Source organism: Schistocerca americana, chromosome 3, assembly GCF_021461395.2.
Source record: "Schistocerca americana isolate TAMUIC-IGC-003095 chromosome 3, iqSchAmer2.1, whole genome shotgun sequence".
Classification (NCBI taxonomy): domain Eukaryota; kingdom Metazoa; phylum Arthropoda; class Insecta; order Orthoptera; family Acrididae; genus Schistocerca; species Schistocerca americana.
This window is the reverse complement of record NC_060121.1, coordinates 624,749,793-624,893,971: the sequence shown is the minus strand read 5'-3', so window position 1 is coordinate 624,893,971 and position 144,179 is coordinate 624,749,793.

The window sequence follows — 144,179 nt, the reverse complement described above, 5'->3', positions numbered from 1 at the left end:
AAGAGCTGACAGCGGCTCGCCTCGCCAGTATTGTTGTGCCCGCGTGTGCGGCACGCTTGATCTCACTCGCCCTTGTGACGGCGTTTCCAGAACGTCCGTTTCACTGAATTCTTTCGGAAAATCTCACTCCCGAGTAATCTCAAGGAGTCCCTTAATACTATCACAGTGGATAACTCAACACTGTCCATCATCACACGCATGTACTAGCCTGAAACTTAAAACAGCGCCTAAGTACATCGGCAGTGACTAATAAAACACACATTCATTAAATCTTACAGCAAGTTACAAAATCATATTTACATTCCTTAATCTACTGTGACTCAGCTGAAAACTTAAACTAGCAGCTTGGTTTTTTCAGTTGATTAGATCATGATTAAATTGATTAAAATTAAATTGATTAATCAAAATTAATTACTTATTAATTACAACTTCTTTAATGACCTTGGTCAGTCAAAAGCATGGCAATCTAGCAAATCGTTAAATCTTACACTCTATTTTACATACTGTATAAATTACCCATTGTGTGGTATTAATCGATCCTAGGTCGGTACAATTTCAAGTCTACTAGCTTGGATACTCTAAGCAATAAGCATTTGTGTGAGGTATACCAATGACTTTATATGGTCCATTATAAACAAACTTAAATTTAGAGATTTCATGGTCTAACTCGCTCGATTTCTCATGAGCTTTTACAAGTACTAAGTCTCCGACTGCAAACTTAGCAAAACGCGCTTTAGCGTCATGACGTCGTATGCGAGCATCGGCTTTTAGCTTCATTACTTCTCGCAAACGATCCTTTTTCACACCAATACTAATGTCAATCCGTGGAGGGAATTTGATTATCTCTTCCACTAAACTTTTACTTCTGTCATCCAACAGGATTTCCTCTGGAGAAAATCCCGTAGATTCATGTCTCAAGGTGTTCATAATTCTCTCAAATACTGCTACATATTTGCCCCATGCCCTATGGTTGTGATTGCAATAGGTACGGCACAGTCGGCCTAGCTCGCGCATATACCTCTCAGCGGGATTCCCAGCCGGACAATAAGCTGAAATATGGCTCACCTCGACCCCATTACTTTCCATGCCTTCATTTCACAACTTAAAAGTAAATTGTGCCCCATTGTCTGATAGAATCGCCTTGGGCTTACCAATATGAACAAAATATTCGTTCACAAGCTTGCTATAGACCGCTTTGGCTGTAGCTTTCCTAATCGGGTATAGTTTGATGAACTTGGAGAAAGCTTCTAGCACTACTAAAATGTAGGCAAAGTTTCCTGATGACTTGGGCAAAGGTCCGTACAAGTCCACGCACAGTAACTCAAAGGTGTCGTTAGGCCTTATACTTTACATAGGACCACGACTCGTACAGTTGGTAACCTTCACCTTCTGACATAAATCGCAAGTTTTCACTCTGTCAGTAACTCGTTTAACATGTTGTTAAAATGCACTACTTCACTCAGCTTTTCCGTACATTTCTTTGGTCCACAGTGACCATACGCCAAATGGTAGTAGTCTTATATTTCCGTGACGTATTTGGTGGGCCAGCATACCCGCCAAATATTATTATCTTCACCCCTACGTATGTACAAGATATGATCGTATATCTTGTAATACTTCCTTAATTTCTCTCCTTCTGGACTCTTTTCATCATATCGGGTTTTCACCATATTTAAACAACCATCCTCGTTCTGATGACGACGTAGATTCTTACAGATGTTCATTATCAATTTACGTCCCTCAACTTCTTTAAAATAGTACAATTTGACCACTCCATCTGCCTCACCTTTCAACTGACCATGATTAGACTCGGGCAACCGCGACAGCGCATCCGCTACGCAATTGTCGGTCCCTTTTACGTAACAGATGTCATAGTTAAATTGCTGTAAATACAACGACCACCTAGTCAGTGTTTCGTGAAGTAGTTTACAATCCTTCAGGTAAGTGAGCGCCTTATGGTCCGTATGAACAATCACCTTACGGTCCCATAGGTAACCCTTGAAGTTCTTGATCCCCACACGAAAGCGAGACACTCTTTCTCATAAATCGTGTAGTTTCGCTCACTTTTTGATAATGTTCGACTCGCGAACGCTATCGTCCGGTGTTCCTTATTCTCTCCTTTACCAACTTCTTGGAACAGTTCTACCCCCACCCCGTAATTCGACGAATCCGTTCCCAGATGGAAGGGTAGCGATAAATCAGGATGAAATAGTATGTTAGATCTTAACAACTCGTCTTTTAATCTCTCGAAAGTGGTCTGACACCCGTCAGTCCACACAAACGGAACATTTTTGCGTAAGAGGTTATTCAAATTTTCGTCATTACACACCTGTCCTTTTACAAATTTACGGTAAAATCCTGTGAGCCCTAGAAAACTTTTTAACTGTTTCCTAGACTTGGGTGGAGGACAATTCCTTATTGCCTCTAGCGTCTCTGGGTCTTTCGTAATACCAGCAGTGGTAATTGCATGCCCTAAAAATTTCAGTTCCTGCTTCACAAATTCGCATTTCTTTAGCTTTAGAGTCATTCCGCCACGGCGCAATGCTCTAAAAACTTCATCTAACAGGTCACAATGGTCATGCCAAGTGGCGTTGGCCAACAATAGGTCGTCAACATATACAGTTAATCTTGAACTCAAAGCCGGTCCTAGCACTTTATCTAGGGCCCTGATGAATACGGACACAGATATATTAAGTCCAAACGGAAGTACTCTATACTGATAACACCCGCTCGCAAACAAGAAGGCGGTGTATGGCCTAGATTCTTCTTCGAGTTCTATTTGCCAGTAACTAGCCGTCAGATCGAGGCTAGTCATGAACTTAACGTCATGAAAACGTTGCAAAATCTCCTCCATACTCTCTGGTCTGTCTGTTTCGCGTTGAACGACCCTATTCAACGTGCGTGCGACAATCACAATACGCACACTACCATCCCGTTTTGCTACAATGACCAAACCGTTATTGTATGGACTCGTACTTCTTTGAATCACTCCCCATTCGATCATCTTATCTATCTCCCGTTGCACTGCTTCCTTTTTGGACGGCGGTATAGCATACGGTCTCACGAAGAATGGTTCGTGCGGAATTACATGCAACTTGCATTTATATCCTTCCACAAGTCCCGGTTTGTCTGAAAACACACTCTTATTCCTCATTATTACTTCATACAGGCCTCGTCTTTGTTCGTGTGTTACGTTTGACAGACCGTCTACAATACTTTCCAATTCACTTTCTACACTATTGTCAATGCCGAGATTCCTCACATTACAGTAGTTCAAATTCATACCTACGTCATTAACATTCGGCCAGTTAACAATGTGTATAGGCTGGTATTGCCTATGCACACCGTCTCCTGCCTCGTCAAAACTAACTACTATTGTTTTATCTTGGGACGTACATGTCAAAGTTTTGCTTTCGCAATTAATCACTGCACGGTACTTTAATAGCCAATCTAACCCGATAATTACTTCCGTAGTTAAGTCTGGCACGACGACAAACTCTTGTTCAAATCGTGCCCCACATATCTCGAAGTTGACAAAAATCTGTTTTGTGACCGGTTTACTGGCCTTCCCAGTAGCACCGATAATTTTCACTCCTGTTACTGGCATAACTACTATGCCGGGTCTGTCTTTCAGTAACTCAAATATTTTCCCAGATACAGCACTCAATTCTGCACCGGTGTCAATCAACACGTTTAATTGTAGGTCGTGCATATTAACAGACACTACTATCTGTCTACACCTGTCCTCGACTGTTTCATTATTTTCCCACAGTAAATCCTCGTCTATATCCAGGTCATTCCAGAAAAAACCATCCGGCTTTGATCCTAAATTCGGCTTGTCTGGCGACTTTTTCAACCTCTGTTCACATACAGTTTTAATTTCAACACGTCTGTACTGAGGCTTAGTCTGTAGCTTCGCCTCCAATACCGAAACCTTTTCCTGTAACTCGTCAACTAGTGAGTGTTGCATTGCTTTCAATTCACCAATTGTCATCTTCGTTGATTCCTCTTTAGTCAGATTGATCTCATCTGCCAATCTACCTGGAGAAATGTGCCCAGTAGTATCTGCAATTACTTCCTCTAGATCTGCGCAACACACACTGTTATCGTCTGACCGTATAATGTCAGCTCTAACCTAATACACGCCGTAATATATGTGCTTTTCTACCAATCGTGTCCGGCTATCACTAAAATTTTCGTAATCTTTCTCCTTAATACTCTCGCAATGTTTAAACTGGAGGTTTGCGTCGGATGGGTCGGCTACTTCTACCACTACGACTTTCGGTAAGGTCTGCCGGTTAGGGCCAGAACTTTCCGTTACTACTTCAACATCCAACTCTTGTGGGACGAGACACGACGAATCTTGCTCGTGCTCCCCATTAACATCAACTATTTCTGGTAAAGTCTGCCGGTTAGGGCCAGAACTTTCTATCATTTCACAAACACTATCTTCCTGCGGGACGAGACGCTGAAAATCCTGCACGTGCTCCCCATAAACACTTCTCCCATACAGGCCCCTATAATCTCTTAGTTCGTCGTATAAGCGACCGAACTGCCTTAACCAGACCTCATCCCTCTCTGCATCACCTCGCTCGATGGCGGACGTTTTATCCGACATCTGATCTTCTCTCAACACTTGCGAATCATTCTTAAACTCAATCTCCAGTTCCGCTGTGGGTATTACAGCTGCCACTTTATAATCGATTTCTGGAACACTTCTTAAATTGTTCTCACTGACAGTGAATGTATTTTCTACTGCCGTGTCTACAGCTGATCTACTACTTGTGGGCGCACTCCTTTCTCTTAACACTGGCACACTCTCCCACCGTTGATTATTCCATACGGAATTTTCATAACGACGACACCTGAGTTTTCTCCTGTTATTGGGCCGCCAAAATTTCTCCACGCCCGGTCGGCCTCTCACCGGCGCGGCTAATGGTTTCCCTGTCTCGTCCCAGCAGATACGCTCTCCGGATGCTGCTGAGGCGGCTGATCACACCCTCTAGCGTTATTACTATTCTGTGAAGCCCGTATCACGTTAGTATGATACTGGTTTCTGTCATTCCTGTTATTATTTGCATTGTACCGATTGTTATTACGGTCCGAACCATTATTGTTATTGCTGCCATGGTTGCGGTATGCATTATTCCCATGGTTATTGTTGTTGTGGTTGCTGTGGTACCCGTTGTTGTTACCACGGCCTCTACCACTGTCGCGATTATTGCGCCAATTGTCCTCGTCCTCCACTCTTTCCAGGAAATCATTTATTGTCCTGTAATTGCTTCCTACGTAGCGTTTTGTATCATCTGGAAGCTTTTTGTAGAGTTCCCAGACTATTTCGGATTCCGTGCGGCGATCACGCAAGTATTCCAACTTGTGGATCCAGCCCTCACAAAACTCCTTCATCGAACCGCGCGAATTCGCATCGAAAGGCCTCGATACGACAAATTCGTGCCAGACACTTTGCTGTTTTTGCTCTGACCAGTATTCAGCCAGAAACAAATTTCTAAATTCGTCAAAAGTCAGGTTCGTAATGTTGAGGTTTAAGCCCCAACGCTTGGCATCACCAGCCAACACATCAATAATCGCATTAATTTTTCTCTCATCAGTCCATGATCTGGGTAAAACTCTTTCACAATTCTTAATGAAATCCGTCGCGTGTATACCGCCTTTTTTCAAGGGGTCGAACCGCTCCTCTTTCGTCAACAATTCCGAACTATGTGCATAGATTGGCACATAGCTCCGTTTTTCGTCAAGTTTCTTTTCTAATTCCGACACTCTCGTGATTACTTGGCAAGTGGTTGTCGCAAGCGTTTCCACTTCCCTCTTTCTCTCTTCGCAGGTATTAGAGTGCTTCGTCACTTTGGTATCTACTTCGGATACTAAAGCCTTTAAAGTTTCCACCTTCTTTTGATCCTCTTTTTTCACTAATTGAATTTGTTCCGTCACCTTATTCTCGATGATCGGAGCAACTGATTCTCCTACACTTTTCTCGATTCTGCTAATTTCGGAATTAAAACGAGTATTTATGCTCGCAATTTCCGCCTGAACGCCTATCATTTCCTGTTTAAGATTACCGATTTCGGTATTAATTACAACAATATCTTCTTTGATTTTATCAACTTTTGTGTTAACAACTCCAACATTGTTGATAACAACGTTAATAGCTTTGTTCTGATTGTCTAGCATCCGTTCAAATTTTTCAGACTGAGCTTCTTGCTTGGCAGCCCGAGCTTCTTGCTTGGCAGCCTGAGCTTCTTGTTTGGCAGCCTGAGCTTCTTGCTTGGCAGCCTGATCTTCTTGCTTGGCCGATTGACTCTTGATTTCGTTAATCAAAACATTCAATAAATCAGTTAAATTCCCGGAATGCACGCCAAGACCGTAGGATCCTACGCAGTGCCGTAGGGGACCGCACCGCCACCTCCCACCAAATTGGGGACACTGTTGCTCCTGGAGTATCGGCGAGGACCATTCGCAACCGTCTCCATGAAGCTGGGCTACGGTCCCGCACACCGTTAGGCCGTCTTCCGCTCACGCCCCAACGTCGTGCAGCCCGCCTCCAGTGGTGTCGCGACAGGCGTGAATGGAGGGACGAATGGAGAATTGTCGTCTTCAGCGATGAGAGTCGCTTCTGCCTTGGTGCCAATGATGGTCGTATGCGTGTTTGGCGCCGTGCAGATGAGCGCCACAATCAGGACTGCATACGACCGAGGCACACAGGGCCAACACCCGGCATCATGGTGTGGGGAGCGATCTCCTACACTGGCCGTACACCTCTGGTGATCGTCGAGGGGACACTGAATAGTGCACGGTACATCCAAACCGTCATCGAACCCATCGTTCTACCATTCCTAGACCGGCAAGGGAACTTGCTGTTCCAACAGGACAATGCACGTCCGCATGTATCCCGTGCCGCCCAACGTGCTCTAGAGGGTGTAAGTCAACTACCCTGGCCAGCAAGATCTCCGGATCTGTCCCCCATAGAGCATGTTTGGGACTGGATGAAGCATCGTCTCACGCGGTCTGCACGTCCAGCACGAACGCTGGTCCAACTGAGGCGCCAGGTGGAAATGGCATGGCAAGCCGTTCCACAGGACTACATCCAGCATCTCTACGATCGTCTCCATGGGAGAATAGCAGCCTGCATTGCTGCGAAAGGTGGATATACACTGTACTAGTGCCGACATTGTGCATGCTCTGTTGCCTGTGTCTATGTGCCTGTGGTTCTGTCAGTGTGATCATGTGATGTATCTGACCCCAGGAATGTGTCAATAAAGTTTCCCCTTCCTGGGACAATGAATTCACGGTGTTCTTATTTCAATTTCCAGGAGTGTATATACAAATACTAAAACAATTACAATATGTAAAGACACATAAATGTTATATCTTCAGGTAACAAAACAAGGAAAAAAAATAATAGTACAATAGATGGAAATAGGAGGATATGCATTTCCGGCGTTACAAACTGTTTTAAATAGTTGACTATCGTATAAATCCATATGGAAAAAACAGTCATATTTCCTGGTAATTTAAATTTTCTAATAGATTATTAGAAACGTATTTTAATAAAGGTTGTTTGAAGTATAAGTGCAGATATTGTGATCATTGGTACCTTATTGTGTACCCAATTCAGTGTGTTAGTTGTTTTTTCTCTGCGTCTAATAGTATTATTGCAAACACGTTACATAATTTAGTACCTGATGTTTTCTGCACATTTATAACTGCACCACTAAGCGGACTACGCCTGTCAGTATAGACAGTATAGACCTTTTGAGTCCACAGGTCCCCACTTGAGCACATGGACGGATGCCCAGGCAAAAATAAGCATAATAGCTTGCTCTTGCCTTGCACAGTTGGAAGTACCAACGAACCTAAAAACTTACCAGTCCCAATAGCTGCAGTTATTAATCTGCAGCCGCGAGGGATTAGCCGAGCGGTCTAAGGCGCTGCAGTCATGGACTGTACGGCTGGTCCCGGTGGAGGTTCGAGTCCTCCCTCGGGCATGGGTGTGTGTGTGTGTTTGTCCTTAGGATAATTTAGGTTAAGTAGTGTGTAAGCCTAGGGACTGATGACCTTAGCAGTTAAGTCCCATAAGATTTCACACACATTTGAACATTAATCTGCAAATGAAGTAAGCGCTGATGTAATGTTGTTCAGTACACCGTTCTCAGTCACTAATGGAATTATCTCTAAATGCACGTAATACCCTGTATATCCACTTCAGTAATTTTAACTAGAAGTCACCTCTCAGTCATATTGTCACGTTTTAGCCACAATAACGGCCAAATACGACAGTAGGGCTGTCAACGAAATACAACTCTTTGCACTCAAAGCACATTTATTACGGACACTGGCGTATAGAACAGAACTGATTCCCAGGTTGAGACTGTCGCTGTTTATACAAACTCCTGCTTATACATACATGGAATATTCTGCAACATGCAAACGTTGCAGACATAAGAAATATCGAGAACCTCCCAGACATGGTAAAGCTAAATGCAAAATTCAATAAAATTCTGGACATGTGACTGCATTGTCAATGAGTGAAATTCTCCGATGTTTCGGCCACTGTTACAAATGGCCCTCCTCTGGGATTTTAGATAACTCCGGAATGAGAACAGTTTTGTTCCTTATATTCTGACGGAAGAAGCTGATCCATATTCTGATAGGGTATTGAGGATGAGGAGGAGAGGTGTTAGACGTCCTTTATTGGTGTTTGAGTTGTCCCTTTTCATTGGTGGAAATAGAAGTAAAGCAAACACAAATAAAGGACGTCTAACACCTTTCCTCCTCACCCTAAACACCCTATCAGATTACGATAACATCCTCTTCCTCCAGTATACAGGAATCAAAACTTCTCATTCAGCAGTTAGCAAAATCACCCATAGGAAGGCTAACCATTTGCAACAGTGGCTGTAACGTCGGAGTATTTCAATTTCACACGTTGGCAATGCATTCACATAACAAGAAGATTTTTATTGACTGTGACAAAGCCCGTGGAAGCCTACACTTATATAAATGACAGATTAGAACTGGCGGACAGCAGCACGAGTGCCAGTGACTCCAAGCATTACTTCAAACAGCGACCACCAGAGCTCGCGGAATTATTGTGTCCTAGTGCCTTCCTTTAGAAGGAAACAAGAAAATTTAAGTTTTAAAATCTACCAAAAGACAGGCGAATCGGACCCATGGACACACAGTGGTAGGAAGAAAGGAAGATCTGTCTTTAAGGCTTCATCGACGATGACGTCATTGGAGCACAAAAGTAAATTGCGGAGGAACAGCGACGGAACCATCCTGACATTCGCCCTGTACGATTTAGGGCAATCACAGAAACACAAATCTCGTTGATAGAAGGGGATTTGACCTGCTGTTCTCCCGAATGGGAGTTTCGTCTTGTACCACTGAACTATCTAAATCTACATCTATACGCTTAATCTGCAATTCAGAATTAAGTGCCTAGCAGAGGTTCATCGAACGACGTTCAAGCTATTTTTCCAACCTTCCACTCTCTACCACCGCACGGAAAAAGAAAACACTTAAATCTTCCCGTGAGAGCTCTCATTTCTCTTATTTTATTACGATGATCATTTCTGACTATATAAGTAGGCGCCAACAAAATATTTTCATACTCTGAGAGGAAAGCTAGTGATTGAAATTTCATGGGAAGACCCTGCCGCAATGGATAACACCTTGGTTGTAATGATTGCCGCCCCAATTCGGGTATCACATGCGTGACACTCTTCCCCGTATTTCGAAACTATACAAAACGAGCAGCGCTTCTTTATCCTCTTTCGACGTCCTCCGTCAATTCTAATTGATACGAATCCCACACCCCATAGCAATACTGCAGAAGAGGACGGATGAAAATAGTGTAATCAGCCTTTTTAGTAGACTTCTTACATTTTCCAAGTGTTCTCCCAGTAAATCTCATTCTTTGGTTTGCCTGCCACACAATATTATTCGTTCGTTGCAATTCAAATTATTCGCAATTGTAGTCCCTAAGTATTTAGTTGAACTGACAGCTTTTAGATTTGTGTGATTTATTGTGTAACCGAAAGTTAGCAGATTCGTTTTATTATTCATGTGGATGACTTCACGCTTTTCATAATTTAGAGTCAACTGCCACTTTTCACACCATACAGTTATCTTATTTAAATAATTTTGAAATTGATTCTGATCATCGGATGACTTTACGAGATGACAGATGACAGCATAATCTGTAAACCGTCTAATATGGTTGCTCAGATTGTCTCACAAATCGTTTCTGGAGATCAGGAACAGCAGAGGGCCTATAAAACTTCCTTGGGGACGCCAGAAATTACTTACGTTTTTCTCGAAAAGTTTCCGTCAATTACTACGAACTGTGAAAGGCCACAACACTGTAAGGTGGAATAAAATGTTTGAAATACTGAGATGAATAGGGACAGACTACAGAGACTTGTTTGTGTATGTTTCTAAGAGACGGAGCGAGACAGAGAGAGAGAGGGTGAGAGAGAGAGAGTGAGAGAGAGAGACAGAGAGTGAGAGAAGTGGGCGGGGGGAGGGGGCTACAATAGTTTGCGTTAAGAGGCACATAGAACTTATGGGTGGAGTAGTTGAGAAGAGGAACAATCTGTACGTCCATAGTCGACGCATCAGGCCTACTCCTATAGCGTAACGAGCAGCACGTTGGCCTGCGAAGCAGAGTTGAGCCAAATCCGCATCGAATGCGGACGACGTATTAACAACGAAAGGTCTTGTGCACTGGCCACACTCGTTTAGACTAATGCTGGATTTGCTCAGAACTCTGACTCAGAAAATACAGCTCATAAAATTCGATGGCTCTCACAACAAAAGTTTCCGCGATTCACAGACAGATGGCAGACATAACTTCCCTCCAAATAGCTTAACTCAGAGGTCGCCAAAATATCACCAGCGGGACGCATCCGGTCCGTGAAGAGATTTAATCCGGATCGCGCTCAAGAGAAACTTTTTTCACGTAGCGCGTGATTCTTCCCGCTCGTTTATCCCTAAGACAAGACGTTGGGACGTTGCCTTCATATTTTCGTAAACAACCGTGAAGACCCCAGGAGCGCTCTGCCTCTGCTGATTCTGAGTTCCTGGTTGATTGAAGTTTTGTTATTTCAGGTTTTGTTTATTTTTTGCGAACGGGTGTGCGATGTCTGTTGAAACTAAAACTGGAAAAGTGAATAGTGAGTGACGTGTCTTCAGTGGAACGAGGCCGTGAAATATTTCATTATACAGAAAGGCGACTCACCATTGTGTGTTATCTATAACCAACTATTGCTGTGAAACTGACCTAAAACGTCAATTTTCGATTTAATTTTTATTTATAAGTGTAACTTATTGAGAAAAAGTTCTCAAAATTTCAATGATGAAATCGCATCCGATGTGCCTACAAAGTAATTAAATGTATGACGCGAGCTTGTCGCCGCGGCCACTATTTGTAGCTACACTTCAGTACTAGCTTGGTGAACAACGATTCCACGGATAACAAACTGTATCCTACTACTAAGTAGTCTTCATTCTAGCCAAAAGTTTCGTTTGCGAGCTATCCTCGCCAGTTCGTTAATAAGCGTTGGTGTGATAGAGAATCAAATAGTTTTTTGATGTGAAAAACATCCGGTTTCCGTTGTCTACAGCTTCCTGAACGTCATGTGAGGAAAAGTGGGAATAGGATTTCCCATGGTCAATGTCTACTGAATCTGTGCTGCATGACATTGAGGAGGTGATTCTATTCGAGACAGTTCATTACGTGTGAGCTCGTAATGTAAGAGTCAAGCAGATGTCAATGATATGGGACGTTAATTTTGTAGATCACATCTGTTATTCTTGCATGCTTCTGCCATCAAATACAGTTATTGTTCATTAGAATTTACTGAACGCTAATTCTGATGATACATGTGTATCCTGATACATAATTAAACACAACGCATCTGGCAACTGACACTCATATTAATTTATTAATGTTAATTACAATCACGTTAAATTAACTAGAAATATGACCTTCGTTATACGTTCAAATACCCGTCAAATATGCATACGAAGCACTTGAGGTATAATAGGGAAAAACAGTTCCCATTTTTCTTGTTGAAACCTTGGCAATAAGGAACTGAAAGTCATTCCTTGTGTCACTCTGATTTCCCTGTTCTTACTACTAGTGGAACACACCTACATACACACACTCATACACAGAATGTATGAGTTGTGCATGACGCATTTATTTTCTTCGCTAAACCTTCATTAAAGTAGTTAATTTTTCCGCCGTCTAAATACAGTATATTTGAAACTGTGACATGTAATTTATGACTTGCCATACAATCCATGTACGTGGTTTACAAGAAAAATTCTCGCCCTGCCAGTGAAAGACAAAGACTTTTCGACGGAAAAGTAAGTCATTTATCGACATAGTGTTATTTGCAAAACGTTTCTTAAGTTAGGAAAGTCCATTTACCATGAAAAATCTACAAAAACAGTCATCGAACACAATCACAAAGCCTTCATCCTGCTCAAAGCGATTTCGACGGAGAAGTTTTTGGTGGCCTCTTCAAAGACGTGATTTTAGTATGTGACCAAAATTTCCAATTATTAGCCAGAGTTATCCTTCGGAGAAACTATTCTTACTACTATGAGTCAATCAAACGGTCTGCCAACGTCTTCCATTTCCTTGTGCTTTTCTTAGTCCAAATAGTCACGTCTTTTCAGCTATTCTTGTTTCCACACATTCGTCTCATTGTTATTAACATCCTTTCGTAGTGTTACTTTTTAAATACCTTCAATCTTTTCCATTTGTGGCTCATTCCAACAATGGTACGCTCCGAAGTTAAAGATCCTGATGTTTCTATTTTGAATAGATGCCAGATTTTTAATGTATAGACTTTTTATGCTGTAAAAAACTACATATCATAGTTGCCATTCTGATTTTTACTTTTTCCTGCGATGCAGAGTATGTTCACCTCCTCTAAAGCATCGCTGTTCTGGTATCGTGACGTAAGGAAGGCCTGTGAAAGGTACCATAACATTAATTTTTGGCTACTGTGAGCCAGGCTGTGTTGTTACTAGGTGGAAGCAAAACAATGTGTCTTTTTTTTGTGCATTTGGTCACGAAATGGTCCAAGGTTCCAGCCGTGATTTGGCACAAATTTTTAACGTACCACATACAATGAGATTTGGCACGTATTACACCGAGCGAGGTGGTGCAGTGGTTAACACACTGGACTCGCATTCGGGAGGACGACGGTTCAAGCCCGCGTCCGGCCATCCTGATTCAGGTTTTCCGTGATTTCCCTAAATCGTTCCAGGCAAATGCCGGGATGGTTCCTTTGAAAGGGCACGCCCGACTTCCTTCCCCGTCCTTCCATAATCCGATGAGACCGATGACCTCGCTTTCTGGTCTCCTCCCCCAAACAACCCCAAAAACCCACGTATTACATGCCGTGTACAGAAAGATAGACCTGTATCTTCCACGAAAAGATATATAGTATAACGTTCTTTGTTGATGCCACACGGCACTGCCTGACAAAGCTGTACATGATTTCAGCATTTGAGCGCAGTCCGTCACGTTGATCGGCATAAGTCGTGTTTTCCATACCAGTACTCAAATTTAAAAAGAAGCAGGAAATGGTAAATTTATGTGATTGTATGTTTAGCTTACAACAGAACTAAATCATGTAACGTGCAGTGTTTTGCAGTAAATAAATGGCGTCCAATGTCATCACCAGCAGTCGTTTTAATTTCTAAAAGAAATGCACACAGAATATACATAAAAAGAAGTAATAATAATAATAAACTAAAAAATATAGACTACTATTTGGCCATATGGCACACAGATCCGGAATCCAGAAGGCACACACTACTGGTTTATTACTCTATGAGGGACGGCGACCTCACACTTTTTGTGATTTATAAATCTGGACTACACTACTGTACAACACTGTAAGACATAGCACTACACTACTGTGCTTAATAGCAGAACGAACATGGGTTTACCATTTGTCTGGATGATTTGTTCCCACCTTTCAAACAACTTCTGGGAATTCAGCCAGGTAACACTTCCAGCGACCGCCGATATTTCGGCGGGAGAACACCCCGCCATTTTCAAGGCAAATTGCAACGGACAGGCGGCGTACATGCAAATTTAAAACCTCGGTTCTCGGACTGAAGCAGCAAAGATAATACACACACTGAACACTAGTGCCACCAAAGATGACCAAAGTCAGAGCTATCGATAGTAAGACTATGAATTCGCAGGTGAAGTAGTATTGACTCTGTCCCTCTGTTTTTTGACAAGGGAGAGAGCCGGATTCCAAACAGAGTTTAATCAGAAACCTCCATCCCTGTTAACGAGGTTGCTCGCTAATTTAATCTCAACTGCCTCCCTAATAACACTGTCCCAATAGCTGTCCCAATATCTCGGTGTTATTATATAACATGGGGTGATCAGTATCCAAGCAATGTTCGGCAATAGCAGATCTACACTCCTGGAAATTGAAATAAGAACACCGTGAATTCATTGTCCCAGGAAGGGGAAACTTTATTGACACATTCCTGGGGTCAGATACATCACATGATCACACTGACAGAACCACAGGCACATAGACACAGGCAACAGAGCATGCACAATGTCGGCACTAGTACAGTGTATATCCACCTTTCGCAGCAATGCAGGCTGCTATTCTCCCATGGAGACGATCGTAGAGATGCTGGATGTAGTCCTGTGGAACGGCTTGCCATGCCATTTCCACCTGCCGCCTCAGTTGGACCAGCGTTCGTGCTGGACGTGCAGACCGCGTGAGACGACGCTTCATCCAGTCCCAAACATGCTCAATGGGGGACAGATCCGGAGATCTTGCTGGCCAGGGTAGTTGACTTACACCTTCTAGAGCACGTTGGGTGGCACGGGATACATGCGGACGTGCATTGTCCTGTTGGAACAGCAAGTTCCCTTGCCGGTCTAGGAATGGTAGAACGATGGGTTCGATGACGGTTTGGATGTACTGTGCACTATTCAGTGTCCCCTCGACGATCACCAGTGGTGTACGGCCAGTGTAGGAGATCGCTCCCCACACCATGATGCCGGGTGTTGGCCCTGTGTGCCTCGGTCGTATGCAGTCCTGATTGTGGCGCTCACCTGCACGGCGCCAAACACGCATACGACCATCATTGGCACCAAGGCAGAAGCGACTCTCATCGCTGAAGACGACACGTCTCCATTCGTCCCTCCATTCACGCCTGTCGCGACACCACTGGAGGCGGGCTGTACGATGTTGGGGCGTGAGCGGAAGACGGCTTAACGGTGTGCGGGACCGTAGCCCAGCTTCATGGAGACGCTTGCGAATGGTCCTCGCCGATACCCCAGGAGCAACAGTGTCCATAATTTGCTGGGAAGTGGCGGTGCGGTCCCCTACGGCACTGCGTAGGATCCTACGGTCTTGGCGTGCATCCGTGCGTCGCTGCGGTCCGGTCCCAGGTCGACGGGCACGTGCACCTTCCGCCGACCACTGGCGACAACATCGATGTACTGTGGAGACCTCACGCCCCACGTGTTGAGCAATTCGGCGGTACGTCCACCCGGCCTCCCACATGCCCACTATACGCCCTCGCTCAAAGTCCGTCAACTGCACATACGGTTCACGTCCACGCTGTCGCGGCATGCTACCAGTGTTAAAGACTGCGATGGAGCTCCGTATGCCACGGCAAATTGGCTGACACTGACGGCGGCGGTGCACAAATGCTGCGCAGCTAGCGCCATTCGACGGCCAACACCGCGGTTCCTGGTGTGTCCGCTGTGCCGTGCGTGTGATCATTGCTTGTACAGCCCTCTCGCAGTGTCAGGAGCAAGTATGGTGGGTCTGACACACCGGTGTCAATGTGTTCTTTTTTCCACTTCCAGGAGTGTACTTGGCTGCTGTAATCGTGTGTGTCGTTTATGTTCGGTACATCGGTCCTCCACGGTCCTGATAGTTTGACCAATATATGCCACGCCGCAGCTACAAGGAATACGATATACACCCGCCTTACGCAGTCCAAGATCATCCTTAACGGAATTCAAAAGTGCTCTAATTTTAGATGGAGGTCGGAAAACACATTCGGTAAAATACGACCGATCTTGTTGGACGTGTTTCCTACGTAAGGCAAAAAGGCAGTAGACTTAGGTGTTGACTCAGAATTATCATCAATCACCCGATGTACAGTTGGTTGATAGCACAACGCATGTTCAATCTGTCTATCACTATAACCATTTTTACGAAATGTAACTACAAGGTGGGACAGCTCAGCTGGCAAAGTCTCAGCGTCAGAAACGACATGTACCCTGTGAACCAAGGTACGAAGTACCCCTTCGCGCTGAGCCGGATGGTGACAACTATTAGCCTGTAAGTACAAGTCGGTGTGAGTACGTTTCCTGTAGACTCCATGTCCCAATGATCCATCATCCTTCCTCCTAACAAACACGTCAAGAAAGGGAAGGCAACCATCCTCTTCCACCTCCATCGTAAAACGAATGTTCAGGTGGATCGAGTTCAGATGTTCTAGAAAGACATTCAAGTTCTCCCTACCATGAGGCCAAACAACGAAGGTATCGTCAACGAATCTAAAGAAACAAGCGGGTTTCAAAGGCGCCGACTCCAATGCACGCTCCTCGAAGTCTTCCATAAACAAATTTGCGATCACATGAGACAACGGACTACCCATCGCAACTCCATTTGTCTGCTCGTAATACTGGTCATTAAATAAAAAGTGGATGTCAAAACATGCCGAAAGAGATTAGTTAATTCAGCACCAAACCTGGCCTCAAGTAACCGCAACGAATCGGACAGAGGAACACGAGTGAAGAGAGAGACCATATCGAAACTCACTAAAATATCAGAGTCATTCAACCGCAGTCCCCCAAACGACGTAAAAAATCAGCTGAGTTCCTGATGTGATGTTCCCACTGACCTACTTGTGGACTCAACAGAGAAGCAAGATGCTTGGCTACACGATATGTCTGAGCACCGATGTAACTATACACCGTAACTATACCTGCGGTTGTGTTTTGTCGCCTGAAGCAGTTGCTCGCTGTCGGTCGCTTCTATCGCTTACGTAGGACGCGGCCTATGAGAGCTTTGCAGATAACGTGAGAATATTTAAACAATTCCGTTTTATTCCGAGGAATACCTCCACTGCGACACTTGAACATATGCTCTATAAATATCATGGCACACTTGTGAAACCTCACTGTGACATTTCACACGCTTTTGTGGGAAATAGATCCCGAAATCGATATCAGCTGCAATATCTGCTTTTACACACCAAAAGATGTTATTTGGAAATTGAAATAAATATCTCTCTAGCTCTAAAAATGGAATCACCACTTTTCAAGTTTTAGCTGCTTGTTTGGAGGCACAGCCAGAGAGAGAAAAATGGATGAGTCTTGCAGCTGCTGTGGTGTTTATTACTTTTTTGAAACGAGGAGTGGGCTTTTTGCTGGAGTCAGGGATGTTATTTTCTTCACTTCTCGAAGCATGCACTGGTGACTAAGCACAGACAGGGAAATTAGAACAATTACACAAACATTGGGCATGGGTATGTTTGTTCGTCCTTAGGATAATTTAGGTTAAGTAGTGTGTAAGCTTAGGGACTGATGACCTTAGCAGTTAAGTCCCATAATATTTCACACACATTTGAACATTTGAATTATACAAACAGAATTCGAAGCACTGTCCTGCGGACGAGAAAATGGTTGAAATTTTCGGTAAATTTTCAGTGTCCTACAGCTGCTGGTCTGGCTCTAAAGCCACAATGGCGGATGAGGGACACCATCCCACCAGTCCGAACCAGAGGAGAATGGTCTGCTCGAACCTGTCTCTGAAAACTAACAAAGAAGGCATCACATCACTCTCAGATGTCACAAAACTTTACCTAGTTACCTTGCCCCTGTCTTGTTTGAACCAGTCTGTAGAGGCTCCTATGACCCTACAAAAGCTCTCTTGTGACTCTCTGATGTCATGGAACTTCTTGTGAATGGAGCTTTCTGATTGGTTCTTGCTGAATTTACCCACCAAACTGCTGCTGCTGCTGGTGTGGGAGCACTGTCCGCCATTTTCTGCAGGCAGACAAATTACGATATTTTTCACCAGCAAAATCTATTTTGTACAAATCGAAAAAAATACAGCACTCATATTGCACTGACAGCTAAACCTTGCAAAAGTGGTTTACAGAACATGAAATACGCAAACTATAGCCAAAGACACTTTCTCAATTACCCTGTTCCACTACTGCTGAGGAAAGCTTGAATTCTTCAGTGTGAAATCGATCTCCAACTGGGCTATATCATCACAAACCATATAGATGTAGTAAACACAATTCGTATCCTGCACCATACAAAATCATCACTTCTGCATCCTGAATAAAGCTATCGACCTCCAGACACTCATACATACACCACAAAGGCAGACAGATCCAAAAGAACACAAGCGCATGCTTCATATATAGTCCTCACAGCACAAGATATTTCCAGCGATGCGGATGGTCACCCACCGTGGTCAACGGTCATGAGTCAACTGCCTCCCATGCACGCTGCCCTGACAGATGATCAGAGCACGCTTTTGTACAAATGCTGGGCTGCTTCGCCTTCGCACAAGGGCATTACTGTTTCCGGCCCCAACCTGCTTGCTTGCTGCTGTGCTTTCTACACCTATCTCTAGACTCTCGGATTACAAGAACATATGTATTTTCAAATGGTTTGCCAGAATATCATACTATTTAAGCGATAGTTCTCGATATAAAGCACATAGCAGTATGCTACCGATCACTTGCAAAGTATAATTCCGGAGATAAAGAGTGGAAATTACATTTCTAGAAACCCAAATCTTTAGCAAGGTGCAGCGAGGTGGACATGCTGCAAACCACTGAGTAACTAGAAACTGCGAATATCTTTATGAGAAAACTCGAAAATAGAGGAAACTGGTAGTTCCACTCGCATTTTTTTTAACGAATACCGATGTCAATGATATGACAGATTCCGAATCATCATTGTACTTTACAAAGACTACTATGGTGTTTCTCATGTCTAGAGAACTAGAAACGTCTCTTACACCTGTCTTTCACTGTCTGGATCTACGTAACACGCACACAATCGATGTTCTCTCAACCGAATAAAGACGGGAAGTACGTAGACGCAATCAACCGGGCAATACACATGGGAGGGAATAGTTGTCCAGCGCATACACACATCGCATATTGAACGTTCTCAAATTTCCACAGGGAACACACATGGTCACAAAGGGTGCCCAACAATTACTGAGCATTAGGTCACTATTCAGCCGCCTAGAGGGTGACATGTTTAGGTCAGCTGCATTCCTTTATTCCACCCCGTCTAGTTTGGATGGCTCACGCTATAAGCCGGAAACGTCAATCGCCCCGGCCACAGGCTACAGCCACCACACGTTCTCCCGCAACGCAGGGCGAATCGTCCTAGAAAACCAGCCACATATATTTTATAAGTGTACTTACAATTAGCTATTACGATTACTATCTCAATCTGATGACATTCGACAATGAGCGATGTACTGGAAAACCCCCTCGTGACGACTATGGGTCTGGAAATATGAAAAATCTGTACCATTCTAATGACTGGACATAATTTTCTCCATAGAAAAACCTTTCACACCCTTATGGATATCACAGTTTTCCACGTCAAATCCATACTTCCTTACGACAGGGCAAAGCCATTTTCTTTGCACATGTCGGAACACTGGCCACAGTACACGTACTTGAAAAGCCCACTGATCACAGCGATTGCATCATACATCCACTACTGAGTATAATACTTCGCCAACAACTGAATGCTGGTGACACCAAATAATACTGAGCGAAACTCCGCGATAATCGACATGCCTTGTTTGTTTTTCTTACGATTGGTACCACTGTGTCTGAGAAAGATGACCTAATCATCTTATAAGCGGTCAGTTATTAAAAAAGCACGATCGAAACGGTTATGTTACTGTCGCAAGTGGTCTTAGTTCTACCGGCGCACACAAGTATCACAAACGATATCAAAGTTAAAAACTATACAATCTTTGTAAATCGAGATATAGTATTGCTTCCGAATGAAGTGGTTTTCCACACAAGTACCGCGACATTGAACATAGACGGTGATTGCCGGAGTGTGCGTATTAACAGACTGAAAGTGTGGATGCGCATCACCAGCGGTGTAAGCTCGTAATAAGGTCACCGAATTTAGAAAGTGATTCGGCTAAGGAACTTGATATGAAGCCGATATTTGCAACCCCCTCATGCCACCGCTAAATATTTGCCGTATTTGCAATGCATTCTATCTCGATGCCATGTCACAGATTCTGCGATATATCCACTGGGTTATAGGCGAGGGAGGCTGATGATTGGTTGAGAATAATGACATAGAGTAGATGGCGTGCTGTGTGACGAATTACTAGATTGAGGTCGTAAGAAATGTACAAAATACACTGAATTTTCAGATCCAAAGTTTACGCTTTTCAGTAGAAATGCTGCCCGTAATTATCAATAATGTCTTCCCATTCAACCACATACCTGTGGTGGATCTTTTAATGATTACAGCCATTTGTGAATCATGTTCGTGCCACTGTCATATCTCGACGCGAGTCACCTTTTTCGAACCTAAATGCTATAATAAAACTCCGATGTGGTTTTAGACAGCCCCTATGCGTCTTGTAACTGTTCGTCCCAATTTAAGTTGGAACTGGGCAAAAGTTGGAAAGCGCTGTATCTACCACCTTCTGCAACCCGTGGAGAAACTGGTGAGCTGAGTCAACGCGACAGGACCGTGTTTTGACCACTCAGTGAAAATGAGAACTTGTTTTCGTAGCTCCGCCAACAGTGTATGGAGTGTAAGGCCAATGCCAAACGAAGCTTTCTCCTGGAACGCGAGGTAGTACAAAAGACATTACATACAGATACAGGAACTGGGAGAAGGACGAGTGATGAGTTTCCAAACTATATACAGATACTGCAGTCTGAACGAGATCTGCATTCCTATTAAAATGAGAATTTAAAAGAGTTTTGGACGACTTACTGTCAAATAAGTCAGAAGGGTTAAATAACATTCCTGCAGAATTTCTGAAAGCATTGCGGGAAGGAGCAACAGAACTACTATCCCCGTTGGTGTATAGAATGTATGAGTCTGCCGACATATCATAAGACTTTCGGAAAAACTTCATCACACAATTCCTAAGACTGCAAAAGCTGACAAGTGCGAGAATTACTGCACAGTCAGATTGATAGCTCAAGTATCCATGTGGCTGATAAGAATGATTTACAGAAGAATGGAAAGAAAATTGAGAGTGTGTTAGATGACGATTAGTTTCGCTTTAGGAATGGTTGATGCACCATAGAAGCAATTCTGACGTTGGGGTTGATAATGGAAGCAAGACTAAAGAAAAATCAAGACATGTTCATAGGGTTTGTCGACTTGGAAACGACGTTCGACAATCTAAAATGGTGGAAGATATTCGAAATTCTTAGAAAAATAGGGCAAGTTATAGGGAAAGACGGGTAATAGTATATACAAGAGGCAAGGGGGAACAATAAGAGTGGAAGACCAAGAACGGAGTGCTCGGATTAAAAAGGGTGTAAGCAGTGGTGTAGTCTTTCACCCCTGCTGTTCAATCTACACAACGAAGAAGCAATGACGGAAAAATGGAAGGTTCAAGAGTGGCATTATCACTAAAGTTGAAATGATAAGAAGTTAAGAAATTTTGCTATATAGGTAGCAAAATAACCCATGATGATTGAAGCAAGGAGGACGTCGAAAGCAGACTAGCACTGGCAAAATGGGCTTTCCTGGCCAAGAGAAGGCTATCGTCAAATATAGGCTGTAATTTGATCACGAAATTTCTGAGGGTGTATATTTGGGGGACAGCCTTAAGTGGTAGTGAAACACGGACTGTGGGAAAACTGCAATAAAAGAGAACCGAAGTATTTGACATGTAGTGCTACAGAAGAAAGTTGGAAATTTGGCGAACTGATAAGGAGGTTCTCTGCAGCATCGGCGAGGAAAGGAATATATAAATAACACTGACAAGAAAAAGGATAAGGTGGCAGGCAACCCGTTAAGGCATCACAGCTGCAGAGGTTAAAAACTGTAGATGAAGAACGGTTTCAATATATCCAGCAAATAATTTATGACGTAGGTTTCAAGTGCTACTCTGAGATGAAAACGGTTGGGATAGGAGAGTAATTCGTGGCAGAAAAAAATAACAAATTGACAGTAAAAGTATTGCAGTGTGCTGCAGCGGCGTCATGAGAAACAACAAGAAATAACAGTTGGATAGAGAGTGTGGTGGTAGGCCAGTGGTATTGGTTTTATTGTATGCCGTGTCTTGGGAGGTGGGGAGATCGACCAGCGCCGCTTGGAAAGGCGCCAGCGGGAGTCTGAAGGTGTCGGGTGGTGGGAAATGAGAGGCCGTCTGCTGCCTGCCGCTGCTCTCTCCCGGCCAGCCACGGCCACACTCTGCCGGACACGACCGGGCTTTCAGCGCCACCCCCGCTCCCTCCCACCCCCTGCCGAACCCTTTCCCCATGCCGCCACTGTGCAGCCGTGTCAGGTGCAAAGGCACACACTGACACTGCCGCCCACTGGCTACCGCCTCTGGCACCTGCAAGCCAACACCTTACTCTAAGTCATGTTGCAGAGCAGATCCGACTCCCGATGCTCTACATCCTACCTATGCTACAAAAGATACAAAGCAGTTTTTGATGGATAACTTTCGATAATCCACAACGGCTCTGAACAACCACTTCATATGTGGTATGGCCCTAAATTAGGAAGAGTCGTAAGTAAACATATGGTTAAATTAATCTTCGGGCCACCTTCAACGACCTGCTCTCTTGTCAGATCGGTGGAGGATAGAATACTGTGGCTATGCGACATAGTCTACATTGGTCATGCACAGGTAGATTTGCCAGGTGCCCAGCTTACGGTCACTTCCAGCAAAATGCACAGGTCTTAGGGGCATAAGCACAGATATTTCTATTGAGGACTGAGGAAGGTGTACCGAATGACATTACATCAGCATTTACTTCTGAGAGTCTAGTATTCTTTTGGAATATTTTATTTCTTAGATCGCAAGTCTTACTACATAGATCTACTTCCACTGACGATGTCAGGTAGTCATTGCATTTACTTAATTTTCAGACTAATGCGATTAATATGTTTTGACATGTGGGTGAGGTAGGTAAGAATAAGTGAGTGAGTGTGCCAACGTTTTTAGCCCTTTTAGCCATATTCGTCTTTTTAATATTTGCAAGGTCGCAGTTAACATCGCCGTTGAGCGCCCGTAGATCTCAACATGTCTAGGGTGGTTAGGACGCCCAAATACGCGTTGTACATGCAAGTCATTAATGTCTGTTTTTCGCTGAACAGCAGGTCAGGTATTGAAGTGTGGAAACATGGACCCAAAACAGATAGTCTATACTGACAGGTGTAGTCCACATCGTGGCGCAACTAAAACCATGCAGATAACATCACGTAATAAATTACGCAATCTGTTTGCGGTAAGATTGTAATACACCGAGATAAAAACAACACACCGATAAAGTCGGTACACATTAAGGTACAAATGACCACAATATCTGTGCTTCTATCTCTAACACAGTGTATATCATTCCTGCCTGTCCGAGTTTTGTTACGCTTTTTAGTGCTGAACTAGGGCCCGTTCCACTCTAATGATATAAGAGCGAGGACCAAATATTAATTAACTTTTAATACTTGGCATTCACAGTCGTAGAACTTTTTATAAGACATCATATTTATGCCAGTGACTATAACACTTCCTTTTTTTCACGATTGCAATTTCGGCCTTAGGCCATTATCAAGTGAAGATGTTATGGCTATAAGGCCACGTCAACATAAAATGATCTGACACATTTATATGTCGCTGTCATTACTATTAAATACATTGGTGACGCTGTTACATAGTGCGAGCACACATATCCATATGTCATACAACGACATAGTCTGTAGACACTCATGTTCGTTGGCCCATCGCTAGTCATATATGATACTAGTGATGCGCCAACGAACATGAGTGTCTACAGACTATGTGGTTGTATGACATATGGATATGTGTGCTCGCCCTATGTAACAGCGTCACCAACGTATTTAATAGTAATGACAAATACATATAAATGTATCAGCTCTTTTAAGGTTGACACGGCCTAATAGCCATAACATCTTCACTTGATAATGGCCTAAGGCCAAAATTGCAATCGTGAAATAAAGAAAGTGTTACAGTCACTGGCGTAAATATGATGTCTTTTATAAAGAACAAATAGAAGGAGGAAAGAGTACATTAAAGAAACATATATAAACACATGCCTATTACTGTAGCAGAAAACGTAAAGTTGGTTGACGATAATTTTTTCTGTAAGTGGAAAAATTTTACAAAATTCGTTGAAGACAGAGAGACGGCTCTAGCTTTAAAAGGCTTTTGGCTCATGAAAAGTGGATAGCTTATTTCAGATCACGTCGAAATAAAGAACTTTGTTATGCATTTTTTGAAATTGGCAGAATATTATTTTCCAATACCAGGCCATAACGCCAACATCGAGAGGACAGTCTCTTTCATAAATGCCCAACGGGAAAAGGAACGCAGTAAATTACAAACCGACGTAATCACAAAGGCGATGCTGTTGTGTAGTTTAAAAATATGCTGTCACAATTCCACGAAATGATTCCCAAGAAAAATAACGTTCTTGAAAAATGGGTTTAAATTAGGGAGATTAACAACTAACAACAGATCGTTAGTTCCTTATAAATGTAATCGAAATTACCACAGCTATCGAATACCTTTTCGTTTTCTGTTCCACAGCGATATTCATATTGATTAACGAAAAAATTTTAGTTTATGTTAGCACAGTATTATGTTAGGAAGAAGACTGATCACTCAGTTACAATTTCCAAATTATCAGGCTGTTTGCCGTTTTTTCTTGTTTAAGGAGTTTAAGGTTGATCTCACAAAAGCCGGACAGCAACTGAATATTATTAGACGATTGAAAACACCCAGCTGACTGTTATTATTTAAGATAGAGCTAGTCCGGATTTTAGGATAGAAGGTCAACCGAGTGCGGCTTTTACATTTTTGTACCTGGCATCCCTACGCACGGTACATGAAAGGCACTTGGACCATGAACGCTACATTCGGCTATCTCAGGCCTGTAAGTCATCCATAGCCGAGCCACGATATTCAATGGATTATTCTACTACTAGGCGATCCTTCTTGTATTTAATTAAGTATTATGGATTCTGTTGACATAAGTTAGGCACAAGACCTGATAAATCGTCTGAAAGGACACAGTTCTCCGTAATTGATGGAGAGTCATCGTGCAGAACTGAAGTAATATTTGACATTACAGAAGGAAGTATTACAGGTCCTCTGCAGTTCTTGATCTATATACACGATTTGGGAGACAATCTGAGCAGTTCACTTAGCTTGTTTGTGGATAATGCTGTTATTTATCGTCTTTTAAAGTCATCAGATGATCAAAACCAATTGCAGTGTAATTTAGACAGGATATCTTCAGTGCAAAAGGGCGATGTTGACTATAAATAACGAAAAGTGTGAATTCATCCACTTGAGTACTAAAAGGAATCCATCAAATTTCGGCTACATGACAAATCGCACAACACTGGAAACTGTGAATTTGACCGTATACTTAGGGATTAAAATTACGAATAACTTAACTTCAAGCGATGCCATAGATAATGTTGTGCGGAAAGCGAACAAGAGACTGTGATTTATTGGAAGAACAAGTCTACTAAAGAGACTGTATACACTTCGCTTCTTCGCCCTCTTCTGGAGTGTAGCTGAGCGGTGTGGGATCCGCTTCAAATAGGATTGATAAAGACACTGAAAGCGTTCGAAGAAGGGCAGTTCGTTTTACATTATCACGAAATAAGGGGGAGAGTGCCACAGATATGATACGCGCATTGGGTGGCAATCATTAAAGCAGTGGAGGTTTTCATTGCAGCAGGATCGTCTCACGAAATTTCAGTCACCAACTTTCTCTTCAGAATGCGAAAATATTTTGCTCGCGCGGTTCGATGTACCCACTGCTAGGCACTTAATTGTGAACTGCAGAGTAATCTTGTAGATGTAGATGTAAATGTAGAGGTAAAGGGCGTGGGGTCTGGAGATTTGTTTAAGATGTCCAGAAAAGCAAACTCTTATGTCCAACGATACGTCTACCCATATTTAATTTTGTTATTTGTTCTTTTACGCTTCCCACTCTCCACTCCTAGGATCGGAGTGGGCTATTTTAGACCCGGAATTAATTTTATTATTTTGACCAGGCGAGAGACGTCTAGCTCCATTAGGGACCTAGCCCAGGTAGGTTGACTTTCAACATTTATTTTGGTGTGGAAGAGCTCTCGTTAGTGCTGCACTCATCGCAGCGCTACGATAAACTACCTTCTCATATGGCGTCATTACTGAAACACGTGTTGCACAGTTATGTTTGGGTAACGTTTTAATGTGCTTCTACGTCAATTTACATCAGTTTTCCGGTCGTTTTAAGTACCCTTGGCTTCAGCATTTTTTTGCTGCATCACATTCAATGAATACTAGTGTTTCACAAGATTTAATTCATTGTATTACGAAAGTATTTTGGTTAACCTTTGGGTATGATTTTTCCAAACCAACAAAAAAGGGTAGCCCGGTCAGGCAACAATGGGGAAATGGGTTAAGGCAACACCTGATACCTCACATGCAGTTAAACGGTTATTAACAACGGACTTAAAACGTGCCTTCCGTTAATTATCTGCGTTCCCCATGTTACAAATGCCAGGAACATGGAACGAATCCACGAATCGATTACGTTGGTCAAAAGAAGCCCTCAAAAATTAAAGTAATTCTATTAGTGCGGCAAGCAGATCGTTCAGTATTCCATTTAGCACTCTACAAGAACTTAGAGAGAAAAATAATTCAACTAAATCTCATCTGGGATTTAACTCTACATTAAGTCAAGAACAAGTGGAAAGACTTATCAATAGAATATTTTATCAAACTACACTCCTGGAAATTGAAATAAGAACACCGTGAATTCATTGTCCCAGGAAGGGGAAACTTTATTGACACATTCCTGGGGTCAGATACATCACATGATCACACTGACAGAACCACAGGCACATAGACACAGGCAACAGAGCATGCACAATGTCGGCACTAGTACAGTGTATATCCACCTTTCGCAGCAATGCAGGCTGCTATTCTCCCATGGAGACGATCGTAGAGATGCTGGATGTAGTCCTGTGGAACGGCTTTCCATGCCATTTCCACCTGGCGCCTCAGTTGGACCAGCGTTCGTGCTGGACGTGCAGACCGCGTGAGACGACGCTTCATCCAGTCCCAAACATGCTCAATGGGGGACAGATCCGGAGATCTTGCTGGCCAGGGTAGTTGACTTACACCCTCTAGAGCACGTTGGGCGGCACGGGATACATGCGGACGTGCATTGTCCTGTTGGAACAGCAAGTTCCCTTGCCGGTCTAGGAATGGTAGACCGATGGGTTCGATGACGGTTTGGATGTACCGTGCACTATTCAGTGTCCCCTCGACGATCACCAGTGGTGTACGGCCAGTGTAGGAGATCGCTCCCCACACCATGATGCCGGGTGTTGGCCCTGTGTGCCTCGGTCGTATGCAGTCCTGATTGTGGCGCTCACCTGCACGGCGCCAAACACGCATACGACCATCATTGGCACCAAGGCAGAAGCGACTCTCATCGCTGAAGACGACACGTCTCCATTCGTCCCTCCATTCACGCCTGTCGCGGCACCACTGGAGGCGGGCTGCACGATGTTGGGGCGTGAGCGGAAGACGGCCTAACGGTGTGCGGGACCGTAGCCCAGCTTCATGGAGACGGTTGCGAATGGTCCTCGCCGATACCCCAGGAGCAACAGTGTCCCTAATTTGCTGGGAAGTGGCGGTGCGGTCCCCTACGGCACTGCGTAGGATCCTACGGTCTTGGCGTGTATCCGTGCGTCGCTGCGGTCCGGTCCCAGGTCGACGGGCACGTTCACCTTCCGCCGACCACTGGCGACAACATCGATGTACTGTGGAGACCTCACGCTCCACGTGTTGAGCAATTCGGCGGTACGTCCACCCAGCCTCCCGCATGCCCACCATACGCCCTCGCTCAAAGTCCGTCAACTGCAAATACGGTTCACGTCCACGCTGTCGCGGCATGCTACCAGTGTTAAAGACTGCGATGGAGCTCCGTATGCCACGGCAAACTGGCTGACACTGACGGCGGCGGTGCACAAATGCTGCGCAGCTAGCGCCATTCGACGGCCAACACCGCGGTTGCTGGTGTGTCCGCTGTACCGTGCGTGTGATCATTGCTTGTACAGCCCTCTCGCAGTGTCCGGAGCAAGTATGGTGGGTCTGACACACCGGTGTCAATGTGTTCTTTTTTCCATTTCCAGGAGTGTATGCCTGAGGTCTATCTGCACGGGAAGTACGAAGAACATCCTTGGAGTGGGACCAGAAAAAATTGCAAGAATGTTTCTCGAAATGAGCGTTTGGCGGGAAAGGACTGGTTTGATGGCTTTTTGAAACGAAATCCAATCATAAGCACTAGAAAACCGGATTCCAGAAGTGTTAACAGAATTACTGGATCCAATCGTGATGATGTGAAGACATATTTTGAAAACACGGAAAAAGTTTTTACTGCAAGCGATTACATGCCAAAACATATGCACAATAGAGATGAAATTTGTATCAGTAATTTAACAGGCCAACGTGATACAGCAGTGGAGCACTGAGTTTTTATGACATTAGGTTGCATGAAACTATTTTTTATTCAACGCATCAATTTCAATTTTCAGTCTTCGGAATCTGCCCAGAATTTCGAACATTCGTCATCTTGAGTGAATCCGGCTCGAGACGCTGGAACATGACCGAGATCGAGCAACGCGGCATCGGTAGCAACGGAGTTACTGAGTGTTGAAGACAAATGGAAGACACGAGCAGTTTGGTTCTGAAACAGGATCTTGAATAAGTAATGTGATCTCTTGAATGTTTTAAACTCCTTCTTCTTCCAACTTACAGCATAACTGGCTGGTAACATTTATTTTCAAAAGACGCCAATACAACACACACAACTGAGCAACGGTTTCAATATATAGGGTGAATCACCTAAAGCTTGCGCTTCAGATATTGTGGCAATGGAAAGTGCTATCGATGTGTGGTTTTCACAGAATGGATTGGTAGTCAGGTGTTCGTAATGCTAGTTAATCAACAGTTCGTAATAATACTTAGAAAGCGTATTTTTTGTGAAAACATACACTGTCTTAAATAGAACAATGCTTATTGGCATTTACAAATTAAAAGTAGGGACAATTAGAATGTCAGTGATGTTTGTTGCAGGTTGTTGTGCGAGTCGTTTAATAGACATCGTATTTCGAAAAGTTCCCACACCGAAACTTGTTTGTGCCATTCAATCTGCATAGTTGCTGGGTATGACGTTCTTACGTTTACTTATAGTGAGCGTGTGTGTTCCGGCAAGATATCCCAATAGACGATGGGAGTTACTAATGAAGCAAAAGTAGACATGCTCGAAGTGCATGGAGAATGTAGGAAGAATATGCAGTTCGCTCTTGTACGGTATATGCGGCAGGTTATTCCGATGGACGTCAACCATATCGGCAATTATTTATCAGCCTCTTAAACCAGTTATGTGGAAGTGGTAGCGTAACACCCGGACATCGTAACAGAAGGAACCAAGTGACGACAGAAGAGGGAGGAATAATGTTCTTGCTGCTATTGCAGTTGAACCGTAAGTTAGCTCCCGGATAATCCTACGAGGAAGTGGCATGGGTCAAGCAAGTGTCCCACACATTCTCCATAGACAGGTTCCATCCCTATCACATCTCTCTCAATCAAGAGCTGCATGGAAACGATTATGAGAATCGTGTTGAATTGTATACATGGGCATTAGGACAGGATGCTCCATATGTATCATGTATCTCGTTTAATGATGAAGCCACACTTACCAATCTCGGCCAGGTAAGCCGCCGAAACATGCACTGTTGGTTTGTTGACGATCCACTTTGGCTTTGTAAGGGGGAGCGTCAGCCTCCATGGAGTGTAAACATGTGGTGTGGTATAGTGAACAATTTTCTCATGGACGCAACATTCAACGCGTACAAGTATCGTAGCCTCCAAACAGACCATTTTATTGGGTGGTAGAAGACGTTCCTCTGCGGACCTTTACTACCAACATGATGGCTGTCCAGCCCATAGTGCACGAAGTATTATAGCATGTCTTCACGAATTGTTTCAAAATCGTTGGTTTGCACGCAGGGAACCTGTACTTACCCAGTCTGTTCCCCGAATTTGACGCCTGTAGACTTATCTCTGTGGGGAAAGCTTGAAGGCGCTGTGCACAAGGATTTATCAACTGCATCTGACAATATGCAACGACGTATTACTGCAGACTGCTCGGATATCTCCACTGAAATTAGCAGTATGCAGCAGTTATTCCCTAACAGACCGGAAGCGTGTATTGCCGCTATCGGTGGTCATTCTGAACACAACCTGTGGTGGTAAATTATATCGTTACTGGTCAGAATCCCGATAATTAGTGTAAGCACTCACATTGTACTTTAGTGTGTGCTACTAGAGATATTGTAAAAGTGTCTGTGAGGAAACTTGTCAAAATACGGTATCTCGTAAACGACTCGCACTTAATCCTGCGCCGGCCGGGGTGGCCGAGCGGTTCTAGCCCCTACACTCTGGAACCGCGCGACCGCTACGGTAGCAGGTTCCAATCCTGCCTCGGGAATGGATGTGTGTGATGTCCTTAGGTTAGTTAGGTTTAAGTAGTCCTAAGTTCTAGGGGACTGATGACCTCAGAAATTAAGTCCCATAGTGCTCAGAGCCATTTGAACCTTAATCCTGCAACAAATACCACTGATATTCTAATTTACCGTAATTTTAGCTTTTTGATGCCAATAGCCATTGTTCCTTTCAAAAAGGATATGTTTGCATAAGAAGCACACTTTTTAAGTATTATTACGATCTATTGGTTGGCTAACAGTACGAGCCCTTAACTACCAATCAGTTCTATGAAAACCGCACATCGACAGCTCTTTCAATATTTACCGTGCATGTTTTAGGTGATTCACCCTACATAACCAAAAATGCAGCGACTGATCACAGATAACTAAACACTTAAAGAAAGTAAAACAATAAAGTCAATAAACACTAAATTTCAATGCACCAAAGCGCTACAATTATCCAAAAACATCCACAGCAGAGTTAGTTAGATACATGAAAGATATTACTATGTAGCTAGTCATTAGCAAATGTTGCTACGAATTAGCAGACAGTGGTAGAATTAGCAGCCGCTCACTAAGCCACATCCAATCTAACTCTTAACTTAGAGCGCTCATCTGATATTCATTAGCTTTAATGACAATAATGTCACTTACAACTAAGTTAGTACCCATCTGTCGTAACATATGACTTAGCACTATCGCGCAATAACCCTCTTATCCATAGACAGCACTAGACGTTCTCAATATACGGCAAGGAAATAACCTCTTTGTAGCTACACAGGTTTTGGGCAGGTGAATACCAGCAATAGCATGAAAGCACACGCGCAATAGCCTTGCCAGTAGTCAACATGCTAACGCCGGTTTATCGCTGGTATTACCAGACCCGCTCTAGGTGTACGCTTTTGCGATGTGTAACACATGCTGTCTACTGAGGCAACAGGCGAACTGCGACAACGCGCATTCGTTGTTCCCTAAAAGCGATCTTTATGCTCAAACGCACGACAGTACACAAACCATGTATTCGATAAATTCAGCCAGCCCGAAACTCAGTACTCTGCCAGATACGGCTTTCATGAACCATCCTTTCCTGGCCAATCCAAACAAGGACGCCTCCGACCGAGTTACAATATATCCACAGTGATGTAGCCGTGCTACTTATGGCAAGCACAATACGCTATGGTTGCTTAACATTCTAAACAGTAAAACAAGCGAGACGGTAAAACAAGTGAACGTCGTTCGAAACTCATTTGTCACGGCCAATATTAATCAACATGTATTGCCAAAACGCACGACAAGAACACTCAAAACAGACAGTGATCAACACGATGCCACAACTTTAAAATCGATACTCAAACTTGTGGGTAGTGCACAAGTAATACGAAAATATACTATCAGAACATTCAAGGCAGACGCTGAACAGTACAAGGCAACAACACAACTAGGTGCGCACACGTTTCTGCAGTACACACAACTAACAAGATTGAGACGAATTCATAAAGCACATCCAGCCAGTCATTAATGGCCGCTCGGACACGCTTTTCGTTAACCACCAGTACACGGTTAATCCAAACAAGGATACACCCCACCGACCTGGTCTCAACTATGATGACTCCCTCATTCACAGTAACGTAACATTCTAAAGAGTATCACAATCTAACTGACATGAACTCATTACCTGTCAAACTCACTAACTGAATCATGGAATCACTGATACAGGAAATAAGTACCAGATTTCAGTCGAATTCCACAAAGATCACAGTACACGATCGATATTACAAAACACCAGACAGACACACTATTAGTTCCACTCGGTTTTTTAAGCGAGGAATTAAACAAAATGTAAACGTCCCGAATCGCCAGCCACACATCGCGGCGGATACCGCACCAAACGTGCCAAAATCAGTTTCCGTTGTGGAAACATCGCGGGTGAGCCAGAGCCATTTTTCCAAGACGAAACACACGGTTGACCACGAACACATACACTCACCGAACTCACCGCAGAATCACTCGGAGGTCAGCTTGTCGGTGCTTACAACAGGAAGCAAATGCTAGACTGCAACTTGTAGAATATGAGCGACTATAGCTGGTACTTCCACAAGTTACCTAGTCTGACAGCTGAGAGAAACAAATCAAAAACATTTCCAGGAGCATTCTGCATTACATCCAACGCTCGTTTACTGCACATGAGGATCCGGTGGGTACCTGACACATCAGCATCTATCTATCTATACGCTACTTCTCGCCTCAGAATTTCAAGGAGGAAAACACGTATCACCGCTACAGTTAGAGGCCAATAGTGCTGGCTAGTTCCGCTCTACAGCAAGTCACGAGAGAGAAGACAATTTCTGCAGCAACTGCGAATCTAAAAAGGTCGGTTTTGTGACCAGCCGGTAAGCTGAAAATTACTGACTCTAATATGTGCTACGAGTGGGACAGGAGCTTGTTCAGTGTTCATTCATCTCCAAAAAATGACGACTCTTGCTTTAAAAATCTGAGCCACGTAGTGCGATACATGAATCTTCACCAAAAGATTTTGTAACATCGAAAATGCAGATGAAACACGTTCTGCACCATCCAAAATTTTTCGCCGTTTACTTTCCGTGATAATTTGTACTGTACCTCTAATTATAAATCTGTAATCTTTATTAGGGATACTTTGTTTAATTGATAATGGATGCAATAGCGTATTTATTTGTGAATGTATATAACTGATTGTAATTACAATGAAAATATTGTAAATTACTGGGTAATAGCCAAGGGAACTTTATTCAAATGTATCGATAGCAACGACTAGATGGCAGTAGCTGTGCCGTTTATCTTTGCGCATGAAGAGTCTGTCGCGCTGCGAGCAGTGAGGAAGCAGAGCACCTTGATTCATGAAAGAGTGTGGAATTGCTCGTTGGGCGCTCCCCCAGACACGGTGTGCACTTATGATCGCCCCAGCGTAGACGCACCACATTCGTTAACCCGCGAGTATAGGTAAGAGTGAAAAGGCGGAGGAAGCTGCAGTTCTAACTATTGCCTGTTCCATAACTACCCGTGGCTTTGTAGACGACTCGTGGTTCTCAACCAGAAGCAGCAACAGCGGCTGCACAGCGCTATGGTCGCCTACATCCTTCATCGGCCTCACGACTACAACATCGTTGGACTATTAACTAATATTGTACAGGCATTACCCATTGGCATTTCTTTCACAAAGTTTAACTTTGTCGACTAACATCCCGCAATCGCTAAATCTTGAGTGAACCTCTGTTGTCATTGTCCTCAGACATTATTACAAGCAGAGTCACTTTCCTTCCCATGCAGTCATCGAGTGTCGTAAAAATATGAAAATTGATTAACTTTTTACTGCCAGTTTTGTTTGTTTGCTAATGACCAGTTTCAGTCTGAATTTTGCTGCCTCAGTAACTGTCCATTCTCATATTGTGTAAAGGGGTTAGTGGTAGTAGTAGTAGTAGTAGTAGATTTATTCATCTGTAGATATCTTTCTACAAGTATATAGGACATGTCAAAGTATTTACAAGTTTAGACCAATTCAAAATAAGCCAATTCGTATACACATACATTTACAGACTTCTAGTTAGAGACAATCAGTAGATTTACTCCTGGTATACAATGCTTTTTTTACAAATAAATTAGTAAATCATGTAATAGTGTATAATGCAATGAAAGACACGTTGAGCTCAGAAAGAGGAAGAGGTTTTAGTACTGTGCAATGCATAGCTTGGTGGTAAGTTTTTCTGGAAAAGGAAAGAAGAAGGAAAAAAAAACATGGTGTGAAGGTGTTACGTGGAATGTTGGATGTTTTATAATCATTATTATTACACTACTGGCCATTAAAATTGCTACACTAAGAAGAAATGCAGTTGATAAACGGGTATTCATTGGACAGATATATTATACTAGAACTGACATGTGATCACATTTTCACGCAGTTTGGGTGCATAGATCCTGAGAAATCAGTACCCAGAACAACCAGCTCTGGCGGTAATACCGGCGTTGGTACGCCTGGGCATTGAGTCAAACAGAGCTTGGATGGCGTGTACAGGTACAGCTGCCCATGCAGCTTCAACACGATACCACAGTTCATCAAGAGTAGAGATTGGCGTATTGTGACGAGCCAGTTGCTCGGCCACCACTGACCAGCCGTTTTCAATCGGCGAGAGATCTGGAGAATGTGCTGGCCAGGGCAGCAGTCGAACATTTTCTGCAACGTCCCCACCCGTTGACTCAGGGATCGAGACGTGGCTGCACGATCCGTTACAGCCATGTGGATAAGATGCCTGTCATATCGACTGCTAGTGATTCGAGGCCGTTGGGATCCAGAACGGCGTTCCGTATAACCCTCCTGAACCCACCGATTCCGTATTCCGCTAACAGTCATTGGATCTCGACCAACGCGAGCAGCAATGTCGCTATACGATAAACCGCAATCGCGATAGGCTACAATCCGACCTTTATCAATGTCGGAAACGTGATGATACGCATTTCTCGTCCTTACACGAGGCATCACAACAACGTTTCACCACGCAACGCCGGTCAATTGCTGCTTGTGTATGAGAAATCGGTTGCAAACTTTCCTCATGTCAGCTCGTTGTAGGTGTCGCCACCGGCGCCAACCTAGTGTCAATGCTCTGAAAAGCTAATCATTTGAATATCACAGCTTCTTGTTCCTGTCGGTTAAATTTCGGATCTGTAGCACGTCATCTTCGTCGTGTAGCAATTTTAATGGCCAGTAGTGTATTTATTTGTATGACTTTTTTTACCAAACCCCTACTCTGTTTCTTCAAGAAATTCTTCAATGTATAAAATGTACTGCAAACAGGTGCCTTTTAGCTGCATTTTTAAATAAGTGTATTTTTGAAATTTCTTTTATCTCTTTTGGTAATTTATTGTACAGTTTTATTCCTTGGTAGAAAATGCTGTTTTGAGTTTTCTTTTTGTTTTTTCTTGGCAAATGTAAGTTGAATATACCTCTTCTTCCATGGTAATGGGCAGAGCTGTTCGTGGAGTAATTACCAATATTATTTTTGATGTGTTCAACTGACTGTTAAATGTATTCACACAGAGCAGTTAAAATCCTCAGTGTTTTGAACAGATCCTTACAATGAGCTCGACTAGAATTTTTGGTTATGATTCTTATGACTCTTTTGTTCATATTTTGTTCATTTGTTCTCCAAAAGAATGCCATAGCTAAGAATTGAGTGTACATATGAATAGTATGGAACTAAAAGTCACTACGTGTTACATACTGATGATAGGATTCGAAGGGCATCACATGCTGATGACATTCTCTTTGCAAGTACCTTTGTGTGTTCACACAACTTCACCTCAGAACCAATATTCGTTCCTAGAAACTTTGCATTTGTTACACAGTCTACAGACGTGCCATCTATATTTAATATAACATAGTAATTTTCCCTCTTCAAACTGAAATTCATGACATTAGTTCTCCTTATGTTCAATGTCACTTCACTTTCTTGACATCTTCATTTGATCTTCATTTGGTTTCTTTGCAAGGAGTTCTCTTGTTTTCTCAGTGACTATAATATTGCTGTAATCAGCAAAGAGAATTTTTTCACCTTGAGTAACACTACTGGGAAAGTCAGTGATGTATGCCAGGAATAGTACTGGTCCTAATATGCTACCTTGCGGAACCCCTATGTTTATGTATTTTGGTTATGATAAGTGTTTTACTAAATGTCTAGATCTATTTGAAGTATATCTTATCTCTTCTCTTTGTACCCTATCTGCTAGATATGATTGAAACCAGTCATTAGCTACCAAACTTATGCCAAATGTTTCTAATTTGTTTAATAGAATCTTGAGGTCAACTGTAACAAAGGCCTTAGACAGATCCAAAAATATGCCTATGACACACTCATCTTTGTCAAGAGCATCAAGTACAACCTTTGTGAAGTCTACTGTAGCTGACTCTGTACTTTTGCCACTTCAGAAACCAATCTGTGATTTACTTAAAGGATTGTATTTATTCAGATAATTCATTAATCTGTCTTTCATAATTACTTACATTATTTTTGAGAATGGTTACAGCAGGAAAATGGGCTGGTAATTTTCTGTCTTCTGCATTACTTTTCTTAAGCAAAGGTATACCTCTTGGCTGTTTTAACTGCTCTGGAAATGTCCCTGATGTGAAGGATTATACTTGTTTAGGGGCCTTGTATAATCTCTATGCATTGTTTCAGTACACACACTGGTACTTTATCTAAGCCTCCTGAATTTTTATTTTTTAGTTTTTGAACAGTTTCATTCTCTGTGGCTGGAAGTAACATCATTGTTTTTAGTGCAACATTATTTACAGGTGTTATGCTATTTGTTTTGGGATTTTTTCGTAATTTCTGTGCAATACTTGAAAAATGCTCATTTACATAGTTTGCTAAATGTTGTGGATCATTTATTACCTTATCCTCCTCCCTTAGCAGTATGTTATTCTTGGTTTGTTTGCCTCTCCCTGTTTTCTTTTTTGTAACATCCGAGACTGCTTTGCTTTTATTCTTTGCGTTATATATTACTTTGCCATTAAATGACTTTTCTTCTTCAATCAGCATCTTCCTATACATCTATTTGTATCTATGATAGAAATTTAAGAATTCTGGATCGTTGTAACCCTTTTTCGTGGAACTGAGGTATTTAAGTGTTTGGGAGGACTTCTTAATGCGTGCTGTAATCCATCTGTTTTTGTGAGATGTTCATACAGACTTGCATACTTCTGAAAATGCCTTTCCAAAGTTCAGTATAAATAATGTGGAGAATTTAGAGAATTTCATGTTCACATTGGTTTCCTTATACACTACATTCCAGCTTTGTTTTGCTAGTTTCTTTGAAAGATCTTTTATTTTGATTTGTGATAGATGTCGCTTGTAGCTTTGTAGTTTGGGGAATGATTCGATGCTGGATTTTAGTGTTGTTATTTGACAGAGATGGTCTGATTGTCTGAGATCTTTTACAGCTACATCACATTTTTCCCTGTACATATTTGTGGCCACATGGTCAATTACTGATGCAGTCCTTGTTGTAACCATTGTTGCGCTATTGACCAATAGGGACATGCCAAAACTTTGAAGGATATTTATGAAGGATTCAAGTTTTTAAACATGGCTGAAACAGCAACTGTTGAAATTCTTCACGGTAAATGATGACAGCCAAAACAGTTGCAGGATAAAGATTTATTAAAATTCTTGACCAAGGTATATATAAATATACCTTCATCAGAAGTAAAAATCCTGAACAGGAAGACACTTTCATTAGCAAAAACTTAGCATCGGAAACGAGAAAGAAAAATCACTAAAGCTTAAGTAACCGTAAAATTACCAGAGTAATACAGTCACAAAATCTTTTAGTTACTTACTAAAATTACATCCTGCAATGTAGATTAATAAAACATTGTGCCAAAGACTTCGTCAATAGTTAAGACATCATCTCCATTTGTACAACATGATTATGGACACAGGGTCAATGAGAACACAGTTGCACCAGTACTTCGCCTATGAACTATCGTGAAAGCACTAGTGGAGATGGTTTCGCCGAGAGAGGGCACTTATGGTACGAGGGCAGTTCAATAAGTAATGCAACACATTTTTTTCTGAAACAGGGGTTGTTTTATTCAGCATTGAAATACACCAGGTTATTCCCCAATCTTTTAGCTACACAACACTATTTTTCAACGTAATCTCCATTCAATGCTACGGCCTTACGCCACCTTGAAATGAGGGCCTGTATGCCTGCACGGTACCATTCCACTGGTCGATGTCGGAGCCAACGTCGTACTGCATCAATAACTTCTTCATCATCCGCGTAGTGGCTCCCACGGATTGCGTCCTTCATTGGGCCAAACATATGGAAATCCGACGGTGCGAGATCGGGGCTGTAGGGTGCATGAGGAAGAACAGTCCACTGAAGTTTTGTGAGCTCCTCTCGGATGCGAAGACTTGTGTGAGGTCTTGCATTGTCATGAAGAAGGAGAAGTTCGTTCAGATTTTTGTGCCTACGAACACGCTGAAGTCGTTTCTTCAATTTCTGAAGAGTAGCACAATACACTTCAGAGTTGATCGTTTGACCATGGGGAAGGACATCGAACAGAATAACCCCTTCAGCGTCCCAGAAGACTGTAACCATGACTTTACCGGCTGAGGGTATGGCTTTAAACTTTTTCTTGGTAGGGGAGTCGGTGTGGCGCCACTCCATTGATTGCCGTTTTGTTTCAGGTTCGAAGTGATGAACCCATGTTTCATCGCCTGTAACAATCTTTGACAAGAAATTGTCACCCTCAGCCACATGACGAGCAAGCAATTCCGCACAGATGGTTCTCCTTTGCTCTTTATGGTGTTCGGTTAGACAACGAGGGACCCAGCGGGAACAAACCTTTGAATATCCCAACTGGTGAACAATTGTGACAGCACTACCAACAGAGATGTCAAGTTGAGCACTGAGTTGTTTGATGGTGATCCGTCGATCATCTCGAACGAGTGTGTTCGCACGCTCCGCCATTGCAGGAGTCACAGCTGTGCACGGCCGGCCCGCACGCGGGAGATCAGACAGTCTTGCTTGACCTTGCGGCGATGATGACACACGCTTTGCCCAACGACTCACCGTGCCTTTGTCCACTGCCAGATCACCGTAGACATTCTGCAAGCGCCTATGAATATCTGAGATGCCCTGGTTTTCCGCCAAAAGAAACTCGATCACTGCCCGTTGTTTGCAACGCACATCCGTTACAGACGCCATTTTAACAGCTCCGTACAGCGCTGCCACCTGTCGGAAGTCAATGAAACTATACGAGACGAAGCGGGAATGTTTGAAAATATTCCACAAGAAATTTCCGGTTTTTTCAACCAAAATTGGCCGAGAAAAAAAATGTGTTGCATTACTTATTGAACTGCCCTCGTATGTGCCAGACACTCGTGCATGTTAAAATCCATGGATGCATACATAAGCGCATCAAAATTATTAAAAGTTGTGCTAAATCAAATCGTCTGTCTTAATAAATAAAACATAGCAGACCATTTAAAAACATCTATGTAAATTAGAAAATATGGAACCAATTTACCTGTGTACTAGTGTCAGACAGATGAAGCTTGTGCTATGGAACACATCTAACGAGAGAGGGCACTAGTGTAATGCGCGAGAATCTCGCGTAACGTAAGTGGTAAAATACATACTAGCGAAAACAACCAAAATGTTACAGTAAAACGAAACCATCTGTCACTGTGAATAGAAACATACCAGTCAATTAACCACACATACACATCGAAAATCACAAACAGCAAATCTCAAAAATACCTAAAATCTCAACAAGACAGGAAAAGCGCATTTCACCGGCATCAACAAGCAAGAAAACTAACTTCTATTCAGCCAACTATATTACATTATGGTGAGGAGGGGTTTGAAACTGTACAAAAATATTTTGTTTCTAAGCTCCACCTGTTCATTAAGAACAAAACCATATTTTAGAGACAGATGCTTGAAAATCTCTAATACTTCGAGCAGGTCCAGTTTGTAACCATTACTCGCTTCATGAAGCAATTCTACGTCATCCAGTTTACGTGGCGTATTCTGTAAGAGCCATAGATGTTCGGCAAACGCGAAATTATGTAATTTATCCCCATTTTTACCTAGCATGTGTTCTTTATTCCTTACTTTAATGGGTCTACCTGTCTGTCCAATGTAATAATTTGGGCAGTCGTTACAAGTAATATTGTAAACTCCGGATTTAGTGCCAAGTTCTTCCCGTGCTCCAGTAGTATGAATCACTCTTTGTTTCAGGCTATTATTTATGGAAAAGACAACATTGTAGCCGTATTGTTTCTGTAGAAGTCTTCTTATCTTATATGATACGTTCCCCAAAAATGGAATAGAAATAAAGTTATAACCCTCATTCTTTTTCGCCCTGTTATCTCCTAAGGTTGAACATTTTACAGCTGTTTTTTTCTTAACAATTTGGTCAATTAATTTAGGGTCGTATCCATTGTTAGTAGCTATTGATTTTAATAAAGGTATTCCTTTTTCTAAACAATTCTGTTCTAAAAGCGTGCTCACAGCACGATGAACTGCAGAATGAAAGAAGGCAATTTTGTGAGTTTGAGGATGACAAGAATCTACAGGGATAATATTATCAGAAAAAGTTTCTTTACGAAAAATGTCGAAGCTAATAGTGTTATCAGATAACTTAAGTTTCAAGTCAAGAAAATGGAGTTTTCTCTCATTATTTTGTATCTCTTTTGTGAAATTCATTTTCTCGTGAAAACTGTTAAAAAGATGAAACATTTGTTGGAGATCTTGGTCACTCCCTTGAAATATTATATCAACAACATAACGAGCGTAGAAAGAAATCATATTACCCAACACAGGATTATTTTTGAAAAAATTTTCTTCTAACGCATTCACAAAGATGTCAGCTAAGATACCAGCTAACAGGTAACCTATGCCTAAACCGAATGGTCGCTCATACATTTTGCCATTAAACTGAAAATAATTGTAATCTAGTACAACCTCCAGTAGTGACATAAGTTCCGACAATTGCAACCCACTTAAAGTTCTATGCTGTCGAATGTTATCTTCAATAATCTTAAGCGTGATATCCACTGGAACATTAGTGTATAACCTTACGACGTCAAAAGAAACCAAACGAGAGGAGGGAGTGATCTCTACCACTTTTAGCTTGTTTATTACCTCAGCACTATTTTTAACAGAATAATTGTTTTCGAAAACAAAGGTCTCTTTAATTTTAGTGTGTAAGAATCTCGCTAATTTACACTCCTGGGAATGGAAAAAAGAACACATTGACACCGGTGTGCCAGACCCACCATACTTGCTCCGGACACTGCGAGAGGGCTGTACAAGCAATGATCACACGCACGGCACAGCGGACACACCAGGAACCGCGGTGTTGGCCGTCGAATGGCGCTAGCTGCGCAGCATTTGTGCACCGCCGCCGTCAGTGTCAGCCAGTTTGCCGTGGCATACGGAGCTCCATCGCAGTCTTTAACACTGGTAGCATGCCGCGACAGCGTGGACGTGAACCGTATGTGCAGTTGACGGACTTTGAGCGAGGGCGTATAGTGGGCACGCGGGAGGCCGGGTGGACGTACCGCCGAATTGCTCAACACGTGGGGCGTGAGGTCTCCACAGTACATCGATGTTGTCGCCAGTGGTGGGCGGAAGGTGCACGTGCCCGTCGACCTGGGACCGGACCGCAGCGACGCACGGATGCACGCCAAGACCGTAGGATCCTACGCAGTGCCGTAGGGGACCGCACCGCCACTTCCCAGCAAATTAGGGACACTGTTGCTCCTGGGGTATCGGCGAGGACCATTCGCAACCGTCTCCGTGAAGCTGGGCTACGGTCCCGCACACCGTTAGGCCGTCTTCCGCTCACGCCCCAACATCGTGCAGCCCGCCTCCAGTGGTGTCGCGACAGGCGTGAATGGAGGGACGAATAGAGACGTGTCGTCTTCAGCGATGAGAGTCGCTTCTGCCTTGGTGCCAATGATGGTCGTATGCGTGTTTGGCGCCGTGCAGGTGAGCGCCACAATCAGGACTGCATACGACCGAGGCACACAGGGCCAACACCCGGCATCATGGTGTGGGGAGCGATCTCCTACACTGGCCGTACACCACTGGTGATCGTCGAGGGGACACTGAATAGTGCACGGTACATCCAAACCGTCATCGAACCCATCGTTCTCCCATTCCTAGACCGGCAAGGGAACTTGCTGTTCCAACAGGACAATGCACGTCCGCATGTATCCCGTGCCACCCAACGTGCTCTAGAAGGTGTAAGTCAACTACCCTGGCCAGCAAGATCTCCGGATCTGTCCCCCATTGAGCATGTTTGATACTGGATGAAGCGTCGTCTCACGCGGTCTGCACGTCCAGCACGAACGCTGGTTCAACTGAGGCCCCAGGTGGAAATGGCATGGCAAGCCGTTCCACAGGACTACATCCAGCATCTCTACGATCGTCTCCATGGGAGAATAGCAGCCTGCATTGCTGCGAAAGGTGGATATACACTGTACTAGTGCCGACATTGTGCATGCTCTGTTGCCTGTGTCTATGTGCCTGTGGTTCTGTCAGTGTGATCATGTGATGTATCTGACCCCAGGAATGTGTCAATAAAGTTTCCCCTTCCTGGGACAATGAATTCACGGTGTTCTTATTTCAATTTCCAGGAGTGTATGATGTGGACTCTTTATTCCGTTAACTATCGGACGAATTTGATGTTGACTTTTGTGTACCTTAAACTGACTTCTAAGGGTAGGTGCTCTAAGGTTCATATTAATTAAAGTTTTCTTTTGAAACTCTTTCATGAGATGTTTAGTTTTTCCTAAAATATTCCTAATTTCCTTTTGTAATGTAAGGGTAGGATCCTGCTCGATTTCGAATATCCCATTTTCCTCGAAAAAAGCCAAAGTTTTAGCAATATATCCTCTTTTAAGGGCTACAACAAGCGAATTTCCTGTATCAGATTTAGTAATAAGAGCCTCATTATTTTTTAATTTATGGTTAATACTAGTAATAATGCTACCCTCTCTATGTTTTAAGTCATTGTTTTTACAGAATTGACTTCTCTTTCTAAAATTGCGCTACATTCATGAGCAATCCTATTTTGTTGGGATTTTTCTGTTTTTACAGAGTCAAGACCCACTTTAAGATCAACAATAAAATTATCCACCACTTTTGGGTCGTTAAGACTAGGCATGAAGTTGTATTTAAAACCTTTCGCTAGCATGGCGTTTTCTTGAGGAGTAAAGCTTATGGAAGTTTTATTTAGTACTCTGTCAAAAAATTTGTGTTCGCTATCGACAGTTCTTTGTACAAGAACAACATTAGATTTAGGCATAGCATTTTCTAGCTTCTGAAGTTTAAAATCGTGCCTACGCTGAATTTCACTTCTACGATTCTGTAACCACTCATTAACACCATGCCAAATACTATCTACATGAAAGTTAAAATAATCTTTAAAAGTTCTAGTAATCAAGAGATACAAAGAGTAAGCTTCTTCATTTAGTTTATCTTTCTTCTTATAAAGGTCACTGATTCTGTCACTCATAATTTGTTTCACCAGTTTTGCTTTAGTAGACAGAACCTTGTTACACTGTTCCACATTGATAAAAGCCTTCACGTAAATTTATGAAGGTGCTTCTGGATTCATTTATGATATTATAGTTGATGTCAATGCCCCCACGCAGAATTATGTTGACCTTCATACATGAGACTTTTTCTAGAAATTCCATTAATTTATTGCAAAAAGTGTCCACACTACCACTGGGAGATCTATACACACATAAAATGATTAATTTCTTGGCGATGTCAAGCCCTATTAATTCAATAGCTGATATTTCAAAGTGTTTGTCTTCACTTGCTGTTCTGAGGTCATGCGTTGATTTGAAGTGTGTTCCTTTTCTTATGTAAATGCATGATCCTCCGCCCCTTGAAGCAGTTCTGCAGTAAGAGTTTGCCCTTTCATATGATGATAACACTACATGTTCGATTTCTGTCTCTCTACACCAGTGCTTAGTAACACATACTACTGTGCAGTTAAGACATTGGAGATCAACTCCTAATAGTTGTATTTTATTTTTTATTGATTGCATGTTTTGATGGAGAATTATTAAGTCTTTGAAATGTCCCATGTTACTCTTTCCAATAGTTTGTTTTTCTTTGTGACATCTGGTATGTGTGATATTTGGAGTGTTCAAAATGTGTCTTATGAGTGATTGTTTCAGTGCATTTTAAAGTGCTGGAGATGTTATTTAGGCAGGGGAACCTGTTGTCTGGATTTATCCTAAAAGTGACTTACTTTTTCTACTCATGACAATAGGTATTTGACAATGTGTGGCCCGAGATCTACCCCCTATACTTTCATGAATCAGCTGTACCAATCTTATCTTCCCAGTCCTGTTTAGCTGTAGGCCATGCCTAGTGAAACTCCGTCTCTTGATAGTTCCGACAGACACCAGAGAAACATGAACAAAGTTGGCTGTCCTCAGAGCCATCTCTAACGCCACATTGATTCGCCTCACTGCTCCATCAAAGTGTGGCCGATCAACACGCTGGAACAGCTCAGCAAAGTGTACGTTGGCGCCATGAGTCAGTAAAGCAATCTTGTCCAGGTCACCACCTATGGTGTATGCCCCATTCCCTTTCCAAACCGTTTCCTTCCCCACACACTATCAATCCATGTTCCTCTTTTGTAAAGTCCTTACATAAAGCCCCTAAGTCCTCTATCACATGACTTAGCCCTGCATTTGGCTTGAAGATATTGGTAGCCTGGTACGCTGCCCATAAACTTTCCTGTAACTGAGGGCCTACACCTCGCCCACGGTTACTACCTAGCAGCAGCACTTCCATCTTCCTAACACTTTGTACACACCTAAGTTTCTTGGCCTCTATTGAAGTATGCTGAACATTTTTTGCTCCTTGTTCTACCTGAGGCTCTTCTCCACTTAACTCTGGTAGTGGTAGATACCTGTTTGTGGTGTTGATGATAAAACTGTCAGATCGCGTTCTCTTTCTTCCTATCCTCCAGTTCTCAACCACCCTCCTCGCCCCTATCTCCCTTGATCCTTATCAGTTACTTCCTTGCTTCCTCCAACTGTGCTTGAAGGGCACAGATTTTCCTTTCCTGTTCCCCAGTCAAAATTTTCCTACTGCATACTCTGCAGTTCCAGGTGAGAGCCTCTTCTGTTCTCCCAATAGTCTCTCCACTGCATCCCCTCCCCCCCCCCCCCCCAGGTGAAAATATTTCCTACAAGATTGGCAACAAAACCTTCTACTCACTACGCTATAACAGCCCCACATTTCTGACTCATGATCAGGTGCTCACTCATGGGATTGGCAACTTTAACTGAAGCCAAAACCGGAAACTCAAAAATATATTATTGTTAGTTTTATTATTATATTACTGTTTTTATTACTATTATTATTCACAACACATTGCACAATACATTGATTATAGCTCCTGTAACAGGAAGCATGTATTTATTTAACACGATACTCACTGTTAATACTGCGAATTCAGCCATTTTTGCGAGCCTCTGGTTTCTTTGTTGCTATATTTTGGAGTTATTCTTCTTCTCTGGCTGCACAGCTTTAACAAGTTCTTTCCCATTGTCAGATTTGACAAATTTAGCAAACTGAACACATTTCATGCTGTAGTTAAAATTCACAAATAGTTTGGCTTTCACCAGTTCCTCTTTCATTTCACCTTTAGCATCACACTGAAAATCCGCTCTACAAACGCATTGGACGGTGGCACTGCTAGAACTTGTTGAATAACTTTCAGTAAATTATGTTGTTTGCATTTCTTAAAACATGCCACCCATTTGTCTGAAATGTTTGAGTCTGGCATGACCTTCATGAAAGGTCAAGACCTCATTCAGTGCTCATATTTCAGAAAATAGTTCGTCATCGTTTATATTTACCTTGAAATAATCTGTAAGCTTCATTACAGTCTCCAGTGTACGGGGCTCTCCAAGATTTAACTAAGAGTTAAGCATGAAAATTGAATCTTCGCTGAACTCAAACCGTTTTCTTAGACTTTCCAGAATCCCAGTATAGAGTTACTGAGCTTCTCTGACAAATTTTGCTTCTTCATATTGCGAACATTTCTTCATCTCTTGTAATGCATTGAATCCGAAGAAATTATTTCTTTGTCTACTAATAATTTCTGTATGCAACTTCAGGAATACACAATATGTTTCAGTTATTCGAGTATAATCGCTTTCCATGCGTTTTATAGATGTATTAAATAAATGCATAACACTGTGGAGAAAATAAATGTAGATATCTGGAAGTGTTACTTCATCGTCCACTAAATTGTCGTTTTCATGAGCTACGAGTGTCCGTCGGTTTTGTCTTCACCTTGGTTTAGATATTAGGACTTCAACAAGGGCCAGTTGTGGATCAATCTATCTACAGTAGAAAAAAAGAGTCAAAAAGCGTGTAGGAGTATGCCGGAACTGTGTGGAGTACTTTAACTGCAGGAACTCGAAAAAGTTCTTCAGCTCACTCACTTCTTCGCACTTGGAGAACATCATTCGATACCTTAATCAATAACGATTCATCATGGCATGACAGTAGTTTTAGTCCATATTTCGCAGTATTGTGCAATATACACAACTGACAATGTCCTGCAGTAAGATGTGGTGCATCAGATATCTTTTCAACTTCACGAGAACAGATTGGTTTTTCCCATAAACGACGGGACAGCTGTCCGCACAATAAGCAACTAGTTGCGATCCTAAAAGACCAGTCTTAATGATGCTCTCTTTAAGCTTCTTGGCTATAGAAGTTGATGTTTCGTCAGCGTATTCATAAAAACCTATAACAGTTGAAGTCGTTCCCATTTCTTGGTCCAAGTACCGGACAGCAACTGGAAATAATTTCGTATTTCCTTGTTTGAAACATCACATACCATCGAGAATGGAATTGTAACAATTTTTTTCAATATGCGTTGCAGAGAACGTAGATCCAATAAATTCTCTACAGTATCTTCGGCTTTAGTCGGTCCAGAGTGAACTTTGGATGGCAGTTTCTAACCTTGACGCAAAAAGTGAGATAGGAGAGCATATCCACAGTCTTATGAATGGTAACTATGACGATGTTTCTCTCCATGGTATGTTAATATTAGTTACGTTGCTGACACTTGCTCTTCCTGACTAGTTCCCACTGGCATAAAGTATCGTTGAACAGTGGCGTTTCCTAAACATCTCGCACCTTCATGAATATGAGTCTTGGTACTGACATGGATCTTTACCTTTTCCACTAATTCATAGTTCACTGTGAAACTTAACACTGCATGTTTTACAGTATCCGGTATATTCACATTGTTTCGAAAGCCACCACGGAAAGTCTGTTTCTTATAGCCATATGTAACTGAAATGACACTCATCGAGCTGTTTTGTAGCCTGCTGCATTTGGGAAGCACACTATAGTACGATGTTACATACGTACACGTATCACTCAGTGACTACAGTGCTGTTCTTAATCACTTCAATTTTAAACTAAACGTATGTCAGGGGCGATTCACCTAACACAGCCACGACAAATTACTTTACTGCATCAATCAGCTGTACGCAACAATGGGTATACTTGACCCCTTCATTTTTTCGGCCGGGGTGTTTCTTTTAAAATTAATAGGTCTTTACTGCAGGCAACTATAATAAAATGAAAATGCGACATTGTCACGGCTTGTTTATTTTGCTGTTTTTTGACGCTATATAATATAACTGTGTAGAAGAACAGACAGACATAAACTGATGTTGTAACTCTGCTTTACTTTCCACGTGGAAGGACATGCAGCTGTCATAAGAAAGTACGAGGTATTATTGACCTATCTTTCCTAGTTCTTTCTTATTGGTGGTTGGGTGGTTCAAAAGTGGGGGGAACGGACCAAACTGCTAGGTCATCGGTCCCTCTTTCTAATTGGAGAGGTCGTCAAATGACTTGACGACAATGGATGACAATGGACACCGCAGTGTGATAAAATCAAAGTCTATCTGGTCTCTTTGACACGACTTGTCGAACAAATGGACGCACCAATTTGTATAAAAATACATTGGAATTCTTTGCGACAAATCCGCAATGCTTCCAAGTTGACACACAATGCCGAATATTGAAACCAAATAACAATCAAATTAAAAAATTTAATTGACCCCAATTTCATTATTTTTCTTCTGTAAAAAATTAAAAAAAATGAACTTAGGAGATATGAATTTGTTCTAATTTAAGGGGCCCGAAAACCGGACTTTTGACGCCCGGTCAGGGCATTCGACCGAACACCACAGTTTTTATTTAAAATCCAAACTGTCTGGTCTAAGACCGGACAGTTGGCAACGTTGACTGCATAACACAGGCTTAATTAATTTTCAGTTTTGAGTATTAACTTCACTCACATAAAGGAACGTAAAATTTCACTGGCAAAACTAATAACTAAAGATATAGCACAAATTAAGAGTGCGCGATTTCATTTATTCTGTATTTAGCTTAGCAAGTGACTTCTGCTGGCTTGTTACTTATCTTACGATTATGTTCAAAGTAAATGATTTCCTCATTTGCATAAAGTAAATTTCGTTCAGTCTTTCAATAATTTAAGGTAAATTGTTTACCTTTTTCAAATTTTGCAGTACGTTATGCTGAGGGTACATGAAATATTGTTTTATGAAACAAAGTTTTACTTACTGGCAGTCATTTATTTAACCAGCAATTTCATTTAACTTTGCTTTCAAATTTTAGTATTTCAGATTAAATAATAGCAAACTCAGTGCTTTCTGATTTATTTAATTTCTCATGAACTGCTGTGCTGTGGAAAAGTGTGACAACCTTCGGTTACCACAGCAATGATTATTTGCTTAATTTTCTTTCCAGTTACCTTTCATTGTGGACACTGATTGGCCCAGTTGTCCTTTTTTTGCTAACCAGTATGTCCTTTGTATTAAATTATACGTGGTAGCCTCCCCCCGCCCTCCTCCCCTGTGTGGTTCGTGAGCATTTGCCCTAAATTTCCACCCAGTTCAAAATTACCAACTTCATTTATATTAGGTCCACAGTAGATTCTTCTTTCAGAAGGGTCTCTTGTACTCTTTCTTCCTCTTAATCGATATTCTTTTCCTTCGGTAACGATAGCCTTCCTCACTGTAAAATTTCATTAGGCATACGCGACCTCAGTCAATTATATCGCAATGCAGTAGGCCGATTAGGAAGGAGGAGGTTATACGTAGAGACGCTAGTGACAGAACAGTATCAATTTGGTATTTTTCTTGCCACGAGTTCTGCATTCTGCAAATTCGTAGCGAATTAAACCCTTCCACTATGAATAAAGTCGCTTAAGCATGGCAATAGTAAGTGGTGGAAGTAAGCTACAAAATCTCTAAACCTTCATTAATCAGTAAAACAGGCAACATGATAAACCTTAATGCAATTGATAATTTGATTGTACTTAAGGGGGAACACCTATCCCCATGAACCATGGACCTTGCCGTTGGTGGGGAGGCTTGCGTGCCTCAGCAATACAGATAGCCGTACCGTAGGTGCAACCACAACGGAGGGGTATCTATTGAGAGGCCAGACAAACGTGTGGTTCCTGAAGAGGGGAAGCAGCCTTTTCAGTAGTTGCAGGGGCAACAGTCTGGATGATTGACTGCTCTAGTCTTGTAACACTAACCAAAACGGCCTTGCTCTGCTGGTACTGCGAACGACTGAAAGCAAGGGGAAACTACGGCCGTAATTTTTCCCGACGGTATGCAGCTTTACTATACGTCAAATGATGATGCCGTCCTCTTGGGTATAATATTCCGGAGGTAAAATAGTCCCCCATTCGGATCTCCGGGCGGGGACTACTCGAGAGGATGTCGTTATCAGGAGATAGAAAACTGGCGTTCTACGGATCGGAGCGTGGAATGTCAGATCCCTTAATCGGGCAGGTGGGTTAGAAAATTTAAAAAGGGAAATGGATAGGTTAAAGTTAGATATAGTGGGAATTAGTGAAGTTCGGCGGAAGAAGGAACAAGACTTTTGGTCAGGTGAATACAGGGTTATAAATACAAAGTCAAATAGGGGTAATGCAGGAGTAGGTTTAATAATGAATAAAAAAATAGGAATGCGGGTAAGCTACTACAAATAGCATAGTGAACGCATTATTGTGGCCAAGATAGATACGAAGCCCACGCCTACCACAGTAGCACAAGTTTATATGCCAACTAGCTCTGCAGATGACGAAGAAATTGAAGAAATGTATGATGAAATAAAAGAAATTATTCAGATAGTGAAGGGAGATGAAAATTTAATAGTAATGGGTGACTGGAATTCGTCAGTAGGAAAAGGGAGAGAAGGAAACATAGTAGGTGAATATGGATTAGGGGCAAGGAACGAAAGAGGAAGCCGCCTGGTAGAATTCTGCACAGAGCACAACCTAATCATAGCTAACACTTGGTTCAAGAATCATAAAAGAAGACTGTGTACATGGAAGAAGCCTGGAGATACTGACAGGTTTCAGGTAGATTATATAGTGATAAGACAGAGATTTAGGAACCAGGTTTTAAATTGTAAGACATTTCCAGGGGCAGATGTGGACCCTGACCACAATCTATTGGTTATGAACTGTAGATTAAAACTGAAGAAACTGCAAAAAGGTGGAAATTTAAGGAGATGGGACCTGGATAAACTGACTAAACCAGAGGTTGTACAGGCTTTCAGGGAGAGCATAAGGGAACAATTGACAAGAATGGTGGAAAGAAATACGGTAGATGGAGAATAGGTAGCTTTGAGGGATGAAGTGGTGAAGGCAGCACAGGATCAAGTAGGTAAAAAGACGAGGGCTAGTAGAAATCCTTGGGTGACAGATGAAATATTGAATTTAATTGATGAAAGGAGAAAATATAAAAGTGCAGTAAATGAAGCAGGCAAGAAGGAATACAAACGTCTCAAAAATGAGGTCGACAAGAAGTACAAAATGGCTAAGCAGGGGTGGCTAGAGGACAAATGTAAGGATGTAGAGGCTTATCTCACTAGGGGTAAGATAGATACTGCCTACAGGAAAATTAAAGAAACCTTTGGAGAAAAGAGAGCCACTTGTATGAATATCAAGAGCTCAGATGGAAACCCAGTTCTAAGCAAAGGAGGGAAAGCAGAAAGGTGGAAGGAGCATATAGAGGGTCTATACAAGGGCGATGTTCTTGAGGACAATATTAGAATGTAGATGAAGATGAAATGGGAGATATGATACTGCGTGAAGAGTTTGACATAGCACTGAAAGACCTGAGTCGCAACAAAGCTCCGGGAGTACACAACATTCCATTAGAACTACTGACAGCCTTGGGAGAGCCAGTCCTGACAAAACTCTACCATCTGGTGAGCAAGATGTATGAAACAGGCGATATACCCTCAGACTTCAAGAAGAATATAATAATTCCAATCCCAAAGAAAGCAGGTGTTGACAGATGTGAAAATTACCGAACTATCAGTTTAATAAGTCACGGCTGCAAAATACTTACACGAATTCTTTACAGACGAATGGAAAAACTAGTAGAAGCCGACCTCGGGGAAGATCAGTTTGGATTCCATAGAAATATTGGAACACGTGAGGCAATACTGACCCTACGACTTATCTTAGAAGATAGATTAAGGAAAGGCAAACCTACGTTCCTATCATTTGTAGACTTAGAGAAAGCTTTCGACAATGTTGACTGGAATTACTCTCTTTCAAATTCTGAAGGTGGCAGGGGTAAAATACAGGGAGTGAAAAGCTATTTACAATTTGTACAGAAACCGGATGGCAGCTATAAGAGTCGAGGGGCATTAGAGGGAAGCAGTGGTTGGGAAGGGAGTGAGACAGGGTTGTAGCCTCTCCCCGATCTTATTCAATCTGTATATCGAGTAAGCAGTAAAGGAAACAAAAGAAGTATTCGGAGTAGAATTAAAATCCATTGAGATGAAATAAAAACTTTGAGGTTCGCCTATGACTTTGTAATTCTGTCAGAGACAGCAAAGGACTTGGAAGAACAGTTGAACGGAATGGACAGTGTCTTGAAAGGAGGGTATAAGATGAACATCAACAAAAGCAAAACGAGGATAATGGAATGTAGTCGAATTAAGTCGGGTGATGCTGAGGGAATTATATTAGGAAATGAGACACTTAAAGTAGTAAAGGAGTTCTGCTATTTGGGGAGTAAAATAACTGATGATGGTCGAAGTAGAGAGGATATAAAATTTAGACTGGCAATGGCAAGGAATGCGTTCCAGAAGAAGAGAAATTTGTTAACATCGAGTATAGGTTTAAGTGTCAGGAAGTCGTTTCTGAAAGTATTTGTATGGAGTGTAGCCTTGTATGGAAGCGAAACATGGAGGATAAATAGTTTGGACAAGAAGAGAATAGAAGCTTTCGAAATGTGGTGCTACAGAAGAATGCTGAAGATTAGATGGGTAGATCACATAACTAATGAGGAAGTATTGAATAGGATTGGGGAGAAGAGAAGTTTGTGGCACAACTGGACTAGAAGAAGGGATCGGTTGGTAGGACATGTTCTGAGGCATCAAGGGATCACCAGTTGAGTATTGGAGGGCTGCGTGGAGGGTAAAAATCGTAGAGGGAGACCAAGAGATGAATACACTAAGGAGATTCAGAACGATGTAGATTGCAGTAGGTACTGGGAGATGAAGAAACTTTCACAGGATACAGTAGCATGGAGAGCTGCATCAAACCAGTCTCAGGACTGAAGACCACAACAACAACAACAACAAGAGGGAACAATCGATAGAACAAAGGGGGACGCTGACAGCGGGACTCATTGCTGAGAAACACGGAAACTGAGGAAAATAGGGTTCCTGGCACTGGTAAATGCTACGGAATTCGGCATAAAAACCAAAACCGAATCCAAACGGTGGATGTGAGGAAGCCATTACGCAAGAACCAGAGCTACAATAATAACCCGTAATATGTGGAAACAGAAACGATTTGTTGAGCATGTTGATCAGTAAAATTAATGCTTAGTCCGAATCAATTAATGCTCAATTCAAATTAATTAACAGTAAAATTGATACACAATTAAGTAAAATGGTTGATCAGGACAAAGCAGTCAAGACTGTTAACAATAATATTGGAGTTGTTAACACGAAATTAGATGAAAAAGAGTAAAAAATAATTGTAATGATTACCGAAATCGGTAATCTTAAGCAGGACATGACAGAGGTACAGTCAAAAACAGTCGTTTTGAGACGGAAGTAGGGACGATCGAATAGAAACTGGAACAGACTGTTTATCCCGCTATTGAAAATAAAGTGATTGAAAAGGTAGAGAATATGGTTCTCAGCAGAATGTTGGTAGACAAAATCAGCAACTGTGACAGACAGACAGAATCGGGCCTGTCGTACTTAATCAGGAAAACCATTAGCCGCGTCGGTTTGGGACCCACGGTGAGCGGGAAGACCTCGACGACACAGAAGAAAGCCTAGGCAACGTCGCTATGACAGATACGACTTTATAAATCGGCGATGGGAGAATGTGCGATAAGACAGAGCCAATAACGCATCTGCGATGGCAGTAACTGAATTTGAAATGGCAGTTCACAAAGCGTTCATGTCTTTAATAACGAGAAAAGTAGTGTACCGCTCGTTAAGGAAGAGGCTGCCGCTGTTAAAGCAACAACCGTAGCGCAGGCTCCAATACAGTGTGATTGGCCGGGGGAATTAAAGAAGCTGATATCGGATACAGCTTCCGTTATTTCACAGGGCGACGCGGAACGCGAGGAGACGTGGTTAGGTCAGTTCGATCGGATGTACGACGAGCTGAAGAATGACAGAGGAATGTATGGGAGGTGTGCAAATAGGGAGAGCAGACATAATTTGACGCTTATTAACCCGCATGAAATTGGCGTTTATGAAGAAACGGAAAGCCCTTCACCGAAGAGGCTGGCTTGTCCAAGCGTAGTAATTGAAGTGGCCAGCTGCAACGACGTTGGTCCTAAAGAAAACCGAGTCGAAATTTATGAAGAGTGACAAGACGAGTTTGCCGACGATGACCGGCTACAACAAACTGTCAGCCACATAGATAACGACATCTACGACGTTAAGGCTGACGTCATATAGTCAGACGAGAGTGGGTTGGCTTGTGTGACCTCGGGAGAAGAATTAGAAGCAGAAACAGGGCACATTTCTCCAAGAAATTTGGCAGATGATGGCCATCTTCCCGAAGAAAATTTACCTGACTTGATAGTTAGAAAATTGTCGGTAACAGAAGGTTCGTTAATCAAAGAAATTGATAACAGGGTTACAATGCTGGGTTCAAAACGGTTTCAACAACCGTTGATGGAAATTATGAACGTCCAAGAACACAAAATTAAAAAACCACCACGTAAATTACTATCAGTATCAGACCCGTACGGATTTTTCTGGAGTGACCTTGATGTGGATGAGGACTTGATACGGGAAAACGAATCCGAAGGTGTACTGAAACTGTACTACTTTCAAGATACAGAAGAACGAAAGAAGACAGAGAGTATTTGTATTTGTAAAACTGAGCCCATTTCTCAAAATGAGGACGAATGCTTGAAAATAGTAAAGGCCAAGTATGACGTAAGGAACAAAGATGGAGAAAAGTTGAGTATTACAAAATGTGCAACAATATCATATATATACACAAAGTGAGTATAGCGACACATGGCGGGTGCGTAGGCCCAGCAAGTACATCACCGAAATGGTAGCCTATTATCACTTAGGCTGAGGTCATTGCGGACCAAAGAAATGTACAGAGAAAATGACTGAGGTTGTGAATTTTCACGACATGTTAAAGAGAACAACTGTTGGGAGAAAGACTTGCGATAAGTGTCGGAGGATGAATGAAAGTGACCAACTGCACAAATCGCGGTCTTATGCAGGGCCTAAGACCTGGTGATGTACTAGAGTTTGTGTGCACGGACCTCTATGCCCCCTGCCAAAGACCTTAGGTAATTTCGCCTACATATTAGTAGCGCTGTAAGCCTTTTCGAAGTTCACGAAGTTATATCCGATAAGAAGGACAATAGCTTAAGCGGTTTACAACAAACTTGCAAACGATTACTTTGTGGATATCGGCAAACGAAAAGCGATTTTGTCCGATAGTGGAGCACAGTTTACTTCCAAATTATGAAATGAAGGTATGGAAGGAATGGGATAGAAGTGATACATGTCTCGACCTATTGCCCGACCGGAAATTCAGCGCAACGATACATGAGTGAGGGGGCGACGACTTTGCTGAACGTATTATCACCACAATCACAGATCGTAGGGCAAATATATAAACGATTCTGAAAAGATTATGAATGCTTTGACGCTTGATGTCTTTCGCTAGTGATAGCCTTACTCACCGTAAAATTTCATTAGGCGTACGCGATCACGGTCAATTATACCGCAATCCAAAAGGCCGATTACGAAGGGGGAGGTTACAGTTTGACTAACGAAGAGTTGTGCCTTACTTGGTTGATCCACTTCATTCATCATTCCAAAACTAGCCTTGAAACTTGAAAGTCCTGTATTGTCGTATGTTATGCGAAAGTAATGGAGTTTTATGGTCTCCTTACTGTTCCACTGTCCACATAGACTGCAACCACTGGATGTATCTTTCGAGACTACGTTCAATGCCGCTTTCAAAAAGAAATGTGTTCCATGCATCAAAATTCAGAAACTTGTAAGAATAGCTCCTTATGGTTTGGCTGGTCTTTTTAAAACGGCATATTTAAGGTTAGCAATAATTGCCCCAGCTGAATGTGGGTCAAGAATTATAATAATATATCCATTAATTCCGAATATCTACATATACCTATATACTGCTTAAGGTGCCCACGGTGTGTGGTGGAGGGTACTTTGTGGACCGATGTGACGACGAGAGGTGTACATGTTAGGAGAAATGTTTATGAAGGAAATTTATATCATGTGAAATGACAGTTTGTTTGGTACATTTGACAGATTATTTGGAATGTTTACTACTATGAGCATCTTTGGATGTCTGAACACATGAGTGATTTATATTTGTTGGCTACCAGACGTTGTGGTATTAATGAGCAGAGCTCGCGCAAGCAAGGGAAGCAGTTTCGGCCAGAGAGGGAGAGGCAGTGTTGTGTCATGGCGAAGTGGTCAGCTTCGGTAGCGGACGTACCACACACAGAATGGAATTTAACTTGAGCTGCTTCCTGATGTGTAATTGAGGATAGAGGGCAATCTGAGATGATTTCATCGACAGACCACACTTTTGAAAGAAGGTAACATGCACTAAGTTTAATTTACTGAACACGCTAATCGCAAAGTATTGTAGTGTAAGGATTTCATCGTATTCAACAATATCTACGTGTTGGTGAACAGGGTGAATCAGTAATCAGTATTTCAATAAGTTTCTTTACTTAAAAGTACTTCAGTTAAAAAAGGAAAGAGTACATTTCATGTAATTTAAATATTTCAGGTAAAAGTAATTTTTATGGTGGTATGATAATTCTGAGGAGGGATTGGTGTTTATTCTGATTTCCAGTCACTTTTGTGTCAGTAAAAGAACAGGAGAAAATTGATTGTGACTTATAAATATTTCATTACGCTTATCCTCACATATGAAGTGATAGACATGTTTCGTGATACCTGCAGTGTTACGCCTCACAAAATTGCAAGGATACTGAACTGCATTTTCTGAAAAGACAACAAAACCCTAATTTACGGAGTAGCCTAGAAAAAAATAAACTAAGATAAAACATGATTTGTATTCGCAGCTGCGAATATGGACAACCATCAGCTGTATAATGGAGTGACGACGGTGACTACTTGTGCCAGACCGGGACTCCTATCCGGATTTTCTGCTTGTTGCGAGCGGGAAACCCAGGTTCGATTCCTGGTCCCGTACAATTTTCATTGTTATCATTTCATTGTACTGCCGGTGGTTGTCCATACTCGCAACTGCCGAACACTTTTCAAGTATTTGGTAACGTCCTTCTGAAAGACGCAACACTACAATATCGTATGATAAAGTAAGGCAATTTGCGACGCAGTAATCTACTGCAGGTCACGCAGTTTAGCAACTCACATCCTTGCAGTGTGCAGGCAAAGTAGTACTGAGTTATTCGTTCCAAAAGTAAGAATGAATTTTAGGGCCTAAACGAATCTCCTGAGATGAAATGTGGAACAGTATTTGTTAGCAACATTTCATACAAATTCAGTAGATGCGCTTTTCTAATAGGGTACACTTTGGATAAGTAACAGTTAGCCATTGTGCATGGCTGTTTCATTAGAGAGCCATTCTGAGTATTAGAGACAACAATTCTGTATTTTCAGTCTCATTTATAGATAGCTGCAGTTTAGATCAGTTGGTATCACACACATTAAAGGTTATTTACACAAATATGCTCGTGTGTAAAATTAAGATAGATAAGGTTGCTCTAGATCGGAATTCGTAATCGGAGTTTAAAAGTTATATAGTTTTCAAGAAAAACGTAATAGTTCCATCGAATTTTCAGCTGCAGTAGTAAATGGCAGTTAGAAAATTTCAACTTCATCCTTTCCTGTTCCAGTGTTGTATGTTTCGCATGAAGAGCTGTTGTTGGTAAGCCTCCGTGCGGGTTTTTTCACGAGATACACGTAGGAGGCAGCAATATATTAGTTGACTCTTCCAGGAACTTACGCTCTCGGAAGTTTAACAGTAGACCATAACGTGATGCAAAGCGTGATGTTAAGTCGTTTCAGGATTATTTTATAATCTAACATACTGAAGTACACAGGAGTGTGAATTTTGATGTGCGGTAATCATAAACAGTAGTATCGTCATTACTGCTTAACCTGTCGCCATTCCCCCATGAATTTCAACTCAGCAGGCCCAAAAATTGACCAAGGGTGTGTGTCCAAAATCATCGTTATGACTGTGCCCCTGTGTCTGAGATGACAAAAGTCATGGGATAGCTATCCGCACAAACAATGTTGGCTGTAGTATCGCATACACAAGGCATAAAAGGGCAGCATATTGGCGGAGCTGTCATTCGTGCTCAGGTCATTCGTGGGAAAAGGTTTCCGACGGGGCTATGGCCGCATGACGGGAATTAACAGACTCTGAACACGGAATGGTAGTTGGAGCTAAAAGCATCGGACATTTCGTTTCGGAAACCGTTAGGGAATTCAGTATTCCAAGATCCACAGTGTCAAGAGTGTGCCGAAAATACCAAATCTCAGGTATTACCTCTCACCACGGACAAAGCAGAGGTTGAAACGTCCCCTTAGAAAAATTATACATGACCGTGCTCAAACTGACACACAATATTTTTAGCGCAACGCAATCCGACTTTCAATAATCCCTACAAAAGAATGGCCCTGACTAACATGAACCTATACCTTTCATGAATCACTTACCTCACAAAAATCTTCGTTACTCGAACTACTGCAATACAGCGAGCGCCACTACTGCCAGCTAAATAAAAGATTCAAACTACTGAAGGCACTAACTACTGATAGGCATAGTTAGCAAATGAAAGATTTTGATAGAGAACAAACAATGTATTTACTTTAAAGGTGTTCAAAAGTCATAATATATATCAGTTCATGACATCCAGTCTTACAAATTCACCGTCTCTGATGGACACACGTCCAGATCATCCGCTCTCAAAACTCCGCCATCTCTCTCCCCGCATCCACCACTGCTGGCGGCTCACCTCCAACTGCGCAACGCTACGCGCTGTTAACAGCCAACTGCCCAACACTACAATAGCCAACAACAATGCAAACCAGCCACAGACTGCACACAGCGCAGCCAATTATTTTCATACAGAGCGCTACGCGGCGTTACCAATAAAAAAACCTATACAGCCTACTTACAATGTCGATGGCATCCAGTTAACGATCGAGTGCAGCACCGTTTCCGTGGAGTTGTCAGTGCTAACAGACAAGTAATGATTCATAAAATAACCACGGAAATCAATGAGGGACGTACAAAGAAAGTATCCGTCAGGAAAGTGGGATGAAATTTGGCGTTAATGGGCAGTGTCAGCAGACGACCGAAGCGAGTGCCTTTGCTAGCAGTCTGTAGCGCCTCTCCTGGGCTTGCGAGCATATCGGTTGAACACTAGACGACTGGAGAACCGTGGCCTGGTCAAATGAGTTACAATTTTGCGCTGGTAGGAGCTGATGGTAGGGTTTGAGTATGGCTCAGGCCCCAATAAGTCCTGGACCCATGTTGTCACCAAGTCACCATGCAAAATGATGGTGGCTCCATAATTGTGTGGACTGTGTTTACATGGAATGCACTGGGTTCTATGGTCCAACTGAAGCGATCATTGGCTGGATATGGTTATGTTCGGTTACATGGAGACCATTTGCAGCCATTCATGTACTTCATGTTCCCAAACAAGGACAGAATTTTTATGGATGATAATGCGCCATTTCAGCGGGCCAGAGTTGTTTGCGAGGGGCTTGTAGAATAGTCTGGGCAATTCGTGCTAATGATTTGGCTACCCAGATCGTCGAACATGAATCTCATCGAACATTTACGGAACGTAATCCAGAGGTCAGTGCTTGCACAGAATCCTGCACCAGTAACACTCTCCCAATTGTGGATAGCTATAGAGGCAGCATGGATCAATATTTTCGCTGGGTACTTCCAACGAAATATTGAGACTATGCCGCGTCGAGTTGCTGCACTACACTGGAGAAAAGGAGGTCCGACACGATACTAGGAAGTATTCCCAGACTTTTGTTACCTAACTGTATTTGACAGTAGTGCAAGCTCGGCAGGAGTACTCATGTAACCTGTGTGCACCCTCCTCCACATCAGTTTCAGTTGTAAAGTCAGTAACGTATACTATCAATGTTTATTATAAAACTCACTTGAAGATGGCTGAATGGAAGTCAGGAGAAATATCATGGTAAGAAGCCGACGTCATCCGGCTGCAAGCCCGAAGCCTCATGGAATGGTTAAATCACGTAAAAAGCACGATATTGTAGCGCTTGCGGTATTCTGATTACGACGCACGCGTGTTCAAAGGAAGAGGCACTGCAGCGACTACAGCCGTTATGAAATACATTAAATGCATTCGAAGTTGAGAGTAAGTACAACCATCAGCTGTAGAACAGAGTGACGACAGTGAAAATTTGTACCAGACCGGGACTCGAACCCGTTTTCCCTTTTATCGGAAGCGGTCGCCATACCATTTGGCTATCAGTGCACAACTCAAGGGCTAGACCAAAACTTCTATTTGTCGTCAACCATGCGTCTACGACCTAGACTCGGACATCCGTTATGTATATTCCCATACAGGACAGAGGTTAAACTTTCAAGTACAACGACGTGCTGTATAGCCATCCGCGCTCCATTCACCTAATTCCAAAGTTCATCTGTGGTGGTTGGCACTGGGTCACAGCGCTGCGCCTGTTGTTTAACCATAACCCACAGATTTTCCATTGGCGACAAGTCAGGTGATCTGGTGGGCCAGGGCAAAAGGCTGACATTGTGTGACACCGAGAAGGCACGTGTTCGTGCAGTAACATGTGGTCGTGCATTGTCTTGCTGAAAAATGGCGTCTGGGGTATTGTGTAGAAAGGATATGAATAAGGGTCGCAGGGTGTCACTCACGCAGGGGATTATGGTTGTACCCAGTAGCACCCGAGACCAAGAGGCCTTGAGTTGGTGTTGCAGTCACTGTGATGCCGAGTTTGAGGAGATGTACTCATCATTTTCAGAGAAACAGAATCTGGATACATCCGAAAACACTATGTGATGATATTCCTGCCCCTGTGATGTCGTTCGATACACCACTGCCGTCTACCAAGTTTCTGCACGTTCGTCAAAGTTAGGTGGAGAAGTGGACTACGCGTACGCAACCTATGCCGTCATAAACGGCAACGAACTGTCACGTCTGATAGTGTACGATATGTTCCACTGTTCCACTGTTGCGCCAGAGTCGAGGAGGACGCAGATCTGTCCTGCGATGTCATTGGGATGAGGAAGTGGTATGGGTGGTGCGACTTGATCTATCGCGTCGTGTTCTACAGCCTTCTGTGAACCGTTCTGTACATACCCATTGCACTGCCGAAACACTTTGTCCTTCACGAGCAGCAATTTCATGGATGGATACATCACATTCCCTCATGCCAACAAGCAACCCTCTTTCAGACTCACTGATTTGACGGTACTGTTCGCACATACGTCTGCGAGCCACCTTCCACGTCTGCTCAAGTCACACTGATCCATTACCCTCGGTTTAAAACAACGAGAGCCGCAGTCATATTTTACCGGTAGGTGGTAAGCCGCGATATTGGTGTTGACCTTGAGCCCGTGGACCGACATGCTTCAAATGGTAATCGTTTCCGCAGAAGATAGGTGCAACCTGTTGACTGTTTAATCCTTTGTTGGTTATAACGTACATGTCCGATGAATATGGACGTCCTATCTCGTCGTTCAGGGTGTCCTGTTTTTTCTAAGGTGTTTTTTTTTTTTTTTTTTTTTTTTTTTTTTTTTTTTTTTTTTTTCCCTCTCTGAACGTGAGTGTATTTGAACTGTTTCACATGTGACATTGCAGCTTTGTAATAATTAGCTTTCCCGCAGTCTGCGTATTGTTCTGTGTTGCATCATGATATACTACATTTACTTTTTTTGTGGTGATAGGAAGAACTGGTTTTCTGAACAACAAGTTCGTGAAAGGGCAACGTACAACTGACCACGCTCCGTCTCTAATGACCTCGTTGTCGACGGGACGTTAAACATTAATCTCCTTCCCACAACTGACCACGCGAATTACACTTTGATCATAAATCAGTTCCAACGTATTTGAATGAATAATTTTGAGCCCTCTTTATTGTTACTGCAAAAGAAAATTTGATTAGGAATTGAGGTCGCTTAACATGAACTCATGAATTAATTGGGATCATTGGTATGCGCGTACAGGAGCGACCTCTCCAGCTGCTGAACCTGTGGGAATGGTAGCTTGAGTGACGTCGCTTATCACTGTTTTAGTCTGCAAACGGGTACCATTACAAAGTTAAGGAGGATTGAAATTGCCTAACTGTTTTACAGGAACGCCTATTTTAAGCTTCAAACTGTGTATGGCAAAGCCAGCTGGGTGCAGTGAGTTTAAATACATCTTTCCTATTGTACAGGTTTTCTGTTAAAGACGACTGCGAGGAAGAAAACAATACAGCGCATTGTTTCTATACAGTATTTATTAAAAATTATACATACAGAGAGACGCTATACAGTATATGAAAGAAATAATATCTACTAGGGAAATAATTTGTCTAATTCTTTAAATGGCGAGGCGTACTGTCGTAATTAAAACCACAGGTTTTCAAAGCGGAACACAGCACAACTTTGGGTTTTCTTTCTCGCAATCGTTTTAAACATAAAATCTGTTCATTGTTCTTTTCGTTTTTTTTAAAAGCCATGTACCTTATGTCCGTCTGGATGCCTATTAGAGTACGGTAATTTTCCTCACAGTAAACCCTGTTTCGGTGAGGGTTGAAGTGAGCTAGGGCCGATGTTGTTTTTATCTCCCTGTTCACATCAAAACGTAATTTGAAGTAAATGGGTTGAGAACTTTAGAGATTTTTGCTAACAACGTTTCCCGTTTATGTGTTGCTATAGACTTTTCCATTTCAAAATTCTCGTTACAACGGTTCCACAGAAAAGCAAATTTTCTGAATGACAGCAATCTGGCGCACTTGCTGTCGTTTCTTCGACTGAAATACCCTTTTCTTTTGTATTTTTCACTACGGTACAGTTTCGGCTGTGGTATAACCCGTTAAATGGGCGTATTTGGGTTACAGTCAAAACTTACGTTGACTGAACATTGTTAAAATGCAGTTGGTGACCAGACTTGAAAATGAATAACGTGACACCAAGCTCTCCCTGAACAGCAGCAACTCAACATTCCACCTACATTGAATAAAACGGGGATTGCCATTCCGACAAGCTTTTATCATTAGTGGATAAGCAAATGAGAATGGGTATTTATATTTGTCATTAACAATAAAATATGCCAAGACTAAAAGATGTGTACGTGTTAGTGAACTAAATGTTTTATCTGTCATTATTGGGTAATTTCGACCTCATGGTCATTACAAAAAGAAAAAAGAACGCACATATCAAATCTGCTAGTGCGACCATTTTACACAGCAAGTACGTAACTACTCTTTTCAAAAATTCAAACTCAAAGCTTTTGCCGAAATGTAATAGTTTCCAGAAGGCTTTCACCTATTACTGAATTTTAAGGGAACCTTCGGGTTTTTTTTTCTGGAATAATGCACAACTTTACTTTCACAAATGCTAGTTCTAGATTTGAAGCAGTTCATGCCATAATTTTTCCGTAAACGGGGAATTATTTGCAACTGCTTGTCTGTCTTGCCAACATACGGTGTAGATTTTAGCAGAAGAGACAAGTAACAAACACTAAACAGGATTTAATACATGTAAAGATAATTGTGTGAACTGTTGTAAAACAAACCTGTTTATTGTTCTAGAAAAAAATCCAATGGAGACCACTTTAATGTAATGCTTGGAGATTGCTCTAATGTGCAAAACGTAGGGACGAAAGTAACTTTCGCATGGTGTATCACACAACGTTTGGAACACATCATTAGATGATAGTGAAGCATGGATTATGGAACAAGAAGAGAACCAAAGCGTTTGAGACATGGTGCTACAGAAGGATGTTAAAAATTAGATGGCTTACAAGGAATGGAAAGGTTATCCGCAGAAACAGTGAAGAAAGGACCATATGGAAAATACTCACAAGAAGAAGGGACAGCATGATTGGTCATATATTAAGACGTCGGGGAATATCTTCCATGACACTAGATGAAGCTGTAGACGGTAAAAGCTGTATGCGAAGGTAGAGGTTGAAATACAGCCAACAAATAATTTGGGACGTAGATTAGCGAGATGCCATGTGGGTTTCGACGCACTAATTCTCAGCCTTCGGCTTATATCAGAGTGTGATGAAACTCATCAGTCTAGGCACTGTTTTTCTACACTTCGAGCGCACAATATGTATCAGCGCATATTATGTGCACTTTTCCCTGAGACAAATTCCATTCATGTATCGAGCGATGAAAAGATTACTATAAACCTCGATAAGTGACGTAATCGTTCTTATGTTGCTCTTACGATTCATACGCGAAGTATACGACGATGGCAGTACAGTGGTTACACAGTATTAATCGAATAAAGGTTCTGTAAATTTATGCCACAAGGCTTCCCGATAACTGCTAGAGTCGAATCCACAGATTTCCATTTAATTACGCAGAGCATTTCATTTGTATATCGTAACGCTGTCGTCGGTTTTTTTTTATGTGAATGATCTTTCGCACCACGGAACAGAGGTCGCTTAGACAACCAACATACTGTTACAAATAACTTGTCTGCAGTCATACGTCGCAAGACACTCTACTTAAGCGTTTATTTTTAAAACAAATGTTTTAAATTACAAGCGATGATTTACACAATGTTCACGGACATGAGATGAACGACTTCAATAAGGCTGAACAATACTTCATTTCCCTACACACCCACACACACACCGACGGGAAAAAAATGTCAACACCAAACAGGAGCTGTGCGACGTAAACGAAGGTTAGTTTATGGAACAGAATAGTAAGGAACAGAAATTATATATATACATATATATATATATATATATATATATATATATATATATATATATATATATATTACTAGAACTGACATGTGATTACATTTTCACGCAATTAGGGTACGTAGATCATGCGAAATCAGTAGCCGGAACAACCACCTCTGGCCGTAATAGCGGCCATGATACGCCTGGGCATTGAGTCCAACAGAGCTTGGATGGCGTGTACAGGTACAGCTGCCCATACAGCTTCAACACGATACCACAGTTCATCAAGAGTAGTGATGGCGTATTGTGACGATCCAGTTGCTCGGCCACCACTGACCAGCCGCTGTAAATCGGTGAGAGATCTGGAGAATGCGCTGGCCAGGGCAGCAGTCGAACATTTTCTGCAACGTCCCCACCCGTTGACTCAGGGATCGAGACGTGGCTGCACGATCCGTTACAGCCATGCGGATAAGATGCCTGTCATCTCGACTGCTAGTGATACGAGGCCGTTGGGATCCAGCACGGCGTTCCGTATAACCCTCCCGAACCCACCGATTCCATATTCCGCTAACAGTCATTGGATCTCGACCAACGCGAGCAGCAATGTCGCGATACGATAAACCGCAAACGCGATAGGCTACAATCCGAACGTGATGGTATGCATGTCTCCTCCTTACACGAGGCATTGCAACAACGTTTCACCAGGCAACGCCGGTCAGCTGCTGTTTATGTATGAGAAATCGGTTGCAAACTTTCCTCATGTCAGCACGTTGTACGTGTCGCCACCGGCGCCAACCTTGTGTGAATGCTCTGAAGAGCTAATCGTTTGGATATCACAGCTTTTTGTTCCTGTCGGTTAAATTTCGCGGCTGTAGCTCGTCATCTTAGTGGTGTAGCAATTTTAATGGCCAGTAGCGTAAATATATATTAAAACTCACTCACATTTTATGAGACAAATTCAGGAGATGCTAGAGACGGAATCGGAAGCAGCAAGCGAGCCACTACGCCGCAAGTAAGTCAGGTCGAGGACACTCCCTGCCGAGCAAGGAATTAGTATTCACCAGAAAAGGTGACGGAATACCAAAGGAAGGAAGACAAACATACTCGTCCTCTCGTACGGTATGTTGCCAGAAACTGTATCTGTTTCATAAGAGCACAAAGCGAGAGACCGACAAGCAGTTAACAGCCAACAACATGGCCTCTTGGGGCTATTTTCCCTTTCAGCACACTGGCATTTTTGGGTGCTGAAACCTCCCAGGGGTACGAAGAAGATCAACAGACCACAAGACTACCGACACCAGGAACAAACGTATGGAACATCAAGAGTTATCATAATTCGGAATGGGACCGAATACACACTACAGCTGGCACGAGAAGCGCTTCGCGCTGGGCAGCCGCCGGGACGCCAGGGTCCCTGACATCACCTCCCAGGCGTGCCAACTGATGACTCGCCATACGTCAGGTGAAATGCAATACACAGCTGACTTAGCATCTGTCGAGTCTGCTGCCGAAGAACGACGACTTCTAAACGTTGTGTATGCATAACCGAACTCTAATAATGTTATACTGGCATGTAGTGAGTGTCGCTGGGCAATGGTCAGGCAAAAGATGTAGTTGAATGTAGTTTCGTAAATTGTGAGTTAAATGGTTGAAATGGCTCTGAGCACTATGGGGCTTAATTTCAGAGGTCATCAGTTCCCTAGAACTTAGAACTACTTAAACCTAACTAACCTAAGGACATCACACACATCCATGCCCGAGGCAGGATTCGAACCTGCGACCGTAGCGGTCGCGTAATTCCAGACTGTAGCGCCTAGAACCGCTCGGCCACTCCGGCCGGCCATTGTGAGTTAAATTTTTCTTCTTTGGTATCCGTTGCTCTATCTAAAGCACGTATTTTCAGTACAAAATTAACCTAGTGGCAAATTTCGCAAAAAAGCTAGGCACACAAAGTAAGCTACTACTTTTAGTATCCCACCTGGAAGGCGGCGCGTGGGTCTGCTCCTGAAAACTGAAGGGTAGGCCGAATATAGGAAGCTAGGACGAGCAGGTGAGGTAGAACACTTGATACTGCAATTAAAAGTGGTTTTACTATGTACTTAACTTTGGCTGAGATGAGCACGTAGGTGCGAAGCTGTACATCAAGTTACATAGTAACAAGTAGTGGCTCCCCACTATGAAATAGAAACAAAGGTGCTTGGTCGTCTGCTCGGCATCAAAATGGTAGAATCTGGAGCGGCGCTCGTAGAGCTGCACAGCGCCAGCTAGAGGGTGCTGTCGTCGGTGTCGGTGTCTTAGTGCTAACCTAGCAGAGCGCACCTACGCCGTGGCATCGAAGCTACCGATACCACACTACTAATGAGAGTATAACGAGCAAGTGTCACAATTGTTAGAGGAAAATGCTCATGGCAGTGTCCCACTTTCGATCCTTCAGTAGCTAGCGTAATCACATCGTTCTACGGTAAAACAACAGAGGACGTAACGGTATCCATTAATGATGGATTCGCTGCAGCCAGAATGAGGAGTCTGGTAGATGAAACTACTCGGCAGAATGTAAATTTGAGCCTTACAAGTGAAGCCATGAAATACGTGACGTATCACGCAATGCGGAGTAAGGCAAATATGTATGAACAATTTGCGGAAGGTTTGTATCAGAGATACTGCAAGCAGAATAGCACTAGGTTATTTAGAGAAAAGATCAGTAGCTCACACAGAAGGCAAATGAGGCTGTGGAGACATTTCCAGTCAGAATTCGTAAAGCAAATGCACAAACATGTGAACTGACAGGGAATCCAAAAGCGGATCACTTCATACTCAGGGAGACATAAAACAGAGCTCTCGATGTGTTTTTGTGAGCAATTCCTGCGGAGTTTCGTGGTCCTCGCGGCTCCCTCCGTCGGAAGTCCGAGTCCTCCCTCGGGCATGGGTGTGTGTGTCGTCCTTAGTGTAAATTATTTTAAGATAGATTAAATAGTATGTACGCTTAAGGATCGATGACGTCTGCGGCTTAGTTCCATAAGACCTTACCACAAATTTCCAATTTTTTTCTGATGAGTTTTCGCGAAGAGTAAGCATGGAAAATCCAGAGGATTTGGCTGCAGTTCTGTGTGATGCCACGCATATGCAGGATATAGATATTGCTATACGAGTACGCAATGATAAGCGGATTTTTGCTTCTGAGAAATATTATAGTCGTTGTGGGAAGGGAGGGCATTTGATGGCTCGTTGCAATCGACTACAGTGTTAGCGATGTGGGCGTTTTGGTCACAAGGCAAACGAGTGTAGCACTAAGATCCAAGGTAACGGAAACGAGCAACGGAAAACATTGAACATAAACGGCGGTGTTTCACCCATCGGGAAACATTCTCAGTAAGTCCGCGTACTGGAGACACAAATGCAGAGATGGATGGTTGTTTCATAGGTTTTGTAAATGTTAAAGAGTGTAAATTTTTAGCACGTGTATCCATGATCAGTCTTGACCTCGTTTGTAGGAGAAAACTAGAGACTCCTCGGAAAAAAATTACGTAGTGTTGAAGATAAAGATTTGGTATCATTAAGGACAACATAGCTCGTTTTTAGGATTGGAACTATAGAGCTTCGTGAGCATATGAGAATGTTACCAACTGTGGGACATGGGTATTTCACAATTTTCGGGCTTCATCTCCTGGACAGACACCACGCAAAAATTACTGTTTCACAGCATGCAGTTGAACTTGTTGGGAATTTGTTTCTGATGAGTCAAACAGCTGTAAATATTTCAATGCTAAAATATTTAAATTGCTAAAGTATCACCACCTGAACTTCATACACATACGTTGAAGATAATTACGCATGACCATGTGAAATGTACCCTTAGAAAAATTATAAATGACTGTGCTTAAACTGACACACAATATTTTCAGCGCAACGCAATCTGACTTTCAAAAATCCCTACATTGGCCCTGACTAACAATAATCTATACCTTTCATCAATCACTTACCTCACAAAAATCTTCGTTACTCAAACTACTGCAATACAGCGAGCGCCACTACTACTACCAGCTAAATAAAAGATTCTAACTACTGAAGTCACTAACTACTGATAGGCACAGTTAGCAAATGAAAGATTTTGATAGAGAACAAACAATGTATTTACCTTAATAGTTCAAAAGTCATAATATATATAGCAGTTCATGGCATCCAGTCTTACAAATTCACTGTCTCTGATGGACACACGTCCAGATCATCCGCTCTCAAAACTCCGCCATTTCTCTCCCCACATCCACCACTGCTGGCGGCTCACCTCCAACTGCGCAACGCTACGCGCTGATAACAGCCAATTGCCCAACACTACAATAGCGACTTCCAACAATGCAAACCAGCCACAGGCTGCACACAGCACAGTCAATGATTTTCATATAGAGCGCTACATGGCGTTACCAACATAAAAACCCAAACAGCCTACTTACACATGTACCTGCTGGTACAGTGGTATCTGTAAATGCCGTTGTGCAACAGCAGAGATTATGTGTGGTTGAGCCACGGCAGAGTAATGCAGGATTAGAGGAAATGCATTGCTTTATAGGAAGAAGTGTTACAACCGTAATCAACGTTAATGGACTACTGATGATTCCAATAAGCTTTGGTAACTTTGGGATAGATGAAGTGAATCTCCCAAAAGCATTAACTATAGCGAGTTTAGAGACACTCGCGGATGAGTATATCGGTGGATCAACAGCTGATCGGAGCATGAAACAAACTGTCAGCGCCTCTGTGCTAAGTGCCAAGGTTCGTCACTTGAAAAACAGTGAACGGGAAGCCATGGAAATTTTGTTGTAAGGATATTCAGGCTTATTCAGTTCAGATGGTCACTACCAGCAGCTCCTATGACGCAACACCACGTACCAACACGTAATAATTCACCAGTCTCTAGAAAACCATACAGAATAGTGAAACTGCCACCACTAAACGAATTTATAGATCCACAATTACATTACGGTATTGTCAAGTATATTGATAGCGAAAGGTCAGAAAATATTGTTATTGTACCAAAGGGGGTACTAGAAAATATCGATTTTTTAGTGACTACCGTCACTTGAATACACGAACCACGATGAATGCATATCCGGTCCCGAATATCATGGACAAATTAGTCAACACAGAAAGGTGTAAAAATTTTTCAACGGCTGATCTTACAAGTGGATATCACCAACTGGAAGCTTTCCTGAAGACAGACCCGAGACTGCTTTCTTACCACCTTCACGTCATTTCCAGTTTCTAAGAATGCTGTTTCGATTAAAAAATACTCTGGCCACATTCCAAAGCCTATTACATGGGGTACTTTGTGGATTAACACCAAGAATCTGTATGACATAGCTTAACCACATAATTGTCTATTCGAGAACTATGGAAGATCATGTTAAACATCTAGATGAAGTATTTCATAGACCGAGGGCATCACACCTTACACTTAGTGTAGGGAAACGCCATTTTGCTCAGACACAAGTAAGTTATCTTGGGCATATTATCAGTCAAGACGAACTGAGGATGGATACTCAGCTTACTTCCGCCATAGGTGATTTTCCGACACCTCAAACTACTAAACACTGAGTCGTTTACTGGATTATTCAGTTATTCTGAAGGGATTCGCTGAATTTGCACAGCCATTAACTAAGTTACTATGTAAAAGTGTTAATTTTCAGTAGACAGCACAGTGTCAAAAGAATTTGAGTAGCTCAAGGTCTTATTAACATCAGACCCTGGTTAGTATTCTCCAGCTTTGAATAGGAATTCATACCTGCACGTGACGCATCCAACAATGCTATGGGCTGTATTTTAAATCTGTATATTGATGGGACAGAAACTCCAGTGACATATGCCACCAGACAACTGGATAAGGATGAAACTAATTATTCGACAACTGAAAAAGAAATTTTAGTAGTTATTCACTGAATCTTTTATTTTCGTTGTTATTTGTATGGTTGGGAATTCGAAGTGATTACACATCAAGCATCTTTAAAATGGTTATTACAGTTGAAAGATCGATAAAGTCGACCAACAACATGGACATTAAAATTAAGTAACTTCGACTCTAAAGTAATTCATAATCCAGGAGTCAACCACACAAATGCAGAAACGATAAGTAGAATTATAGCAGTCCTATACATCTTCTATTGGCGACGGATGTAAAGATGTTTCTGGCCCACAGGCGTACCTCAGCATCATGTGGATAGTTCATAGAGACACGCGCCATGGGTGGACGAGCACTGTTCTCTTTTAAGAACGGTGCCACGAGGCTGTCGCATGGGAGGTAACATTTGAGTACGCAGGGTGTGCTCACACACGGGCGTTGTGCCACCACGAATAACACCCCTGTGCCTCCACAAAACAATCGAATAGTGAAATCGTTCCAGAGGTCACTGCCATACTCCACGGCGGTTGTCATTCATGGTATTGCAGAGCCGCGATCAGCGATGCCTGAATACAGTGCGACTCTATTCATCAGCAGTCCATGCTTTCTAATCACGCCACCACTCTGAACTCAGCCGTTTGTATTACGGTGTTAACGGCAGCCTAGATATGGGTCGTTAATTCCGAGTCCGTCTGCTGATAGTCTGCGACAGTTCGTGCGGGATGCCGCAGAATATTGTAGGGAGTCTATAGCTTGCTTCCGGTTTGCGGGCGCAGATGAGAAGGGATTACTACGTGCTTGGTCCACATGACGGCAATACGCCGTTGTGGTGGTCAGATGTTGTCGACCAGAAACTTGACGATGAGTGCGTCTGCCCTCACATTCCCATCCAGTCCAACATCAGGCATCTGTCACGTCCGAATGCAACAAAAAAATCTTGATATCGTACGATTCGACCAGCTGGCCGAATGAAACCCCACAATGGGGTCCCTTTCAAACGCTGTCAGCTGCTGGTAACTTTGTCTCAGACGAGTACTCGTCATCTCCCCATTCTTCTACATCTACATCTATATCTACATACATACTCCGAAATCCACCATACGGTGCGTGGCGGAGGGTACCTCGTACCACAACTAGCATCTTCTCTCCCTGTTCCACTCCCAAACAGAACAAGGGAAAAATGACTGCCTATATGCCTCTGTACGAGCCCTAATCTCTCTTATCTTTGTGGTCTTTCCGCGAAATGTAAGTTGGCGGCAGTAAAATTGTACTGCAGTCAGCCTCAAATGCTGGTTCTCTAAATTTCCTTAGTAGCGATTCACGAAAAGAACGCCTCCTTTCCTCCAGAGACACCCACCCGAGTTCCTGAAGCATTTCCGTTAACACTCGCGTGACGATCAAATCTACCAGTAACAAATCTAGCAGCCCGCCTCTGAATTGCTTCTATGTCCTCCCTCAATCCGACCTGATAGGGATCCCAAACGCTCGAACAGTACTCAAGAGTAGGTCGTATTAGTGTTTTATAAGCGGTCTCCTTTACACATGAACCACATCTTCCCAAAATTCTACCAATGAACCGAAGACGACTGTCCACCTTCCCCACAACTGCCATTACATGCTTGTCCCACTTCATATGGCTCTGCAATGTTACGACCAAATATTTAATCGACGTGACTGTGTCAAGCGCTACACTACTAATGGAGTATTCAAACATTACGGGATTCTTTTTCCTATTCATCTGCATTAATTTACATTTATCTACATTTAGAGTTAGCTGTCATTCTTTATACCAATCACAAATCCTGTCTAAGTCATTTTGTATCCTCCTACAGTCACTCAACGACGACACCTTCCCGTACACCACAGCATCATCAGCAAACAGCCGCACTTTGCTATCCACCCTATCCAAAAGATCATTTATGTAGATAGAAACCAACAGCGGACCTACCACACTTCCCTGGGGCACTCCAGATGATACCTTCACCTCCGATGAACACTCACCATCGAGGACAACGTACTGGGCTCTATTAGTTAAGAAGTCTTCGAGTCACTCACATATTTGGGAATCAATACCATATGTTAGTACCTTAGTTAGGAGTCTGCAGTGGGGCACCGAGTCAAACGCTTTCCGGAAGTCAAGGAATATGGCATCCGTCTGATAGCCTTCATCCATGGTTCGCAACATATCATGTGAAAAAAGAGCGAGTTGCGTTTCGCAGGAGCGATGCTTTCTAAAGACGTGCTTATGCATGGACAGCAACTACTCTGTCTCAAGGAAATTCATTATATTCGAACTGAGAATATGTTCGAGAATCCTGCAACAAACCGATGTTAAGGATATTGGTCTGTAATTTTGAGGATTCGTCCTTCTACCCTTCTTATATACAGGCGTCACCTGCGCTTTTTTCCAGTCGCTCGGGACTTTACGTTGGACAAGAGATTCGCGATAAATGCAAGCTAAGTAAGGGGCCAATGCAGTAGAGTACTCTCTGTAAAACCGAATTTGAACCCCATCAGGACCTGGCGATTTATTTATTTTCAACCGATTCAGCTGCTTCACAACCCCCAGGGATGGCTATCACTGTGTCATCCATACGGGAATCTGTAGGAGACTCAAACGGCGGTATGTTTGCACGATCCTCCTGCGTGAGAGATTTCTCAAATGCTAAATTTAAAATTTCAGCTTTCGTTTCGCTGTCTTCCGTTGCCAGGCCAGACTGATCAGTGAGTGACTGGATGAAAGCCTTCGACCCGCTTACCGATTTTACGTAAGCAGAAGCCTTACCGTTTACAATTGCTACAAGCTGTGGTACGTTTAGCTCCCTGCTTGCTTTATTCGTCGACTTCCGCGGGCTACGCGTGAAACTTGCCCGCACGCGTTCAACCGTTCTTCGCTCACTGCAGGCCGACCCGTTGATTTCCCCTTACAGAGGCATCCAGAAGCTTTAAACTGCGCGTACCATCGCAGAATGGAGTTAGCAGTTGATGGATCTTTGTTGAACTTCGTCCTGAAGTGTCGTTGCACTGTTATGACTGACTGATGTGAGTGCATTTCAAGCACGACATGCGCTTTCTCGGCTCCTTTCGCCATTTTGTCTCACTGCGCTCTGCAGCGCTCTGGCGACAGAAACCTGAAGTGCGGCTTCAGCCGAACAAAACTTTATGAGTTTTCCTACGTATCTGTAGTGTGTCGTGACCATATGTCAATGAATGGAGCTACAGTGAATTTATGGAATCGCTTCAATCATTTGTAATAGCCCTGTACTCTTCTACCAGAGTAGCCGCTTCCTTTGTGTAGCGCACCCCTGACCTATTTAGAGGCGTCCTACAATTCCCCACCCAATAGCGCAAGTCTAGAAATCTGCAGCCAAGACCGTCACAAAGTCGACGAAGCCTCTGGTTGAGACCCTCCACTCGGCTCCAAACCAAAGGACCCCGATCCACTCTGGGAACGATGCTGCAAATAGAGAGCTCTGCTTGCACTCCGCGTGCGAGGCCAGTGGCCAGCCGCCTGTACGAACTGAGGATCGCCTCAGTACCCAAGCGACAGGCATATTGGTGCCGACGTGAGCAACTACTTGCAGACGAATGCACCCCACACGCTCGATAGCCGCAGGCAAGGCCGCCTCCACATCTTGGATGAGGCCACCCGGCAGACAAACCGAGTGCACGTTGGAATTCTTCCCAGCCCTGTACGCTATTTCCCTAAGGGGCTCCATCACCCGCCTAACGTCGGAGCTCCCAATAACCAGCAAGCCTTTGCCCCCGTGTGCCTGCTCGGGCCCTGCTGAAGGAGCGGCCACCTGCCCACTGACAGGATGAATGGGCGAGGCCAGCCGGCCAGCCTCCACATTGACATTCCGCCTCGAGCGACGCGAACGCGCTGCAGTCCGCCACTCACCCTGAGGTGAGGGCGGCCCCAACGCGCCGGGTACACTAGAGGGTGCCTCGGCGGCTGCGTCAGCGGACGCAGCAAGCGACACCTGTGGTGTCTCAAGCGACGCGCCAGACCATCCGCCGTCGCTGCACCTCGAGGCAGCAGTCTGAAGGCGGCTAACCGTGGCCAACAGCACGCTCAACTGCTCGCGAACCGCGGCCAGTTCCTCCTGCGCCCGCACACAGCCCGCACACACCCTATCCATCCTACTGCTAATATCTGGACGTATAGAGTTTCGACATGTGAAACAGCAATATGCGACTTCACAGTTGCGTCACCAGCGCCAGATGGAGCTGCGATATATGAACAATTACTTGCGAACTAAGCAATCAAATGACCTCGACTACGCCACTATACAGATATTACAATACGATCCTACCCCTGGCTTAGTACAAATGACAACCGCCTACGCGATGTTACACTCTACCGTTATTAAAATTTGATACTACCCCTTTCTAATTCGAAAATACGCAAAGATCCGAAAAATTTCACCACGCAAGCACACAAACACACGAAGTAATTTGAATTAAACCAGCGGAACTAATACGAAAAACTGAATATACGTTTCTGCTACTGCTGCTCGCACACGCCACTCTGCAAGCACAGATGAAACTGCACTGGCCTCTGCCTGCTGCTAACTGACTCTAAGAAATAAACAGAAAGCACTGGCTGTCCAAAACAAACAACCGACTAACGACTCCGCGATTTTATACTTTACAGCTATCAATAAGTAATATTACTCCTCTCAAATACGAGAATACGCAAGGATTTTATGTAATTAAATATGAAAGAGCACAAACACTCGGAAAGAAATTAAGAATCAAACTACAAAACAAATATGAAAGCTAAATATGCGACTCGGTACTACACTGCTGCTGCACTACCACTGCACTGATACTTCACCAGCGGCTGCTCAAGGCTCCGCTTCGGAGTTATCACTCAACAAATGACATTGTTCACGCCTCGTATGTATCTTACTGGGTATGGTAACAACTCAACAACACGAAGTTACACTAGTGGCCTATTTATCAGTCACAGAAGACTGAAGTCCTTATAATCTATGTACATGACGATACTGTGAACGTATACGAAGTTACGTTGACATCCGACCACATCTCCTGGCTGCTTCACTTTTCTGTCAGACAGTGTATATATACTGAACAGCCAAAGGAACTGGTTCACCTGCCTAATATTGTTTAGGACCCCTCGCGAGCATGCAGAAGTGCCGCAACATGACGTGCCGTCTGAAGTAGTGCTGGAGGGAACTGACACCATGAATCCTGCAGGGCTGTCCACAAATCCGTAAGAGTACGAGGGCTGGAGATCTCTTCTGAACAGCACATGGCAAGGCAACCCAGATATACTCAACAATGTTCATGTCTGGGAGTCTGGTGACCAGCGGAAGCGTTTAAACTCAGAAGAGTGTTCCTGGAGCCACTCTATAGCAATTCTGGATGTGTGGGGTGTCGCACTGTTCTGCTGGAATCGTCCAAGTTCGTCGGAACGCACAGTAGACATGAATGGATGCAGGTGTTCAGACAGGATGCTTACGTATGTGTCACCTGTCACAATCGTATCTAGACGTATCAGGGGTCCCATATCACTCCAACTGCACACGACCCACACCATTAAGGAGCCTCCACCAGCTTGAACAGTCCCCTGCTGACATACAGGGTCCATGGATTCATGAGGTTGTCTCCTTACCCCTACACGTCCATCCACTCGATACAATTTGAAACGAAACTCGTTCTACCAGGCAACATGTTTCCAGTTATCAACAGCGCAATGTCGGTGTTGACGGCCGCAGGCGAGGCGTAAAGCTTTGTGTCGAACAGTCATCAAGGGTATATGAGTGTGCCTTCGGCTCCGAAAGCCCATATCGATGATGTTTCGTTTAATGTTTCGCCAGCTGACACTTGTTGACGACCCAGCATTGAAATGAGCAGCACTTTGCGGAAGGGTTGCAGCTGTCACTTTGAACGATTCTCTTCAGTCGTCGTTGGTTCGGTTTTTGCAGGGTGTTTTCCCGGCAGCAGCGATGTCGGAGATTTCATGTTTTACCGAACTTCTGATATTCACGGTACACTGGTGAAATTGTCGTACGGGAAAAGCCCCACTTCATCGCTACGTCGGAGATGCTGTGACCCGTCGCTCGTGCGCCGACCATAACACAACATTGAAACTCAGTTAAATCTTGATAACCTGCCATTGTAGTTGCAGTAACCGCTCTAACAAGTGCGCCAGACGCTTGTTGTCTTATATAGGCGTTTCCAACCGCAGTGACGTATTCTGACTGCTTACGTATCTCTGCATTTGAGTACGCATGCCTATCTAGCTTCCTTTCGCACTTCAGCGTAAATGCTTCCTACAGAATTTAATCTAGCAGGTCCGGAAGTTAACGAGTTACGGGAGAACTAGCGTATCCACGTATTATTCTATTCATTGGTACACGCTACTGACGCTTACGTATTGGTGAAGACTGACACGGGAGTCAAGGAATGTCAGTCATTTGTAAGCTATAATGAATGTGGAAAGGTGACTCTGTGCTCAGTAAACAGCACCCAGTCTCTCTAACGTCCTGAGACAGATTTGGACGTCACCGCACCAACAACAACGACATCAGTAGCATGATTCGGCAGTCTTTCACAAAACGTTTCGTGTATTGTGATAAACGATGCAGCAATATATTGCTAGTTCAACGCTTGGGAACTGTGATAATTAACGGAAGGTAGCGAACAGCATGCAGACAATCACTGAATAATTGCCTTACACTGAAACGTCGTTACGAAGTACTCGTGCAATCTATATCACGAAATAATGAATGCCGCAGGTACGCCAAAGACAGTCACCGTGTTATGGGTGACAACGCGCTGTCTGTCCTTAGTAGACAACACTTTAGAGACACCAACAAGCGCGAAGTTATTTTTCTAAATCTATAGGACTGAGTCGAGCCTTGTCTTCATTTAAATAACTGTATTTGTGTCAGAGATATACGTGTTCATCAATCGCCGGCTTAGTAACCAACAACATAAGGTTAGTGGAAACAAAAATTTCTCAGTATTAAGCAGAGAAAAGAATTAACGCCTTTAATGCTTCGAGACATTATCCTGCAGTAATGAAACACGGCGGCAGTGGAACATAACAGCCATCCGTCCCTGGCCATGGCTCCACTTAGAAAAGTAAAAATAAAACGAATTATTGTAATATGCTACCAGAAAGACAGACAGTATGTCACAGTCATAAAAATAATATGGGATAACGTGGCACACTTTGTCAGTTCACAGAGATGTAATGCGCAGTTAACATTAGCTTGTAAAAAATTAAAGACATTTCGACCTTCCCTACGTGTTCCAAGAAGAAAAGCAAACATGGCGGACATTTGTTTAAAGAGAGGGATTTTTAACATGGTAATTGAAATATTTCAGAGCTTTTGTTTGTAGCTTGACACAACGTCCTTTCGTCAAGCGGGCTTATCTCATTTAAATAAAAAAGGAGCATCGTTTATGCTGGTTTACTTTGGAAAAGTAAAATTGTTTGAAAAATAATACTTCTCAACTGTTTTGCTCCTTACATCCTCGATTACCGTAACGCTCAGGACGTTAGATTCTATTGTGAAATACGCAGATACGCATGGAACCCCCCCGCCCTCCCCCCTCTTCACGCTACCAAATACTTACTAAGACAAAGAAAATGGAAAATAAGAAGCACCAAGAAGGAATTACCCCAGTGGTACGGAATACGTCAATGTGAAGTACATGTACAGACAAGTAAATAATAAATGTTGACAATTCCACAAAAGTGAATGATTTGTTCAGCTTCATAAATTGAGCAAGTGAGTAACCATTGGTTCACCTCTGGCCCTTATACAAGCAGTTATTCGGCTTAGCGTCGTAAAACAGAGTTGCTGGATGTCATCTTGAGGGATATAGTGCCAAATTGTGTTCAGCTGCCTCGTTAGATGGTCAAAATCCCAACCTGGTTGGAGGGCACTGCCCATTATACTTCAAACTTTCTGAACTGGGGAAGGTTCAGGCAACCTTGCTGGCCAAGGTAGAGTTTGTAAAGCACGAAGACAAGCTGCATAAACTCTCACCGTGCCGCAGACGGTCATTATCTTGCTGAAATGTAAGCTCTGTATGGTTTGCCACGAAGGGCAACAGAACAGGGTGTAGAATATCATCGACATACCGCTGTACTGTATGGGTGCTTCGGTTAACAACCGAAGGGACCTGCTGTGAAATGAAGTGGTAACCCAGGCCATCATTCCCGGCTCTCAGGCCGTATGGCGGGCGCCACCCAGGTTGGTAACGCAACGCTGTTCGGGACGACCCCAGACACGTCTTCGCTAGTCATCAGGGCTCAGTTCCAAGCGAGACTCATCGTCACTGGAGACGATTGTACTCCAGTTAGTGAGATTACAGGCCGAAGGCGTATCTGGAGACGCCCTGGACAGCAGTTGGTTCAAATGGTTCTGACGACTACGGGACTTAACATCTGAGGTCATCAGTCCCTAAACTTAGAACTACTATAACCTAACTAACCTAAGGACATCACACACGTCCATGCCCGAGGCAGGATTCGAACCTGCGACCGTAGCGGTCGCGCGGTTCCAGACTGAAGCGCCTAGAACCGCTCGACCACACCGGCCGGCTGGACAGCAGTTGGATACCAACCTGATTTTCGCCCTCCTTAAGGTCCAGCAACCAGAAATGGTGGTGTGGAGTATCATTTTATTTCATGGCATTTTGGTCGTCATCGGTGACATCTTTACAGCGTAGTGGTACGTCGATGATACTGCACGCCCCTTTTTGTTGCCCTTCGTGGCAAGCCATCCTGCCCTTACATTTCAGCACAGTGAGTCTCTATTGCTCGTCTTCATGCTTGCGGAGCCCTATCTTGGCCAGTAATGTCGTTTGATCCCTCCTTAATTGAGAACGTTTGGAACATGAAGGGCAGTGCCTCTCAACAAGCTCGGGATTTTGACGATCTAACGCACCGATTGAACAGAATTTGGCACGATATCTCTCAGGAGGACATCCAACAATTCTATCAAGCAATACCAACTCGAATAACTGCTTGCATAAGGCCAGAGGTGGACCAATGCATTTTTGACTTGCTGAATTTGTGAACCCCTTTTCTTGAATAAGACATCCAAATTGTGTGAAATTGTAATCATCTGTTTGTCCGTAATGGACATTACATGGACAGATTCATGGATAGCAGAAAAAAAAGAAAAAAGGAAAGAAAGGCCATATGCGAGTAAGACTCACGCTCTGAGGGTTCCGTAAAAAACGTAATTACGTATGTAGACAGTTCATCTACCCCTGGAATCGAAAATCTCTAAGATTTTTGCCTATACTCGACAGTGACACTGACAGGACATCGGTCCCGAGAACTCAAAAGCTTTCGGAACCATTTCAATTTTAAGTTTGAAATCGGATAATAAATGACAAAATAAATATATTGTCGTGTGATATGCTTACAAATTAACGATTTTCTGATTTTATCCTTTACTTTCACTGTGAAACCTTGCTTCTTGTCAGATATAATGATCTTAGGTCACCTAAGATGCTCTGTCGGTCTTAAAGAATGAATATGCAAGTATTAAAATACGTGACGTAAATGGCTGTATCTCTTGATTCCACTGGATTAGAAGCTCAAGGTTTTTACAGCACCAAGGGACGATGGGCCTTAGCATGTGATATTAATTTCGACTTGATACGTCTACCCACTCATGGGGAAAAGGTGCCCTAACAGACGGAGTGACAGACAGACAAACGTGTAACAACTGAGACAAAAAGAAAAAGATAATTTCTTGTGGTATAATCACAAATGAATGATTTTCAGATTTTTCACTTACTTATACGTGAAACCTTGCTTCTTGCCAAATTTCATGGTTCTAAATCAACGGGAAGTACTCAGTAGTTTTTAATGAGCGTGTTTGAGAGTATCAAAATATGTGAAATAAATGGCCATATTTTTTAATTGCATTTACTTATATGCTTAAGTTTTTTTACACCGCCAAGGGACCATAGACCTTAGTATGCGACATAAATGCCAACTCGTTGCATATATCCATTTATGAGAAAAAAGAGATATTAGGAGTCGGACAAACAGAAAGACGAGGCTCCAAGGTACGGAATCCTAAAAACGAGAAGAGTGTTGACGAAGCAGTTAGTCAACTAGGCAGGAGAATACGGAGAAGACTCTTGCGCCATCATTGAAAACAGTGTGACTTGGAGGCTTTTTGCGATTAGCGTACGGCAACTGACAATGAAAATCGAAAATGTATTATAAAACCAGTGTTTTATGTATATTTTGTTATACAATTCATTAATCACATAAAATGTTTTTGGACCTCATTGAAATCGTTGATATCACTTCCGTCAATCTCGAGTAAATCGTATTATCAAATCTGAAACATCTGTTTTCAAATACACCGAAAAGTAGACTTTCCTTACTAGGTGTGGTGGGCCTCATGTTCGTTGTAACGTTGGGGTGTCCGGTCCACCACCGATCCACGTTTCTTAGATGGAAAGGCAATTCTTCTTCTTCTTTATGTGGATCCTACAGCTACCGCCGTATCCAGCATCTCTTTCACTAAACGCCTCGATCTCACCAATATTTCTCATCCTCTTCTATTCCTATTCACCCAACCGCTTCTTGAATATCCCTTAGCCTTCCTTTTCGCGGTTTTTCACTTCTTCTTCTTCTTCCTCCAGTATAATTTCATGAAAGTACTCCCTTTGGCCATCTATCTGCTTCCATTATATTGTCATGCCCTAAGCATCCAAGCTGATATTGTTCTTTTTTTCTTTTTTTGAGCCATCAGTCTTCAGACTGGTCTGACGCGGCTCGCAACTAATTCCTGTCGTATGCCAACGTCTTCATCTTAGCGTAACACTAGCAACTTATGTCCTCAATTAATTGCTGGATGTATATTGTCTTCCTCTACAGTTTTTACCGTCTACAGCTCCCTCTAGTACCACGAAAGTTACTCCCTGATGTCTTAATAAATGTCCTACCATCCTGTCTCTTTTTCTTGCCAGTGTTTTCCATATCTTCCTTTCCTCATCGATTTTGCTTAGAACCTCCTCATTTCTTTCATTATCAGTCCATCTAATATTCATCATTTTTCTGTAGCTGCAGAGGTACATTCTCAGTGATTTCTCCCTCAAATTAAGGCCTACGTGTGATACTAGTAGACTTTTCTTGGCCGATAATGCTCTTATTGCCAGTGCTAGTCTGCTTTTGATGTCCTCTGTGATCCGTCCGTCATTCGTTACTTTGCTGCCTAGGTATTAGAATTCCTTAACTTTGTCTACTTCCTGACCATCAATCCTGATGTTGAGTTTTTCGCTGTTCTCAGTACTTCCCAGTCCTACACTCTTTTAATCCGAGTACTTCGTTCTCGTCCTCCCACTATTAATGTTTCCTCTTGACTTTCATACATATTGTATGTTACCCGCCTTTCCCTATTGCTTACCCCTATTTTTATCAGAACTTCGAACATCTTACACCATTTGACATTGTCGAAAGCTTTTACCAGCACGATAAATCCTATGGACGTGTCTTTATTTTTCCGTAGTCTTTCTTTCATAATGTACCGCAAAGTCAGAACTGGCATTCTGGTGCCTTCAATATTCCTAAAGGCAAACTTGGAACGCTGGAAATGCATATCCTCCTATTTCCATCTACTGCACTGCAAACATTTTTTTCCTTATTTTGTTACCTGAAGATATGACGTTTCTGTGTCTTTGTGTACTGTAATTGTTTTACTATTTGTATATATATGCATTTATGTCGATGTATAATTGGTTTGTTTTGTAAATATTATTTGTATTTTTAAGCTGGATCTAGCCTAGGGAAAACTATGCTATCGAACGATTACATCGATAGGTCGTGTGGAGAACCAAAGTGTTTACGATCTTTGAGAGTGTTAACTCAGTCGCGTGGAGCGCGGGCAGAAGAGTCTGGCGGGAGTAGTGCAGTGGAGCAGGTGTGTTGTGTGACGCTCCCACGAGTTGCCGCACTTTCGGGGTTTGGCAGCATGTAATTGCGCTCGACTTGGTATGATAGTTTCTGACACGATGTCGCGGACGGGAAGCATTAGCTGGTGCACATCAAGAGCCCGTTTCGCCTGGTGGCCGTGTCGAGAAGGAGGCGCGCCAACATCCAGCTTCTGCAGCAGCGACGGCCGACAATGAGTGACTGTCGCCACCTCCTCGATCGACGGCTTCAAACCTTCAATCAACCAACAAGGAAGACTGGAAGGACGTAAAGTTTTAGAACTGTATGGCAGACTTCAGCTTTTAAAATTGTTGCATCACAAAATTATAGCAACTTAACATGAACCTTTGTTGCTCATTGTCCCAATTGCATTACCAAGCAGGGTCCCTTCCTTTTCCTAAATGAACCCGAGTGTCGTTGAAATTCAGACGCCAGCATGAAAGTAATATAATTCCATTTCACTGCTTTAATTTCAAAGTTCAGTTAAAGTATTCATAGTGCGAGTTTTGTTAGCACATTTTAGCTTACCTGTGACTGCAGCTCAGCTTGGTACGTACTAAATGTTACTATTGTTCATTGTCCAGAATCATTTAATTCAAGTTCAAAGTTAAATCTCTTATTTCTAAATTGCGTAGATTCAAGTAGCTTTTGAAATGATTGTTGAGGTAGCCCAAGATTAACCTTATTTTACTGAATTTCGTAGTGCTTCAGAAACAAATCTCACTATTGACTTCAGTCACTAAATTAAGTTTCAATTTTCCGGTTTTATTAATTATTTTGCTAAATTAAGTCAGAGTGCAGCGAAATTTATTACTTCTGACAAACTTTCAGTTTTCACACTACACGTGTCAACCTTCAGTTGCCACGCTTCTAGTGCTAATTATATGTGCAATAACATTTCTTTTTCAGTTACTATAGTAATTGTCCATAGGACTGGCGACCGTAATTTTCCCCAAATATCATATATCTAATTACCGCTAGTTAATTGTTAACGTAACGGCCGCACATTTACTTTCTTTACTAGCTTTACCCCTTTTCAAAATTAATTTCCACCAGTTTCATTTGCATTCTTCCTTTCATTTAGCTGTAACCCTTTCCTCCCTCTTTACCGACAGATTAACTTCGGTGACGATTGCTTTTCCCAAAATGTTCATTAGGTAAACGCGGTTTAATTATTCACTGTCATTAAGGTCGATAAGTGAGGGGGAGGTTACAAACTGATGGTCGTCTACCACATCCTCAGCTTTCTTTCCCATTATTCTGTATATTATTCTTGTCTGTAAATTGGATACATGAGATGTTAAGCTGATTATGCTATAATTCTCACGCTCACTTCTGCTCTTGCAATTTTTGAAACTGCCTGGATGATATTTTTCCAAAAGTGGTTTGATATATTGCCAGGCTCATACATTCTATGCACCAACGTGAATAGTCATTTTGTTGCCAATTTCTCCAACGAGTTTAGAAATTCTGGTTGAATTTTCTCTATCACTTGTACCTCAATTGATTTTAAGTCTTCAAAGCTCTTTTGTACTGTAATATTCTCTCTATATCGACTCCTGTTTCTTCTTCTATCACGTCGTCACACAAGTTTTCCCTCTCAAAGAGGTCTTCAGTGTACTCTTTCCACCTGCTCACTCTCTCCTCTGCATTTAACAGTGGAATTCTCATTTCAATTTCATCGTTATCACCCATCCTTTCATCTATTCTATCCGAAGTACTATAATGGGTCTGCGCCCTTCCTCATATTTCCTCTTTTCTTTCGTGGTCTTCGGGAAATTCTACATGTCCTTCTCAAGTGGTTCCTTTCTAAGTCGATTATTATTTGTATCTGTGATCACCCAAAACACAATCCCTTGACTTGTTATTATTACTCCGATGAATTAGTGTAATCGCATTTAAACCCTAGTGTCAGTTCTGAGGACGAAAGTACAAGATTTTTTTTTGAGAAACGCTTTCAATGATATGATGTGGTAGATGGTGAACAAAGTGATCATCTGGGGATCAATACAGGACACTAACCAGAACTAATCGCTTTTCCTGACTTCATACATGTGAATCGGTTGTACGGCCCAAAAAGTACGCTGCTCTCAAGCATCTATACTATTCCATAGAAAAAAAATATGGTTCCAATGAACAGGGTGCTTAGAAATATATATTGGAGCCATTCGCCGTAGCAGAGAATACTTTACCCTCCTGCTGCTCAGGGTGGCACACCACGATGCCTTCGGCGACTGGAGTCACGGATGGCGCGCGCCCGAAAAAAATGCAATTAAGCGGTCTCGTATTCGACTAATTCAGAACTCAGGTACTTCCGGATGAGCCTATAAAACCCCGGTTGATTCCAGTGTGCAGGTGGACCCGTTTGCTGGTCTGCCAAACCAATCTGACTCTGTGCCACGACTATGCGTGACGGATTATGTCAGATGTTTAGACGGCCGGCTCAAAACAAATAAATCACTCTCACATCACTCATTGTGTACATGATGCTAGAAGCAGTACCTCTGATGGTTCCGATGATGGCTGTCACAGGCCCTAAGTGGCACAGTAGCGAAGACGTGCAGTCCCTCACTAGCGAAGAGCCAGTACAAGAGTGTGATCTCTTTGTCTCAGCTTTCCTCGTCAGCTCGGTAGCGTAGCACATTTACATCTTAGACTACTGCCACTTTAGCACAAGCCAATCACGAGCTGGAGCGCCGCATTCGAAGCAGGAAGACCGACCCTTGCTCTGCATACACAGATTTGACCAATCACCGACTTTAAAAATTAATTGGGAGAAAATTAAAAACGATTCAGCTTCACGTCCTCTTTCCCACGCATTTACGTTGTGTCTCTGCTAAAAGCATGACCTGGGTGGAGCCACAACCCTCCAAAAAAAGATCGTTATCTCCCATGTTGTATCCATTTCGAACTTTGCAAAGATCAGCCATAACTCCCTAAAAGCCTCGTTTTATAGCAGGGTCTGTACGTCTAGGTGCCACTGACCTGTCCCATGGAAATTCGCAGAAACACAGAGTCGTCTCATCGACTTCCTGCCTAACAAGGGCCCAACCTCTGCTTCATTGCCAGTCACCAATACTTTGTCCATAGCAGCAGCGACTTCTCAGTCTCTTTGTTGTTCAGCTTCATTGTTCCCGAAATTTCCAGATCGAGAATGGTTTCCGTAAAGCATTCCATTTCGTACATTTCCATTTCTATTATTGTAATGGTTATGTTGTGGACGGGACATAGGGCCTGCGTCGTATATGTCAGATTTTCCTCCGTGTTCTCTGATATTCTCTGCCCAGAATGTGAACTCTAATTCGTAAAGAGTGCTACGGAAAGTACTGAGATCCACATTAGACCTGTCAGCTAATACTTGTTGATATTCTGACGGAAGTTTGGTGTGACAGTGACGTATGATTTCACCGGTAGAGCATGGTACGTCAAGATGCTGTCTTATCAATCATTGCATCAAGGAACCTGACTGGGCTTTTGCAGCCTCAACTCTCAAAATCGTTTCCAATAATCGTCTCGTACTTATTCAGGAAGCTGTCCTTGAACTCCTGGTAAATTCTACACGTCGCTGGTATTCCGCGCAATTTCTCCGCAACTGACCCTTGGAAGGGTCCGCAAATAAAGTCGAATTCGTATTTTTAAGGCCAATTTGGAGATAAAGAGAGGTCAAATTGTGCTATCCAAGTGCGTGGGTGAGTAAAGTTACCCTCATCTCGGAAAATTTCGAATTTTTAAGAAGCGCTGCAAATCAAACGCCGTTTCGTTGACAACTTCCGTGCTACGGAAAATATCATTCCTTTGCATGTCCTCGATCGATGTCCCCTTATTTGTGCTGCCTCCGCGGCTTCGAGAAAATATGATGTTCATCTCACCATGTCTTCTGCTTGCTGCTGACGGTATGCGGTTATCCGTCCCGTCAGAATTTGTTTCTGGTTCTGTTGCGTTCGCGCTTTGCCGCATTTGATATTGTTTCCTTAGCACCTATCCAATCTCTTCTCCATATGCTTGTTGATAGCATACTGTTGAGATATGAACGAAAGGAGAGTCCGGACCTCTTCAGTCTCTCTCACTGGAGCTGCAGTTGTCACGTCCGGACCAGTCCCTAATTTGCGCAGCTCAGACTCTAATTTGTCCATCGCCGCTGTCGCATGAAGATCCGCGGCTGCACGTATTTTCGTGTCGATGCGCCGCTCCACGTCATTTTGCCGCTTTTCCACTCTTTCGACCTTTTTGTTCAAATTGATCACTGCCTCTCGTCCTTGTAGTTCTGTGCGTTTACTCGTTTTCAATGCTTCAGCTGCTACTCATCTTGCGAAAGTGCTTACTGTCTTGGCGCTCTCTGCCATCTCCTTAGCATCATGTGCAATCTTTAAAATCTTTGATTGCTTTGGTGTTTACTTTACATGGAGTTTATTTGCCCATGACTTGTGTCCGCCGGCCGAAGTAGTCGAGCGGCTCTAGGTGCTAGAGTCTGGAACCGCGCGACCGCGACGGTCGCAGGTTCGAATCCTGCCTCGGGCATGGATGTGTGTGATGTCCTTAGGTTTGTTAGGTTTAAGTAGTTCTAAGTTCTAGGGGACTGATGACCTAAGAAGTTAAGTCCCATAGTGCTCAGAGTCATTTGAATCATTTGAACTTGTGTCCCGCTCGCATCTGATTTACCTGAGCACAGATATTTTTTATGTCCGTCCTCGTCTCATTAATTTTCTCCTCAAATTTCTTCTCCATACCCACTAAAAATGTCACCAGATTGAAGGTCCTCAGTATAGTAATCTGCCGAACTCATACTTGATTTCGGCGTTGTTGTATCCGCATCATTGTATTCTGATACCTCCCTGTCTTCTCTGTCCGGATTTATATCACCTCTGCTTCGATATTTTGTGATACGCTCATCACACGTGATCTGACACTGTCTGTCCCCTCAAGAAAAGCCATATCGCTTTCGTCTCCCTGATTTTCTGACTGCACGACATCATTGTTGCTAACACCGTTCACCTTCCAACAGCAACGCCTCCCTACGTCCAAATTGTGCCTCCACCGTTTCATTGCGCTCTTCATCCATGACGTAAGCTGTATTTTCCCGCTTCCAATCTACTTGTCGCCTTGCCCTACTTCTCGTTATCATTCGAATTCTCTATCAACAACAAACTTTAATTATCCGTGCAACACGTGAGCAACCGTACTATCTACTTCACAAGATGTACGACGTACAATACAATGACGTCAAAAAATTTAGCAAAGCAGTATGCAGTACGAGACTACGACAATAGTACACAAGATTCAAAATAAAAAACAACCAAAATAAAATAGTAAACACCACAAAAATAATACGACAACACCGTTAGCAACGACGGGATAACGGTCGACAAATGACACAGAAATTGTTGACACAAATGCATTGTAAATAAAACAAATAAACACAATCAGAGAACTAAATATCTACGACATTCTACTGAACCATATTTTTAACTAACATAACGTGGACTTGTTTGGCAAGGACGCAAAATGACATCATCATAGAAGTGCCAAGGACCTAGATCCTGGCAGCGGTTCCCCAATTGCAAACTTCCAACTTTCAATTGCTATCATGACTTTAACGAAAATGGCAAAGGTAATGTTAATCAGAACACTGGGAGGAGTTGTGGTCAAAATAACAATAGGTTTATTAGTTCTGAACATCACTCGAAAAAAAGGCTAATGAAACAGGACACAAACTTTTTTTTTTTTTTTTTTTTTTTTTTTTTTTTTTTTTTTTTTTTTTGACAAACGCTTTCAATGATATCCCTTCGATGGTGAACAAAGTCATCAGCTGAGGATCAATACACGACACTAGCCAGAACTAATCGCTTTTACTGACCTCATACATGTGAATCGGTGGTATGGCCCAAAAACTACGCTGCTATCAAGCATTTGTACTCCACTATTTCATGAAGAAAAATATGGTTTCAAAGAACGGGGCGCTGAGAAGCATATATTGGAGTCCTACGCCGTAGCAGAGCATATTTTACCCTCCTGCTGGTCAGGGCGGCACACCACGATGCTGTCGGCGACTGGAGTCATGGATGGCAGAAATTTGTTATTTATGGAGCGCGCCCAAAAAAATGCAAGCACGCGGTCTCGCATTCCGAATTAGTTCCGAATTGGAGCTTACTGCTCCAAGAACTAGCGTTCGGCTTATCCGGAATGCAGGTACTTCCCTATGAGGTTTGAAACCCTGGTGGATTCCACTGTTCAGGTGAACCCGTTTGCTGGTCTGCCAATGCAATTTGACTCCGTGCGACGACTATGTGTGGTGGAATATGTCAAATGTTTAGACAGTCGACTCAAAACAAATAAGTACATCCCCACATCACTCGTTGTGTGTGTGATGCCTCTGACAGCTCAGATGATGATTGGCACAGGCTCTAGGTGCTGTACTAGCAAAGGACACAAGTCTCACTGTTTAGGTAGAGACCTGCAGTTCTTTACTAGCGAAGCACCAGTATAAGAGTGTGATCTCTTCCTCTCAGCTTTCCTTGCCAGCTCGGTAGCATAGCACATTCACATCTTAGACTACTCCCACTTTAGCACAAGCCAATCACGAGATGGAACACGGCATTCGAAGGTGGAAGACCACCCATTGCTCTGCATACACAGATTTGACCAATGAGCGACTTGAAAAATTAATTGGGAGAAAAGGAAAAAAGATTCATCTTTGTGGCCTCCTTCCCACACGTTTACACTGTGTCTTTACTAAAAGAATGACCTCGATGGAACCACAGCCCTCCATAAAAACATCGTTATCTCCCCTGTTGCATCCATTTCGAACTTTCCAAAGAACGGCCATAAACTCTCTAAGAGCCTCTTGCCTTCACAAATATGTTCTAGCAGGGTCCCATGAACCATGGACCTTGCAGTTGGTGGGGAGGCTTGCGTGCCTCAACGATACAGATAGCCGTACCGTAGGTGCAACCACATCGGAGGGGTATCTGTTGAGAGGCCAGACAAATGTGTGTTTCCTGAAGAGGGGCAGCAGCCTTTTCGGTAGTTGCAGGGGCAACAGTCTGGATGATTGACTGATCTGGCCCTGTAACACTAACCAAACCGGCCTTGCTGTTTTGGTACTGCGAACGGCTGAAAGCAAGGGGAAACTACAGACGTAATTTTTCCCGAGGGCATGCAGCTTTACTGTATGATTACATGATGATGGCGTCCTCTTGGGTAAAATATTCCGGAGGTAAAATAGTCCCCCATTCGGATCTCCGGGTGGGGACTACACAAGAGTACATCGTTATCAGGAGAAAGAAAACTGTCATTCTACGGATCGGAGCGTGGAATGTCAGATCCCTTAATCGGACACGTAGGTTAGAAAATTTAAAAAGGGAAATGGATAGGTTAAAGTTAGATATAGTGGGAATTAGTGAAGTTCGGTGGCAGGAGGAAAAATACTTTTGGTCAGGTGAATACAGGGTTATAAATACAAAATCAAATAGGGGTAACGCAGGAGTAGGTTTAATAATGAATAAAAAATGGGAGTGCGGGTAAGCTACTAAAAACAGCATAGTGAACGCATTATTGTGGCCAAGATAGACACGAAGCCCACGCCTACTACGGTAGTACAAGTTTATATGCCAACTAGCTCTGCAGATGAGGAAGAAATTGATGAAATGTATGATGAGATAAAAGAAATTATTCAGATAGTGAAGGGAGATGAAAAATTTAATAGTCATGGGTGACTGGAATTCGACAGCAGGAAAAGGAAGAGAAGGAAACGTAGTAGGTGAATATGGATTGGGGCTAAGAAATGAAAGAGGAAGCCGCCTGGTAGAATTTTGCACACAGCATAACTTAATCATAGCTAACACTTGGTTCAAGAATCATGGAAGAAGGTTGTATACATGAAAGAACCCTAGAGACACTAAAAGGTTTCAGATAGATTATATAATACTGGCAGAAGTAAGGCTGTGAGGACCGGCCGTGAGTCATGTTTCGGTAGCTCAGATGGTAGAGCACTTGCCCGCGAAAGGCAAAGGTCCCGAGTTCGAGTCTCGATCGGGCACACAGTTTTAATCTGCCAGGAAGTTTCAGATCATATAACGGCAGGACAGAGATTTAGGAACCAGATTTTAAATTGTAAGACATTTCTAGGGGCAGATGTGGACTCTGACCACAATCTATTGGTTATGAACTGTAGATTAAAACTGAAGAATCTGCAAAAAGGCGGGAATTTAAAGAGATGGGACCTGGATAACCTGAAAGCACCAGAGGTTGTACAGAGTTTGAGGGAGAGCATAAAGGAACAATTGACAGGAACGGGGGAAAGCAATACAGTAGAAGAAGAATGGGTAGCTTTGACGAATGAAATAGTGAAGGCAGCAGAGGATCAAGTAGGTAAAAAGACGAGGGCTAGTAGAAATCCTTGGGTAAAAGAAGAGATACTGAATTTAATTGATGAAAGGAGCAAATACAAAAATGCAGAAGGGGAGGAATGCAAAAAGGAATACAAACGTCTCAAAATGAGATCGACGGGAAGTGCAAAATGGCTAAGCGGGGATGGCTAGAGGACAAATGTCAGGATGTAGAGGCTTATCTCATGATGGGTAAGATAGATACTGCCTACAGGAAAATTAAAGAGACCTTTGGAGAAATGAGAACCACTTGCATGAATATCAAGAGCTCAGATGGAAACCCAGTTCTAAGCAAGGAAGGGAAAGCAGAAAGGTGGAAGGAGTATATAGAGGGTCTATACAGGGGCGACGTTCTTGAGGACAATATTATGAAAATGGAAGAGGAGGTAGATGAAGATGGAGATATGATACTGCGTGAAGAGTTTGACTGAGCACTGAAAGACCTAAGTCGAAACAAGGCCCCGGGAGTAGACAACATTCCATTAGAACTACTGACAGCCTTGGGAGAGCCAGTCATGACAAAACTCTACCATCTGGTGAGCAAGATGTATGAGACAGGCTAAATTCCCTCAGACTTCAAGAAGAATATAATAATTCCAATCCCAAAGAAAGCAGGTGTTGACAGATGTGAAAATTACCGAACTATCAGTTTAATAAGTCACAGCTGCAAAATACTAACGTGAATTCTTTACAGACGAATGGAAAAACTGGTAGAAGCCGACCTCGGGGAAGATCAGTTTGGATTCCGTAGAAATGTTGGAACACGTGAGGCAATACTGACCCTACGACTTATCTCAGCAGAAAGATTAAGGAAAGGCAAATCTACGTTTCTAGCATTTGTCAACTTAGAGAAAGATTTTGACAATGTTGACTGGAATACTCTCTTTCAAATTCTGAAGGTGGCAGGAGTTAAATACAGGGAGCGGAAGGCTATTTACAATTTGTACAGAAAGCAGATGGCAGCTATGAGAGTCGAGGGACATGAAAGGGAAGCAGTGGTTGGGAAGGGTGTGAGACAAGGTTGTAGCCTCTCCCCGATGCTATTCAATCTGTATTTTGAGCAAGCAGTAAAGGAAACGAAAGAAAAGTTCGGAGTAGGTATTAAAATCCATGGAAATGCAATAAAAACTTTGAGGTTTGCCGATGACATTGTAATTCTGTCAGAGACAGCAAATGACTTGGAAGAGCAGTTGAACGGAATGGACAGTGTCTTGAAAGGAGGGTATGAGATGAATATCAACAAAAGCAAAACGATGATTGTGGTGTCACTGCCAGACACCACACTTGCTAGGTGGTAGCCTTTAAATCGGCCGCGGTCCGTTAGTATACGTCGGACCCGCGTGTCGCCACTATCAGTGATTGCAGACCGAGTGCCGCCACACGGCAGGTCTAGAGACACTCCCTAGCACTCGCCCCAGTTGTACAGCCGACTTTGCTAGCGATGGTTCACTGTCTACATACGCTCTCATTTGCCGAGACGACAGTTTAGCATAGCCTTCAGCTACGTCATTTGCTACGACCAAGCAAGGCGCCATATTCAGTTACTAACAGATAATATTGTGAATCATGTACCGTCAAGAGCGACGTTAATTATTAATGGATTAAAGTTAAGTATGAAACTAATTACGTCCGCTTTCTGTATTCTTATTCCTTGTCATGTTCCAGACCTCACGTCAGTATAGTTCTTCCCTCCTCGCGCCAGCCTGCGTGAGCTAAAACGCGTGCATTTCGGCCTCCGCTAGTAACACGGTGTTGGCTCTTCAGCCAACACAACAAGGATAATGGAATGTAGTCGAATTAAGTCGGGTGATGTTGAGGGAATTAGATTACGAAATGAGACACTTAAAGTAGTAAAGGAGTTTTGCTATTTGAGGAGCAAAATAACTGATGATGGTCGAAGTAAAGAGGATATAAAATGTAGACTGGCAATGGCAAGGAAAGCGTTTCTGAAGAAGAGGAATTTGTTAACATCGAGTATAGATTTAAGTGTCAGGAAGTCGTTTCTGAAAGTATTTGTATGGAGTGAAGCCATGTATGGAAGTGAAACGTGGACGATAAATAGTTTAGACAAGAAGAGAATAGAAGCTTTCGAAATGTGGTGCTACAGAAGAAGGCTTAAGATTAGATGGGTAGAGCACATAACTAATGAGGAGGTATTGAATCGAATTGGGGAGAAGAGGAGTTTGTGGCACAACTTGACTAGAAGAAGGGATCGGTTGGTAGGACATGTTCTGACGCATCAAGGGGTCACCAATTTAGCACTGGAGGGCAGCATGGAGGGTAAAAATCGTAGAGGGAGACCAAGAGATGAATACACTAAGCAGATTCATAAGGATGTAAGCTGCAGTAGGTACTGGGAGATGAAGAAGCTTGCACAGGATATAGTAGCATGGAGAGCTGCATCAAACCAGTCTCAGGACTGAAGACCACAACAACAGCAGGCTCTGGACATCTGGGCGCCACTGACCTGTCCCACGGAAATTCGCAGGAACATACAGTTGTCTCATTGGCTTCCTTCCTAACAAAGGCCCAACCTCTGCTATATTTCCAGTCGTCAATGATCTGTCCATAGCAGCAGCGACTTCTCAGCGCTAGTCAGCCTACCTGGATGCCGCCGCCGACCGACTGGCACCATGCAACGTGTCTGAGCAAAGAGACCGAGGAACTGGGCAGTCTGCAAATGTTGTCATCCAGGTTCCGCAGGAAAAAACGTTCCCCTCGGCCCTCATCCGCCGTATGCTTTTACTACAGTCATTTAAACTGTCACCTTCTTCCTTTGAACGCAGGTAAAGCTTACTGCTATTCCTTCACTAGAGCACACAAGCAAGAGCGTTAAATACTGCCAACCATTTTTAGCATAAGAATGAAGTCAGACCGTATCCAGTATACCAACCAAATAATAAAGATCATCTTCCCTAAGAACATTAAGAAGCACAATACTGTATCAGAAGTGAGAGTGCACTGCAATCTCTCAATGTTTCTCTCTTCCTTGCCCGACCAGTAGTTGGATATATCTGTCATATCTTCCATCTTGACGGATACTACCTAGAAACTTAATTTCTCTGATGTCCACCAGTGTGCAAGTTATTTCCTCCTCTCTGCAACACAGGGACGCCATCTTCCCAAAATTAATTACCAAACGCCATTTTTTACTTTCTTACAAATTACTCAGCATGTAAGATGTGTTCTCTTCATCGGTAGGTGCAGCGACCTGAAGAACTGCATATCAAAGTGTGTACTTCTACTGGTTCTTTACTCCAGTCGCCATGCTCATGCACTATCTACATCAGGAATCTGGAGCCTTCCTCACATACATCTTAAAGAGTGTGCAAGGTGATACACATTACAAAAGCCCAAGGTCAGGTTACTTGTGGCAACCATAGCACGTGGGACGGTAATTAATTTTGCCCTGACATTGGATTTACAAATCAATAAATTTAAAAGTTAGTGGGAGTTAGGAAATTTGAACTTGGCGTGACAATAGATCTGGCAAAGGGAAATGGAGTGACCTGGTATACAGCATATTAGAGAAATGGAAAAGTTAGGTAGGAAAAACGAAATAATAACTTTTGATACAAAATAAGATCGTTTTGCTGAAAAACAAAATTATGGTAAGATAAATCAATAAATGGGTCTGCTAACAGACATAAAAAAGAGGAGAGTGACTTATTTTGATCAGAGGAATTGAAAATATCAGTAATCGACCAAATGCGTGAACTAAATGTAAAAACAAGGTCAAGTATGAGTCAAACCAGTGAAACCGGTGTACCGATGAAAGTAACAGTAGCAATGAACAGTAAATTAGATGCAAAAAGATTTGAAACAGAATCATCGAACAGTAATTTAGAGTCTCTGTTAAACAGTAAAATGGGGATTTTATGTGACGAGATAGATGTACTGAACGAAAATATTATGGAGGGAACGGTGAACTTATTGGAGGGCAAAGCCGATGGCAGAATCAAAACTGTAGATTAAATATTTAACATTCGTCTCTGTAGCCGAGGTCGCTAACAACGTGACGGCGCTTGACTCGTGCCTAAGCCAATTCAAATCCTAATGGTGGCTGGTGTTTTTACTGGCATTGTTTCCCCAGAAAAAGGAAGGGAGTTGGGGTGTTAAGTTACAGACTACCAGTGTTTGCGCCAATGTTCTAATTTAAATGCCAAACCTCTGCACAGTGTCTCATGAAGTGAGGGCATGTGACACTGTTGACTCACTGGGTTTCACTCTTCCCTTCTGTATAAATGCCGTACAACACAAGCATAAACCACATTATACACTTATCCATTACCTCCACACTACAAACACATATGGCACAACTCTCACATACCTGCAAAGAAAGGAGCCAACGTATGTGGAGGGAGAACACATTTTCCGCGCATGAAACCATCCCATGGGCAGTCCTAGCTAACAGTGTCATATGACATTTACATTTTTAGCAACTTATCGCTGATAAACTCGATGAGACAGCTCACAACTTAGAAAAGCAGGTTATTGAAAAGCTAGACAACGCAGTGCCAGAACTTGAAGCAGATGTTTATGAAAGAATGGCACCAAATGAACCTTCCCACCAAGCAATTTTCGTAAATTCGTGTAAGGAGATATTGCTCCAGGAATATTCTGAAGTTGGTAAAATAAGAATTTCGGAACACAGACATAAAGGAGACATGCGAAATTGGAAATTTAATACCGAGGAAGAATGTTTGGAAAGATTCTTACAAAAATGGTGGTCACAAAGTAGACAGATGGAATTGTGCAATGAATAGATTTGAGCCTCCGTACTGACCTGGGGAGTACAGAAAAATGGAAGTGGCTTGTGAAGATATATTTAGAAACTTAGAGTACATTAACGTGCCAGTTACAGATGGACATTTGTTAAAGACTATGAACAGAAAAGTGTCATTGGGTGTGAGGAGATATATTACTGTGTGAGGTTGTACTTTGGAAACCTTTTTGAGAAAATTGGGGGAACAGAGGTAGCGGTAGTTTTAATGATAATTCTGGGTGGGATTAAAAAGGATATAGGAAGTAAGAATATGAGGTACAGATGATGGAACTGGATAGAGGAAGGAGAGGAGGAAGAGGCGAGAGGCCTGGAGGGACACAAATAGACTGGCGCAAGCAGAAAACTGGTGGCAGAGAAACTGATAAAATAAGTAACAGATGTATGGCGAGCTGTGGGGATAACATTTATGGTTAACAACTATGGTAGAGTAATAACAATAGTGGGTGGAGTAAAGAACAGTGAAGTTATAGCTCGAAGGATGTTCTGTCTCCTTAAAAGGAAAATGAAAATATAAAAGTGAACGTGTTCTCTACGACTAAAAGAGGCTGCCAGTGTAATGAGTGGGATGTTCTGCAGAAGGTATTAATGAGGAGAAAAGATTGTTGTCTAACGGTAGAAAAAGTGAGGTTAAACATATGACACTGTGCAACATAAAACAAATACTGTCTGTAATGTAAATCTTTTTAGTACCAGTGTAGATGCTTATTTTTTAAGTTGATGTAGAATGAATGGGATGAGGAGGTGAAGACGTTAAGGGATGGTCTTATGAAGTATATGGAAGAAGTGGGAGACGTAGCAAAGGGAATTTTGAAAGAAATGCAGCGGAAAATAGTGAAGTAAGTGAAGAGGTTGAAATAAAATTCAGTGATGGGGATAATGGGAAAGAGTTGGAAAATAATAGTGAGGAGGGAGGTAGGGAGGATAATCAAGTGTGGGGTTGTGTCGGTATCTGCGAAAGGAATGAAGGCTAGGAGACAATCAATAAAGAAAATATTCAAGTAACTTATAATGAACAGGAAAACGAGATCAATTTATTCCACTATATGAACAGTTTTGACAGTGTTTACAGGAACATTCTCTTTGATATTCTGAAGATAGCAGGGATAAAATACAGTGAGCAAAATGCTGTCTGCAACTTGTACAGAAACCAGATGGCAGTGATAAGAACCCAGGGGTATGAAAGGGAGGCAGTTGTTGATAAGGGAGTGGGACAGGGTTGTAGCCTATCCCCACTGTTCTTCAATATGTAAAATGAACATGTAAAGAAAACCAAAGAAAAATTGTCAGCAGGAATTAAACTTCAAGAAGAAGAAATAGAGCATTTGAGGTTTGCCGATGACATTGTAATTCTGTCAGAGACAGCAAGTGTCTTTGAAGAGCAGTTGAATAGAATGGACAGTGTCTTGAAAGGAGGGTATGACGAACATCAACAAATGCAAAACAAGGATAATGGACTGTAATCTAATCAAATCAGGCGATGCTAACGGGATCATATTAGGAAATGAGACACTTAAAACAGTAGATGTGTTTGCTATTTGGCCAGTAAAATAACTGATGATAGCTGAAGTCGAGAGAACATAAAATGTGGACTGGCAATGGCAACAAAAGCATTTCTGAAGAAGAGAAATTTGTTAACATGGAATATAGATTTAAGTGTCAGGAAATCCTTTTAAGAAGGTATTTGTCTGGAGTGTAGCCATGAATGGAAGTGAAACATGAGCGATAAACTGTTTAGATGCAAAGAAAATAAGAATAGAAGATTTTGAAATGTGGTGCTAGAGAAGAATGGTGAACACTAGATAGATCTACCACCTAATTAAAGACGAATTCCTGAACTGAAGAGATAAGAAATTTGTGGCACAACTAGACCATAAGAAGGGATCACTTGATTGGACAAATTTGGAAACATCAAGGGATCACGAGTTCAGTATTTCAGGGAAGTATTTGTGTGTGTGCAGGTGGGGGGGGGGGGGGGGGGGGAGGGGTAAAAATCATAGAGGGCGTCCAAGAGATAAATACAGGAAGCAGGTTCAGAAGGATTTAGGCTGCAGTAGTTATTCGGAGATGAAGAGGCGTGCACAGGAGAGAGTAGCATGGAGAACTACATCAAACCAGTGTTCGGACTGAGGTCACAAAAACAACAACAGTAACTACATGAAGACTGTAAATACAAGATTATCAAACAGGGTTTATGTTGGAAAGGAGGAAGGAGGAGATATTTATTAAGTGAAAGAAAAAAAAGTAGTATTATATACAGCGTGGCAATGTACAGCAATGATGAACTTTCGTAGGTTATATGTGGTGGGAGATATGTGCTACAGCATCAGTTTAAAGTGATTGATTTATGATGAAATGCCATTTTTGTTATGTAAGGTACGAATAAATTCAGTGTAAAAATAGTTTGTAAAAAGTGGTGGTAAATTTATTGCTAATAGGGCTGAATTATCTGTAGGGACACAAGACTAGATAATGGACAAAATAGGATATATGAGGATAACTATAATGCCGTTGGGTATCTGCAGTCATATATTTGAATTACAAAACTATGGAAGATTTAAAGACTCGAATGTTGAAGAGAGAGTACTAGTCATGGAGAAAGCGAAATTCGGGGTGTTTCTTTTTTAATTAAATTTATAGAGCTTTAGCTCACATGAAATGACCAGTTCATGTTTCTTCTTTTGTCATCAATCTTTGTCCTACCACGAATTCTACTGTGCTTACTTTTTCATCTCAGAGTAGTAATTACAACTTATGCCCTCATTTATTTTGATGGATGTTTTCCAATCTCTGTCTTTCTCTACAGCTTTTACCCTCAGCATCTCCATCTAGTACCATGGAGGTTATTTCCTGATGTTTTAATACATGTGCTATCATCCTGTTCCTTCTTCTTGTTAGTGTTTACTGCATGTCACTTTCTTCACAGATTCTGCACAGGACCTTCTCATTTCTTACATTATCATTTCACCTAATTTTCATCATTCTTGTAATTCTTCTTCACTTTTTCTGAGAATAACAATGTCATCAGCGAATCTTACCACTGATATTCTATCACAATGAATTTTAATCCCACTCTTGAATTTTTCTTTTATTTCTGTCACTGGTCCTTTCATGTATAGGTTGAATTACAGGAGCAAAAAACTACATCCCTCTCTTTAAACTCCACCTGAACGGGTCATGAAGGTCCAAAGGTACCAATCAGCCGTCGCATCAACCTCAGCTCATAGGCATCGCTGCATGCAGATACGGGCTGGCGGTGGAGGGGGGGGGGGGGGGGGGGGACGTGCGGCGTGTGGTCAGCACACTGCTCTCCTGGCCGTATGTTAGATTATGAGACTGGTGCCACTTCTTCTCAATCAACTAGCTCATGCCTTTTTCATTCCGAGCACTTTGCTCTTAGTCTTCTATTCTTATTGTTCCCTCTTTGCTCTTGTACCTATTGTACTGATCTTGTACATGTGCTGCTCTTGTACAGATTACCCGTATTTCCTATAACTTACGCCTATTTTCGAACATCTTGCCCCATTTTTCAATGTGGAACGGTTTTTCCAGGTCGAGAAATCCTGTGAACGTGTCTTGTTACCTTTGTCAACTGCAACTCCAGAACTGCCTCTCTTGTGCTTTACCTTTTCAAAGCCAAACTGATCGTTGACTAACGGATCCTCAACTTTATCTTCCATTCTTATGTATATATTCCTGTCAGTAACTTGGATGCGTGAGCTGTTAAGCTTATTGTGCAATAATTCTCGCTCATATTTACATAAAATATACAGTTACTGACAGAAAATTAGTTCAAAATGGTTCAGATGGCTCTGAGCGCTATGGGACTTAACTGCTGTGGTCATCAGCCCCCTAGAACTTCGAACTACTTAAACCTAACTAACCTAAGGACATCACACACATCCATGCCCGAGGCAGGGTTCGAACCTGCGACCGTAGCGATCACGCGGTTCCAGACTGTAGCGCCTAGAACCTCTCGGCCACCCGGCCCGCCAGAAAATTAGTCTTAGAATATTTGTTTGTTTGTACACAAACACACACACACGCACACACACACACACACACACACACACACACACACACACACACACACACACACACACGGTACACACAGAGCATGCATAGTTACAGACAAATGCCGCGTAATCATTGTAAAATCATGTGTCAAAGAACACTTTTGTGTCACCCATCGTCAGTGATACATTGGTATTACAATGCGGATACCTACAGCAGCAGTGACTTGGAACACTTTGTGGAAAAGCCTGTGATCCTGTGTTGCTAACAAGGCTGTCATGTACACTGGCAACCGATGTCCAAGAGTCGAAAGTTCTTGTAACAATAATCCGGACTAGATACCAGTACACAACTGTTCAGTGACGATAAAGGAATTGACAAATGAACATGTCACACAATATCAAGGTAAGGTGAGAAATAAAGGTGACACACCTTAGCCCTCAAATACATGCCATGGAATGGTGTGAGGGCAGTACACATGGCCACGACATAGAAATGCTTTGGTACAACGAAGGGCTTGGTATTCGAGATCAATTGTGCTATGACATGGCGTGTGCAATGAATAAGTGGTATATATGATACAACTAGCTGTGTGCGCAGACACAGAGAGATTTCCCACTATCGTAGTAATTGATACCGGAGCTACTTTCAGATGCTAGTTGCACCAATGATAGGTAATGGAGCCATAAGTTACACATTCAGGATAGTAAAAGGATTAACCAAGAGCTACGTAACTGGGATATTGTTAATGATAGAAAATAAAAGTATTATCGACCTGTCTTGGGCCTTATGGATTTTATGTAAATGGCGAGGAAATCATTCTAGAAAAGCTAAGGACAAAAGCGTGACAGTCTAGGGGGCTTATGGATTTTATGTAAATGGCGAGGAAATCATTCTAGAAAAACTAAGGACAAAAGCGTGACATTGTAGGGGGGTTATGGATTTTATGTAAATGGCGTGCAAATCATTCTAGAAAAACTAAGGACAAAAGCGTGACATTGTAGATACTGTCAAGGGAACAGAACAAAGTTAATAAAAAAGAAACTATTACATGTTAACCATGTATGGTATCAATGTGAAGATTATGTGGAATCGTGTAAGCATAATAGTATGGATGTGGAATCAAGGGAGAGCCACACATGGAACAAGGTATCACAACTGCAATGCTTCAGTGTATTGCAGAAAGCTGTGTTAATCAATTAACTCAGTAGTTATATGGACGTAATTGGAGACACACCAGTGATAATCAAGGGCTAAAAGTATAATACGGAAGTGTTACCATACAAAGTCTATCGTTTTTCAAAATATCCCATTCTGTGGACAATGTTTAAAAGAATAAAAATAACGAAAAAGCTCAACTGGAGGATAATAGAACTGTCACTCTCGCTGTTCTTTATTAGCAGTAGGAAAGTCTAATGGACATGTGCCCCTAGTACTACTAATAAAATCATTATACCTGTAAGAACACGACTATAAATACCGGAAAAACACGTCCAAAAATTTGGTACGTGATGAGTATGATCTCCAACTTCCTATTGACAAATCAAATTGGCAGAAAATTCTAGGAAATACACAGAATTCTTATTTGGAGGATACAGTTATCAATTTTGTGTTCTACCTTTTGGGCTTAAGGTTAGCGCCAGAGTTTTCATCACAGAAGTGGGTACCAGGCCGGGCCATAACTGATAAGCAATGTAACACTTCATATGAATGATTTGCTCGTTATTAACTCTACATGGGAGGAATAAATGTACCAGGTGTATCGGTATGAAATAAGCGTTTTTTTGTGAAAATGAAATTTTGAATTGAAAAGTAAAAACATTTTATTCAAAGTACTGACCATTGCTTTCTATACATTTGACCACCTTTCTGGCAATTTGTGGACACCGCGCCAATAGAAATGTTCGTCTTTTGAAGCAAACCAATCAGACACCCAATTTCCGACTTCTTCGTAGGAATCGAAGTGTTCCTCAGCCAATGGGTGTCCCATTGCTCAAAACAAATGGTAGTCGGAAGGGGCCAAGTCTGGTGAATACGGCGGGTGGGGTAGCAGCTCCCAGCCAAGTGTTTTGATTGTATCCTGAACCAGTTTTGCTTTGTGTGCTGGTGCATTGTCGTGTAAAAAAATTACTTTGCCGTGTCTTCTGGCCCATTCTGGTCTTTTTTCGATCAATGCATAGTTCAAATTGATCATTTGTTGTCTGCAGCGATTAGTATTCACAGTTTCACCGGGTTTCAGAAGCTCATGATACACCACACCTTTCTGATCCCACCAAACACAGAGCATTGTCTTCTTGCCGAATCGATCTAGTTTTGCAGTCGATGTTGATGGTTGTCCCGGATTAATCCATGATTTTTCCAGTTTAGGATTCTTAAAATAAATCCATTTTTCATCGCCAGTAACAATTCGATGCAAAACTGATTTTCTTTCATGTCTTTGAAGGAAAATTTGACAAATGGTTTTTTGGTTTTCCATTTGTCTTTCATTCAATTCATGTGGCATCCATTTTCCATACTTTTGGATCATTCCCATAGCTTTCAAAGGGTCAGAAATTGTTTGTCGTGCAACATTTTGCATTGCTGCCATTTGCTTCTGACTCAAAATATCATCTTCATTCAATATTGCTTGCAATTCGGCGTCTTCGAACTTTTTTGGTGGTCTTCCACGTTCTTCATTTCTTACATCAAAATCATTATATCTGAAGCGTTGAAACCATCTTTTGCATGTTGCTTCTGATAGAGCATGATCACCATATACCTCGACAAGCATTCGATGCGACTCTGCAGCACTTTTTTTCAAATGAAAACAAAAAATTAATGCTTTCCGCAAATAATCACTTTCTGGTACAAAATTCGACATTGTTAACACGATGAAAACATATGATGTTGTTTGTTCCATGACTTGACGTATACTAAATATCTTTGACAGATGTCATACCAATCAAACAAAAAAAAAATTAAGGCTCTTTCACCACAAATGTTCCCTATCGACACATTTGTATCTTAACGCTCATTTCATACCGGTACACCTGGTAAATTACAGAGATGGCATTAAAACATGTTTTTACACACTGGGGTTTCTCTTAACTTGGAATAATCCGAATTAGGAGAGGAAAGAGTAAACGTTGGGTCATATCATCTCCTCGGAAGGAATCCTCCTAGATCCAAAGAAGATTAAGCCATAAGGAATTTTCCACCTCTGACAACAAGGAAACAACTAGAAGTATTTCTGTGTCTTATATCATTTTCTCGTCATTCTGTGTTACGGCAACTGCTTAATAACAACAGTCTATTAAAATAATTAACTGAGAACACACCTTGGTGTTGAACCAAGGAATGTAAGGGAGCACTTTACAAAATTAAGGACACTTTAGTCCATTATCTAATACTGCACCACCAAGATATGAGTAAAGATTTCTGTATTGCTACTGATGCATAATATTCCAGACTGGGATCATGTGTGTTTCAAATGATTGACAATAAGAGAACAATGGAAAAAATATTTGTGAATGGTTTCACCTGAAGCTTTAGTTATGATATGGGGTTTTAGGAAATTTCGACAACATAATAGCAGACACTCTTTCTGGATTGCCAGAAGGATTACCCAAATTTCTGGAAATAAAGAAACAAGATTTAAACTTTGGAACTTATTTGATCAAAGATAAGAAACATAGGCAGTATTATTTGGATATTCGTCGCAACTTGGCAAGTTTGCAGGACCACAAAGGCATAAGGTGTGAAATCAAGCAAACCTTAAATCAAACCAGCACAGGAAAGATTGTGTCGTTTTATAAAGACTATGAAAGTTTTTATTTCATCGACTCAATCCAAATAATGATGAATGGTTTGTCTGTATTCCAACTAATTCTCAAGAAAACTTATGGTACATCCATTAAACCTGGGGAATTTTTGGAGTTACGAGTTGTGCTAGCAAAATAGGCATTTATTGTTATTTTTTGAACTTGCATGCACACAGTTCCATTTACAATAATTAGAATTCCCCATGGAGACTGCTAGCTAACAGCCTGCTCATATACAGAAAAAATGAAAGGGCTGAACCCATGTAAGGATTTAGAAATATGCGTATGGTACCAATAACATTGTTTTCGAATTAGTAATATTGGACATATAATTCTTTTAATATTTGATGTGTGAATATTTTTTGTGATGACTCATTAATATGTGAACTGAACAAAACAATGAAGGACATATGTAATGACAATTAGTAATGCTGTACCAAGTGACTCATAGCACTAAAGGAAGACATAAGTCTGTGCAAAATAGTACTACGGTGTCTGAAAAATCTGTTATAACGTAAGAACCATTTTATTTCCATGAATATCTTCATTTGTACTTCACTATCAAATTTAGAATATAGGTGTGTGAGAAGAACATGTACTCAATACAAGCAATACTGGCAAGTATGAGACCTATGTTAAAAAAATGTTCAAATGTGTGTGAATTCTTAAGGGACAAAACTGCTGAGGTCATCGGTCCCTAGACTTACACACTACTTAAACTTAACTTATACTAAGAACAACACACACAGCCATTCCCGGGGGAGGAATCGAACCTCCGGCGGCAGGAGCCGCGAGAGATCTGTGTTTTCGACATTTTTATGAAAGAAGGCTGTAGATATATGTATACACGTATACATTGTAATATTTATCTACAGCTTGTATGCAAGAAATAAGAGTAACGAACTTTGGACCACAGCTTGAATCTGTAACCCAACAACTACACTGATGAGCAAAAGAAACTGCTACACCTGCCTAATATCGTGTAGGGCCCCCGCGAGCACGCACAAGTGCCGCAACACGACGTGGCGTGGACTCCACTAATGTCTGAAGTAATGCTCCAGGGAACTGACACAATGAATCCTGCAGGGCTCTCCATAAATCCGTAAGAGTACGACAGGATGGGGATCTCTTCTGAAGAGCACGTTGTAAGACATCTCAGATATGCTCAATAATGTTCATGTCTGGGGAGTTTGATGGCCAGCGTAAATGTCTAAACTCAGAAGAGTTTTCCTGGAGTCACTCAGTAGCAGTTGTGGACGTGTGGGGTGTCGCATTGTCCTGCTGGAATTACCCAAGTGCGATGGAATACACAATGGAAAAGAATGGATGCAAGTGATCACACGGGATGCTTACGTATGTGTCACCTGTCAGAGTCTTATCTAGACGTATCAGGGGTCCGACATCACTTCAACTGCGCGTGACCCACACCGTTACAGAGTCTCCATCAGCTTGAGCAGTCCCCTGCTGATATACAGGGTCCATGGATTCATGAGGTTGTCTCCATACCCGTACACGTCCATCCTCTAGATACAATTTGAAACGAGACCTATCCACAAGGCAACTCATTCTCAGTCATCAACAGACCAATGTTGGTGTTGACGAGTCCAAGCGAGGCGTAAAGTTTTGTGTCGAGCAGTCATCAAGGGTATGAGACTGGACCTTCGGCTCCGAAAGCCCATGTCGATGATGTTTCGTTGAATGGTCCACACGCTGACAATTGCTGTTGGCCCAGTGTTGAAATTTGCAGCAATTTGCGGAAGGCTTGCACTCCTGCTACGCTGAACGACTTTCTGTAGTCGACGTTGGTCCCGTTCTTGCAGGATCTTTTTCCGGTCACAGAGATGTCGGAGATTTGATGTTTTACCGGATTCCTGATATCCACTGTGCACCCGTGAAATGATCGTACGGGAAAGTCCCCATTTCATCGCTACCTCGGAGATGCTGTGTCCCATCGCTCGTGCGCCGACTACAGCACCACGTTCAAACTCACTTAAATCTTGATAACATGCCACTGCAGCAGCAGTAACCGCCTAACAGCGGCGCCCTCCGCAGCGCCGTATTCTGCCGGTTCTAGGCGATTCAGTCCGGAACCACGCTGCTGCTACGGTCGCAGGTTCGAATCCTGCCTCAGGCATGGATGTGTGTGCTGTCCTTAGGTTAGTTAGGTTTAAGTAGTCATAAGTCAAGGGTACTGATGACTTCAGATGTTAAGTCCTATAGTGCTTAGAGCCATTTTTGAACAGAGTAAGAGAATTGTTTAAAACGGGTGGATATCATAAAAACCATAAACTAAAAGTAAATGAAATAAAAATTTGGAAATCTGTACATACTAGGGCGTTGGTCCAATTCATAGGCAATAGAGCAACTGTACGGATCCTTATCTTGAGTGTAATTATTCATGTTGTAATTTTTTTCGTATAAGAGGCGTTAAAATGATTTTAAAACTGTCGTAAATAAGATAAAAGGAACTCTGATCCATGGGGAGTAGTAGTAATAAAACAAGACTCGGCCACACGAAATTTAACAATGAACGCGAGGTGTTTCAATACAGAATAAAAGTGTATCACATGTTAGCGCAAAATGTGACTGCCGTAATTATGTTAGCATATGAAAAGTCAATTATGAACACTTTGTTGAGTGCTAATGTTTAATCAAGGTTTGTGATACGGCACAACTATCAGAGAAGGAAGATAATTTACTAAATGTTCACTTCTCTCTGATGAACCGCTAGCATGATGTGCAGAGTAAATCCAAGAACAGATTCCGCAGCGGATGAACTCTCGTTTAAAGGCGATGCATTTCTCACGATGGTGACGCAGGACACAGGCGAATTGTGAACATTATGTACTTCTGTCGCAGCTGTGAGCAGTTAAGCTAATGCCTTACGTTTTCGACAAAGGGGTTAGCAATGCTTGCAGTTGTCACCCTCGAAATACGACGGAGTGTAACCATGACAGAAATGTAATGAATAAAAACTAAGAGTAGAAAACTACCATGCCACAACGTTTGTAAATAGCGCTTCTGATGGTGAATTCAACGTGCATGGACATGAACTGACAACGAACACGGTTCCTAGCATAAATAAACGACTGTATAATTTTGTCGTGAAAATATAGAAAGCGAACTTTTAATAAACGTACTGTTAATAATAAATCCGAAATAAAATTCCTAATGCTAAAACGTATCAAAACTAGTAATAGTAGACCTGTAAAACAAATATTTTAAAATGTTGTAACCTGAATGACTTTAATCAAAATTTGCTGAACATGGCAACCAAGGAGAAAACCAAAGACATTTGGTATGTCATAACTAATGACTAGGCGATTCACTACTCCAAGAGTAAATGAAAACATATTTTATTGTACTATTATTGTATATGAATGCATTGATCAGCAAGAACATAATCACCATCGACCTACTATCGATACAAACCCGTCCAGACGATAGCAGCGTCACCTGGAGAGGAATGACTGCTTGTCACATGCACGCACGGTGCATGGTAATATCAATGAGCGTGCTGTCCGTGTGTAGAATGAAGCAGGCGCGCGATCTGCCTGAGTTTGACCGAGGGAAGATTGTGATGGACCGGAAGCTCCGCACGAGGATTTTGGAAACTGCACGACGTGTTAGGTGTTCGAAGGGTGCTGTGGTGGGTGTCTTCAACCAAGGTGAAACCATGTCCAGACGTCGTGGGATGGGGGACGTTGTAGGCTGAGCAGACTGGCAAAATACACTAGTGGCCATTAAAATTGCTACACCAAGAAGAAACGCAGATGATAAACGGGTATGCATTGGACAAATGTATTATACTAGAACTGACATGTAATTACATTTTCACTCAGTTTGGGTGCATAGATCGTGAGAAATCAGTACCCAGAACAACCACCTCTGGCCGTAATAACGGCATTGATACGCCTGGGCATTAAGTCAAACAGAGCTTGGACGGCGTGTACAGACACAGCTGCCTATGCAGCTTCAACACAATACCACAGTTCATCAAGAGTAGTGACTGGCGTATTGTGATGAGCCAGTTGCTCGGTCACCATTGACCAGATGTTTTCAATTCGTGAGAGATCTGGAGAATGTGCTGGCCAGGGCAGCAGTCGAACATTTTCTGTATCCAGAAAAGCTCGAACAGGACCACTGTTCAAAGTGCCGTTAGTGCGAACAATGCCACCCCATACCATGACGCCAGGTGATACGCCAGTATGGCGATGACGAATACACGCTTCCAATGTGCGTTCACAGCGATGACGCCAAACACAGATGCGACCATCATGGTGCTGTAAACAGAACCTGGATTCATCCGAAAAAAATTACGTTTTGCCATTCGTGCACTGCACCCAGGTTCGTCGTTGAGTGCACCATCGCAGGCGCTCCTGTCTGTGATGCAGCGTCAAAGGTAACCGCAGCCATGGTCTCCGAGCTGATAGTCCATGCTGCTACAAACGTCGCCGAACTGTTCGTGCAGATGGTTGTTGTCTTGCAAACATCCCCATCTGTTGACTCAGGGATCGAGACGTGAATGCACGATCCGTTACAGCCATGCGGATAAGATGCCTGTCATCTCGAGTGCTAGTGATACGAGGCCGTTGGGATCCAGCACGGTGCTCCGTATTACCCTCCTGAACCCACCGATTCCATATTCTGCTAATAGTCATTGGATCTCGACCAAGGCGAGCAGCAATGTCGCGATACAATAAATCGTAATCGCGATAGGCTACAATCCGACCTTTATCAAAGTCGGAAACATGATGGCACGTATTTCTCCTCATTACACGAGGCATCACAACAACGTTTCACCAGTCAACGCCGGTCAACTGCTGTTTGTCTGTGAGAAATCGGTTGGAAAGTTTCCTCATGTCAGCACGTTGTAGGTGTCGCCACCGGTGCCAACCTTGTGTGAATGCTCTGAAAAGCTTATCATTTGCATATCACAGCATCTTCTTCCTGTCGGTTAAATTTCGCGTCTGTAGCACGTCATCTTAGTGGTGTAGCAATTTTAATGGCCAGTTGTGTAGTACAGGCAGCCAACTGTGGAGGAACTATCATCTGGCTTTAATGCTGTGCATAGTGCAAGTGTGTTTGAACACACAGTTCGCCGAACACTGTTAACGATGGATCTCCACAGCCGACCACCCGTGTGTTAACATCGGCAACTACGACTGAAATGGGCAAGCGACCAGCGGCACTGGACGTTGGCGTTGCAACAGAGCGTTGCATGGTTTGATAAATCACCATACCTTTTTCAAAACGCCGAAGGGAGGGAGCAAATCCGTCGTCTTCCAGTGGAACGTCATCCTGACGTGTATACTGTGGGGCAGAGAGAAGCTGGTGGCGGCTCCAGTATGCTCTGACGAACGTTGAAGTGGGCATCAATGGGTCCAGTGGAGCTCATGCAAGACACCATGTGTAAGAGACTCGCATCAAACGCGAGGGGAAACTGATTGATGTTGAACTTCAAAAAAGTGTCATAATTAGACGTTAAGAGTTCTTGATTTATTGTTGAATGTCAAAAGAAACTAAGATTCATAGAATTAGTAGTTATTTAGTGGGTCTTGTTCACTTTGGAATTTTGTTTGAAAATCCATTTCCATATATGTGCATGTATGAATGCCGGATGAATGAGAGAATAAATGAAAGAAGTGAATCGACATTCCTCACTACTAATAACTTTTACATTACAGCAATCAAGCGGAGAAATATATGTATTTAGGATAAAAATTTTATGAGTATAGATAAATGATATGACTTTTCGAGGAAATGATGGATTATGTCTTTGTATAAAATGAACCACACTTTCCATTATTCGATGATTTGAATCCAAAATCTACTGCAAGTTGCATGAATCCTTTAAATTACGAAGAATAAATCATTGACAGAAAATGTGTCAGAATTTTTGGACTTACAAGCACAAGTGGTGATGCGAAGCCCAAAAGAAAATTCAAACTAGAGTAAACATTATGACGTTTTCGGCAACAGCATTAGTCAATGGATAAATGGAAACTTTTAAGTCAATGGCTAAATTCCTTGCAGTACATCGTGAGAAAAAGGATGCCTGAAGCCATAGGGATTTTGTTTTCAAAAAGGAGAATCTTGGACGGTGCAACCTAACCAGTTCTTTTGCAGGAAGAGTTTCCCTTTCGGTCATTGCTAATTCTTTTGGAATGAATGTTGCATGTGAAATCTGGTATCCCTGTCCCTTCTACTCTTCCCATTGTGGGCCGCGTAGAAGACCGACTACAAATGTGGACGTCGGGGACATGCAAGATCCGGGGGAGTTTCAGCACCGCAAGATATTGTCCTGGGAACAAGATTGTAAAAAAAAAACTTGAGTTATTTATTGTAATTTTTTTTTTGCTAGAGGCACAAATCACTGTTCTCCAAATCGTTGTATAAATCGATCCCTATCTTTCCTTTAGAGATCAATTTCAAAATTATTTTTTCTCTTCTGTAGGCTTTCCTATCTTCTATGTCTCTTCATTTCTTCTGTTTTCGATGTTTCTTTTCTTCGTCTGCCTTAAAGATAATAATTTTTTTTCAGTCGGCGGACTGACACTCATCACTTCCGGGTTACCCACACTAATAGATAGCTCGCGAAGTATGTTCGGTAAATCAAAATTAGGCTCACAAACTTCGCTCGCTGCGAGGGGCAATGTAATGTCCCCACAGAAAATACCCTCTATCACGCACCAATTAATCATTGTCAATCAAACCATCCACATTCATTCACTTTGGAAAAGTATCTGATCTGATTTTCTCGTAACATATGAGGCGACAGCTCGACGACGCCAAAGTATTTTCTAGTGCGTTTATTCTTTGAAATAACAGAGATGCATATATGCATTCTCCATGGTTGTTAGAGTGGTAACTAGGACAGCTTCTGGAGTATCGGTTGAGGGATTGACGAGTTTCTGAGAGATATATATTCTGCTTTTCTTCTCGCTAAAGCGAGCCAATTAACATTTGTGCCGCTAGCGGATTGTTGGAAGAGAAAGAGACTGTAAACGGAAAATAATTAAGACGTGGAATCACCGGAGATCTGGACATGTAATGGAGATGGATTTAATACACAATTTCCTTCATAAATAAGGTTTGTGACTTTTTTTGTTCTGGAGTGAATGAACGAATGAGTTTTTTCTGAATCATTTGATGATCACGTTGGCCCTGTAATTAGTGGGGAAGATTCAGCTGTGTCGAAGAGAGCCTGCAATCACTGAGTCTGTGTTAAATCGTCCAAAAAGGTTTCGTACACATCTGGAATTCGCAATCTTTCGTAAAAGGAACAAATTTCCGCACGATTGATTCTCCCGACTGAATACAGTGTTTAACAGTAATAATAAATGTAAAGATCTCTTACAGCAAGCCAGCCGCTGATTACCAAAGATTCTATTTGGCTGATTTCATGGAATGAAATATTATATTAAAAACTGTACATAGATAAAGGAGAGAAAGAGAGAGAGCGAATGAAAATAGAGATAATACTAATAATCCTCCATTAGTCTAACTTTTCGCCTGTCTTATCACGGATCAGCCAACAAATGGGAGGCCCTTACTTTACTGTATAGATTTATGTGTGATGGTGAAGGGATCTTAAAGGCAACAGATACACGTATATACACACAAGACATTACACAAAGTTAGCGGCTAGCTGCATTCATCATCTATTCTTAGATGAAGAGACGGCAACTTATTATCCTTAACATTTCAAAAATGTTAAAATGTCCAATCCGTGACAGGACACGTTTTTGGACGTTTCTAAAATAACTTTGTTCTCGGTTTCATGTCAACTACGACTTGCTAACCTAACTAACGCTTGGAAAAGAGAGGAAAGACTCGCAGGTGATATAATTGGATCTACAAATAAAGCCGAAAGACAGCAGGCTAGTCGCAGAGATAAGGCCCAATCTGTATTTTTATTAACGAAGTTTGCTGCCATAGTTGCAGTATACGCTTTTCTGTTTAGTGTTATTTGATGTTTGAACATTGATCAATTGTGTTCATGTTAGATGTGTTTTGATTGATCTGTCCCAGTTGCATTTATCTGTATACGTACATTAAGAAAGTAGACACAGAAGCACTCTTGTGTGAACGGAGTTACATATAGTGACAGTAGAAGGGAGTTATATGTATATATATAGTGACAGTAGAACATTAATATGGTTTTAACTATCTGTATATGTACATTAAGAAAGTACACACAGAAGCACTCTTGTGTGAACGGAGTTACATATAGTGACAGTAGAAGGGAGTTATATGTATATATATAGTGACAGTAGAACATTAATATGGTTTTAACTATCTGTATATGTACATTAAGAAAGTACACACAGAAGCACTCTTGTGTGAACGGAGTTACATATAGTGACAGTAGAAGGGAGTTATATGTATATATATAGTGACAGTAGAACATTAATATGGTTTTAACTAGGGCAATGTTTAGGATGAGTCAAGCAGAGCAAAGCAGCACGCAACAGCCTTCAGCTGTTAGCACTGATAATAATGATGCAGTAAGAAGTGTTGTAGGACCGATGGCTACAGATAGCGCAATAGAACGCCCTGTAGACACGGCTGGAGGTGTAACAGCAAGTACGCAGCAGGGATTAGATCCATTGGTAATTATCATGAGACAGATGCAGATGATAACCGGGAGCATGAATACTTTGAAAACCGACATTAACGCGAAATTAGCCTCAGTTACTGAAGGGCAAAATGATTTGAATACGAAATTAGCCTCAGTTACTGAAGGGCAGGAAAATCTGAAAACCGACATTAACGCGAAATTAGCCTCAGTTACTGAAGGGCAAAATGATTTGAACGCGAAATTAGCCTCAGTTACTGAAGGGCAGGAAAATCTGAAAACCGATATTAAAGCACAATTAGTGACAGTCACTCAAACTCAAGAAGAAATGAAATTAGTCCAGACTGAGATTAAGCAGCAGTTACAAGACAGTTTTTCCGAATTAGAGCAGCGGATAGAGGCGAAGACCAAAGAACTCAAAGATCAGGCCGAAGAGACGGAACGAAAATTAACTGCACAAATAGAATTGGTGAAAGCACAATGTGAGGAATCTACTCACCGCGTACGCGTCGAAATGAAGGAGTATGTGGCTATTAAGATAGATACTGTACGGGAACAAGTGGAAATGGTTCCGCAATTAGTACAAAAGCAAGACGCCATGTCATGTGCAATTGCGCAACTTCCTGAATTGGCACGTACACAGGCTAACCTAAAGGAAAGCGTTGAACATCTGACAGAGCGTCAAGACGTTATAGACCACCAAATTAACGTACTAACGGGTAAATGATCCCAAATCACATTAGAAAACAAAAGGCTAATGTGTGAAAACGTTGAGCAAAATGTTAAGGCAGCATTCCAGAGTTTATCTGGCAAACAGGAAGAGAATTTGTTTGCGAAAGGACTTGAGGAGGTGTGACAGCAGTTAGGTGCTGATTTGGAGTATTGGAAACAAAAGATAGAAGAGTCGATGCGCGCTTCACAACAAAGCTCAGAACAAATGAATACAGGCCAGCAGCAGAAGTTGCCAGCGACTATAGAGCCAGTTACTGCCCATTCGCAAACAATACCGACTTGTGTAAGTAATTCAAACATTAAATTGCCACAAGCTGGTTGTTCGCGTGAATTCTTATCTAACGGAGATTACGAAAGCCTTTGCCATGCCGAAGAAAAAATGATGAAGCATCGGCAATTCCAGATTTTTAAGCCTGATAAGAGGGGGTCCATCCAATTGTTTTTATTCGAAGTTTCAGAGGAGTGCTACCCAGAAATTGGTCGGAGTGGCAGAAGATCAGTTTTGTTACAGGATATATACAAGGTTCGGGGGCGATCTGGGCCTCGGACATGACTTCTGTTTGCCCGACATATGACGATTTTGAGAAGGCGTTTTTAGCAAAGTTCTGGTCAGAAGGGGTGCAGGAACGCCTAAGGCAGGAGGTGCTCTACCCAGAGCCTTTCTCCTTTTCGAAAGGAAGCCTTAGAAGTTATTTCGAAAAATATATAAATAAAACGAGATACTGGGACAGACCTATGCCCTTGCCAGACATAATAAACATACTTAAGGCAAGACTACCAACTAGCATCCGGAATAAATCGATTTACGGCAACGACAAAGACCTGGAGTCGTTCCTCACGACGTTAGACCATATAGATATTTTCGAAGAGAACAAACAGAAAGCCCGTAATAACAGATTCCAATATAGGGAGATAGAACCTCCGCCAAACGGTAGGCAAGGTGGAAGTATGTGTTATACCAATGGCGATCAATCGACACTTAGAAGGAATGAACTGAAATCGTTAAATAATGGAGAAACCCCTCAAAATCTCAATAGTAATCCCGGCAATGGTCTTGCGAGAGGCTGTTCAAGGAACAACAGGAACGGGAAAAGATACAATCCCGTGTGGGGGAACGAAAGAAATTTCAGACCCCAAGCCTGGAATAATAACAATAATAGAAAGTGGAATCAACCGGGAGGAATGAATTCAAACAGCTAACATCAGTGGGGACGGACATCTACGAATCAACCGGTAATTACCGAACTGGCGGATGATGTCAACCAGCAGACAAATCAAAATCCAACAAACTTGTAAGGACCCACTCGTGCCCCGGAGGAGCGGTCGACAATTGGTTGAGGGGCAACAGGATATGTGTACCCATGCTAACGTATAATGATGGACGATTACTGGCAGATGAACTGACCGAGGACTTAGAACCACAAGATGAGGATAAGGAACAGGTGGCAGTAGCCGAAGTGCAAGTCATTATGGAGACCGTACCTATAGTGGCGGTTTTAGACACAGCTGCAACCACAAATGTTATTTCAGAGGCACTATTCAACAGGATCAGAACTATAAGTCGAGTACCAGTATTTCCAGTTCAAGATTGCAGAGTAATAGGCGCCGTTGGGGCTCGATCGGCTAATGTAAAGGTGCAGTCACTACTTGGTGTGGAATTCGGAAATGTAGCAATATTAAGCACATTCCTTGTTGTGAAAAATTTGGTAGTAGATTGCATTATCGGAGTCGACAGCCTACGTCAATACGGATGCAGAATAGATTTTAAAACAGGAAAAATTTGGATGAATGTTAATAAACAAGAAATTGAGTTGGAGTTGTTGAAAAAAAAGGCCTTTCGAGAAAATACAGTTGTGGGATCAGTGTGCATGTAATCAGGACGGCCCAAAATTCGAAAGAGCACGTAATTAATGAGTTCCAAGTCAAAGAAGATTTCGCTCAATTAGTGTTTGAAAAGTTAAATGAATCCGACTGCATTATCGAAGATCAGAAGAAGCAGCTCAATGAATTATTATTAACGTATGAAAACGTTTTTGATGAAAGGCCAGGAGTTATTAAGGGATACATATGCCATCTCTACGTTAAGCCGCACGAAACGTATTGTAGAACTTTCTGTCCTGTTCCCTGGAGGCTAAAGGCTCAAGTTCAAAAGGAAATAGATTGCATGTTGAAATGGGGTTAGATCGAACCCTCTACAAGCCCATACTGCTCCCCATTGTTAGTCGTGCCAAAAGCAAATGGGACTGTTAGACTGGTACTCGACGCCAGAGAAATAAATAAAATCATCATACTGGTGTGTGCAGATGTGGTGCCAACTCCCTCCAGCCACCTATCGAGGCCTCTTTGTTTCCATGCCACGACGCGTCGCCGCTGTTATCTGTGGCAAAGATGGACATACCAACTATTAGGTAGATGGTCATAATGTTCTGGCTGATCTGTGTATGCTTGTTATTAGAGATATTTAGTGCTAAAAAAATAACGTAATTCTGGGAGTTGGAGCGTTTACATTGAGGTTTTGTGGTTCGCTTTCTTTGATCCCGCAGCTGAATCGGAGAACGCGTTGAAAAACAAATAGTGTCAAACCACAGCTAAATGAAAATTAATTTCAGGCTATCCAAGAGCATCATTTAAACGCTCAGAGCATGTGCGCTGAAATAACAAGTTATAAATATACAAAATAGGTGCTAAACAGAAAAGCAAAAGTGATATGAGTTTAAACGAACGAGCCCCATTTTAGACAATTACTCACAGCTAAATTCTAGAAGCAAGGCCATGTATAATCATAGCTTCCAGGGTTCAGAGAGGCAGTAAAGCATATGAAGTAAAATAATTTTTATTTTTATTTTATTCTTGCTGTCATAATTAAATAATTTGTACAAATGGAAGATGGAAACGTTTATAATTTGACAACCAAGCAGAAGCAGTGGAAACGTATATAATTCAAGCAACTTTGATAACTCTGTCGATGCGTAAGGAAAAGCTACTATCAATTACTAAAACAGCAGAATGATTTTCCTGGAAGTGGTTCCTTCCCGTTTAATTTTTACTTTCACCTATTTCTTCTGCAGAGACCGTTGTCGGTACATGTGCCAGTTTTGCAACTTGATTTATTCTGAATAATAATTAGTTATTTCCAGTCGTGTCTACAATCAATACAGTCTCCTAGAGATTTCTCACATAGGTTTTTTGTTATATATTTTCTGTTCTAGAAAAGATGTTTCAGGAAATTGTTCCAATTGTGATGTTCTCATTAAAGGCAACGTCAAAATGAAATCGGAACGTCACAGACTGGAAGGGGATGTCATTGTCAAATGATGCTTAATCAAATTAAGTAGAAACTCGTCGTAATGTTGGAACGTCACAAATCCTGCTCTATACACATTGAATGAAAGGCCAACACAACGGCGGAACTTCGCATAATGGAAGGAAGCGTCACCATAGGGTGGTTGCGTGTTTACATTAAACAGAATGTCGACATAATGTCCGGTTCCTTAGCTGTGTGCTGAATGGTGAAAGTGAGGTTATCAGGAGAAAAGAAATCGAAATATGCAGAAGTACAGAAATGATGTGGCGAATCAATCATCACAGACATTGTTGAAGGAATTATAAACGGCAGTAGAGTTTATGACTGGACACATTCATACGTACATTCTTGATATGGTTACATGGTAAATATTCTACATTGCTGGAAAGAGGAAGAATAGAAAAATACTTAAAAACAATATCTGTTTGGTTGACAATATACATGCATACAAATTCACAAAAGCTATTTAGAGGCCACTGATTTCCTTCATCATCTGTGTTTTCTCTTATTTCTCAATACTAAATAAAGTAAAAAAAAAAAACCTGTTACTTTCTCCTTAACTAGAGCTGATTGATTCAATATAAAGAAAATATTTTCATGTATTTTCTTATTAATGCCTAGTGCGTAAGCCTCTCCTTTTTTCAGCAAAACATACATTTTTGATAGCTAACACTGCAGTTAACTATCCGGAGGTTTTATAATCCAAATTGATAGTTTTGTCTTCTGAAAAACTGCTTCTCTTTAACGCTAGATACTTCTCATTCACTGACTTAAATTTGGTTACGTAAGTCACGCAGATAATATGACTAGTAGACGATATATTCATTAATTCGTACTTTAAGTATTTATAATTGTATTATTAGAATTATGCGCAAAACGTGTGACAATTTTTGAACAACAGTTAAATTGGTGCTCGTTATGTTAGAATCATTTCTCTGTTTTATGTTCACTGAGTGAGTGCAGCTGTTCCTTTTAAACAGGTTCATGTTGTTAAGGAAGGCTCGATTTACGTTAAATATATTCATCCCCATTTAACCGGTTTTTCCCGAAAGATGCTTGCATGTGACTTTAAGGAAAAGAAGTCTGCTTGGTCAGAAATTTACACTAGTGATGGCTGTGTACAAGAACGTAATCGTAAATATAGTTTTATGAGGCTTCTGGAGGAATTCGTGAATTGTATATGTGAATGTCGAGGAATTCGGATGGCCAAAATATTTACTGTAATCAATGCCGTAGAGCTTCAACGTACAGTACTGAATGAACGGCATCCGTGAATTTCTACTGCTTATCTAGATCCATATTTACATACATATTCCGCAGGCCACGGCATGGTGCATGGAGGAAAGTACATTCTACCACCAGCTACTTCCTGTTCCACTGGCAAATAGCGCAAGGAAAAAGCGAGTACCTATATGATTCTGTACGAGCCCCAGTTCCTCTTATCTTCGTGATCCGTATGCGAAATGTACCTTGGCGGCGGTAGAGCTGTTCTGCAGTCAGTTTCAAAAGCCGGTTCTCAACATTTTCTCAATAGTGTTTCGCGGAAAGACCGTCATCTTCCCTCCAGGGATTCCCATTAGAGTTCACGAAGCATCTCTAATATTCGCGTGTTGGTGGAATCTACCAGTAACAAATCTAGCAGCACGCCCCTGCATTGCTTCGAAGTCTTCCTCTAAACTGAGCTACTGGAGATCCCAAACACTCGAGCAGTATTCAACACACCAGTGTCCTATACGCGGTATTCTCTATAGATGAGCTACACTATTCTAAAATTCTCCCAATAAACCGAAGTCTTCGCCTTTCCTATCATCTTATGTGCTCATTTCATTTCATATCGCTTTGCAACGTTACACCTAGAAATTTAATCGAAGTGACTAAGTTGCACACTGCTAATACAGTATTCGACGGAATTTTTTTTCCTTACTCATCTGTCTTAACTTACATTTTTATGCACTTAGGGCAATCTGCCAGTTACTACACCAACTAGAAATTTTGTAAACATCTTGCATCCTCCTATAGGCGCTCAACGACACCTTCCTGTACTTAACAGCGTCATCAGCAAACATCTGCAGACTGCTTCTCACCCTATTCATAAGCTAATCTAACATAGAGCATAAGAGCGATCCTATAACACATCCTCTGGGCGATAGCGTTAGCTTTGGTGAACTCTCTCCACCGAGACCAACTCACTGGGTTCTATTACTTAAGAAATCTTCCAATCACCCACATATCTGAGAGTCTAATCCGTCTTCAGTTTGGCACAGTGTCAAATTCAAGTGATATCTGGAACTCTAGGAAGATGGAATCTGCTTGTTGCTCACATCCATTGTTCGCGGGATATCATGTGACATAAGCGCAAGATCGTTCAATCTAATTATTTTAATATGCACTATTTATGGTATATTTTTCGTAGTATGAAGGTGATTGCTGATGGTCGCTTGTTTTGAAATGGTTATCCGTAAATAAAAGCACATTACAGCAGGTCCTGGAGGTTTCCTTAAGTCCTGGTGCCTCCTGCATCGTACATCATTATACTGAAGTCGAAGGGAAGAACTAATTAGACTTACTCTGTTGTGCTGAAGTCTCAAGTCAGTGCCTTAGCCGCTATCCAAGATTTGGTTTCCCCAAGAAGATGATTTGCAATAAACATGTCGTGAAACAATTGTTAAGTACTGCATATGAAGGAAACCTATTAGTGTACTTTTAGAAAGAAACGGCCTTAACTCTGGTGTTAATACAGGTATATATGCCAACCAGCGAGCATAGAGATGAAGAAGTGGAAGAATATTATGAGAAAATACAAGAACTCAACGAGAAAGAAAATAGAAATGCCTGCATTATCATCATGGGGGTTGGAATGCAGTGGTGGGTGAAAGTAGAGATGAAGATACAGTAGGAAAATTTGGATTAGGAATAAGAAATGAGAGAGGTGTATGGCTAATTAGCTTCTGTAAAGAAAATTCAATAACAGTGAATAACACATTATTTGAACACCATAAAAGGAGACGTTACACATGGACATCAAATATTAAACACCCTGATACAAAAAAAGTTTAGGAACTGTTTGAAGAATGCCAAAACTCATCCAGGAGCGGATATAAATTCAGACCACAACCTAGCAGTGGGAGAAGTACAAGTAAAGTTGAAAAAAGTCTTAAGAGGTAAAACGAAAGAAAGACTAAACACAGAAAGACTCAAAGAGGTGGGAAAGGCATCAGATTTGGAAAACAGATTTACAGGAAAATTGGAAAGAGGTAGTGTTGATGAAAGTGTTAATGACAAATTGATAAAAGTGAGGGAAGGACTCACGGACTCTGCCAAAGAAGTAATAGGAATTAGAGTATCCCAAAGTACCAGGAAAGAATGGATAACAGAAAACATGTTGAAGAAGATGGAAGAGCGGAGAAAGTGGAAACATGTAGAAACTCAAGAAGGCAAAAAGAGGTACATGAAGCTGAATAATGAATTAAGAAGAGAAACTGAAAAAGCAATGCAGAAATGGATGAAAGAGAAATGCGACGAAATAGAGAAAATGGAGAGAGACGGAAAGTATGAAGTGATGTATAGACTGCGTAGTGAGATAGTTTTTGAACGTAAAAGAAAGAGGAATAACATGGAAATAGAAATAGCAGATGGTATTCTAGCAGAAGAACCACAGGAGGTTTTGAACAGATGGCAATAATGTATTGAATGTCTGTATAAGGGGGATGAAATACAAAGCGAAATTAAGGTTGAAGAAGAGCAATATGTGTCGGAAGATGGAAAGGGATTCACCATCTTGGAAGCAGAAGTAGAAAAGGCGCTGAAGGAGATGAAGAATAGAAAGGCATGTGGAATTGATGATTTGCCAGCAGAACTGTTGAAGAGTCTGGGAAAGAAGGCAAGAAAAGAAATAGTCTACATCTGTAACGAGATATATGACAAAGGGGAATGGCCTGAGGACTTCCTTGCAACAGTTATGATACCAATAGAGAAAAAGAGAAACACAAAAAAATGTGAAGAGCAGGACCATCAGTCTGATTGCTCATGCAGCTAAAGTGTTGCTGAGAGTGTTGAATAGAAGGCTATATGGCAAGCTGGATAGAGGTATTGGAGAGGAGCAGTTCGACATTAGAATAGGAAGAGGAACAAGAGGTGCTATTGGCCTGTTAAGAACTGTAGGGAAATGATATATGGAAAAAGGTAGAGAAATCTTTGCTGTTTTTATATATTTAGAAAAGACTTTTGACAGAGTTCAGTGGAACAAGCTGATGGATATTTTGAAGAGGAAAGGAGTGGATTGGAAAGAAGGACGACTGATACAGAATCTATATTTACACCAGAAAGTAAGGATAAGGATTGGAAATCAAATGTCAGAAGGAAGCAGCATTGGACGAGGTGTTAGACAAGGTTGTTGCCTTTCCCCACTGTTGTTTAGCGCATACCTTGAAGAGATTATTGCGAAACGCTTAGATGGGAAAAGAGGAATATGTATTGGTGGAAAGATAATATGATATATAAGATTTGCTGATGACATGGTATTAGTGGCAGAAAGTGAGCGGACAGTGAATAACATGCTGAAAGATCTGAATGAAGCTTGTGTGAAATATGGGATGCAAATAAACGCAGCAAAAACAAAGAATATATTCATCAGTACAAGACGCAGACAGTCCAATATTAAAATAGGACAATCTACCATTAGCCAAGTAAATGCATTTAAATATCTTGGAAGCACAATAACTGAAGACTTGAGATGTCACCAGGAAGCGAAAAATCGATTTGCCGTAGCGAACGAGGCATTCAACAGAGAGAGGAGACTCTTATGTAGCAAATTAGATAAAGGTCTAAGGAAAAGGCTTCGCAATTGTTTTTCTGGAGTGTGGCACTAAATGGGGCAGAAACATGGACGCTGAGAGGAGAGGGTGAAAAAAGGTTAGAGGCATTTGAGGTGTGGATGTGGAGGAAAAATGGAGAGAATAAGCTGGATGGAAAGAGAGAGCAGTGAAAGAGTATTGGAAACGACTGGTGAGAGAAGATGTCTGCTGAAGGTTGTAAGAGAAAGGAAAATGAATTGGTTGGGACACTCGCTGAGAAGGGCGTGCTTGCTAGCGGATGCTTTGGAAGGACTGGTTTGTGGGAGAAGACTGAGAGGAAGAAGTAGATACGAGATGACAGACGACATGAAGGGAAGAGGAAATTATGCAGACCTGAAGAGGATGTCAAAAGACCGTACAGCCTGGAGAACTACCATGTGAAAACCTGCCTTTTGGCAGAACACTGATGATGATGATGGCCTTAACTTTGTCCTGGAGAACATCATACGTTGCAGTACTCCTGTCTATTCGAAGATCATTTCCTGCAGAAACAAAATTTCTCTGTCTTGGTCACACTTTATTATTTATTATTTTGATTGCCCGCTTAAGCTAGCTGCCATTATCGGAGATGTTATGAGGAAAAAGAGAACCGTGAGATACACAAATCTTTGCACGTCACAGAACATTTCTCGCAAAGAGAGAAAATATTCACGGGATGGATGTTACTTCCTTAAGTCACAGAATGAGAAGTCCTCACAATAAACAGGTTCCAATAATAGATGTGTACATGAGTAATGCATCCCAAATACTTTAAAAGATCAGTATCTTGCATATCGCCAACATATATGTTTGTACGAGGTTTAGTCTGTTCCCGTAACCACCATAATTTAACTCTTCCCATTAGTTTTTTTCCGTTCTTCCATACACATGTTACGCTAGATATATGAACTTATAAATATATTTTCAAATACTTCTTCAGTTATATGACAGTGCTCTCTATTTGACCTTGTCCAGAAGAAAGTTATGTCACGTTCCATCAGTTGATTTCAGATACTTCCCAGACTGTAATTGTATTACAATGACAAAGTTATTGACAGTTCACCGTGGAGGACGACAATGTTGCCATTTTTTGCGTAGCCCGCCCCCGTAATATGTCGGCGGAGGTAATTGCTGTTCCATTCTGTTCTGAATCTGCCCACGGATTCCGCATTAGTGTCCTGTAACGAGTTCGTTTTGTAGGGCTCTGGTAGCTTTGTCACTTTTACGTGCATTCTCGCTGTTAGTTTCAGACATTACATTTTATCGAATAAACACTAACTCAGATTAATCAAGCTGTACAACGATAACGATAACAGATTAACGCATAGAAAATAAAGACATATGTTCATCGTATCCAGCAGCTCAGCACAGACTGAGTCCTTTTGCCGGCCGTGGTGGCCGAGCGGCTCTAGGCGCTTCAGTCTGGTACCGCGCGACCGCTACGGTCGCAGGTTCGAATCCTGCCTCGGGCATGGATTTGTGTGATGTCCTTAGGTTAGTTAGGTTTAAGTAGTTCTGAGTTCTAGGGGACTGATGACCTCAGCTGTTAAGTCCCATAGTGTTCAGAGCCATTTGAAACATTTTTGAGTCCTTCTCCCACCAGTTTCCAGATGAGGGAGGGCTTTGGAGTGGAGGGGGAGAGGGGAAGGTGTTACATTACTGGAGATAGCCCAATTGACGTATTTCGCGCTTAAATTTGAACTTCCCGCCATGACGTCACTGCGACGTTGTCACGTCTATGGCTTCTATCTTGAATAAATTTGGTAGCAATGTAGAGTGGGGCTGCAACCCCCCCCCCCCCCCCCCTTGTTCCACTGCTCACTCAACTTATTATATGTTTTGCTGTCAATACCCACAAAAGAACACTGATGAACGGAACACTAAAGACTGCAGTACACTTAATACTCATACTTTAAACTAAATCACAGAAAAACTTACATCTAAATACCTGACTGCTACTTTTACAGAATACATACACAAAATGAAAAACAAAATCGAATTCTTTAACTCGTATAATTCAATACCACCGATCTCTCTTGATTGCCGCAACAGTCCGTTCTCTTGCGATCGTTTGCTGTCGAACTGCCTCATTTTCCGATTGCACCGATTTTCATTTGGATTATCGCTCCATTCGCCGTTACCTTTATCTGCCATTAGAGTATCCCCGTAGGTGCTCGTCGGAAGTAACACCCAAATCCTCCCCTTCTCTCTCAATCTCATTCATATCTCTTAATGTCAATTTAAAAGGCTCTAAGTCTTCTTCTCACGCAAATGAGAGTTATTTTACAACGTGTCGGCATGATGTTAACAAACAACTTGATTAGTTCACCCTGACAACGGGGGTTGTCCAGATGTTGAATTATCTTCTTAATTTCGTAGAAGCACACCACGTTCGACTCAAACCATGATGCTGCCAAGGGCGGAGCCTTAATTATCCTCAGCTACACGTTGTTTTGCTCAGCAGCAGACTAGTACAGGTTCGTAATTTCTGACTCGAAATCTACGACGGTTGTACAGAATTTGATTATTGACAGCACTTTCGTAATAGCTTCACCACTTAAATGGCTACTCATGACTTCTAATTTTCTTCATACCGAGTATGAGTTCGGTAGGCTATCTCTAAACTGAGTCATCCATGTTTTGACATGTAAGTTCTCGCCTTACATACAAGTTTGGAATTTTCTCATTAGCCAAAAATTCTATCATTTTACGACATGAGACTCTATGTTGAATTCGCTTCTGTAACCACAAATCATTCTGAAACGGATGAGGCGCGCCGTCAGACCGCGAACTTCCGTCGCTTAGCTCTAATTTTCGTTCCTCATCCAACTATCAGATACTAGAAATAGCGGCTCCGCTATTCGCGGTCGTTGCACCTCTTCGTTTTACTCTGTCTACTTCGTTTTTCAGCGAGGTGAGGTCTTCTGCCTCTGTAAACTGTATAGGGTGAGTTGTGCCTGATACTGGTCGGTCCTCTAGATTCTCTACGTTTTGTAAAATAGATTTGTTGCCTCTTCAACCTTTTGCACCTTTTTTGAAAAAGCGATAATGGTTTTCTCTACCTTCTGCAGATTTGGTTCTACCTATGCCAGCTTGAATACACCGGTTTTCGAATGTTCAAATGTCTGTGAATTCCCAAAGGACCAAACTGCTGAGGTCATCGGTCCCTTGACTTACACACTACTTAAACTATCTTATGCTAAGAACAACACACACCCATGCCTGAGGAAGGACTCGAACCTCCTGTGGGAGGGGCCGCGCAATCCGTGACATGGCGTCTCGAACCGCGCGGCCACGCCGTGCGGCACACCGGTTTTCATCGTTTCCGAAACTTTTTCTTATGTCTCGTCAATCGGTTTGGATTTAGAATCTTCCTCCCTTTCTATATCACCCATATTTTATCAGAATCGGTTTCTTTCCTCTCTCGTTTTTTTTCTGACTTCTTTCACCACACTATTTCCTCAGCTTTTCTGCTATCTTGTTCGGCTTTTCTCCTGTCTTGTTTGGCTTTTCTTCTGTCATCTTTGGCTTTTCTATCTCTTTCTTGTATTTCTTTCCTATCTTCTTTAGCGTTTTTCCTGTCTAATTGGCCTTAACTGACATTTGCTTTATCCATGGTGGAACGTCCCCCACATTTCCCATACTTGAGCTGCTCTCTGCTCTGAATATCGTTCACTTGTGTTTCGCAAGCAATTATATTTACACTCTACACACCTGTCTGTGTGTTTTTCTAGATCCCTGACGAATTTTGTGCTGCTGCCGCCTCCACTTCGTAACCTTCTGTACCGAAATGCTCTGTATCTACTAGGCTACAGTCTCTGGCGATCTCTGTAGTCTCCCTAGAATGCACTATATCTGGAACGTCCATTTCCAGCAAACTAAACTCGAGAGCCTGCTGCTGAGTGATCACAAATACATATCGGCTTTATGCAAATAAATTGTCTTAGTTCGTAAGATAAATCACAATAAAAATAAACATATACTTATATGCAACATATTAAAAAAAAGCCGGAAGTAGAATTGATAAGAAATACTTCGCACAAGCAAGGTTGCGATTGCTGAGCAATGAGCAAGCAAATAAGCAAATAAGACTTATACCGCAAATGGTCGCTGCAAAAAAATGCCGCACTCTAAGATTTGTCACAACGTACCGTTATGGCTGTGCAATGTCATACAGTTTCAGTAGTAACTATCCTGGACAAGGTTAGACATGAAATTTAATCCTTATAGGTTGTCGAAATCGTGATGGAGTCAGGACATGTGGGTGCTGCCTTCCTACCACACTTACAACTTCAACATCGAAATGCTAGACGAGCGAGTGCAATACTCATAATACAGTAATTTAAATAAATTAATCAAAATCTACGAAGAATGAGAACCTATACTGCAATGGAAACAACAAATTAGATATACAAATTATTTAAGGGTCACGCAGGATTAGTAGTAGGACGTTCGGGTTTACAATTGCAAAGCATGAATGCACTGAACAATATCCATTTATTGTGATCAAAGTTCTACATGAAACAAATATGCAGCTAATTACTGTTAATCAGTTAATATCGTGCGAACCTCAGTTCCAGAACGTTAACGGCAGTCAGGGTCATTAGAGCCTTAATAACCTGAATGTACCCCTATCACATTAGAAGCACCTCAAATGTAAGAGGAAGATTGCTTGCAAAGCGCTGCAAGCTTCGTAATCTGTACAGCTCGTAAGTGCAAAGTAATCGATTGCAAAACTCACGATATGAGACAAGTAAACGAGCAACCCACGTTGCGCTGAAAATCCTGCAAACTATGAGCTGCTCAGATAATGGACAGCACTAACTGCAAACTGTGAAAGTTGCTTATAACTCAGGCAATATATACGTCCAGTGGGCAAGTCAGCACCGAATGCAACTGGCTGAAATGGTGGTGGAAAAGTGCTGCTACTGACGTCAGAACAGGTCCCCAAGTCTTCCTACAGTAATTCCCGAAACACAATCTGCGTCTCCACACCTCTCTCTCTCTCTGAGTGGAGGATCTCCAGCCATTTCAACAGTAACCAGCAAGAATATTCTCTTTCCCAGAATACAGGGGACCCTTGCGGAAATTTCCCATTATTGGCTCACTGAATACACTGAATGCAAAGTTCAGCATCATTTAGTGATATGTGACATGAACGCCACACAGATACAACAATAAGTGGTACAAGGCTAGAAAAACTTCATCGGCTCACGTCCAGTGAGATACATTCAGTTTTTATCAGAATTTTATATGTGCATTTTAAACTGAATTCTCTATCAGCGTACGTAGCCGATTTTTGATACCTTCAGAAGGTTTTTGTGAGAGAAAAAATGACATTTGTATCAAATAATATTTGTCACTTATCCCAGGTATGCTGATAGAAATCATATGACTTACACAATTCTTATTTAGACACTGGACTCGCATTCGGGAGGACGACGGTTTAATCCCGCGTCCGGCCATCCTGATTTAGGTTTTCCGTGATTTCCCTAAATCGCTCCAGGCAAATGCCGGGATAGTTCCTTTGAAAGGGCACGACTAACTTCCTTCCCTAATCCGATGAGACCGATGACCTTGCTGCCTTGTCTCCTTTTCCAAACAACCCAACCCAACCCAATTCTTATTTATAGGTCACTTAGGAAGACTTCGAGAACTGCTGCCCACGACCAACAGTCCAGCAGAAAGGAGTCACTCCAGCCGGTGCAGTGGTTACAAGGAGTGTCCACTGTGGGCCCAAAGATGATTTCTCGAACATAAAAGTGTAGGTAATAAAACTGTATCACAAGATTTAGCATTGCCTTTTATTTCACTTGAAAAAAATCACTAAAACTGGCTTTCTTTCATGCACTCAACTACGGCCGATCGTCCTTCAATGTAAACTGGGGCAAGATGTTCGAAATTCTGAGAAAAATGAAAGTTATAGGAAAAGACGGTTGATTTACAATACGTACAAGACCGAGAAAGGAACCATAAGACTGAAAGACCAATAACGAAGACCTTGGATTGAAAATAAGGGGATGCAGCAGTTCGCCCCTGTTGTTCAATGAACACATCAAAGAAGCGATTACAGAATGGTTCAAGAACGAGATTAAAATTCAGGATGAAGCATATCATTGGTAAGATGCCATTGCTGTCTTCAGTGTAAGTGAAGAAGAATTACATGATCTGTTGACTTGAATGAAAACTCTAACGAGAACGGAAAATGGACTGAGAGTAAATCGAAGACGAAAGTAATGAGAACAGAAATGACAACAGCAAGAAATCAAACATCAATATTGGGAGTCATGAAGTAAAGGAAGTTAAGGAATTTTGCTTCCTTGTAAACGAAATAACCATTGACGGACGAAGCAACGAGTACCTAAAAAGCAGAGTGTCACAGCAAGAGGAGCATTCTTAGCCCATGGGAAGTCTGTTGGTATGAAACACAGAGTTTCTGATGTTACCTATAGCTCGACATATGCGAGCAGCCTGTAGTGGCTTGCTTTCCACGCATTGTGCTTTAAAATTTTGTGACTAAAGCTTTATCGCTTGATAATATTTATTTCATACGTGACTTGCAAATTTGAATATTTAATTTCTGATGAATGCTCTCGTAGAAGCGTCGAATCCAGGCCAAAAGAATTTTTGCAACGAGGGCTGTAATTGCTTTAACTTTCATTTGAGGAAGATATTTCTGAGAATGTACCTTTGGAGAACAGCATTTTGCGGTACTGAATCATGGACAGTGGGAATACCGGAACAGAAGAGAACGGAAGCGTTAGAGATGTGGTGCTACCGAAGAATGTAGAAAATTTGCAGGACTAATAAGCTAAGGAAGGGGGAGGTTCTCCACAGAATAGATGAAGAAAGAAATATATGCAAAATACTGATAAGAAGATGGAATAAGATGATAGGACATCTGTTAAGACATCAGGGAGCAACTTCCATGGTACAGGAGGGAGCTGTAGGGTGCGAAAACTGTAGGGTAAGAGAGAGCTCGGAATAAAACTGCAGATGCTACTCTGAGATGAGGAGGATGGAGGAAGAGAGGATTTCGCGGTAGGCCGCAACACAGGAGCCAGAAGACTGACTGAAAAAAAGTCTTCATTTAAGGAATAGTAATTATTCTTACTTTCAACTGAAAATGTGAGTAGAGTATCGTTTGATGCGTTTGACGCTTTGGCTCTTTACGTCTCTTTGTGTTCTGGGATGTTGTTGTGGTCTTCTGTTCTGAGACTGGTTTGATGCAACTCTCCATGCTACCCTATCCTGTGCAAGCTTCTTCATCTCCCAGTACTTACTGCAACCTACATCTTTCTGAATCTGCTTAGTGTATTCATCTCTTGGTCACCCTCTACGATTTTTACCCTCCACGCTGCCCTCCAATGCTAAATCTGTGATCCCTTAATGCCTCAGAACATGTCCTATCAACCGGTCTCTTCTTCTTGTCAAGTTGTGCCACAAACTCCTCTTCTCCGCAATTCTATTCAATACCTCCTCATTAGCTATGTGATCTACCAATCTAATCTTCTGCATTCTTCTGTAGCACCACATTTCAGAAGCTTCTATTCTCTTCTTGTCCTAACTATTTATCGTCCACTTCCATACATGGCTACACTCCATACAAATACTTTCAGAAACGACTTACTGACACTTAAATCTATACTCGCTGTTAACAAATTTCTCTTCTTCAGAAACGCTTTCCTTGCCATTGCCAGTCTACATTTTATATCCTCTCTACTTCGAGCATCATCAGCTATTTTGCTCCCCAAATAGCAAAACTGCTTTACTACTTTAAGTGTCTCATTTCCTAATCTAATTCCCTAAGCATCACCCGATTTAATTCGACTACATTCCATTATCCTCGTTTTGCTTTTGTTGATGTTCATCTTATATCCTCCTTTCAAGACACTGTCCATTCCGTTCAACTGCTCTTCCAAGTCCTGTGCTGTCTCTGACAGAATTACAATGTCATCGGCAAACCTCAAAGTTTTTATTGCTCAATATACAGATTGAATAGCATCGGGGAGAGGCTACAACCCTGTCTCACTCCCTTCCCAACCACTGTTTCCCTTTCATGTCCATCGACTTCTATAACTGCCATCTGCTTTCTGTACAAATTGTAAATAGCCTTTCGCTCCCTGTATTTAACCCCTGCCACCTTCAGAATTTGAAAGAGAGTATTCCAGTCAACATTGTGAAAAGCTTTCGCTAAGTCTACAAATACTAGAAACGTGGGTTTGCCTTTCCTTAATCTTTCTTCTAAGATAGGTCATAAGGTCAGTATTGCCTCACGTGTTGCAATATTTCTACGGAATCCAAACCGATCTTCCCCGAGGTCGGCTTCTACCAGTTTTTCGATTCGTCTGTAAAGAATTCGTGTTAGTATTTTGCAGCTGAGACTTATTAAACTGGGATAGCTGATCAGCAAATCGAGGGTTCAGGCTATCTTAAGCCAGGTTGAAGGTGTACACCTAGAGCGATATTGCCCCCAGTGTCGGTGTCTAGAGACCGCCGTATAGCGGTATAGGCGCAGCAGTAATATCCGCACAGTGGCGGCGGCCTGCGCGCTCCGGCTGTCTGAGTGAGCGGCCCCTTGGCAGCTGTCCGCCACCGCCGCCCCCGCCGCCCCCACGTCTCGCGGGCTCAGATAGACGTCGTAATGGGGGCGGCGGGAGACGCGAAACAAAGTGCGCCCCAGAGAGGCGCGACGCGGCCGAGCCGTTTGTTAGCGTCACCAGACTGATAAGCGCGCCAGGCGGCCTGCACGCCCCGATGGCGCGGTTTGCGGGATTTATACCGGCAGCTTCCTGCCTCTTCCCTCGCCGGCCGGCAACGACTCGGTGTCCCTAAATAATAAGACTGCGCGGTTCTCAGTCAGCGAACGAAGAACACAAGGCATCCTCAACCGGGTCAACGGAACAGCAGATGCCGATTGCGCGGATGCTTGCTGCGATTCAGTCGAGTCACCTATCCAGATGAACCACATCCTTTCCACCTCTTGTTTTAACAACATTTCGAAGTCTACAAGAATGCCATTTAAAATTGCGCAGCAAATAACTTGGCCTGTAGCTGCGAAGGCGGAGCGGTAGGGACACTATCGAGCACATAACGCACATGGCGCAGTCACAGCGCTAGTCCTCAGAACAAAGGAGGAGAGAGTAATGACATTAATCCTTTAATTGTGATCACAGATTCGAACTCCCAGTAATATTCCAAATATTTAATTCTCGTATCAGAAACATATACACGTGGTCGAATTATTTATTACATCACTGCCAGCTGTTTTCTTCACGTTATACTAGTCCACTGCTTTTACGATCATAGGTTACGTATTCATGCCATTATTTCTTCACTTCCTGTCAAATTTTCCTCTGTTGTCTGCAATGAAACACTCTTCGTACAGTCGTTTTGTGTTGACACATTCATGTGAAAACATGGACAGGTCAGTGGAATTAACGGCAAAACCGAAAGCTGCTGAACTTACTTATGCTTCAGTTGGTCTTAGCACAAAAGAGATGTCCTCTGAGGTAGGTTTTAATCAGTCTACAGTTTTAACGGCACTGGAAAATATAGGGGGAAAGAGAATGTTGATTGTCAGACACGAAGAGACGGAGAAAGGTAGTCTATCGTCAGGCAAGATAGGATATTGAAGGACATTCTCTCGTGGATCGTCGACTGTCATCAACTAAACTAAGACGAGACTGGGAAGAAATTTGTGAGGTCTCGATAACCACTAGAACTGTTAGACTGCTGGAAGCTGGACTCGCAGAGGGTCGACCTAGAAAGAAGCCTTTGTTGAGAAAAGTAATGCGACCACAGCGTCTGAAATGGCAAAAGCGAATATGATGATCGAGATGTGGAACATGGAAACAGATTTGTGTATCAAGATATGAGGGACGATGGTGACGCAGCCTATGCTGCGTATGCTGTTGTGGAAGAATTGAACAACAGACTCTCTGGAAGATGGTTTAGGCGCCCTGTGCATTCAGGAACATGGACACTTTTGAACGCCTCTTTTAAACCAACATTCCACAGCCAGAATATCCATTAGAACACATTCACATATTATGTACAGATTACACAGACAGAATATCCATTAGAACACATTCACGTATGATGTACAAATTACAGCTAAAGCCGGCCGGGGTGGCCGAGCGATTCTAGGCGCTACAGTCTGGAACCGAGCGACCCTACGGTCGCAGGTTCAGGTTCGAATCCTGCCTCGGGCGTGGGTGTGTGTCATCCTTAGGTTAGTTAGGTTTAAGTAGTTCTAAGTTCTAGGGGACTGATGACCTCAGAAGTCCCATAGTGCTCAGAGCCATTTGAACCATTGCAGCTAAAACAAACATGTCCATCTCGTAACTTCTTGCAGGTCTTCATCTGTTACTTCTGCGCCTTCCCAAGCTACCTGTTTCCTGAATAGATGAGTGTAAATTTAATTTGCGTGGCTCCAATGGCAAAATGTTTGTGCATTGTAGAGTAGTAGGAAATTTTTTTCTTTCCTTTGTATCACAAACAGTCAAAGATTCATCATGACTGAGGAGACCTAATGTCGCCGGTGTCATGGAGGGGCAAGCTTTCTCGATGTTCTGTTAAACCGCTGACTGTCGCCATACACGTCAGTATGAGCGACAGGTCGGACCCCAGAAAAAAGCGGGGTTCAGTGTAACGCAGTTACTGACCTCGGATGAAGGTGGCATACACATACAACGAGTACGTTGAGGCATTGTTGATGCTCGGCGAAAGAAGACAGGATGCCAATGAAGCAGCCATGGCATATGCCGTGAGATATCTTTGAGAAAGAACTCCGGCAGCCACTACCTTCTTACGTGCTAATGACCGGCTTCAGGAAACAAGCAGCTTGGTGAAGCGCAGTAGTAGCAGATGAAGACCTTCAAGAAATGAGGAGACGGTGATGTTTGCTTTAGCTTCAATACACCACGATCCCCTTGTCTGCTTGCGAGACGTTGCTCCAGTCGCTGGTATCGGCCTTACATCTGTGTGGGGTGTAGTACAGGTTCAATGGTTTCACCGGTACCGCCTATCACTGACCCGCGAGATGTATGGGAACGATTTCAATCATAGAGATACTTTCTCTGAATGGGCCATGCACAATTTCACTCTGTTCTCTAATGAGTCAAAGTTCACAAATTGTGGGGCAGTGAACCTTCATAACATGCATTATGGGCCGCACATATTTCTTGGCGGGCACGACCTGACGAAAATCAACGTCGGTGGTTTATTAATGAATGGTGTGGAATCGTTCGAGATGAAATCACTGGTCCACTTCACAGGTTCACTGTCACGTGAAATGTATTATGCTTTTATAGTCGACAGTTTGAGTGCTCTTCTTGAACTTTTGTGTGTCTAGACATCAGAGTCCATATTTGGATGCAAGACGGTGGTCACTCAGCTCATTCTGCGTATGTTGTTGTGGAGGAACTGAACAACAGATTCCCTGGAAGATGTTTCAGGCACCCTGTTTATTCAGAAACATGGATACACTTTTGAACACCTCATTTAAATCAGCATTCAACATCCAGAATATCCATCACCATACATTCACGTATTATGTACAGCGCGGTGTATTGCATCTAAAACAAACACCTCCATCTCCTCACTTCTTGCGGGTCTTCCTCTGTCACTTCTGCGCCTTCCCAAGCTACCTGTTTCCTGAAGTCGTTGTTCAGCACGTAAGAACATAACGGCTGTGAGAGCTCTTCTCCTGGGATATCTCACGCAGTATGTCATGGCTACTTCAGTGGCATAGTGTCGGTTTTCACCAAGCATCAGCAACATGTCAACGTCCTCACTGTATGTGTCTGCCATCTTCACCCGATGTCAGTAACTGTGGCACACAGAAACTTTTGTTTGTGTGTTTCAGCCTTCCGCTAATACGGCCGTGTACGGCTACAGTCTGCAGTCTAACAGCACATCGAGGAAGCTGTGACACGGGCGACATTACATCTCGTTCGCAGCACCTTTACAAGGCGCGCTACGTTATGTACAGCGTGTGGTATCCACCCCTGAAGCTTTGAAGTGTCGTAGTTCCCAAACTTACAGGGATGGGAATGTGATTTAAATTGATTTGCACACAGATGGTTTAAATGATTCCAGTGCACGATAGAAACAATTATTTTTCTATTTAAAAAACTGAATCTCTTTGCTGCAGCCTGTAACTCCTTGGAAAATAACACAATCAACTGTGTTCATAGCTCCAAAGAAAGTGTACCGTTTCTTATGTTGACCTATCGCAATAAATTTTCCGTACAGCTATTACCTTATAAGTCACAGAGGCAAACACGTTTACTCAAACACAGTACACACGTTGGCCCGCTTCATTGTTTCAGAGCAAATATCTCTGGAAAAACAATAGATATGGAAAAACGTTTTTCACGGATATGAATGTAAGGCAGGGGCTCATAAAAGTAATTACTACGAAACATTCTAAAACATAAGCACATACAGGTTTCAACACAAATTTAATGTTTTTTTTAATGGAAACCCTGTATTATTTATCATGTGACAAAAAAATCACAAAAGTAACAATATGTCAATTACACTCTAAGAAATTACAAAGCGAAGTCGACACTGGAAATAAAACGAATCGTTATGTCCCATTTCGAGATGCAACTGTGTCTCCCACATATCTATGTCTGTGACAGGAGACCCTATTGTTACTTTCGGCCCTCGTGATAACAGTGAAAGTAAGATTGTGTACGTCAGTCACATACAGATAGTCAGCAACTGAGGTTCACGATTCCATCTGGAGTTGTTCAGAAGCAACGCGTTTCCTTTTTTCAAGTGTAAAGTTAGCATTGAAATTTCTCGGTGCAACTGACGTCTTTCGATGCAACCAGTGCCATCCTGTTTTGATTTTTCACCTTATTAAATGTGTAAGAAATTAATCGGATGTCCATTTTAAAAAATTGGAGTTATCGTTGAAACTAATATTTTCGTTCGTTTCAGAATGTCTCATAGTATTTATTTTCATGAGCTCCTTTCTTATATTCATACCAGTGATTGTAGTTTTTGAATATCTATTTTTGTTCCGTAGATATTTGGGCTGAGACGATTAAGTGGACCACCCTATATATATATATATATATATATATATATATATATATATATATATATATATATATGAAATCACACTTGCAAGCGCACATTTATATCAGCATTTTCATATGACACTCTAGCTCCACAACAACCTATGATACATGGGGAAAATATGTATAAAATTAGATTCTGACGTGCAATGACTCTTTACAATTGCGGTCTGAGAGTAAAAGTAGTACGTCATTTTGCAAGAAAATGACCTAAGCACACAGCTGGTAAGCTAAAGTGTGAATCCCTTCAGACAAAGGACGACAAGTGATTTCCTGCATCGTTCTGCACTCTGTGACGATAAAGATTAGGCTCTAACCACTACCTGGACTGCAATAGAATACAACTAGTGCAAGTGACATAGTGGACAAAAGGAGAATTGCTGCTATCTTTAATTATGTTTCCAGCATGCATTTTCCTAAAAGTAGTGTGATAGCCTAATGGGTACCAGAATGCTTCTATCATTACCTGTAGTAATGTTTAATGCTTGTTTAAATAGGCCTTGTTTTCAAACAGCATACGTAGATGTTGAGGCAAAATCAGCGTGTTATAGGCGTCCAGCCACAGGCTCGTAAAGTTGTCAGAAGAGAACTGTGTGGGATGCAGTGATGAGGAGAGCGCCAAGAAAACAACATTAACAATAACACATTTATTAAGCAGCGGTACATGACTGGCTTTCAAAGTGCCACGCCACAGCTAGGCCAGCAGAGGGTCGCTCATCAGCAGAAGAAGACCGGTGTGCACTGAACAGCCAGTGTAGCACAGTGTCAAGTTGCGACAGGCCTGAAAATAAAGTGCGGTTGAAAAGTTCACATCAATGTTCATATACAAATGTACGTTAAAAAATGTTAGTGCAAATTTTGGCTCTCACGTAAGTCTCAGGGGATGATTTTTACGGCCGGCCGAAGTGGCCGTGCGGTTAAAGGCGCTGCAGTCTGGAACCGCAAGACCGCTACGGTTGCTTGTTCGAATCCTGCCTCGGGCATGGATGTTTGTGATGTCCTTAGGTTAGTTAGGTTTAACTAGTTCTAAGTTCTAGGGGACTAATGACCTCAGCAGTTGAGTCCCATAGTGCTCAGAGCCATTTGAACCATTTTTGATGGTTTTTACACTTGCTGCATTAGTACACTGTTCCACACCCGCGTATTAGTTATAATTTTTGAATTAATATTCATGAGTACAGTTTATGGTAGGGAACAAAAATTAGGCGATCATTATAGCAAAATCATTTTTCACGACACAGTTCAATCACTAATTATTGGCGTCGTCCTGTTCTTTCACACAATGACATTAGCACTGGTGAGACGGTTTACAGTTTTCCTTTAATAATAATTTTACTCCGAGCCCCCAATAGCAGTAATGTAGACTGCTATAAGCGAAAATTACTCGGTCAATTCGAACAGAACCACAAGTCCCACTGTCCTCTTTTTTTGTAGCAGTTTTGGCGTGAAATCACAGATCGCCACATGTTCACTTACGCCGATGTATAACTCGTAACTCGTACTCACACAAATAATCGTAGCATTTCCAAATATATCCTTGCACACTTGCACTATTAAACAATACTCTTTGTCGAAATAAATCGGCGCAAAAACTTCTTACTCAAGCGACCACATGGGCCACCCTCAAGTGGCGCTCGCTCGCCCCCCACTGGCCAACTCCCCAACGACTGACCCCAGGCCAAGATGGCCACTCGCTTATATAGGCTCGGATGTTTACCCCCCCCCCCCCCCCCCCCCCCGTCCACCTAGTTATGCAAGCACCAATCTCACCAGGTAAGGTTACAATTTTTGACACATACATCCTTCAACAGAAATAAGTACACCATCGGAACCGCGATAAAAAGTACATTTTATTTACTATGTTACATTAATTTCTATGATTATTCTATCGCCCGTAAATCAAGTTTTAGTTTTTGCAAAATTTCGCCACTTAGCGCAAATTTGTTTGTTTGCATCTGTACTACAAAGTTTTAAAAAAAATGGCTCTGAGCACTATGGGACTTAACATCTATGGTCATCAGTCCCCTAGAACTTAGAACTACTTAAACCTAACTAACCTAAGGACATCACACACATCCATGCCCGAGGCAGGATTCGAACCTGCGACCGGCGCGGTCACGCGGTTCCAGACTGAAGCGCCTTTATCCGCATGGCCACACCGGCCGGCACAAAGTTTTAATATAGAACTCCATATAGCACTGTTTTTAGACGTAATCTATAGCGATCCAAATATTGCGCTGCTCAAAATCTTCACATCTATAATAATTAATTAATTACGGGCGATAAATGTTAATAATAATTTGCAAACAATGAAAACTATTGCAAGTTAATTGTACAGTGTAACTTAACTAGTTTAAAATACGTGCGATGCCACCCAAAATATTATATAGTGCCGTTCTTTACGTCATGAATTTTCTATTGAATTTTATAAATATTTTTCCATCGAACTTTGTTTATTGCTCTTTACGGGCTTAATTATTTACGAATCTTAACACATGACTATGGCACTCGATCCACTATGACGAAACGTTTTTAATGAGTGTTCGCTCATCCCTGTAAGTTGTTATTTACTATTTTTGTTAATCTTTCGTATTCGTGATATTAACAGATTTTTGAGGTTACTATAACTTTTGCGTCTCGTGACTTGAAATAAAGATCGATCTTTCAGAAGGTGCATATTGCTGACCACAATCCACTGCCGCATCGCTCTTCACCGTAAGTTACATAGATTCCGCGTAATGCGCGACAAATCAAACAATGCCCCAAGGTGCAGGCCACGTGGCCGCCCGGCGGCGGAGACTTCCCACCGACCGTTGCAAATCTCGCGCGGGCGCCCCACGCACTTCCGCGAATGGCTCACCATGTTGCGTGCTCGCTCTCCACAAAGTAATCCTTGCATACTAGGCCTATTCATCTAGTAACGGGGGTTTGTACCGTCACAAAGTGGTGGGAGTTACGTCATGTGCGGCTTTCGACGCGTGGATACAGGCAGCCTCCAGGTGTTTGTGTACATCTCCAAAGTGCTCTCACAAATGTCGAAGATTTGCACTCAGGAGTCAGGGCCAACATAGATAAGAAGTGCCATTTTTTGAAGATGAGTGTCGAAGTCACTTCCTGAGCTCCTCTCCCTCTTACATCGTGGTTAAGTGGGGAAAGCAACTTTAATAACAAATAGTACTGTCATACCTTATAACAAATCATGAAGATTTAATATCACAACAGACATGCATACAGTAGTAGCTATACTAGGACAGAATATGCTAGTTCAAGAGAGACAGGCATGAAGTTTTTACCGTAGCCCTCCCATTTGAAACAGCTAGGTAAAGGGACTTCTTTTGTTACCTAGATTCCACATGTCACAACAATATTCCAGAAGAGGTGGAAAAGTGTAGTGTAAGCAGTTTCTTCAGTAGATCTGCTATAGCTTCTGAGTGTTCTGCCAATAAATCGCAGTCTTTGCTTTGATTTCCGCACAATATTTTCTGTGTGAGTGTCCCAAATTAAGTTATTTCTAATTATAATCCGTTAGTATTTCTGTGAATTTATAGCATTTACGTTTGTGTGTTTTGTTCTGTAACCAAATATAGCGTATTCCTTTTAGTACTCATGAGGATGACTTTCCACTTTTATCATTTAGAGGCAATTGCCACTGCTAGCACCATATAGGTATTTTGTGTAAGTCGTTTTGCAATTTGTTTTGATCATATGATGACTTTACAAGACGGTAAATGACAGAATCATCAAAACCAATCAAAGAGTGCTCCTCTGATTGTCTACTAAATCGTTTATGTTGATCAGGAACACTTCCTCAGTGAATGCCAGATATTACTAACGTTGGTAATCCAAAAATATGGAATCAATTTGACTTCCTCTTACGACAGCACTCATTGCTCTGTCAATAGGACTCATTAATGCTTCGTGAGAATAGAAAACTAGTTGTGTTACACTAGAACGATTTTTCTTGAATCCCAGTTGGTTGTTCGTCAATGAATCTGTTATTTCCCGATGTAACCCATAATGTTCTAACACAGTATATATTCCAAAATCCTACTGAAAATAGATGTTAGCGGTATATGTCTGTAATTCAGCGTATTACTCCTGTTCCCTTTCTTGGGTATTCGTGTGCCTTGTGCCACTTTCCAGTCTTTAGTTACGGATATTTCGAAGAGCGAGAGGTTGTTTACGATTGCGAAGTACGGAGCTATTATATCAGCATACTCTGAAAAGAATCTGACTGCTGTACAATCTGGACCCAAGGCCTTGTCTTTATTAAATGGTTTAATTGATTCACTACACCTAGGATATTTACTACTAAGTTATTCATGTTCGCAGTTGGTCTTGATTCTTATTCTATAATATTCGTCTCTGACGAAGAAATTTCGGAAAACTGTGTTCAATAACTATGCTTTAGTGGCACTGTCATCCGCAACATCACTATTGTTAACGCGCAGTAAGGGCATTTGTTCGGTCTTTCCGCTGGTTTGCTGTACATACAATCAGACTCTCCTTGGATTTTCTGCCAGATTTCGAGACAGAGTTTCGTTGCGGAAACTATTAAAAGTATCTCCAATTAAAGCTCCCAAAAGGTTTCGAGTTTCCATAAAACTTTCCCCATCTTGGGGGTTTTGCGTCCTTTGGATTTGGCATGTTTTTGTCGTTGCTTCTGACAGACTGTTCTAACGTGTTTTCTGTGGCATAGTGGTCAGTACAATCTCGTATTAGTTTACTGCTGCCAGTACTATTTCTTTGAACTTAAATCACACTGGTCTATATTCACATAGTCAGACTGGAAGGAGTGGAGACTGTCTCTCAGGAAGGGGTCAAGCAAATTTTTATCTGTCTCTCTAAATAGGTGTATTTTGCGTTTATTTTTGGTTGGTTTTAATGCTCCGCTATTTACTCTTGCTACTACAACCTTGTGGTCACTAATCTCTGTATCCGTCATGAAGCTCCCTACTTGCTAGGATTATTTGCCGCAAAGAGGTCAAGTATGTTTCCGCAATTTACATTTCGAGTGGGCTGCTGAAATAACTGCTCAAAATAATTTTCTGAGAACGCATTCAGAGCTATTTCGGACGATATTTTATGTCCACCACCGACTTTAAGCATGTTTTTATGGCGAACGCGTCGATGGTAGCTTGAAGCCACCACCAACTATAGTTGTATTAATGGGGTGCCTATTTGAAATAAGACTCAAGTTTTCTTTGAACTATTAAAAAACTGTGTCATCTGTCGGGGAATCGGTAAAAGGAAAAAATTATAAATTCATTGTGGTGGGCAAGGTATAACCTCGTCCCATAGCAACTCACAGGGACTATCTACTTCCATTTCACTCAAGGTAAACTATTCCCGACAGCAATAAACAATCCATCACAAACGGCATTTAATCTGTCCTTTCTGAAGACGGTTAGGTCTTTTGTAAAAATTTCGGCTGGACTTATTTCCGGCTTTAGCCAGCTTTCCATTCCTGTAACGACTTGATCGTCAGTGCTTTCTATTTGGCTTGCAGCTCTGGTTCTTTTTCAACACATGTACTATAATTTACAACTACAAAACAGATTCTTGCTATGTCTGTCTTCCTGTGTTTGTCGTGCGCCTTTTTACACTGACACTCTTTCTGCAGTTTCCCTAGACGCTCTAACCTGAGAAACCGCCCAGTTCCCTCCACACAGCCCTCGCTACCCGTGTGTACCACTGTCTGTGTTAATTCAAGGGAAAAAATGGAGGAATATTAGTAAGCACGTAATCAGCAAAGAAAATTCTCTAACAATGCAGTTCAAATATTTACTGAAATATAACCTTGAGTTAGTGAAGCGGAATTTCTCTTCCGCAGGCTTTGCATTAACACTTGTACGAAATAAAATTTGGGAAGCGGAAAAACCTTGAGGAAATAAATAACTACATTCCTTGCACTGTCATAAGTTCTATAACAATATATCCCATTTCTAGACGACGATTACCATGGGTATAAGAAGACGCAGTGGAGAAATAAGAGGCCATAGTCAAAGAAAGAGACAAGGAAGGCTCAAAACTCCACAACACAATGGTAGGGGATGACGAGTATTGCCCCAGGACGGACATTCTTCACGACACATCACAGAAGGGAATTACTCTGATTCTACATTCAGGCACCGACTGCGTGAGGGTTATAGAAAGTGGCAATGAATAATCTGTCGTATTTTTTTGTTCTGGTATTTTTAATTATTTGCTGCTTACTTATTTTTTGCTGCTTATCATACTAATTACGCAAATATTCGTGTTTCATAACAAACGTGTATTGAAGTATGACTATCATGTGTGTTGCACCAAAGAAATCTTCAGAATAAAGCACAGTAAAGAAATAATTTTTGCACCTGGATCTGTTTTATTCTAAAAAGTTTTAAGATCCATGAAGTATAATTATTATAATATATTGTAAAAAGTATTCCAAAAGCATTACTCTCTCGAACCAAACCAACACCAATACACGAACTAACTGACCATTAGAAAGATGTTTCCGTAGTAACTTACATAATTTGTAAATAGCCATTTAACTGGTAGTCATTTGCTTCAGAAAGCACTTGTGGCGCTTGTACTTTCATCCTCTCAATTGTGAATTCTAGTATCTCATCGGGTGTAAGAGTATTTAAGAAATTAGTGCCCAACAGTTTCACTGTGCTGTAGATAAAATATCAGCAAAGATCAGTTAATACTAGAGACTTCATTTTTACTGCCATCTATAAGCATTTTTAATAACGTTTAAATATGCGAAATGAAGAGACAACAAACAGCGAGACTGAAATAGTGACTCAGCTTTATAGTTTAGTAGTCAACGAAATTTAGCGAGACTGACATCAGATTCCTGACCACTTGTTTTAAAGTGAAAGCAGAGAAAGCTACTACAGTTATAAATGAGGTATTTTTAAACGGCGCTGTTTCATCTCTTCTGGACCGAGCAGCTTTTAGCCAGACCCACTATCGATCTATCACAATACTAGGCTATTCATTCGTTCTCCGTACGTCCAGGTTAATTTTGGCTGCAGAGTATTAAACATAAGGTGAAGGATCTCACCGATATCTGGATACCGAAATGGCTGGATAATGAAAAGCGTGTCCTGTTGTTTGACTATCACTGACATTACCTCTAATGTCCTGCACTTGTGTTTATAACAACAATATTGAAGACTTGGTGAAATAAAATGTGCTACATTGTTTACGATTTACTTGTTCTTGAGTCCGCAAATGTATTCATCAAGTCATTGTGTGCTGAATGTGAAGTTAGAACAGGCTATTAATGTTTCCCATCTTTATCATATTCCAATAAATTTGGCTCAGGAGTGCTAGGACATTGCATACACTCGTAAGAGTCATACAAATATCCTTCTACAAAGTTTTGCATTTAAGCACCAAAATTGTGGCCATTGTATTACAGTCGGGGATATATAAACCGATATCTAATAGTTTTTACTACTAATGCAGAAGAGCTATAGAAACTGGTTAGCTGTAGTAATAACATTGTATGTCCTGCGTTCGAGGAGAAGGTCAGCGTGCAGGTCGATGCGAACTTCCCGCAGCGCCAAGTTCGGAATCCCAGTTCCCCTGCCTGCCTGTGCAGACAGCCGAGCCAATTGCCTGTCGAAGAAGCATCACAGCCGAAATGAAATTTGGAAGTTGCCATCTCGCCACAAACTGCGTTACCGTCTCCCTTTCCATCCCCTATCGCCGTCCGTCCCTCTCCCACACCCCAACCACAAAATTCCAACACGTATTCCCGACTCGCATCAGGAGCGACACTGGGGAACCAGCAGCTTTAAACTCTTCATCCCATCTCATTTTTTTTGTTCGCCTCCTAATTCGGATTTAATGAATCTAAAAGGCAACATCTATGACATAGTTCAGATTGCAGAAAAATGGCTAGAAACAAAATAGTAGGAAATGTGTATGAACATAGCTAGAGAAGCTTGCTATATTGGTCGCTTTTTTTATTATACCACGTAGAAAAATCAAGCATCCGTCTTCCCACACATGGGGCAGCAAGCATTAGATTCTGCTTTTGCTACGAAAAGGAGCACGAGGACAAATGATAGGGAACATCGCAATGATATTGGGGGGGAAGGGAGAGATGGAGGAATGAAAGAAAAAAGCTACCAGGAAGAATTTTACACAGACCATAATTTAATCATTTCTAAGGGTTTGTGAGAGAAGTTTGTATACGTATAAGCGACCTGTGGACACTGCGAGTTTTCAGATTGATTATATAATGGCAATACGGAAATTTCTAAACGAGATTTTTAACTGTAACACATTTCCAGGGACGGCTGTGCGCTCTGAGCATAATTTATTTGTTATGCACAGCAGGCTGCAACTTAAAAACTGCAAAAAGACAGGACATTAAGTAAATGAGACCTAGATACCTTAAAAGAATCAAAGATTGTTAAGAGATTCGAAGGAACATTATGCAATGTTGGACTGAAACGGAGGAAAGGAACATACCATAAAAGGAATGGGTAGGTTTAAGAGACGAAACATGGATAGCAGCAGAGAATCACACAGAAGGACAAGGTCTAGTAAAAATCCCTTTATAACATGGAAGATATCGAATTAATTGAATAAACGAGAAAATACAAAATTGTAGTAAATGAAGCAGGCAAAAAGGAAAACAGACGTTTAGAAATGAGATTGAAGTGTAAAATTGCTAAGCAGGTAGGCTTAGAGGCCAAATGCAACACTGTAAAAGCATGCATAACTTGGGGAAAAATACACTCTGCCTACAAGAAAATTAAAGAAACCTTCGGAGGATAAAGTTGATGTCAATTGGTCTCATTGCATATGATAGCGCACGATTCTGCTCAGTATTTGGCTCGGGTTCGATCCTCAGCAATGTCAAGTTTACAATTTTTCTACCGTTATCTTGTTCTGGTGTAGGAAACGATGCGAAGAACGGATTTGGTGACACTGTCTCTGCCACGCCACTTCAATTTGCAGGTGCAACGGCCCGATTGGCTAACTTCAATGCTAAATAACTCGGAAACGGCACAATGGATTCAAGGTTTTCCGTCTCACTTAATTCTCAACACAGCCTAACCAGCAATACCTTACAAACTTTTCGGACTCTTTCTGACCACCCTGAATAAGGGAAAGAGACGAGGAGTTAGGTAAAAATAAGGTAGGAGATGTGATACTGTGGGCGTAGCACTGAAGGACTAAAGTGGAACCAAGGCCCCTGGGGTAGACGGCATTCTCCCAGGATTATTGTGTCTCTTGAGAGACTCAGTTACGACAAAAATAATCCTCCCAGTGCGCAAGATATGGGAGGCAGTCAAAATATCCTCAGACTTCAAGAAGAGAGCAAAAATTTTAATTCCAAATAAGGCAAATGCTGACAGGTGTGAATACTATCGGACCATAAGTGCAATTTGTCCTATCCTCCCTCTCTGTGTCCAACCAATCAGAATGACGTATAAAGATGCAAGGCGATGGAAACAAGAAAATTGTGTATTTTACGCTTCACACCCCTTCCAGAAAACGCCAAAGGGTAAATGCTAAGCGCATAACTCTCGACGCTAAACGGTAAACGTTAAATGCTAAACGGTTAGTGATAAATGCTAACTGCTTCACTGTCAACACTAAACACTAAATACTAAATGCCTAATGGCACGCGCTAAATGCCCAACGGCAAACACCTAATGTTGAAATGTAAACTCTAAGCGGTTAACATTAAATGGGAAATACTAAGCACTAAACACTAAACGCTTAACGGTAAACCTTAAAGCACGTCACCAAACTCCAAACCGTAATTGCTAAATTGTAAACACTAACCGCTTAACAGTAAACACTTAACACTAAATGGCAAATGCTGAACGTCATATGGTGCACACTAAACGCTAAATGGAGAATTCTTGAAAGCGAATGCCAAATACTATTGCAGAATACAAGTATA